The sequence below is a fragment of the Chanodichthys erythropterus genome, chromosome 1 (genome assembly GCF_024489055.1).
Source record: "Chanodichthys erythropterus isolate Z2021 chromosome 1, ASM2448905v1, whole genome shotgun sequence".
NCBI lineage: Eukaryota > Metazoa > Chordata > Actinopteri > Cypriniformes > Xenocyprididae > Chanodichthys > Chanodichthys erythropterus.
Genome location: NC_090221.1, coordinates 26,291,583 through 26,400,385, shown reverse-complemented (window position 1 = coordinate 26,400,385; position 108,803 = coordinate 26,291,583). Strand labels below are relative to the sequence as shown.

The following is a 108,803-nucleotide window of genomic DNA, read 5'->3' as shown; positions in this document are numbered from 1 at the left end:
GACCTTCAACCATTTGGAGACCATTGAAGTCCACTATAAGGAGAATAATCCTTATATTATTGAAAGTGGACTAATCCTTTAAGATTTTGTTTACATCTACCTTGTAAATATATTTTTTGCTATTTTTTAAAAAAGTTTTCACAGGTCAATCAACAATTACAATTTTAACAATATTTCAAATGTAATTTATGAGATTTGTTGGTCAGTTTGTACAATCTTTCTTTTTAAAAGAGATAAAGTTTATCATAGGCTACTGATTTCAATGTTAAGGATTCATTAGTTTGAAGTTTAATGAATTGCATAAAATAGGTGTTTGGTAGAGAGGCTATGAGAGGGAGGGACACAGAAATATTTCCTGATCAAAACAGATCAATAGATAATAGAATGGATTCAATAGATAAGATAAGATCTTAGTAAAAAATATATAAAATTTGAATACTTAAATGCTTTATAAATGTGTTTTTTGGTTGTGGGACAGTAGTTTGCAAAAATTCTGTAGAATGGCCCATATAACATGTAGTTCATCTGAATAGTTTAATACTTCAATATGTTAGTTGTCTTTTTAGAATAATAAGTTATGTCATGCCTCAAAACATCACTTCAGATACTTTTTGTTGTAAATTTTGTTCTATAACAATCATTTACTACATTTGTTTTGCATTCAGGCTGTTACTGGACATATAAACTCTTGTCATGCTAGTCAAGTAATTTTGGGTCATTCTACAGAAATGTCCACTTTTGAGGTCAAAAAACAGGTTTTTCTACCATTTAAAATACAATAATGTATACATAACTATCAAATATATTATGTAAATGACATAAAAAAACCCTAAATGCTGAATGTTATAAAATATATAATGAAAGAAGTGGTCCCCTGGAGTTGTGTCATTGGTGTTACCATTTAACAAAAATCATTTATAACTTTTCTTTATCCTCCTTTGGTCAGGTATGGCTAAATTGAGGGTATATGGCTAAATTGAGTACAACTGAGAAGCAGCGACTTTACAGACAGCGTATTTTACAGACATTTTTAAAATGTTGTTTATGATCTTTTACTGACTGCTTTCACTAAGTGTCAATGATAAGTCTTTGATTGTATACCAAATGTAAAAATTTAGTCCCATCTACTTAATTATAGTTGAAGAATAAGGATCTTTGGTCTTATGTATATGTCACTGGTGATTCATTGTATCACTGGTGTTACTGTTTTTTGTCTGTCACATTAAATAAAATGTGTCATATGTGACAATTTTACATCCATTGAATTCTGCTACACTAAAGAATTAAGATTTAAAGGATTGCATTATTACTTGTTTATAACTGTTCTCTAATATTTTCATTTTTATAGCAAATACGTGGTTGTGCAAATGAACTAACATCATTCAATCACACTTTTAACTAACCTAATTAAAAAAAACAAACAAAAAAAAAAAACACACACAATCTCCTTATTTTTTGCATTATCATTATTTTAGAATGAATAGAATTTCATAAAAACCTAAGGTAACAAGAAGTAAGGTAACACCAGTGACAAAAAAATTAAGCTGTCATATGTGTGTATTAATAAAGTCAAAGGGTAATCTAATAATGTGGTCTAAGTTTAAATGTTAGAAAAAGAAATACATTTTAAGACATCTTGCCATACCAAAAGCGGACATTTCTGTAGAATGACCCTTTTATTAGTATAGATTTATATAAATTTATGATATTAATATTTTTAATACCTTCACAGTGAACAGTTTGGAGCATGGAAATAAGAAATTTACATATGGTGACGATATGAACAACAAAGCTGTTCATATCACTTTGAGCGCACTTTGCAGGTAGACCTACATAGCCTATTTTAGCGTTATGGAGGACAATTAAACAAGACTGTAAGGTTTTGTTATAGCTTGTGACGATTTCGGGATGAACTGCACAGGTTTTATTGATCAGAAATGCAAGAGCCAATAGGGAGAAAGACAAAAAACTGACGTAGTGGAAAAAAAGTGAATAAAAGAGGAAGTGGAAAGAGCAGCGAGAGGTAACAGTGACATGTTAGTGAGAAGGGCTGAATCCCAAATGGCACACTTCTATGCACTTTCGGTCTTGTGGGCTTAAGGCTGATTTATACTTCTGCATTGTGTTTGTACCACACGTAGCCTATGACGCAGAGATGTTCACGAGTCTTTTATCTGGAGTCCGAGTCAAGTCTGAAGTCTTTATCACTGGAGTCTGAGTCTGGAGTCTTTTGTCACAAGTCCAAGTCAAGTCTCGAGTCATTACAAAAAACAAAACAAAAAAAAAATCTCATACTCAAATCCTATTTTTTATCCTAGTTGTAATATATAGAAAAAATAATATGATCTTTCTATTTTGTTTGTAATAAAGGTCCTATGATGTAAGGGATAATGTACATCTAGCTTGTTACTTTATAATCCATTACAATGTACAAACCAATCATCCTGGCAACACAAGTAGTCATTTTCAGTCGCCAAGTGGACACAAGAAGCGCCAATGAGTCTTGGTTTGTTATACAGCAGTTTGTTTGTTTGTTTGTTTGTTAAATTACAGCAACTTTGTTATTGACGAAAATATCACACCTCGGAATGTTTCAGAAAGTCAAAAGAAAACTGTACGCATGCTGATTGCAATACGTTAAAATATGAGCTTTAAGTGATAAATGGATTAACATCTCTTTCTCTCTCAAAGCACTAAGTTTAAAGGTGACCTAGAATTGAAAATTGAATTTACATCGCCGGTCGACATAGTTAAATAATTAGAGTTCTGTACATGGAAATGACATACAGTGAGTCTCAAACACCATTGTTTCCTCATTCTTATGTAAATTAGATTTTTGCAAAAGACCTCTGAAGAACAGGCAAATCTCAACATAAAGGCCGAAACACACCAAGCCAACACCGACAAACTAGTGGAGACGAAAGCAGACTGGGGTTGGCTCACGTCGGCAGTGTCTGTGTCCAAAGTTGGCCTGACACACCAAACAAACACTAGACAGCCAACAAAAAGGCGACGAGGACCAACTTCAGCCGACGGTGTGTTCCTGCCTTAACACCGACTGTGACGCAACAGTCGGCATCATTAATATGTACACCCCCAGCTTTTGCATATTCCAGCCCATGTTCAAGGCAGTATTAACGTCTGAAGCTGTGCACAGCCAAATCAACAGACTTTATGCAGGTAAGCAAGCAAGGACAATAGCTAAAAATGGCAGATGGAGCAATAATAACTGACATGATCCATGATATCATGATATTTTTAGTGATATTTGTAAATTGTCTTTCTAAATGTTTCATTAGCATGTTGTTAATGTACTGTTAAATGTGGTTAAAGTTACCTTTGTTTCTTACTGTATTCACGGAGACCAAAGCCATGTCGTTATTTTTATAATTAAACACTTGCAGTCTGTATAATTCATAAACACAACTTCATTCTTTATAAATCTCTCCAACAGTGTAGCCCCGTTCGCCACGGAACACTATCAAACTCATTCAGAATCAGATGTAAACATCCAAATAAATACTATTCTTACATGATCTGATATGCTGCATGACGAACACTTTGTAAAGATCCATTTTGAGGGTTATATTAGCCGTGTGAACTTTGTTTATGCAATGTATTATAGAGTTGCGAGCTTGGGGGCGGGGAGCATGAGCATTTAAAGAGGACACGCACAGAATCGGCGCATTTCTAATTATGCCCCAAAATAGGCAGTTAAAAAATTTAATAATAAAAAATCTATGGGGTATTTTGAGCTGAAACTTCACAGACACATTCAGGGGACACCTTCGACTTATATTACAATTATAGCACTTATAGCACCTTTAATGTACTAAGACAGTGATATTAACAGACCAAACTCACTAAACATTATAATAATAAAGTATACTATGTACAAAAAAAGTGTTTAATAATATGTTAAAGGGTTAGTTCACCCAAAAATGAAAATTATGTCATTAATGACTCACCCTCATGTCATTCCAAACCCATAAGACCTCCGTTCATCTTCAGAACACAGTTTAAGATATTTTAGATTCAGTTCGAGAGCTTTCTGTCCGTCCATTGAAAATGTATGTACGGTATACTGTCCATGTCCAGAAAGGTAATAAAAACATCATCAAAGTAGTCCATGTGACATCAGTGGGTTAGTTAGAATTTTTTGAAGCATGAAAATACATTTTGGTCCAAAAATAGCAAAAACTACGACTTTATTCAGCATTGTATTCTCTTCCGGAATCCTTTCCATTGAATTGATTCCATTGAATCCTTTTATCTGTCGGCGTTGGTAATGCACTTTTACGTCGCCGTTGTTGTTTTTGGCGATTAGGACATCCGCGACATGCACACTTACGCACCATTTTAATAAATATAGCAATACCAAAATACAAACGATGTAGAATAGCTTGAATACAGCGTGCATCTCCCTCAGACTGTAAACGAAGCTCGGACGCACTAGATAACACGTCAGCAGTGTCTTACATCAGCAGCGTCACTGCAGAGTCATGAACCACACTCCGGAGCAGAAGGGGGCGGTAATGCACCCATAAGCTGGATGCCAACCATCGTAAAACAGGAAAGAAGAAGGAGCGGAGCCATGAACGCGGATTGACAACAGACCCAAAAGAGAATACAATGCTGAATAAAGTCATAGTTTTTGTTATTTTTGGACCAAAATGTATTTTCGATGCTTCAAAATTTCGCGGATGTCCTAATCGCCAAAAACAACCACGGCGACATAAAAGTGCATTACCAACGCCGACAGATGAAAGGATTCGATTGAATCAATTCAATGGAATCAATTCAATGGATTCCGGAAGAGAAGACAATGCTGAAGAAAGTCATAGTTTTTGTTATTTTGGACCAAAATGTATTTTCGATGCTTCAACAAATTCTAACTAACCCTCTGATGTCACATGGACTACTTTGATTATGTTTTTATTACCTTTCTGGACATGGACAGTATACCGTACATACATTTTCAATGGGACAGGGACAGAAAACTCTTGGACTAAATCTAAAATATCTTAAACTGTGTTCCGAAGATGAACAGAGGTCTTACGGGTTTGGAACAACATGAGGGTGTCATTAATGACATAATTTTCATTTTTGGGTGAACTAACCCTTTAAGCCTTTTCCTCCCATAAGAAAACGCTTAACGTGCCTTACAGTGAAAAACCAAATTCACTAAACGTCATACTAATAAAGTATATTTACAAAAAATCAGATGAGCCCTGAATATGATCTCAACGCGTTTAATAACACATTAAGTCTTTTCCTCCCATAGAAAGAAAACGCTTAACATGGCTTAATGTACTAAGTGATTTTAAAAAACATTGAGGTCATATTCAGGGCTCATCTGATTTTTTGTAAATAGTATGATTTATTAGTATGATGAGTTTGTTTTTTAAAATCACTGTTAAACCACGTTAAGCGTTTTCTTATAACGGTTTTCTATGGGAGGAAAAGCCTTAATGTGTTATTAACCGCTTTTTTTCATATACTTTATTATGATGATGTTTAGTGAGTTTTGTCACTTAACTTTTGTTAATATAACTGTCTTAGTACATTAAGCCACGTTAAGCGTTTTCCACGTTAAGCATTTTAGAATGTCCCTACAAGAGGAGACGCGACGCGACAAAATGTTCTACTGTAACCGATGCCTCATTCTATTTTGGATCTTTGAAATATGCGTAGTATTTTAAGCGTTTGTCACGTTTTCCATGTAAAGGTAGGAAATATAAATGTAAAGTAAATTTGTGGTCTCGTTTCAAATGCATTGATCAGTATGCTTGCGTCGACTTCACTGTAGCCTACTGTATATGTGCGCTGCTTCAATCTTTACTGTGTTCTGACCAGTGTCCGAATCTCAATCAAATCCAAGCCCATTCATTTAAATGATTAATAATGGGAAATAACAAGTGCTTCCATTTCAGAGTCCCTGTTATCAGATGTGTTGAACAGTACAGTTAGGGTGATGTTATATGACTTAACCCGTGATATAAGATTTTGGCCATAATACCCATCCAAATCATTCATCCCAGTATCAACGTCAGTAGGCTACACTTCTTGTATTTCGGGCACACCACAAGGTGTCACTGTGGCCTCAAGGCTTCGCTCTCACCTACTCTGAGCTCGATTGCTATGTCGGAGGTATACCACGCCCTCCTCATTACCCTACGGACAAAGAAATGTAAAAATACATAAATATAAAAATAAAGAAATGTAGAAATGAATAAATGAGGAAATGAACAAATATGGAAATAAATAAATAAATGTGGAAATAAATAAAAATCGAAATGAATAAATATATAAATAAATAAAAGAAAAAATAAATAAATGCAGAAAAAAATATACATGAATAAGGAAATAAATGTATAAATAATGATCTTTTTTTGCTTTTCTATGTATATTTATTTATTTATATATTAATTAATTAATTAATTTATTTATTTACATTTCATTGTATATTTATTTATGTATTTATTTATTTTTTAATTTTGGCAGACTTTGGATTCCATATCCTACGTGGTAGGTTTAGAAGTAGGGGGATAGAATGTACAGTTGTACAGTATAAAAACCATTACGCCTATGGAATGTCCCCACAATTCACAAAAACAAACCTGTGTGTGTGTGTGTGTGTGTGTGTGTGTGTGTGTGTGTGTGTGTGTGTGTGTGTGTGTAGGTGTGTGTGTATGTAGGTGTGTGTGTGTGTGTGTGTGTGTGTGTGTGTGTGTGTGTGTGTGTGTGTGTGTGTGTGTGTGTGTGTGTGTGTGGTGTTGTTGCCTACACTATCATGATGTTGATCTGGAACTGTGTCACAGGAAACTAAGGAAAAGGCCAATTGTTCTACAAGATAAAAAGTGATGACATCACGCGAGGTGATTTCTGAACAACATTTTGAAATGAAGATAATATGGAACAAACATCAGAGTTGGTTGATAAAATTTTCTTTAATTTTGAGTCAAAAACTTCTGGATTTAGTCCAGCTTTGTTGTCCTCTGTCTGTTTGTATAAAAGGGAATTTAACTTTCTTTTTTTCCCAGCTCATTCACAAAAGAATGTAGTCTTGCATTTGGATTTAAAAACCAAATAATAATAATTAGAATTATAATAACAATAACAATAAAAAAATAAAAAATAAAGGAGGGTTGACAAATCCAGGATGTGCTTTGTGACAGAAATGGATAGCAGGAAAGCTGCCTGCTCATGCACAGGAAGCGGGCTTAATGTGAAGCGTTTGGAGAACGTGTTATAGCCTTTATCTTCTTTAAGTAGAAACAGTTGAAGAAAAGATGATGCCAATAAAAAGCTTTTAAATGTATGATATGTATGTTCGATGTGTATACAGTTTAGGCAGTAACAGTTTTAGCTAATGAAATGGCTATTGCAGCAGTATCATGTTGACAAACTGGAGTGTACTGACTCACAAGGGGAAAGAAAAACCCAATTGTCTTTCCCTCACAATGGTGCAGCACAGACAGAAGGGAAAGAGTGTACGGAGCAGATATTTACATGCTGTCAGCCAGGCTTCCTGTCTTTGTCAAACTTAAAGAATTTTTTTTCACTCAGATCCACTCTTTCCTGTGTAGAGCAGGAAAATACCATGTGATTACAGTAGTACCAAAACAGGACAAAAAGGAAGTGTTTAAAATAGGCCATCAAACTTTGACCCTACGTTTTTATGTATTGTGTCGAATTTACTAAGACCATTACAACGCTCACCACTGCATTAACGAACATATTCAAAACTACTGTGGCAATGAATTACGTTAAAAAATATTTCAAATTAACATTTCACTACAAATGTAAAAAGGACTGACACAGCCAAATAGTGTGTTCCATTTAGAGCGGTTTTTGTAGTTGCAGTGCAAGAGTGGCAAAAATAACTGGATCATGACTTCAAACTTAATGAGAGGAACTGGGCGTGTGTGTATGTGGCGTCTGTTCGGTCTCTGTGGGGCATCAGGCTGAGAAAAACCCTAGACCATTTCTGAAGAATGCTGTGGATTAGCAGTTGTCCAAATTATTATTTTGGAAAACCATTTTTGATGTTAAAGGATTCACACAGAATGTTTTTTGTTCCTTTATGAGACAAACACTCTGATTCAAACGGAGAACTCTAATTTGGTAAGTTTTTCCAAATACATTTTCTTATCAAAGAATATGAATTTCCTGATGTGTTGGTTCATAACAATGTTTACATTTTTGAATAAGTTGACTATGAAAATTCTTACAGGATTAGAATTTGGAATCTTCACGTTGTACGTTATTTCTTGTATATTGGTATACAGTTTAAACATTTGAAGTCAGTAGGATTTTTTATAAAGAAGATTTTTATGCTCGCTAAGGCTCAATACAGAAAAAAAAAACAGTAATACTGTGAAAACTTTTTTTATATTTAAATATATTTCTAATTTGATGCATACATATTTGTATTAAGAGTGAGTATATAAAGGGAGAGAAAGTAAAGATGATTTATGGTAGACAGGCTGCTACATTTAAGTTCATTGTGAACATGGATTTGGAACAAGTGGAAAAGTATTCTTGTTTGTCTTTAATGTTTATTTATTAGGCATTTGGGGTTTTTACACTACTGGGGACATATAGAATGTTATTTGTATGTAGAATGTTAAATTGGTCATTTGCATTTTGTTGAATTATTAATCTTGGTTTTCTCTACATTAGAAACAAATCTCCCATATTGTGTGATTTTTTGCTTTATAACAGATTATCTCAAGGATGACAAAAATGATTCTTCCAAAATTGGACACTTGACATTTTGTCTTAAAATGAGAGAGGATGGATAGCACAACCAGCCCCATGTCAGAATCTAGTCTTACCAACGGATTTGTCAATAGTGTATTCAATGTCTCAGTTGACGAAGACACCAAAACTGACATCTCATGGATTCCAGAGTCCAGTTCCTCAGACTCCATTATTCCCTGTCAGACCCTCAGAAGAGAAAAACAGGAACCTAACCGGCGCTCCAGGACCGCGGCCATTTGGAGGATCCTAAACCGCCGCAAGGCCACCTCTGACCTGGACAGGCGACCTCACTCAGTGATCCTCCCAGGTGAAGCGTCCTTTCTCAAACTGTCAATCACAAACAAAGTAAGGTCCTTCAAGAAATTAAAGTCCCCATCTGTTTTTAGAGGGAAAGCTGGTAAGATTTCTGATGCCAATTTCGACATTGACCTGAAAGATGAGGTAGATAATGTTTATATGTGCAAGGACTCTCCTTCTTCAGAGTTCAAGCATGTGTTTAAGAATAAAGTCAAGAGACATTCATTTGCAGGACACACTGCAGATTTCTACTGTTCATTTGACGACATAGACCCAGCTGCAACCCCAGAGAATGTCCACCAGGAGACCAAGGACACCGCTAGCAACCAAAATGGGTGTAAGTTGTCAGAAAGAGTCATGTATACAAAGAAATCTCATCCCAACTTCTCAAACTGCAACAATTCATCTCTGATGGAACAAGAAGCCTGCTTTGTGAAGCAAAGCCTCAAGATACCTCAAAGAAGACGATGGTCAAAGGGGGGTGATGTTTTGAATTACTTAAGAAGAATTTCCCTCAAAGGAAAAGGAAGTCAGACGTTGGCAGAGAGTAGTTTTGAGTCAATGAATACCCTGGACAAAACCATTGATTCCGACTATGGCTCTGTCAGCTTTGAGCTGGTCAAAGATTTGAACTCTGCACCTGAACAAACAGGCCTTGATGGCAAAAGCAGCCATTTTCGAGGCCTCCTCCGATTTTTCAACACTGTGGCCGAGACAGCAATGAAATGGAGAAACTCATCTCGCTCATTCTCCCCCCCTGAAGGACAGCAGTCGCCTCTTAATTTGAGAAAGACAGATGAGTCAGGAGAGCTCATCCACAATATGCCAATCAGGAATGAGCACAATGCCGATACCTCAGTTCATGGTAAATCTATGTTATCTACTGACATGTGCAAGGTGGTCTCAACTGTCAGTGACAAGGTGGATTGCTCTCCTCCTGTGGTGCTGAAGGCCTGGAGAACATGCCCAGATTCTCCAAGAGATAGCAATTCCCTGTGTAATAACTCTGATGAATCCCAGTCTCAGCTCAGCTCAACTCACATCTCTCTTGCCACCATTGAGAGCCACCCAAAATATGAAGAACCAGAAACACCAAAAGAAAACTCTTTGGTCCCACATCAATTATCTATCAAACCAGTTGATGAAAACCAAGATATTTGCACATATAGGAAAGAAATAAGAAACTGCCCGGAGGACATATTCAAGGTAATGTAAGCTGGCTTTAACTGTGACTTTTTTGAATAGCCGAAATGACATTCACAACCAATATTATTTTTGTAATGTAACATTTTCAGGTGAAAGGGATATTCAACATGAAAATATACTGCAGCATTTTGTCCATTGATAGCTGACTGGATTGTGAAAGGTGGTCTCTATGACAGGTAGATAGAAGGGAGGGATTGATAAAACAAGAAGGAATGATGTTGTCAGCTAAAAAGTTATAGAAATCATTACTTTTTATTGAGATATTATGAAAACAAACTTCCATGAATGTTTATTAAGGAAGTAAACAGAAGGTTTCTTTTTGATTTCATAAGAAGAATATTCCAATACTGCTCAATCATGTTGTCATGCCAGACATTCATTACCTTGTGTTCTAGCATGCTGACATTGCTATCAACGCACTACTAACTTGTCTGCACAACGAATTAATTTTGCTGTCAATGAAAAATGTATTTTCAAATGCTGTCATAACAATGGCATGGATCTGGCTATTGAAGCAGTTTCATTTAGAGCAGAAATGGGCAACTTTGGTCCCGGAGGGCCTCTGTCCTGCAGAATTTAGTTCCTTCCTTAATCAAACACCTGCCTGTATACCAAGAAATCCTGAAAACCAAAGCTGTATCTCATTTCGAAGGCTGTGTCCTCCAGCGGTTGCATTTGTCAGCCACTGCTTCATTTCAGTAGACTGACCACTACATTCCAAACAACAATTTATGCTTCACTAGGAATAATGGTCATTTTTATAATGGTTACTTCTCTGAAATATAATAAGATGTCTTTTATGACATATATGGCTAATAAATGCAACCTCCGGAGGACATGAGACACAATTTTTGATTAGACTTTTCAGTCCTGTCTGATTAATGATGGAGCTAAACTCTGCAAGACAGTTGCCCATCCTTGATATAGAGTATGTGCTTTAAATTGTAATCCTAATCTAAGTAAAAAAAAAAAAAAAAAACTCATGCAAAATCACCTACTTTGTCTTTGTACTCCAAAAGAGAGAGGTAAAAAATAAAAGTTGTTTGTTTGTTTGTAACTTTAGATTACTAACTGACTAATGTAAAATACCTTTAATTTCCATCTAGTCCTGTGTCAATACAGCAGTGCCAGCCTTGTAATGTGTCATCACAGGTCTAGTTTGTTCTAGTTGAGTGTTGCATTGCCTTTGATCACAATTTTGGGGGGGTCCTTTTTTTTTTTTTTTTTTTTCTTAAAATTGACCAACTTTTCAGACTAAATGTTTAAATTGCAAATTACAATTAGACAGATATTTTCCTGTTCAGATTGCAGTCACTTGCTAGCATTTGAACAGTGGTTGTCACAGTAACAAGCTTGAGTAGGTTCATCATGCATGCAACTTTATCAATGGATGTTTATTTTCTCATAACGGCAGTATAGTTCATGTACATTTTGATAGATTGTTTCTCAATCTGAAATGAGAAAATTATGGTGTTTTTTCACATGTGGTTGGACCTTAAATGAAATTTCAGCCGATTTGTCAAAAAAATCTACCAGTGCCATAATCAGTTCTTCAACTCGTTGCAACAGAATAATAGAAAATGTGTGTTTTAATATTACAAAGAGATAGTATGCTGTTATCAGTCAGAGGGGACTGTTTCAAAGACTAAGATGTCATTAGTTAAGGATGTATTCAGTTTAACAGACAAAATTATTCTATCCTTAACATTATGTTAAGGCAATGATTACAGCTTATGATTGTAATGGTTACAATTTATGGATAACATTTGGCTGTTGTGTATGTCCATCAAAAAATGGCATCATCTAAAGTATGTCTGGATCCAAACTGGAGCTCACACAATCTCCAGTTACCTTGGGATGGGCCGCCTGAGGTAAAAACAGGAAAGCAAAAGGAGATGGATTAATGTTGCGTATTAATTTGTGTAATTCATATATTTTCTTCAACAGCCCAAGCATACCTATAGGCATATGGAATTGTGTATCAAACAAATTCATAAAGAAAAATATGTAACAATAAGGTTCATTAGTAAAACATTAGATAATGTATTATCTAACATAAACTAACCATGAGCAATACATTTGTTACTGTATTTACTAATCTTTGTTAACGTTGGTTAATGAAAATACAGTTGTTCATTGTTTGCTAGCATGTATTAGTAAATGTTGAAATTAACAAAGATTAATAAATGCTGTATAAGTGCAGTTCATTATTAGTTCATGTTAACTAATGTAGTTAACTAATGAAACTTATTGTAAAGTGTTACGAATGTAAATAATAAATCAGTTCTGTAGTGCCAGTAGTGAGCACTCATGCAACGTAAGCAATGATGTACATCCGAGCCAAAGAGACGGAGGAAGTTAGCAAGGGAAGGGCATGAATAAGTGTAACGCAGCCCAGAAATACAAGGGTCAGACAAGGGAGGTTGGTGTGCCTCCAGGAACAAGGTTGGGAAATGCTGCCCAAATGAAAAGTAAAATTGTGACTGTATTTTTAAAATTATTATTACAAATTCTAATTATTAAATATTATATTCGTAGCATAGTGACTATTTACATTAACTCCATCCACCATTGTCTGTTCGAATAAGACAAAATTTCAAAAGAAATCAAGCCAGTAACTGGGACAGTGGTGTGGAGAGTAAGGACATTTGGTTTAGATTTTGACCCAACTGACCCGAGTTCGAATCAGCCTTTCTCCAATCTCACACTTCTTATATCAGCACTTAGAGGTGTTTGTTTTAAATGAAGAAAACATGTGAAAAGTGGAAATAAACTGCCCAATGTGAATTTAATAGGCATTTAAACTAGAAGCAGTGTCCTCACGTTAATCGGATGGGCTGCACCTTCAAAGAAACCTAAACTGATAAGCAGGTTCAGTATGTTTAAGAGTAGGAGTAGGTGTAGGGGTGGGACAAGTAAGGTCCCAATAAGACAGAATCCATTTATGATGAAAGGGAAAAGGTGGCATTAATCCTGCCACCACAGTTAAGAGGAGATATAGAGCAGCAACGGAACATTGAGTGGTGGGAACATGTCGCCCTCTGAATTTTTGGAGAGGATAGTTGGTTTGCAAACCTTAAATTGTTTGCTAAAGGAAACATATTACATACTGTGTAGCCTTTTACACACTAACCTTTCCTATGTAGACATGCATTTAATACCTGTATGTGCTGTTCTTCTTGTTGCAGCGTCTGATCTATTAACAACACTTTGCATGATGAATAATAAGAAAAACACATCAAATCCAGTCTTACTGTTCAAACTAAGATGCACTAGGAAAGCAATCTTATTTTAATCAGATTTCAAACCACCTCCAGAGGGCTAGTACAAAAGGATCTCATGTTTTCCTGTTCAGACTAAACTCAAAAAGACCAAAACACAACAGATTTGTGTTGAATAGGAAAAAACTTTAGCTATTGTTCTGCCTGTATGAACAATAGCTAAAAGTAATTTTATTATTGATTTACTGTTGACTGTATTCTCAGTTAGATGTTTTCACATACTGTTCTTCTCTTGATTAACCCCACTCCACTACTTGACATGAAACATTGTATTTGCCAATTGGTAACTGAGACACTTTGTATGCAGTAAAATGTAATATGTTGCTGTTTAAGGGTTACCTGACTTAATGCAGTGATTTTCAGACCCTCTCACGCCCTCCAGGCCAGTCACCTGCAGATCCTCCACTTAAAGCTCTGCTTCAGCGGTGTTGCTCACTGCCGCTGCCAACCACTCTCTCTGCACTAGAGCCCATTGCCCTGACACATGTGCTCACTCCTCCAGGTACAGTGCATGTCAAAACTCATATACAAACATAAGCAGAAATAGATTGTGTTCTACAAGTGAATTAATTTCAAAATGTTTGAGACTATATATTTATATATATGTATATATATATATATATATATATATATATATATATATATATATATATATATATATATATATAGTCTCAAACATTTTGAGATATATATATATATATATATATATATATATATATATATATATATATATATATATATATAGAGCAATATTAATAATATGAAAGCATAAAATTGCACAGGAATACCACCCTTTTCTTAGGTCAGTGTGATGACATTTTTCACAGCAGTTTCATGTGTGGCATGAATTTTAATATAATTTTATAAGGAGTGGTCCTTACACTCATTCTAGTAATCTGTTCTACAGTTAAGACAGTGGCTAAGTTAGGCATTCTCCGTGTGAGGAACAGCAGCACAGGATCCAACAGACGGAGGCTGTTTAGACCCGGATCTGGACCACTGCATGTCAACATGGTAAGTAAGGTGGGAATGTTCCACCCTCTTTGGCATCATCTAGTGTTTGCTTTGTTTTGTTTTTTGGGAATAATGTTTCTGTTTGAGGAAATAATGCAGGACAAATTAGTGGTAGTACATGAACACTTCAGTTATTACTGTTAAAGGGATGGTTCACCCAAAAATGAAATCACTGAATCATTTACTGAACCTCATGTCATTCCAAACCCATAAGACTTTTGTTCATATTCAAAACAAATATGACAATATTTTTAATCACACCTGAGAGATTGCTGTCCCTCCATTGAAATCCCATGCAACCAAAACTTAGGTGCTTCAAAAAGTTCATAAAGAAATTGTAAATGTAATCAGTATGAATCAAGCAGTTTAATCCATGTGTTCTGAAAGAAACACATTCAATTTATACAATGGACAGATTAAATATAAGCTTTCATAAACATACAATCCATTCTATAATTCTTTGTGAAACCCATAATAAGCTTCACCTAATTTCTCAAGTTTTACCTTGTCACTCTACAGTGACTACTAATGATCTGGACCACAATTTTAAAAGTGAAAACGTTTTTCACATTAAAATAATGGTCAAGATCACTAGTAGTCACTGCAGAGTAACACCTTGGTTTCTGTTGTAACTCTCATTTCCTGATGAAGGGAACTGAGACGTTATGTCAACTGACAATGGGGTGTCCCTTGGGAGCCCCATCACCTCTGAGTTTTAGAAAAATGGCCAATTGAATTGGCGAGTGGAATTTGCCTGCCGAGCCACTCCCCGTACATATGGGTATATAAGATGGCAGCACACATCTACTCATTCAGGTATCCAGGCCATTCAGCGGGGTGTTTCAAGGTTGTGGCAGGAGGGACATGACATCTATGTTTCCTCCATCAGGAAACGAGGGTTACATCAGTAACCAAGATGTTCCCTATTTATCAGTCACTACAATGTTTAGTCGACTGACAAATGGCCTCCATGTGGAAAAAGCCACAACCACTGAACTGTGTTACGTGTTTTGTAGACGCAGATTCTGGCAAGATGAGGCATGCCCCATGTAAGCCTAAAATAATAGTCCTCCATGCCGACGGGGTGGAAGGGGCAGGGCTTACCACTGAGATGGTTGTAGCGGGTGTTCCTTTTGTATGTTTACTTCATGGGAAGAGTGCTTCGGTTCTCTATTCCCATTGTTTTGTTTTGTTTTGTTTTGTTTTCAGCCATGACCAATATTGTTAACACTGAAGTGTACCTTGTCCAATAAAGAGGGACCTTATGGAGGCCACATCCTACCCGCAGGGAGGAGCATGTGGAAATACACATATGGACTGACCCGTGGGGCAGTGCTACATATGGAAAGATCTCTGCAGTAGGTCCTGCCTAGACAGGGATGAAACTACTACAGTTGCAGAGATGGGGCAGAACAGAATCTGCCCAGGGAAAGACACACGATTACAGACAGGAAAACTGTACCATGGAAAAATATGCATATGGGATTACCAAGGGGGAATCACAACATATGTGGCAGCTAGACCAGTACCAACTAGACATGCATCTCAAGTGCTGGACCAGGCATTGGACGCCTCTGCCAGGTCTGACTGCCGAAGGATGCTCGGAGAAAACTCAATCCAGGTTACGCCAAGTTGAGAAGCAAGCAATCAAGCAAATTTTATTTATATAGCACTTTTCTATACAAATTAATGCAATTCAAAGTGCTTTACAGACAAGAAGGAACCAAATAGATCTCACCTGGAGAGCAAAGAAGGCACTAGTATCAGGTGTCATCCAGTCCGCAGCTCTGCAGATGGCTGCCAAAGAGGAGGACACATCACTCTGAGTTGAGTGAGCCCTCACTCCAAGGGGGTATAGCACACCTTGGAAATGGTACGCCAAGGTGATGGCATCCTCTATCCACAGTGATGCAAGGGCTGGGTCTGCCTCCTGCGGGAGCAGCACTTGCAAGTTCACCACCTGGTCCCAGAAGGGAGTGTTGGGAACTTTGGGCATGAACTCAAGGCATGATTCATTGACTGAAAATGCCTGAAAGTCCTCCACCCTCTTGATGTAACAACAATGTGCCTGGACACTTGTTCTAAGGGCACTCCAGCCTGTAGAAAAGCAAAGTCACAGTGGACCAATCATCCAACCGTGAGTGCTCAGGACAAGGTGGACACTCGAGTCTGATGCCCACGACGGCCGTCAACTCTGCATCCAACTCGGCATGAGCGACCATGCCCAAAGGGGGAAGCTTATCCTCATCTTCCTCTCCAGAGGACAATAGCCGCTCTCCGATGCAGCTATTGACATCTGATACTCACTCGGAGTGCCAAATGAAATGCTGGGTCCTCTGTGACAAGGACCCATGCCATCACCCAGCAGCTCTATGGCACACAACACACTAGAGGAGTGGGAGATCCATGAAGACTGACCCGGGGAAAGCACTCCTACTGTAACCCTCAGGTCTCCCAGAGTGTTAACCATAGTTGCGGATCTGCTTTGTGCAGAGGCAGTGGGCTGGTTAACATCAGAGGGGACTCTAGCCTTTACGAGGAAGGAGAGACATGACCGCAGGGTTGACATGGTCATGTTCTCTGAGTAAGGACGTGAACCATCCACGAACACTGTCTCAGCATGCTTTCGGCCCAGGCACATGAGACAGCGATCATTGCCAGATGAAGAAAGGAAATGAATGGCAATCTAGATGATATGTTGATCGATGCGATAATAGTGGGTGTCAGAGAACAGCACTTCCAAAAGGGACTGTTAGACAAAGGGGAAGATTTAATGCTACCAAAAGCAATTGAAATCGCCCAGCAGTTAGTAAAGATGAACGCAAAATACCAAACTGCAAACAAGAAAAGCTATCAGAAAAATCTGATAAAATGTGTGCAGAAATAAATGCATGCAAACCGACCAAAAAAACGGTTCAATTTGTGGCAAAGACCCACAACACAAGTGGAATCAAGGAAAATGTCCAGCAAAAGGCTCTGTCTGCCCAAACCAAACCACTGGGTGGCAGTATGCCACAAAAGATCAGTAAACAGAAAGATCAGAAGCAATCAGAAACAGAAGATTAGGAGATGCTGAGAATAAATCTCACACAAACAGACAAGCACAGTGATGATACTGTAAGTGGACAGCAGACAATGAAATTCTGTCTCAGAAGGTGCCATTCAGAATTGATACTGGTGCAAAATATAACAAATTGACTTTAAGCAATTATCAAGCACTTCTGCACAATGCTGAGCTAAAAATGCTCTAATCGAGTCTTACTCTAATCACAAGCTGAAACCTATAGCTGTGGTTAACCTTCTGACTAAATACAAGGATGCTGAGATATCAGCAAAATTTGAGATTGTGGACATTTCTTAAGAAAATGTGCTCAGTAGTGCAACAGCGGAAGCATTAGGCTTAGTTATGCGGCTTGATGCATCAACTTCGACAAATGCCACATCAAACAATCTTCTGTGCCCTGCGTAGAACACCTGATAACATTGGATGGTCTGAAGGAAGACTCAGTGAAAATAGAGGCTGTAAAGTCCGTGCCAACACCAACAGATAAGGATGGTGTTCGTTGTTTCCTAGGTTTCGTTACCTAGATTGTCAAAATTCCTGTCAAACCTCAGTGAAGTCAATGCACCTGTAAGACAGCTCCTGAAAACTGATGTTGAATTTGCATGACAACCAACTCAACAGCAAGCCTTTGACAAACTCAAGGACCTATGCACGTAGTCCCCTGAGCTACAATTTTTTGATCCGTCCAAGCCTGTCGAGATCTTCTGCGATGTCAGCAGCAATGGCCTCGGTGCTGCCTTACTACAGGACAGTCATCCAGTTGCTTTCTCATCCAGGTCACTGACAGATACAGAAATGTGCTATGCACAAATTGAGAAAGAGATGCTCTCAATAGTTCATGCATGTGTCAAGTTCCACAATTACATATTTAGAATCCACGTCACAGTGTACAATGACCATAAGCCTTTGGAAGATATTTTCAGAAAGCCACTGCTCTCTACCCCCATGTGCATACAAAGAATGTGCCTCCGTCTGCAGTGGTATGAACTGCCTGTTAAGTACAGTTGAGAGAAGCACATGGAACTGCCTGACACACTGTCCAGAGTTCAGTTACCTAGAAACAAGCCAGAGAGAGAAGGTTTCAAGTGTGTCTCTATGCTCGATTTTGTTTCAGTCAGTGATCAAAAATATTCAGAACTCCAGGACCACATAAAGGAGCTCAGCTGTCTTCAACAAACAATCCAACAAGGCTGGCCAGACCACAGGCATGTTGTGCCTGATGCAGTACAGCCATTTTGGGACTCACAAAGCCAACTTACCGTTGCCGATGGAGTTGTCTTTAAAGGCCTGCGTATAGTTGTACCACCTTCCATGCGAGAACATGCTAAAGATTATACATCACTCTCACTTAGAATAGTGAAGAGTAAGCAGACAACTCATGAGGTCCTATACTGTCCAGGTATGAGTTTTGTGAGTTGGTATGAGTATGAGTTCGAGCAAATGGTGAAGAACTGTGGCAAGTGTGCAGACTTTCCGAACCGGTTGCCTAGACAACCGTGTAAACCAAAGGAAACACCTAATCTTCCATGCAAAGAAGTGGCTTCTGACCTGTTTGAGTTTGAAGGAAACCACTATGTTCTGCTAGTGGATTACTACTCAAAATTAATTGAAGTGGATAAGTTGAAAGACTTACATTGTCATGCATTGTCATAGAAAAGCTCAAGGCTCAGTTCAGCAGACATCGCATCCGCACCATCCTTTGAACAGACAATGGTCCACAATATGCAGCAGATGAGTTTATGGATTCATTTTATGGAATCATTCATAAAACATCATCCCCACACATGCCACACCCCAACAGTGAGGCAGAGCACAAAGTCCAGGCTGTTAAGAAAATTTGGTGCAAGGCACCAGACAAACACCTTGCACTGATTGACTACAGAATGACAAAATAGTGTCAGTAGGCTTTTTACCAGCTCAGCTGCTGATGGGTAGGCATCCCCACAATGACCTGCTTGCTGCCTGTCTGCTGCTTATGCCAGCAGCGTACGACCCCCTAAAGTTTAACGGCAACTAGACGAAAGCAAAAGCATTCAGAAGTTTTACTACGACCGCAAGAGGGCAAGTGGCCCTCGTGCTGCGCTGAAGCCTGGAGATGAAGTAAGGATGCCTCCTCTTCCTGGCAGTCACAAATGGTCTCCTGGAGTTGTTTTGAAATCACACTGTGCCCCAAGATCCTATGTTGTTGACTGTGGAAGTAGAGAGTACCATCACAACATTCAGCATATTCGCAAGAGCACAGCAGCTGCCAATGAGTCCCGTCACAGGTATAACAATGATCAATGGACAGAGATATCAGAGCCAATGAGTGTCGAGCATCCAAAGTCTGTGGAGCATCCTAGTTCATCCCAAGCATCACCTACAGAACTCGGGACTGCTAAGCAGACGTTGTCAACTGGGCAGTACACTACCAGATGAGGCAGAGTTGTGAAGCCTCCTGACAGGCTTTAATTCAGTCAGGGAAAGGCGTGGTAAAGACGCCTTGTGAAAGTAATGTGCTAGTAACTTATCCTTTCTAGTTAGAGATGTTGATGTTCAACAGTTCATTGTTGTGATAGATTGTGTCATTGACTTAGTTGCATAAAAGATGTGCTAACATTTCTTTATTATTTGGATATGCAAGTTGTATGCAAATTCCAGAGCTGAAGAAAAAACAGCAATGTTTAATATTTGTAGTATCTGTATATGTATAAAAAAGTGATTATGTTAGCATGTTTTTTTGTTTCATGCTTAGGAGGGGAGATGTAATGTATTGCCATTTTGACACTTTGTATATGCACTGCAGTACCTAGTAAAACATGGTTTGTTATGGAAGCTCTGTGTCAGTCGCATTACTTTACACTGTAGTTAGTTAATAGTTCTTAATGAGGCAAATTTCATTCAATAATTACTGATTACCTATTAAGGAATTATAGCAGTCCTAAATTCAATATCCCTTAAAGATTAGTTAATCTTGTTTCCATATTAGTTAATAGCTGTAAATGCAGTGTTACTGTAGCACTACTCAGTTGTCCTGCATTACTTCCTAGTTGCATTTTAAAGGGAAACTTTTGTGATTTTCAACTAGCTTGTTGCAATGTCAGTAGTAAAATGAACAATGTGTACCTGCACCAAGATCTCCCCATTTATTTGTCATCAAAAGTCTCCCCGCATGATGTGTTTTGTTTTTACTTTTGGCAGCTCCAGGGATTTTGTTAAAACTACAGATTAGACTTCTGCATTTTTGTATTCCTGTTTCCTACACATGGATTGAGCTCAGTTTATTATGTCCTATATTTTTGGCAAAAGGGAACGCCACAGCCCTTTTTCTTTGTTTTCTCTAGTCATGCAGCACACATTTTTGTTTTAAATATCCTTTCAGAAAGACAGTCCAATTAAATTAAAAGCAAATCTTGCCAGCAGTGAATTACCTCTTTAATTATGGACTATTATTCTAAAGTGCTACTGGTTCTCCTTGTGAAATCCTTCAACCCCACTCAAAGACACCTGTGAAAGCTAATCAAGGTCTTTATAGTTACAGGTAGGTCAGCTGCATAATGAAGCAGCCTGAAAACACTGCTCCTGTATAGAGGTTTTTGTGGTTGTCAGTGGTTTTGTTGTGATGATATCCACATTTTTCACCTAATTTCACCAAGTACAACATGTTCCTGGATCAACATCTTTTTTGATCCTGCAACAACATTCCAATCAACCAATCAAATTTGATGGACGGTTTACAATTTATGTCAAGTTTAGGCTTACAACCTTGCTTTCCCTCTGATTTTAGGGATAATTTATGGGTAGGGTTAGGTTTAGGGCTAGGAATATGGTTAGGATTAAATTTTTGCACAGGAATGTTGTTCCAGGATCAATAAAATATGTTGACACAGAAACATGTCTAACATGGCAAAATCGGGACATGCATATCTACTCTTCATGTATTTGAAAGTAAGTCTGAAAGCATCGGAATGGTAAATGAGATTATAAAGAGTAAATGAGTAAAGCTCTCTTCCTGAACAGTGGATTAATGTCTAGTGCTGGCTTACTCTCATTTTTAGTAGTTGATGTGTAAATGAGTTACACACTCAACTTCTAATTAAACTGCTGATGAAGCTACTTTGAGTTTTAGTCTAGTGAAGAGCTCAGATGGTAGAGCTCAGGTCAGCTTAAGCTCATGCTCACAAAAGATATAAATTAGGGAGTGAAATCTCAGACTCACAGATAATTTGGGGTTATGATTAAAACTGTTCCCTCGCTTGCGTTATGTAATGGTTTTATTTAAAGAATTGAGTCATCAAGTCAAGCAAAGCATGCTGGGAATCAGAGATTAACTGTGGTGTCGAGTGGCCTCTTTCCTCATCATTCTGGTAAAAGCCCAGTTTCCATTCCACATTCATATTCTATACTCCTTTTTTACACTTATCACACAATATTTGGTTCTTCACTTGCTTTCAAAAAAAATAAATAAATAAATAAATAATGGAATTAGTACTTTGTGCAGCACTCTTATTTTGATACATGAAAGCTTATTTATTAATTTTTTTTACAAATTAGACTCTAATTTGATTAATTAGTACCACATAGAATGTACACTAGATCCTAAATTTGTCACTATTTGACAACATCAATGTAAATAAATTTAGAGTTCTGTACCTTCTGTGTTGATCTGTTTTGTTCTTTAATTGTTTCACATCATGTCATTTTGTCTTGTGTCAGTGTTGTTTTAAAATTTAGAAGATTGTGCCAAGTCAAGGCAACGATGTTATTAAAATGTTTGATACAGAAAAACAGTTAATGGTGACTTAATTGCAATGGCAGGTGCATAACGCATCACCATTGGCTTTCAAAATGATGAAAATATGCATAATTCATGTTCAGTTGTAATTGCAGTGCAATTAGCACAGATTATGTTTACAAGACCACACACTAGCAGGCTTTTTATGACAAGGATTTGTGGCTCCGTTTGTGGACTTGGAATTACTCCTTGCCCTGCTGTTGTTGAAGAATGTATTCATGCTGTAATGGTGATGGGTTGTTAAAAAGGCAAAATATATTCCTAGTTTCAAGGCTGTGGGAGATGATGGGTCAATTCTTCTGTTTAAACAGGCAGTTTGTCATCCACTAGTGCTGCAATTGCATGAATTTTCCTGTTACATAACAGGGTTTTCTATAAGAACAGAAAGGGTTTATTTATATTCTCATATTGATTTTTTATAGCCTTTATGAAAAAGAAGTTAATTTTATGTAGTATACTTAAGTAAAGTATATGTTTTTAAGTATACTTTGTCCCGGTTTCACAGACAGGGCTTAGCCTAAGCCAGGATTAGACCTTAGTTCAATTAGGATATTTAAGTAACTTTTATAAACATACACTAGAAAAAGTCCCATTTTCAGTTAAAACAGCTCGAACATGCATTTTGGTCTAGGACTAGCTTAAGCCTTGTCTGTGAAACCAGGGGTTTATGTAGTAAGTATACTAATAACAGAAAACATATGTTTTTTTTTTATAAATCAATATTTTCAAACATTGTAAGTTTATAAGACTGTATGTCAAACTTTGTGGAAAAAAAGCATTTAATAGGCTTCAATCAATAGAATAAACACAATTACTTTTACAAGACAAGTATACTTAGGATACTTAATTATACTTTTAAGTATATCTTGTTTAAAGATTGAGTATATGCATAGTCCAAATATACTTAGACCTTTCTGTCAGTATAAGTCAAGTATACTTAAGTGCAATTTTTATATATTTATAAAAGTACATAACACATATTTCTGAGAAGTACATAAAAAGTAGACGGTATACTTAATTTTAGTTTAAAAGAAGTATACTATAGCACACTTGAATAAACTTATTTTTCTTAAGGGAGGGCTGATGCTCACTGAGCTCTATATGACCTTAAACAAAATTCATCAAGGCCAAATGATCTGAGATGTTATCCACATTTCTTTTATAGCTCCATTCTCTCGCTGTGTGTCAACAATTGATGTATTGTTTCTATTTTTATTTCTCCCAAGACATTGTATGAGAAACATCTGAGACAAGGATACTTAATGCAACATAACTGAGAACTCCTTTCCTCGGTAGTATCTTTTACTATATAGAGCAATGGTGTTGTTGCATATTTATTGGTAAGGTCCACCTCCTTTTCAAAAGTGGATTTGAAAAGAACTGAGAAGCTTGTGCTGTTACGCACGAGCTCTCAGACAGGAAGTATCATTGTTTTCCTATGTTCGTCAACATTTTATCCTGTCTATTGTTGTTTCCTCAGCCAGACTTCTCAAAATGTATGCCTGCATGACTTATGGCGTGTTCACCCCAAGTACAATAAAGATAACTATAATGACTATAATGGTGTTTTGTGTATTATAAGCACGCACTGTCGTCTGCCACTTTAAATGCTCATGGTCTTTAAAGTTGGGTGGGTTCGTCATTGTTGTTGATGGTGTGGTAAGAACTTCCATATTCTCATAGAATTAGAATGGATTTTAAAATTTAAGATTAACAAAAGTATAGTCATCATCCATGGTGTGAACAGGCCTTAACAGTACTGTTCCCTTAAGGCTACAGTGTTCAGTGTTTTGTCCAAAAGAACATGAGCTCACAAGTTACAGTACTTCTTCCAGAACATGCAACCACAATACCACAAATACTACAATATCCAATTTCATGGCTAACGTGTTCAGTGCAATATAGAGTTGGTTTCCTCCTTTTGCTGGAATACAGTGAGTTAAAGCACTATACAGAGTTATGTTAAGGAGGCATTAGAAGATAATGTTTTCATTTGTTAATTTTAATCATTGGAGAAAACTGGTTATTGTTTTGCTTTTTTTTTTTTTTTTTCGTCCTCGGTTTAAAATCTTCATCATGTCAGTGTTACAGGATGTGATGTTTTCTTGCACATACACTGATGACTCACTGGTGTCTTTTAATTACTTATGAGAGTGCATGTCCTTATCCTATGAAAAGATGCTTCTTTGAATTATTATTCACAACAGCATGTATTATTGCTTTCCAATGACAGATTCTAGAAATTGTGAGAGTGGTTGAGAGATGTTTCATTTTCCAGGGACATTTCATTTATTGGTGTCTTGTTGTTGACTGGAAATGTCCCAATACACATATACACACATATCCACAGCAAAAAAGCCCAACCAACATGCCTGCTAAATTGTGTAGTGATTATTTTCACCAACAGAGGGGGCTGCATACTACACTGATTACTTGATCACACATAGTGATGTAATTTGTGAAAGAATCTGTGCTTTTGTATGAATCTTTTAAGTGAACAAATCACTCTTGCTCACTTTCATACACTTGTTTATATTTCTCCTTCACTGAAGAAGTCCATTTTGAAGCCTGTGACCTCTGCTGTCTCCTCCCTGTAAAGACCAGCTATGGCACGAAGTACTATTATTTTAGTGCAGACTGTGAAGGAGCACTTCATTTGGTTTGACCTACTGAACCAATGACGTCCTGTTTCGCTGAATCATTCATCTCATTCTGCTGCTGATCGATATGCCAATAAAACAACTTTTAGTCAAGGCAGTTTTTTTTTTTGAGAGGGCAATCAGTCATCCATTCAATATGTAAGTCAGTTTAATTTAACAAGGCAGGAAAGCAGGTGAAATGCAAAAATAGTATAGTACTGCATAAAACATAATTCTATATATAGGGAAATATATCTTTTTTTTTTTTTTTTTAGTAATTTGTGCAAAAACATTTTTATTGCTTAACGTACATTTATAAACAAGTAAATTGTGAATCATCATTATACTGTAGTTGTTATCTTGGCGTTTTAATGTGAGTGATGACATTGCCACGTTTTGTCATTGTTTTGGTTTCATTCTCAAGAACTTTTAGTTTGCTACCAGAATTTCTGGTGTTTTCTTCCTGGTTTCGTTGCCTCCGATCCCACGTACAGCTCTACCACAGCCCATCAACCAGTCATCTCCACTTTGGTGCTTTGCTCCTTCGGCTCCACCTGGCACCATCATCTTTTCAGCTCCACCAGCTCCCTCGTCCTTCTGGCTTCATCTTGGTCAGTCGTCACTCTACATCCACCATGGACTTTTGGGTCTTTGGCTGTGCCTTGTACCTCTGCCCTTAGAATAAAAATATTGTGTCAAAGCAGCTTTACAGTGATAACTGGTATATAATTTTGGCTGCACAGCAGCTCTAAAAGAATAGTGTCAATGCAGGCAGATCAAAGCACTGTTGAATATAAAATGTCAAGTTAAATGTCAAGTGTCCCCAACTAAGCAAGCCAAAGGCGACAGCGGAAAGAAACCCAAACTCCAATAGGTGACATCAGGTGGCAAACGGTTGGCAAACAGGTGGCAAATAGGTGTTAAAATGGAGACAAAAACCTTGGAAGAAACCAGGCTTAGTCAGGGGGCCAGATCTCCTCTGGCGAACAGTGCTTTGTTACGATTCAGGTTGCTATCATAAGTCCGATAGGAGCGCAACATTCAAACATTCCCATCGGGTTCCTCCTTCCCTCCGGCTCCACCTCTGTTCTCACTCACACCAGCTTCACCTCACTTCTCCAGCTCCCCGCTTCTACCTCAGTCGCTCATCACTCGTCACTCCATCAGACTCAGCCAAGACCTTAGCTGAGCACTGAGGACTGTGCTCAGCAGTTCTCAGCAGTCATAAGCGGTCAAGAGCTTGCCCCAACGTGCTACCAGAGTCCCTCATGGGCTTCCTCTCAGCCTGCTCATCGCCAAGGACGTCGGCCCCATGTGAAAAAAGAAGCATTTTGATACAGTCTGCTCTACTGTGACCACTGCAGGAAGACGACGCCACCCGTCTCAGTCGCCGTTTAAGCGGTCAATGAAACATCACCCCTGAGAAGGGCGACCCAGAGACAGGCTGGGCAGCTCTGTTCCCAGGAAAAGGGCCAGGCGGTCCACTCTGCCCAACTGAGGAACCAGGTAAGTGTTGCACCACACACTTACCCCGCTTCGGGCTGCCACGGGCCCTTGTTAGTTTTTTTGGGGGGCCTGGCTAGCGCTTCCTAGCACATCTCACTGGCTCATTCGAACCATCAGACTCGGCTATGCGATTCAGTTCACCCGCCGTCCCCCCAAGATCAGGGGCATCCAGTTCATATCTCATGTCTTGTGGGCAGAGATCGCAGTCTTACTGGCGAAGGACATGATAGAGCCGGTCCCTCCAGCCAATATTAAGATGGTGTTCTACAGCCCTTACTTCACTGTACCCAAGAAAGGTGGTGGGTTACGGACAATCTCGTACCAGTTTGGACTCTCTTTGGACCGATCCCTTCACAAGCTACTGTTCAAATTGTTAACGCAGGGATGCATTCTCGAATGCGTCCGTCCCCAAGATTGGTTTGCAGTGATCGACCAGAAGGATGTGTACTTTCATGTCCCGATTCTCCCTTGACACAGGCCGTTCCTGCACTTTGCGTTCGAGGGCTGAGCATATCAGTACAAAGTCCTTCTCTTCGGGCTGTCCCTGTCTTTCCGCATCTTCATGAAAGTCATGAAGACGACCCTTGTTCCTATAAAAGAACACAGCGTTTGCATTCTCAACTACTGTATCTTGCCGACTGGCTGATAATAACACAGTCACAAGATCAGTTGTGCGAACACAGGGACTTGGTGCTCAGTCACCTCAGCCAGTTGGCTCTTCGGGTCAACTGGTAATAGAGCAAACTCTCCTCTGTGCAGAGGATCACTTTTCTCGGGATGGAGCTGGATTCGATCGAACAGACAGCATGCCTCACAGAGGAATGAGCTCGGTCAATGTTGAACTGCTTGAATTTGTTCAAAGGCAGGACAGCAGCCCCACTGAAATTATTTCAGAGGCTCCTGGGACATATGGTATGAGGCTTCAACTGCCTTGAGTTGCTAGCAGTATGTTTTGCACTGAGCCATTACAGAGCAAACACGTATTGGTCCATATGTGGTCTACACTCCGGTCAAATGTCTCAACTCGCCTGCCATCTCCTCCTCTGGAGTCAGAAGCATCTGAGGTTGCTTCGTGCCATTCACATCCCAGGTATGCTCAATGCAGCCAACGAGCTCTCATGAGCTGCACTTCCGGCTATGTGCCCAAGGTTTCCACCACTCCCTTCAGTGACAACATGGTGAACTTGAAAGTGCTGCCCCTGGAGGAGGCAGACCCAGCCCTAGCTTTGCTCTGTCCCGTCCGTGCTTTGCGACTGTACGTGGACCGAACACAAAGCTTCAGGACCTCAGAGCAGCTCTTTGTCTGTTACGTAGGCCAGCAGAAGGGAAAGGCTGTCTCCAAGCAGATGATGGCCCACTGGATAGTGGATGCCATCACCTTGGCATACCATGCACAAGGCGTGCACTGCTCATTCTACCAGAAGTTTTGCATTATCCTGGGTGCTGGCACGTTTAATAAATGTATGCTGTTAATAGATCCACTGCAAAAATAGATCCTCATCAACTTCATCATCAACGTGACAGTCATGCACTTTTTAATTTGTACTCGATTTTCTGTTGCAATGTCTTTATCTTAGCATGTGACAATACCACTCTCGAACCCAATTCACTAAACTAGTCATTTTTTATTTCCTTCATAATTAAATTATCCTATCCTATTAAATTATCCTTATCCTAAATTATCCCATCCTAAATCAGGCAACTGGACATGGATCAGCTACTGACTGGCTGCACGACAGTAGCCATGTCAAAACTAATTCAATGATAAAATCTTCAAACTTCAAGCTTTTCAAACTACTTCAAACCTTTGGCCAGGCTTTCTTGTCAACATTAAAGTCTTGACCAACTTTTTAATCTAGTTCACTTTACACTCTCACACACTGTAAAACCCAATAAATTCAGAATACTCAAAACATTTGAGGAAACTTATTACCTCAAAACATTTAAGTAAACTAAATCATTTTTTTAAAGTTGGTAGAACCTAAAATTTTTGTGGCAAGTGGGGCGGGGCTGAGAGCCATGTAAGCGGATCAAGGCCAGTGTGGTATACAGGTGTCTCTCACTAACAATCCCGTCACCAGCATCCCTTTTCCAACTCATCATAATGTTAATTGCATACAGTTAATTTACATAAACATCACATTCAGATCTTGGTTAAATGTTACATAGAAAATAACACATGCTAGTATAACTATCAGAGAGACTGTCATTACATACTTATATGTAGTCAAACAGCATATGTGGTCTTAAATGTTTTGCAGCTCATCCTCAACCTAACCACAGGCTCTACTCTTCACCACAGTGGTAACCCTACAAAACTAACATAACAGAACCCCCCTGAATCCCAACCCCTGAATCCCAACATTAAACATTAACTTATATCTCCATATGTTGATCTTGTGCAAAAACACCAACCCGATCTCACGGCAATTCGTACGTATTTTACAAGGTGGCTAATTCGTACGAATTCATAGGACCTCACTCGTACGAATTCACACGTTTTTTGCTAAATCGTACGTATTTTACGAGTTTACAAATTCGTATGAATTCATACGAATTACCTACCCCAAACCCCACCCCTAAACCTAACCGTCACAGGGGTATAGACAAATCATACGAAATTGTACGAGTGAAGTCGTATGAATTCGTACGAAATAGCCACCTCATAAAATAAGTACGAATTGGTCGTGAGATAGCGTTGAAAACACACAAAATAACACTTAATTTCAACAGTTATTTATATGGTCTGACGCAAAGCATGCTGGAAATTAGAAATCTGCTGCAGCTCAACTCAATCATATTAAGTTCAGCTTACTACAATGAAATTTTGAGTTCATGCAACTTTTTTCTATTAAGTACAATGAACTTTCATTATTATTTGAGTGAAACAAACTCATTTAATGTAATTCATTTCACTGTTCGGTTTTACAGTGAATTTGAGTTAATTTTACATGTTAATCTGAAATATTGTGCTGTCACCTGGCTCACCTGTTATCCACCAAGCACAAGGAGTGACTGCATTTTACAAATATTTTTCAGAAAGTCATTATCCATGCCTTTCTGAATATATGATGTTTTATAAACGTAGTTCAGGAGGAACAAGTCAAATAAGATACCCAATCATTACATCATCTTAATCATTACGTCATCTCAACCAGCTGTCAAAAATCTGTAATCAACGTATCTACCCAATCGGCATGAGTTCAGGCCTGTATATAATCACAGTCAAACTCACCCTTAAGGATCCTCAACAGTTTCCAGAATTTCGTCCCGCCCTAAGTTCCTAACATGTCTGTAGTCGCGTCCGATGTAGAATCTTTCATCCTCGAGGAATCTTTGCCACAATCTTCTGGCCTTAAGAACAATTTTTCTCCAATCCAACGATATTATTTCGGAACAAACGGGTCCCTGCATGCCAAAATCCGACTTCCGAATCATCTGCGTTATCCTTCTGTGTATTTCTATGCATTTCTGTAACTTCAACCCACAGCTTCACACGAGGCACAGACTGGTAGGACAAATTCTTAAAATCGTTCTTTTGCTGATGCATTTAAATAAATTTTACTGTTCCTATTCATCTGTATGTTCATCTATATTTAGAACTAGCAGAAATCTGTAAGTAACGTATCGAACCATAGACAAATAACCAGTGAATAAACTGTTATGTTGTATGTTCCTACGCAGTTTGATAAAGCATGGAATTTGATTTGAGTAATTTGAGTACCAGGTCTGGATAAGTATTGGGAAATAGAACTAAAAAGTAAACAAATAAATTTAATTAAATAAAAAAAAAAAAAAATCATTCAAGCAGCGTGTTCATGGTAAATTTAGTGCTTGTTGAACACCATTGAATAAATCCAAGTTGCACATTTTTATTATGCAAAGCTCTCTTTTTACAAGCTAGTCTCTTTTTGATCTTTAATAAATGAATTAATAATCATAAATGTGCACGTGACTCAAACCAGCAACAGTTAAAAGAACAAACGATCATCTAAATCAGTCTGTAGCCTACTTTGCTGTTTGATGATTGTTCAACATCAATCAATTACAGTGCAAACTGTAAACGACAGTATGGTATCAAACAATCGTGCCAGAGGTGAATATATGCAGGTTATAAAGCATTTTAGGCTTATTAATAAAAAATAATAATCAGTTTCTCAGTTTGCACAGTTTTGCTGAACTCAAACTGAATTTATGGGCTTTAACTTAAATAAAGTTAATTTCTAGGCCTCACCACATAAGGAAAATAGGATATTTTTTTATTTGTTTCCATCTTCATAGATGGTCCAAACTGTTCTAAACAGGAACTGCTATCTTTGCTCAGCTATCTTCATGATGCACATAATCCCGCAGGTCGCTTTTTCATCTCCTCTCTCTTGCTTCGATTCATGCACTAGAAGTCCGGCGTCAGGCCGCAGTGAGCCTGGGCTGGGCCCCAGATTCCCCACTCTCCTCCTCCCTCCGCCTAGCCACACACCGCAGTTTCCCAGGTGCCACACCACATACGACTCTCTTCGCCCTCTTGGCGAATGCCTTCCCTCCTAGCGTGAGGATGCCTCCGCTAGCAGAGTAAGCTCCGCTGTTTCAGCCATTTCATCCCACCGTCTCTTACCCTATCCATTGTCTGTGGCCTGTAGATGTTAGCATGAGGATGCCTCCGCTAATAGCGCAGGCCCGGTCATTAGTCTCAAATTCTTTTTGTCTTTGGTCTACAGCTCAACCACGGACCTTAGCGTGAGGCTGCCTCCGCTAGCGGCCATATTTTACTCCCCAGTTTCCCTCTTTTCTACACTTCTTGTTCCTCCCCAGGCTCCAGGGACTGACCCAAGCGTGAGGTTGCCTCCGCTAGCGGCGCAGGCCCAGATGCCATATTTTACTCCCCAGTTTCCCTCTTTTCTACACTTCTTGTTCCTCCCCAGGCTCCAGGGACTGACCCAAGCGTGAAGTTGCCTCCGCTAGCGGCGCAGGCCCAGAGGCCTTCTTGGACTCCCAGCTTCCCTCTTTTCTACACTTCTTGTTCCTCCCTAGGTTCCAGGGGCCAGCCCGAGCATGAGGCTGCCTCTGCAAGCGGCCTCGGTCCCATTCCTCCAGCCTGCCTTTCCTGATTTTCTCTTCTCAGCATTACTTTATTTATATCATGTAAACAGCATTAAGAACCTCCAAGCTCCCAGCAGACCACTTTTCCAGTAATTTGTTCCCCATAGGAGCAACAACCACAGCTGCTCAATAAGGCCTTTCCCAGCATCAGATTCAAACACTTGGTCACTGGTCATAAGAAGCTTTTAAGAACTACATCAAACTGTTTCCACATTAAAGAAGCCTAACAAACGCTAATCAGCTAGGTTTTCAGCTCCAGCTCATATTCTCACACATACCCACAAGCCATATCAAACTCAACTTATACCATCATTCCAATAAAATGGGAATGATCTCATTGCCAGTGCAGCGATGTCGCTTGGGCTTCCGCAGGAGCTCAATTCTTCTGGCCCTTCTCTCCACTGCCGCAGCAGTGATGTCACCTCGGCTCCCACAGGGGCTCAGTTTCTCTGGCTTTTTCTCTCCACTGCCGCAGCAGTGATGTCACTTCGGCTCCCACAGATCAGTTCTTCTGGCTAATTTCTCCACTGCCGCAGCAGTGATGTTGCCTCAGCTCCCACAGATCAGTTCTTCTGGCTAATTTCTCCACTGCTGCAGCAGTGATGTCACCACCGTTCCCGCAGGAGCCCAGCTCTGCCCAAACTCGCCCTCATCCAATGTTGCAAGAAATCTCCCGGTCTTCAAACTAACTCTCTAAACAGATGATTCAAACCACCCAGTCAAATCAGTCAAACTTCAATCTGACACCATGAGTATTGAGCTCCCATAAGAACCTCAGAAACAGTATACATTTTCTATTCTCGTTCAACTATGGCTGGGCTTATCCGTCCGATCGCTGCGAGTATTAAACTCCCGTCGGACTGTGTGAAAGCCCTCCCAGTCGAAAATAGCTAAACGTTTTTGCGTTCATGCCATCAGGGGCTTACCCGTCCATTTGCAGCGAGTATTGAACTCCCGTCGGACGTCACTAGAGCGCTTACCAATCTAAAATAATTAAACGTTTACCTCACTGCCAGCAGGGGCTTACCCGTCCGATTGCAGTGAGAATTGAACTCCCGTCGGACGCCATGAGAGCCTCCCAATCCAAAATAACTAAACATTCACCCCATGCCAACTGTGGCTTACCCGTCCGATCGCAGTGAATATTGAACTCCCGTCGGACACCATACGAACCTCCAATCTAAAATTACTAAATGTCCACCCCACCATCAGCGGGGGGGCTTACCCGTCCAATCGCAGCGAGTATTGAACTCCTGTTGGACGCCGCTAGAACCCTCCCAATCTAAAATAACTAAACATTCACCCCATGCCAACCGTGGCTTACCCGTCCGATCGCAGTGAGTATTGAACTCCCGTCGGACACCATACGAGCCTCCAATCTAAAATTACTAAACGTCCACCCCACCATCAGCGGAGGGGCTTACCCGTCCAGTCGCAGCGAGTATTGAACTCCCGTTGGACACTGCTAGAACCCTCCCAATCTAAAATAACTAAACATTCACCCCATGCCAACAGGGGCTTACCCGTCCAATTGCAGTGAGTATTGAACTCCCGTCGGATGCTGCAAGAGCCCCCCAATTACTAAACGTCCTCCCCACAGTCAGCTGGGGCTTACCCGTCCGATCGCAGTGAGTATTGATCTCCCATCGGACACCTAAAGGGGCCCCCTCGGCTGAAGCTACCCTTCTAGTCGCCGCAAGTAACGAACTCCCGTCGGATGCCATTCCTTCCCAATGTTCTGGCTGGTGGGGTTTTACCCATCCGATCGCTGCGAGTATTGAACTCCCGTCGGATGCTGCAGACGCCCCCAGCCAAAACATCTAAACCTTATCTTAGTTTGCTGGTCGATGAGGTTTATATTCAGTGGTTCGCTGTGAGTATTGAACTCCCATCAGATAGAACCCTCCCGATCCGGCAGACAGCTTTCTCCTTGCAAACATCAGCCTTATTTCTATATTTTTGGGGGGTTACAGTTCCCGGCTGCTGTCCGTAGCCAACATTTTGCATTTTTGGGGGGGTACTCTGTGTTCAGGCCGATTACCGAGCTCGGAGCCCTCTCCCCGGACAGCACGCCAAATACGTTTACCAATTAATTTACCTGACTTATTTGTAAGTGTGAACTCGTGAAATGATGTTTTATAACTGTAGTTCAGGAGGAACAAGTCAAATAAGATACCCAATCATTACATCATCTTAATCATTACGTCATCTCAACCAGCTGTCAAAAATCTGTAATCAACGTATCTACCCAATCGGCATGAGTTCAGGCCTGTATATAATCACAGTCAAACTCACCCAAGGATCCTCGACAGTTTCCAGAATCCCTCCACCACCCCGTATCCTCACACTCTCTGGATTACTTCATATAATCTAAAAGGAGGGGGGGGGGGGGGGTACTCTGTGTTCAGGCCGATTACCGAGCTCGGAGCCCTCTCCCCGGACAGCGCGCCAAATACATTTACCAGTTAATTTACCTGACTTATTTGTAAGTGTGAACTCGTGAATTATTTGTGTTGGCTTCAGGCGCATCCCAAGTCTCTGTTTGTTGGCACTTTACTAAGATTATGTAACTAAAAGAATATTAAGAGGTATTGCTAGACATTATTGTAAAGTAAAATATGTAGAACATTTGTTAGCATTACTTAACAGCTGTAATACGTTCATCAAACTTAATAACATGTAACACGTTCAATCAAACCCACCTGAAAATCTTTGGCCATTTATAATGGGAAAATTGTCAAGCCAACTCTAGTATCATGGCCGTGTGTTTTGCAAACAGACAAACACCTAAAATGTACATAAAGAAATCCTTAATTTGCTATCTTTGCTTCCATGTTGGATGTCTTTCATCTTAATAAGCAGTTCAGTGAGAAAGTAAAAATCCCATTCTTTTCTTCCATAGAGAAATCCAAGTTGATCATTACGCTTTCTCCAATGGTAAAGCTGTGGAGGTTGGTATCTCTCCCTAATAGTATCTGACCAGATTCAGAGTCTTTGCTTAAAGGGCCATGGAATGAGAGGTCAGTGTGCTAAAAAAAAAAAAAAAAAAAAACATACTGTAAATTTCAGAACTCAAAAGTTCCTTGTTAGTCCAGCTTTTATTGAAACCAAGCTGCCAAAATGACTCGTTTTCTACTTTCAGGTTTTTGTTTCATAATAGAGATGAATACATCAGCACAAGACTGCACAGACACAGACCAGTGCCTACTTCTACATCATCATCTCTTTGACCCGCCCACTGGTGCGTGTTAGTGAAGGGAGAGATACTTCAACACAATCACTTCTCATAGAAATAGACTAATGCCTGCTTTTTTCAAGTTTTTTAAATGCATTTCTTAGTTGTGGAAGAACACAATATTTGTACATAAATACACTTGTACATACTTGTTTCACAACTGGATTTTTCTACCTTTCATTGGCACACTGTAAGTAAATACTTGCACATGTGTGCTTCATTTATCTTATCTGCTCTATACTATATACTATACTATATATACTATGAAGCAGTATTGAATATTTTTCTTCTTGAAATTAATTCACTTCATTTTATTTATATAAAGTGATGTTTCCATTGCCATCTTGTTAGTTTCCATAGATACCTTTGTTTGTTACCTTGTCAACTAATCAACTGCACCCGTCTATCATTGGTCAGTGTATTTAAACCCTCAGTCATCCTCTGTTCATTGTCTTGTGTAGATGTTGGGTGCTGGTAACATCAAAGCCAGTTCACACTCTGCTCACATGCTCCCCAAGCTTGCAGTGCGAAATAGTCGTATGTAAATAAAGTACAAGACACTATCCCCCTTCCCCGAAATATAACACAATGAATGATTTTGAGTTCAACATCACATTGGTTTGAAGTAAAATCTATTTCTTTGAATTGCGAGTCTCATTGAGAAGATGTTTTATGTGTCATTGTGGAGTAATGTGTTTAACTGCAAACTTGAATGTGTGTAGCTCCTTAATCATACATGATTCTGACCAACTTTGGCTTTGTATGCATGAAATTTCTTTTGTGTCTGTTTGAATTTCAGATGTGACCTTTGTTGTGTAAATGTCAGGATGGTGGAATCAAGCCGTATGGGAATCTCTGTGTCAGCGTTATGTAACTGACTGTTTTGCATCAGAAGAGAACATCTGTTTCAATACATTATACTTCTGATATTTTATAAGAATAATCTAAAGACATAAATAATTGTTTGTCTTCTGATATACTGCATGAAAAAAAATACATTCAGTTGGATGACATTTTGTGTAAAGAAGATCATCTATTAGTAGCTTACAACTCATGATAAACAGCAACTGATACAGTATTCATTTTTTTATTTATTTTGAGGACTATGAGTATGAATATCAGGTATATGTAAAAAAAACAAAAAAACAAAAAAAAAAACATTATTAAAGTGGAGAGGCTAGAAATTATTTGTTGTGAATCATTTGTGGGATTAAGTTTAATGGATTTAGAGTATTACATTTACATTTCTAAAAATATTATAAAAAGTAATAAAACTAATATTTTTCGGAGCATTTCACTACTAGCATGATGTCAAAGCATCATATTATTTAATTGATCATTAGGGCTAATTAATGTTATTTTTCTTTTTTAAATTTAAACTTTACCATGCAAAGGACATTTGTTTATATATAAGTTGGTTTGGACTTTATTTTCATAGCTCTTTATACAATAGAAATTGTTTCCAAGCTGGTTCACAATAATAAACAGGAAAGTAACAGAATTGTGACTCAAACTTGATCAAATAAGAGATTCAAATTTTGCTGTAAAGCAGCTATAGCAAGGTAATAATGTCATTATTTAGCTCATTTCATTTCAAGTTTTGTTCTCATCTGATTCTTAAATCAGTAATATTGCTTGATATTGAGTGTCAACAATAAGCAAGCAAAAGGCAGCAGTGACAAGGAACCCAAACTCCATCAGGTGACAGAAATGGAGAAAAATAAGTGATGGAGACTGACTTATAAGTGGCCTTAAGCACAAACATGCTTCTTTTTAAAACTGTGTTTAGGTCCCATCTGGTCCTGGCATGACGTATTCATAGCTGGACATAGGGATCTGTGCTGAGGTCATCGGTGAGGATCTGTCCCAAGAGATTGTCTACTCACTAGTCACTTTCACAGCCTTGTTATGTTTAAAACCACACTCTTGCATACTATTGTACCTCAAAAATTAAGGGATTTTTTTTTTTTTTTAATTAAGACTAAAAGAGCTGTCAGAAGCTTAATGGTGGTGGTGAAGTCATGTGACCATGGTGTTCGTTTAGCTTTTTCTTCTGGCTTTTTTATTTAGGCTTCAGATTATTATGATGATCAAAACATGTGACTGGTACACAGGCCGGTGTGGTGCAAAAAATGACTGCCTTACAGATTATTAATCCCCTCATTTACCAATATGGTTATGTTTAGGTCTAGTTGTGGGGTTAAGGCCCTGACACACATATTGGGGGTATTTGAGGTGACTGAAGGGGGTACACGAACAAAATGGTTTGTCTTGCCTTTCATTTAATTGTACCCTATATTAAAATAACATTAAAACCGAGCATGTATTTCTAACTGGCAAAATGCTGTTAATGCATGACATCCAATCAAATGACCTCATCTTTTGAGTACTGCTGCCTTAGAAAATCACGCTACATTACTATCGTTCTCGACAGTGCACCTTTGTAAAAGTGGTGATTTAGCACTTACTCACATGAAGAACAAATATAGACATAGAGTGGATTGAGATCGGTTTAAGTCTCAAACTTTCTTCGATACAAAAACATACACCTGCGTGAGTTCTTGTATTTCAATTTGATAATGAGCGAGAATGCAACTGTTCCCAAATATCCAGATGATTGCAAAGGTGACATTGGCTATGTTTACATGTGCACCAATAATGAAATTATTTCTTGTAATCAGAGTATGGTCTTAATCACAGTAAGATGTTTAGATGACACGAGCAGAAATATTCAGTCCAGTTTCATGCAATTTTCATTACTCTGATTCAGCAGCGTAGCCAGAAAAGTGACTCTGGGTGTGCATCAGAAAAACTGGGTGTGCCATATTTAATGTCCGATTAATGTGCAACCGGACAAAGTAAATTGTTGTAGGGGGGTCTGGGAGCATCCTCCCCCATTTTCGGGATTTTAACGACGCATTCTGGTGCACTCTGACAAGAAAATAATTGGAAAAAACAACATTTGCTTTAAGTAAAAACAAAACAAACTAAAAAATTATTGACGGCTGGGCATTGACACCAATTTCACCAGTGGATTTGATTTTGATTCTGAATCTTGTGGTTTGATTTTGATTTGATTTCCTTGATTCATTATTGACTAATTTGGGGCCCGTCAGGTACAGCAAATTTCCTCAAAGAAAAAAATCTCTCTCAACACTAAACTATACAGGGAACCACAGCTGGTAGCCTACATCACTATTATATTAAAGATTAATTTATTTGTAAGCTACTTACATATAAATTGCACAGTTTTTTATAATAACGTTATAATAAAAACAAAATTATGACAATTATATTTCTGCTCATTTTTATATAGACCTAAACATTTAAATGGTGGCTGTCATAAAACAGATTTATACATTCAATATTGAAGCACATGTTAAGCACAAATACATTTTTGTTGCTGACTGATGCGTTTTTGGACATTGAAGGGCTTTTCTGAGGTAAATGTGACGGGAGCTGAATTAACTTTGCTTTATATTATATGATGTCTGGCATTTTTAGTGTTTTATATAATATACAGTAAGAACTGACAAATACAATAAAACAAAGATACAAATGAAATAAAGTGATTTCATTTGTTCATGTGTTCAGGTAAGCAGTATAGGCCTAGCCTATAAAAGAAATTGAAGTAAAGTAACCAAATGTAAAATAACACTGCATGATTTTCACTGTATAAATTAATAGATTAATGCTTATTAAATCTAATTATATTCAGATGAAGAGCTGTGAGTGATTTTCTCTTTGCATTTTCTTGTTTGATTAACATTGATGGCACAATCATCAGAAGGTGACTGCTGTCACTTTAGGACAATAGATATAACACACATCGGATTTTCTCCCAGCTGTTCATGTACACTTACGATATAAACTGCGTTTAAGCAGCTAAATCCGGTTATTTTAACATATTGTTGTGTGCATTTGATCGTTTGAACGTGCACCTGAAGCCCAACGTGTAATATGTTTGTCTATTTACGATCCGTTTTGGAGCGCGCGCACAGCGTCTCTTGCGCGGATTACTGTGCTTTCAACGTTTTAAAACGTTGATAATTATCAAACATTTACTGCAATTTAGCAACAGTAAAGACTGGATTTTACAACAATCATCGATTGTGCTGATTCTGACGTTAAGTTTGAGTTTTGGGAGGAATGAACGCGCACAGCTGTGAATAGAAGGTGTGCTAGACGAAACGCGGCTAGTTTTTAATAGTTTTACCTCAGATATCTTCTTTCTGATCCTTGGAAGCCAAAATCGAAAGCCACACAAGCCACAGAGAGCCAAGAATGATCGCGACAGCTCGAGAGACGTCTATGGTCTCACTCCAGTCTATGGGAAAGTAGACCATTTTCGATACTTGTGAGGTTTGTTGCGCTTGCAATTTCACCTGGACCTATTTTGGGTGGCACCGGCACACCCGTGGCTACGCCACTGCTCTGATTATTTGCTTATAGCTAAGTACGGCTATACCACACTCAGATAGGCATTACTGTACAGTGCATGTTACTGGCCATTGTTTTAATCTACTCACATCAAATTAAAAATACATTTTTATAGATGTACTGGATAGCCTATTATTATATGAACATCGCAATGCCGAGTTTGCCTACAATGCCGTAGCGTTCTTCGCAGAGACTGCGCAGTGACTTGTGTTGACAGAGTTAGGTACTTTGGAGAAGAGAAAACAAAATAATATCACAGAGTTCATTCATGAAGTTGTATGAACAACACTCAGCATCCGTGTACATCTTAGCACATGCGCACTTTGGCCAGAGCAGTAATAATGCGATTAAGGTGCTTACATGCCAGTTTATTGCGATTAAAATTGGCATTCACCACCTAGTTTAATGTGATAATGGTTACTATGATTATGAACTTGCATTCATTTGATCAAAGTATTGTGTTTACATGAGGTAAATTTTAATCACAATATTGCCAAAATCCCATTATAAATCGCATTATGAGGGTGCATGTAAATGCACTCATTGATTATTATACAACAGGTCAACAAACAAAATGTGCATTTTAAACACAGTATTGTCGTTATCCCTATTTTGCAATGAAATAATAGTTCCAATGAAAGCAACAGCAGAATTGATTCGTGAACAATTCTGCACAGAACAGCAGAAAAATTCTGAACAACAGAATAATTATGCAGCTTTGAACAAATCGTAAGAATCAATCATTCAATGATTCATTCAAACATACAGTTAGGGTGCTTCTCAATTCTTATTTGTGCATCCTCGTTTCCTTTCCTTTTCTTTTCCTCAGCTCCACCCCCCATATGATGCGAGGGAAGGATGCAAAGAAATGTTATTTGTATATTGGAATGTTCTTGATCATTCAAGCATCACTTGAGGGATCTGCTCTTATGTTGTTGCCCTTTTGAAATATGTGAGATATATGATTTATTTTAACTGCAAAGGTAAAGCATAAATTAAAATTACTGTGACAGATATTAAGGGGGAGAATATTGTATACGTGTGTCAGGTTTCTCATCGAGAAATACTTCCACAAAGGATACACCTGTGTGTCCTCAGGAAGCTTCCTTGCTCTTCGTTCCTCGCCTCCTCACAGTGCAATTAGAGAATTGAGATGTCCTTCAAGATGGCTGAGTTTGATTGGTTTCTGGGTCACAAGCTGCAGGATGGAGGAGCGTGGAAGCATCAGTTTGAGTATTGAGAATCACCCTTAGTTGCTTCGTTACTGAATGAATGACTCGATGACTGTCTCATTAAAACAGTGACTTGCTGCCACCTACTGGTGGTTTTAGTTTAATATTTAAAAGTATTTCTTTGTTTTTACCATCATTGCATATTTCTCTAATAAACTTTTTTTTAACATTATTTATTTTATAAAGTTATTCATAAAGGTAAAAAATGCACTGGAAAATAAATTTAGGGGGGCCAATATTTTTTGGAAAATGTATGTCTACAGTCTAAGTGGAAGGTACGCAGAAGAATGGTAACTCTAAATGGTACGCCACAAAAATTTGGTAACCACTGGTATAGCGATATGTAGCACATCTCACACCAAAGTCACTTTCAAACCAACCAGCTTTTGTCACGTGGATTTGCCATTCTTGCAGATGACAAAACTTGAACCTTGTGTGCACATGGAAATCGAGTGGAATTGACTATGGATTTAATAAATAAATACCAGAAGGTGTCTCAATGTTACAAGATAGGCTATTATGTTAAGTTAATAAATTATCAGAAGATTTCTCTTTTTTATGAGATACTAAAGTATGAAAGTAGTGAAAAGAAAAGACTTAGGATGGTAGTCTTAGGAAAACTTAGGATACCTTCTGATAGGCCTATGAGGTATCCATCCATCCTAATAATACATGGGATCTTGTTCTTACACGTGGACGATTTTCAACTGCTTATTTCTTTTTTGTCTTCATTAATAAGTTAGTAATATTCTTAACTGTGTGCACATTGACTAACGGTGTGTGTTAGGCCTTATGTAATAGAGTCTGAATGTTTGTTAATGTTAATGACAGTGTTTCCATAGTGAGGTTGTATCATCACGCAGGCAGTATCTGGTTGGTTGAAGGCAGATGCGCGTCATTTGTGCTGTAGAATAAGCATTGTGAATAGTGACTCCTCGCGCTGATTTCCGCTGCTGTTTTGACGACAAAAGATGCCGATAAAGATGATGGTGAGGATGAGGCATATTTATGCGTGTACTGGCATGTAAGGCACAGAGAGAAACACAGAGGTGTATCTTAAAACCTAGCGAGCTGCCTAGCAACACAGCATTGAAGGACATTACAGGTGCGCGCAGCTGCTCAGCCCAAATGTACTGTCTAGGTAGGCAGCTCACTAGGGTTTGAGACGTACCCGGAGTGTCGTGTTTTTAACCTCTTACATACATATCTATTTAGGTGGATACATTTATAATTGTAGGCTACTGAACGCAGGTTTGACATCAGCATCGCAAATCTCGCAGCACTGCAGCATGACCTTGGACGTGCAAACGGTGGCGGTGTTCACTGTTATCGCCATTCTGCTGCTGGTTAACGTGATTCTCATATTCTTCATGGGTTCCAGCTAAAGGATCTTCAGCATGACTGACACACAGTCGTAAAGACACAAAGATCTGTGATTGTTTCTTGTGCTGGAAACATCTGAGCCAGTTTCAAGACTCCCCACCTGTGATTCTACTCTATACACCGGTGGATATGGTAAAATATATTTTACGTTACAATTTGAAGTGTGTGCGTGTGTGTTCTTCGCCCTAATTATTCAGTCCTATGGCATTATATAAGATGATGTGTATAATTATTCCACGACATTGTCAATGCATCATGACGTTCTATGAAAATAGAAGATATGTGTGTGTACTGTGTGAATGATTTATGAACATGAGTCTGGTAACGTTTGTTCAAAATGCTCTTGAATTAATATTCATGACCAATGCTCTGAAACCATAAAAGATCAAATGTCGTTTAATTATATTTGTACTAAATTCGTAATAATTGCAATCAGTTATTTCTTTAGATATTTATGAAACATTTTTTAATGATAAAATACTGTGCAGTCTTGTTTCAGGGGAGTTTAGACAATATGCATTTAGCTTATTTGGCCCAGAGTCCTCCCAAAATATAATGGGGCAAAATTACATTTAAAGGGTTATAATATAGGCTATGGCCAGATGCCATTCTATATTTAGAGAAAGGTACATTCTGAGAATCTGCTATCATGTTTGATCAGAGCTGTGATCACATGCCAGCACATGTGGTGACATATTTTGGCAAGTTGTGAAGTGTCAGTTTTTTACAGCATTACTGTGAAAAGCTTGACAGCAGCTAGGAACTGTTTTCTAGCCTGTGCTTTGGTTTATTTAGAGGCTAGATGGTTGATGGTTTACTGTCTTATGCTTCAAAAGGCACATCATATGTTTCAAATGTTGCAGATGTGTTTGTATGTGTAAAACTGTCTAGCAACTTTGATTGGCCCTCACTCTCAGGACACAAGTCTGTTACATAATATTATATTTCACTGTATAGTGACTGGCTCTTCAGTGAGGATGTTAGTATTTAGACAAATGGAATTCACATAGCAAATTTCTACCCATTAAAACAAATGTCCATGTTCCTCATACAGACATGGTAAGTTCCTTATTTTAATTCTAATTTGATTTTAATTAAATGCTTTTCCTATGTAAGTTCACTTTTGTCAGCTTTAGTATTATTTACAAGGAATATTTCTGCCTAAAATATAAGAAAGTCCCCACAAATCTGACAGTAAAAATAGCACATTGATGTGAAATGACAGAGGACGTGTTTCTTCATTCTTATTTTGAGTTCTGATCTTTGTGTTTTTATATGCGCTTGGTGCAACGTCAAATAGCATTCGTCTCAGCATAATGTATGCAGAAACATGAAGGGAACAGAGGTTGATTATGTAACAATAATTCTATTATATTCACTGGAATCCTGGGGCTCCGTAATGAGAGGCGACTTTGAATGTCTTAATATTATGATAATATATTGACATAGTTGTTCAGTATTTATAATGATATACATTCACAGAACAGTCTAAAATTGGTTACTAAATGTTTGAGAGGATATTTATTGGCATTAATCATCTGGATAATTATGTTTAATGTAATATGTAGCCTTCTCAAGTTTGAAGCAAATGGATCACACAAATTGCAGAGTGTGTGTCTGATCTTCTTGTAGTTATGTACTTGTGGAATGTACATCGGGTCTGGCATTTGATGTTTGCAGTCTTGGCCCAGAGAAGGGTTCGGGCATTTGTGACTGGAGTCTAAATGTGCTGTACCTGTGGCTGCTGTACGCAGCAGGGGAGTTCAGAGACAACCATTGACAAATGCACTGACAGCACTCATTTATGCATGCTCAGAGTGACACTGTCAGAGGATACATATACTGTACAAACAGCCAATCAAAAATCCTCCTGCTGTGTGCTTTACTGCTTATATTACAAGTTTGCTCAATTAAAGAAAGAAAGCTGAGCAATCAGTGTTAAATATATCAGATTTCATCTGTAGAGATCTTAAATATACTGTATCAGATTTCACCTGTAGTGGTCTATACAGATTGAGAAGGATGGATGGCTAGTTAGTTAATGTGCCAGTCTGAAAAGCAGCTTTTAAGAACTTTGATTTAATCACTACACTATACAAATTAAAAAAAGACTAGGAAATGGTTTGATGAGGTGGTGAGAATAGTAAGTCGATATGCGATACGATATTGCTTTAAGTGTGTAAAATCAATTTAAATTATATTTTAAAATTGAAAATTATATAACCAATATATATGTTTCACATTTTTTCTGGGAAAAGAAATAATCACTACAGCTTCTGAAAGTGACCAGAAGTTTTTTAGCATTATTTAAAAAGTAATATCACAAATCTGACATTGTAATTTTAACGTCAATGTAAACAAATAAACAAAAAAGCCAATATTTAAATACCAAAAATTCTTTGCCTGATAATATATAGTTATATCAACTTAAATCTTAACATCAAAAACATCCAGGTAAACAGAAACACCTGAAACTAATGATGGAAGATTAGTTATTTTTTGTTATTTTACTTTATCTTTGTTTTTTTTAAAAAAAATAAGAACTACAAACAATAGGACAAATACAATGACAAATTAAAAATATAGCTGCAAGCAGCAATTACGGGGCCAAGCACAAAAACGGCACAAGAAGCCAGCCAACGTGGCCGTGAGCATCAGACCAACAGCAGCAGTGAGCAATTAGAAAAAAAAGCTATTAGCATTTTTGTCAAGTTTGTTATAACTTTTGAGCACGAGGTGGCGCTGGTCCGAAACTTCTCAGGCTGCTTCAGGGCATTGTCCTGATGACCCATACCAAATTAATGAATTTTGGTCAAACCCATCAGAAGTTATAAGCAAAAATAGCCATTTTTCATATCTCCACTCCAGTAGGTGGCGCTGCGCCGAAACACTGTATGATGCCTCAGGTCATGCTTGTGATGACACGTACCAAGTTTGGTCTGAATATGTCAAAGCATTGTAGAGATACAGCTTCAAGAGTAATTTTTGCATCATCTCTCAAATTCTTTGCTCCGGTATACGAAAACGGTTTGACTTATCAACTTGAAATCCATAACTTTTTGTCGGCATGGTCTGAAGATGATACGGTTCAATTTTGGTGAAAATCGGAGCAAAGGTCTAGGAGGAGTTTGAAAAAGTAGGTTTTTAAAGAAAAACAATATGGCGGACAGGAAGTTTAGCTGACTATAGCAAATGTGATATCTATGTTCTCAGCATGACCCAAGGAATCTATTGAGACCAGTTTCATTACAATCGGTAGATATTATCAAAAGTTATTAGCATTTTTGTCAATTTTGTTATAACTTTTGACCACAAGGTGGTGCTGGTCCGAAACTTCTCAGGCTCCTTCAGGGCATTGTCCTGATGAACCATACCAAATTTATGAATTTTGGTCAAACCCATCAGAAGTTATAAGCAAAAACAGCCATTTTTCATATCTCCACTCCAGTAGGTGGCGCTGTGCTGAAACATTGTATGATGCCTCAGGTCATGCTTGTGATGACACATACCAAGTTTGGTCTGAATATGATAAAGCATTGCAGAGATACAGCTTCAAGAGTCATTTTTGCATCATGCCTCAAATTCGTTGCTCTGGTATACGAAAACGGTTTGACTTATCGACTTGAAATCCATAACTTTTTGTCAGCATGGTCTGAAGATGATACGGTTCGATTTTGGTGAAAATCGGAGCAACGGTCTAGGAGGAGTTCGAAAAAGTAGGTTTTTAAAGAAAAACAATATGGCGGACAGGAAGTTCAGCTGACTATGGAAAGTTTGATATCTATGTTCTCAGCATGACCCAAGGAATCTACTGAAAACAGTTTCATTACAATCGGTTAATATAGTCAAAAGTTATTAGCATTTTTGTAAATTTTGTTATAACTTTTGACCACAAGGTGGCGCTGGTCCTAAACTTGGTATGCTCCTTCAGGGCATTGCGCTGATGACCCATACCGAGTTTCATAACGATACGCTAATGCGTTCGTAAAATACAGCATTTTAGCACCAAATTTAAAATGGCCGACGGCCAAAATGTCCAATATGGGAACTCTTACAGACTCGGCATGATTCCCCGAATCCAACGAGACCAAATTCATGATTTTTGGCCAAACCCATCAGAAGTTATAAGTAAAAATAGCCATTTTTCATATCTCCGCACCACTAGGTGGCGCTGCGCCGAAACGCTGCATGTTGCCTCAGGTCATGCTTGTGATGACAGTTACCAAGTTTGGTCTGAATACGATAAAGCGTTGCGGAGATACAGCCTTATGTCTATTTTCGCAAGCACTACGTACAATTCGTTTGCGTGTTTTTCGAAAACGGTTTGAGAAATCAACTTGAATTCCATAACATTTTGTCGGCATGGTCTGAAGATGATCTGGTTCAATTTTCGTGAAAATTGGAGTAACGGCCTAGGAGGAGTTCGAAAAAGTACGTTTTTCAGAAAATTCAAAATGGCGGAAAAATTTTCATGACGGAAAATGACGTCATATGGTGCAATCGATTCGTCTTGACCCAAGGAATCAGAGGAAAAAAGAATTTTGTTTCTAGCCCTTATGGTTCAAAAGTTATTAACATAAACATAAGTGCAACTTTGGACAGCTGATGGCGCTAGAGGGATTGAGTTAGAGACTCCAAATTTGCTGTGGACAAAGGTCAGACTGTCCTCTAACTGTGTGCCAAATTTCACAACTTTCCCGCAAGCGGTTCTATGGGCTGCCATAGACTTCAAGAGCGGAAGAAGAAGCGGAAGAATAATAATAAGCGTACGGAACGCCAACAATAACAATAGGTGCCTAAGCACCTTCGGTGCTTGGCCCCTAATAACATGCAAGTAACAAACAATACATAAAAAAATGATCAAATGTAAATCTAAAACACTGCATAGTCTTCACATGAATTAAATACACATTGATTCATAACAAAGCTACAAAAGTTATCCAGTTCAGTCAAGAGCAGTGAGTGACTTTCTCTTTATCTTTTGTTGTTTGACAGACAGCAGCAGGTTTACTGTATTAGGCTGCTGTCTCTTTAAGACCTATTGCACGTCCAAGGATCCTACTGAAATGCATCCGATTTCTTTCCCAACTCATAACGTTTACTTAAGACATACCGACTGTGTTTACATGAATACTCACCAAGACAGACATTTTGACATAACAGTGTGTGTATTTGATGATTCGAATGCAATAAGGCAGGAAAGAGAACTGAAGGGATTGCACTCTGTAGCAAGGAGTTGTTTCCCGCAACTTATTGTGGTTAATATGTCTTTTTAACATCAAGCAAGCCACGTACAGTAAGTAAAGGTCGTAAGCTTAAGTAAACTTAAATGCTGGACCAGAATTGAGAACAACTGGGTGATTGACCTTTTTGGAAATACTTTCATTTGTCATAGACATGTACCGATATTCAGTAATATGATACATCACAATAATGAATTTGCATGATATTGTTATCGTGGGCACTTCAGAATAATGTTTATAATTCTTTATTATGAATTTATAAAACATTTTAAGAATACTTTCCCCATCAAACCCTATAAAATGCACAACACCGCTGTATGCTGCGTCAAAGGGACACACGCACTCAGATGTAAACATGGCCAATGTGCATGAGAAGCACATGGCGGAACGGGGAAGGAGATGCGCTGAATGAAAGTGCACGTTCACTCTCTGACAGCAGATGGTGCTAATGGAACAGCAGAAATGCAGTGAACAAAGCAGCTGCGCTAGTGAACAGTTTTTAATATGCTTCAAACACCAAATACGTATTAAAGACTTAATATGCTATATATTTTTTAAACTTAAACATTTTTATATTTTAATCTGGACTGCAACATGGCCTATAATGATTGAAAATTTTCTGATTATTTGTTATTGTTCAGTGACACTAAGTGACATAAGTTTTCATTAATTAACATGTTAATTCATTATTACCAAACTGACAATGAAAAATACTTATAAAGCATTTATTAAGTTAATAACATTACTAAATCAAAGGTTGTTATTATTATTTAATGGACCTGAGCTAAAACTAACAATGATCAGTTGTATTTTTTAACTAATGTCAACAAAAATAATAGGCTACCTTCTGTAACAAATGTAGCTATTGTTAATTCTTAATCTTAGTTAATGTATTAACTTTAACATTATTGTGAAGTATTACCTGTTGTTTTTTATAATTCTTTTCCACTTTCATCTCTTTGAAACATTTTACTTTATATTGTTTGTATTGCGTTATTATATTTAAATGTTCAGAGTTGTTTTTGTTAGTTTTGCAACTTATTTAAATACCGTGATAATACCGTATACCATGATAAAAGCTTCAGCAATTATCGCAACATTTGATTCTGTCACATGCCTAGTCATAGATTAATGTGCAGACACAATTGTGATGCATTCAAAACATTGGGCTGTGTTTGTTAGAGCATACTGAACAGCCCAACATAGCAACACTGGCCCCCCGGTGGCATGAATTTGAGACAGGACTACCTGTTTTCTGATGAATGGCATACAGGGGAGTGTGTTTCGAAACAATCATGTGTGTGCATCATTGTCATCAGCATCATTGTATTTTTCTACAGTTGATCAGCGGAGGTTCAGTGGTCAGCGCAGAGGCAGTATGGGATCACGTAACCATGGCCGAGAGGGAGTTGGCGTTTAAGGCGGGAGATGTCATCAAAGTCCTGGATGCCTCCAATAAAGACTGGTGGTGGGGTCAAATCGATGACGAGGAGGGCTGGTTCCCCGCCAGCTTTGTGAGGGTAGGTTTCAGCCACATCTTGGATTAACTCTCTCATCTCATCTTATAAGGTCATTGATCTTATTATTTAATTGTGATGCAGCTCAAGGTCTCAAGTGAAGAAATGAGGTCTTGGGACACTGATCCCGATTAGATGCGTCTGTCTGGACTTTGAAAAGAATGCAGTCAGTGTTGAATCAGTGTTGCCAAGCCACTTCCATCTGACTGTTCCATTTCTATTCTTCCACAACAAGAGTAAATTAAAACAAAGTGTATTTTTTTATTCTTTCCAAAGGTTGATCCCCACCCTCCTCAACCTTACACAAAACCAGTTTTCTATATCAACCCTATAGCAACTCCAAGGTTCCATAACACAACAGCAAAGGTGCGTTCCCAGCTCCTCAAATCTCATCAACTGCTGCTGATTTTGTCAACACAGCCGTCTCTCATAAAGCATTTTAACTAGCCATCCAACTGAAATCACGCTCCTAGTGTGCTTCATAGCTTTTCAAGTAGATTTAGAACATAAGCATCCTTTCTCCATTACATGTGCTGCTTTGGATGCGTTTTATAGTATCCTCCAAATCACAGGCCTCATGTTAAAATAAATGTTAGTTATAGTAAGCTGCTTTGCATTCAGAAGCATCTTCTCTTTTTGGCCAAGAAGCATCCCATTTTATGTTTGCATCTTTTTTTAGCGCAATACGTTTGTACGATTTAAAATACTCAAATAATTCCAATGGATTTTCATAGGCATTGGTACATATAAAGTTATAGACACTCAAGCAAATGTTCCTGATGGGAATGGGTTTCTTAGCCATTAGTAGGCCATGCAAGGGTGACTTGTGAAATGGAGAGTTACTAAGACAACTATTATGCCCTCACATGACCCTGTCGTCTTTCTTAAGCAGTGCTGGAGTTAGGACAAGACCCTCTGAAACCCAGACCAAAACAAGACCCCTCAAGTCCCAGACACACACACACCAACATTTCTTTGGCATTCATTTAAAACAATTAAGTTTTAATCTTATTTTCTGTTTACAAAAATCTTTTTTCATTGTCAAATGTTTTATTTTAAATGTTTATTTTTTTGTTAATTTACACAAAGAACATGTTTTCTTAATTAACATAAAATAAAAGCAGTAAAATATAAAATAAAATAAAAACATCCAGTGTTTGCTATAGTGTGTTACAAGTGATGCACGATCATCAGATTACTCCTTTGAACTAATAAAGTACCACACTACGTTTTGAATTTACTCCATAATACCAGTTTTATATACCATTTATAATACCATTTGTTTTTTTTTTCTATTTATTGAGTGTATTTTAAAAACAAAATTGAAAACCTCACCATACTTTCCATAACATTCTAGGCCTTCTCAGAGCATGTGAAACTACAAAATATACTGGTGTTGACCCATCATGGAAACAATCCAGAGGACATAATATAATAATCAAAAGTGTGATTCATTGTTTCCCAGGATTGTGATTCCTATGTAAAAAGCGATTTATGCCACCATTAGATTTCTGAGCCCCATTAAAACATAAAAAGTCTATGTTAACTGCATATATGCCATTTCAGAAACAGTTTTTGTGACACCTTGCAACACAATACGGTCTTGTCTGAAACCATAATCTGAGACCCAGACCAAAGGCACATATTTGGTCTTATTACCAAGGCCATGACAGCAAGACTCCAAGTCATCATACATTTGGATTAAGAAGTGCCCAGTCGAAATGGTTAAAGAGCAACCATTTTCAGTGGAACTCTGCAGAGAAATTAATTTGTAGTTTTGTAACCATTGTACTATGGAACCTTTAATTGCCCAAGCTTCTCAGTCCAAACAACTGTCTGTCAGTCAGCAAATCCTATCTTTATCCCAGTGAGAATTAGGGGTCAAACCTGTTCTCCTTTGCAAAACTCACAGTTTGGAGATACTGTATAATGTATAACTATGCCTTTGTTTCTTTCCTGCCAGCTATGGGTTAACCAGGAAAATGCAGCCACAGAATCAACTGAGGGTGCCAGTGAGGTGCAGAATGGACACACTGACCCGAGCAATGGCTGTCTGTGCATTGGCCAACCACTTCAGAACCGAGATCAGATGAGGGCCAACGTTATCAATGAGATCATGAGCACTGAGCGTCACTATATCAAACACCTGAAGGACATATGTGAGGTACTGCTGCCATTATCAGATGACTATGACCATTGGCCTCTTGGTCATGGAGAGATTAAAGAGATAGTTCACCCAAAAATGAAAGTTGCCCTCATTTATTCACCTTCATTATGTTTTTTTTTATGTCTTCATTTTATTTTATTAATCTTCGAAACATAAATTAAGATGTTTTAATGAAACCTGAGACATTTCAGTCCCTTCACTGAAGTTTATTCCACCAAAATATTGATGCTTCAAAACATTCTTTGTAACATTGTAAAAACATTCCATAGGAGTCAAACATAATCGCTTTATAAACAGTGATTTTCTTTTGCTGTGTCTTTATGAACTTACTTTATGGAGGTTACAGGTTTAGTGGAATTGACTTTCAGTGGAGGGACAGAATTTTCTTTGTTAATCAAAGATTGGAATAAGAATTATTCATGTAGATGATTCTGTCTTTTGACACGTTTGCAGTCATGCAGTGCACATTGTCCAAAGAATGAGTTTCCTAACACTTTTGCTGTTGTTCTGTGGTGTACATCACTTGATTTACTCATCTGGGGCTTACAGAATGCTAAACTGAAGGTGTTTCTCTCTAGGGCTACTTGAGGCAGTGCAGAAAGAGGATTGACATGTTCAATGATGACCAACTGAAAGTGATTTTTGGAAACATTGAGGATATCTACAGATTTCAAATGGGATTTGTGCGAGACTTGGAGAAACAGTACAACATTGAGGAACCCCATCTTAGTGAAATTGGACCGTGTTTTCTGGAACATGTAAGTAAATTGCCTTGAGACTTATTATTAACATCATCTACCTCTTATTTCAAATTATAGCCATTTTTATTTTTTTAAGTACCTACAAGCTCCTTCATAATAAATCTAGAAAATTTCAAGCATGTGTATAATGGTTGGGTATTGACATGTATCAGGGAACCATTCTCAGGGAATCGGGTTATATAAATAACCCTAAGATGTTCCCTTTCGAGGGAACATCGATGCCACGTCATGGTGTTGATGCCGTGGGAATGACAATACCCACGTTGCCATACTGATAGGATGCCTGCAAATAGGCTGTGGAAAGTTGCACAAGCACTGAAGTACAGGAAGCACTCACCCCGAAAGGACCTGAGACCCTGGGGCTTAGTTCTCATCCACACTATAAAACCTGATGAATGTGCGCGGAGAGGACCAGCCTGCCGCAGCACAAACATACCTCAAAGATGCACCTCTTGCTAGTGCCTAGAGGCAGCAACACTTCGGATAGAATGGGCCCTGACTCCTAGAGGCGAAGCCACCCCGCATGCCTCTTAGGCCAGATTGACCACACTTGAAACCCAATGAGATATCATCTGTTTTGAGGCAGCGGAACCTTGCGCCCTCCAAAGCAGACAAGAAGTTGATCAGATTTACACAAATAGCCTGAGCGGTGGATGTAAATATTAAGAGCCCTGATTGGACATAACTTGTTCAGCCTCTCTTGCTCCTGAATTTCAAATGGTGGAGGAGAGAAGTCCTGAAGAACAACAGAATGAAATGCGAAAAAAGCACCTTAGGGACGTAATCTGGCTTAGAGGGTCTCCTACCCTTTCGAGAGAGGCAATAGCAATACGAAAATCCTCAGAGTCAGAGGCTTCACAAAGGGAGCAGCAGACAACCCTTCAAGTACCACAGAAAGATCCCAAGATGGAACTTCCGGTCTGCAGTTCAGCCTCAACCATCTGACATTGTGCATAAAACAGGACACCAATGCTTACCCACTGACATTCCCTTAATCTGATTGTGGCAAGCCTAAATAGTGGCCACATAAACCTTAAATATAAAAATATTTTTAATATTTCTTAATTAGCCTATGTATTGTTATTTTCTTCTTGTAATAAAAAAAAAATAGAAATGTGAATTTTATAGGCTACAAATAATACATTTTTGGGTATTAAGAGTGATAGCATATTTTCCTAATAGGCTACATAAATGTCGGCTTTGCATGTTTTAGTTTTATCATCAGTGAAAATAGGCTAGTGGATAATGCTACACATGGCGCAACTGTGCTTTAAGAGACCCGAGTTCGAGACCTGGCTTGAGATAGCCTTCTCAAGCCAACATAGTTCCTTTAAAATGTACATTTATTGATCTGAAAATGGTCTTTGTTATTAATTTTCTGTCATTTTTATTAGTATTAGGCTGTGTTTATTTTTAATTGATACTTAATGATAACAACATTGTAAATATTTGCTCTTAACCAATGTTGGGTGACAGTCTTTGTTTAACAGTTCTTGATGCTTAAGAAACAGCAGATTGGTCAAGTGTTTGGTTTTGTGAATCACTCATGAAACTAAGATGACTGACAATGATAACCAATGGATAAATGATAAAGCAACAAAAGAAAGACAACAAATTTCAAAACAGATCCGTACGCCATCAAACAAATCAGTGTTGGCTGAATGTTTATTACAGCTTTAAAAAGATGTGAAACATTTTTGTTGACTAAATGACTAAAACATTTGAAATAATAATAATATACTAACTAGGCTAAATAGTATTGCTTTATTTTCAAGGTACAATCTCGGGACAGTAGCCTATTTATTTATTACATGTTTTTATTCCCTGTGAGATTTTATGTAAAATGAGGATTACAGAATCTTATTTTTGCAATGTCTTACATTTGTATTGCCAAATAAGTTGCTGTGTTTAATTAAAAGAGTGCAAAATGAAAATAGTAGGCAACAAGCAACAAGTTAAGAACAGTTTTTCTTTTCGTCTCTCTCGCCAACACGCTGGATCTCTTTCAGCAACTTTCTTTGTTTCCCTCGCTGACGCTCAATTTACACCTTTAGCTAGTATTGTCCTGCACCCCCACCATGAAGCTACTAAACTGTCCTATCCCCACCCCCAGATCTGAGCAGTATTAGGCTGACTATAAACAAGAGAAGTCGCAAAAGAACAATTCAGACTTCAATATTCTATTAGCCTAGTATTTTAAAGTGTATGGATATGAAGGAATTAGCCTAAATCATTTACATGTCATTTTATTTTTGTCAAAAAAGTTTATTATTGTTAAATATTTCATTATTCAATGATTGAAGAATACAAACAGAATCAGATTAATTTCTTGATCAGATTTACTCCATTTTTCTATGCCAGCTATTCCTAAGTAAAACGAAATGGTACAGACCCACTCATGTTCTTTATCACCCTAGGCTGCAGACACTTCACACACTCACCATGAACATTTTCAACCCGATAATTAACCTAAATTTTACAGGGATTTACTGGGCTCCTTCCAATGGGTTTTTTTTTTTTTTTTTTTTTTACAGAAATGGTGTTCGTTATAAAAATGTAAATTCAGTCTGCTGGATAATATTTGTTGCTTGGCATAAAATGGAAATTCATGATAATTTTATAGCCTATAAATGTAAGAACAGAAACTGAAGTTCTCTTTTCCAGCAGTAACATGCAGCGCGTCTACACACACGAGAGAGGAGCGTTAGTAAAACTGCAATAATAAAAATAATCAGCTCATTGCACGTAATTTGTTGCAGAAATTTCTGGCACTGACTGTGAGATATGATGGTCTTGTGGTGTATTTTTTTATGTTTATAAATTGCCATGTTCAATTCTTGATCAAAGATTGCTCTACATTTTGTGGAAAACAGCTAATAACAGTTTGTTTAATAGGGAAAACCCAATATAACACAATATAAAATAATTATTTATAATAAAACTTAACTGAAATACAAACACCGATCTCTCTATTTAAACCTGCAATAATTAATAAGTCTAACTGTCCCAGGACTTTATGTAGGCCCGTGCTGAAAATGTTTAGGCCAATTTATGGAGACCCGCGCTGACATGCAGGGGGAAAAAAAATAAACTTGCATGTTTTATTCATCATTTGAAACATGAGGACATTTTATTGGGATATTTCATCTCTGCATTTTAATTCCACTTTAGTTAAATTGTGGCTACCTTTTAGTCTATTTTTTTGTTTTTTGTTTCTTCGTTTTTGAAATCATTAGAACAAATTAATAGCCTAGCGATGTTCTTACATATTTAGTAGGCTACAAAGAAACATTTCAATAAAAAAGTGATCAACAGGTTCTTATTTAATTTACAAAGGAATGATTTAATAAAAAGTGATCAACAATTTCTTAATTAATTTACAAATAAATGGTTTAATAAACAAATATGATCAACAATTTTATAATTCAGACACTTTATTTTTCTGCATGTTATGTGCAGTGCTCTCTGTTGTACGGGAATAAATGTTTCATTGTGCATGCCTGACCTGTTAAAATACATCAGTGAATTATTAAATGTAGTTTCAAGCTTTTTGCCTGCCACCACTATAATATTTCACTGTAACAGTAGTCAAGTAGCTGGAACATTAAGCACTTACATGAAAAATAATTAGCCAAGATTAAATGTTATATTATTATTATTATTATTATTATTATTACTAGTAATTTATTTTGTTATTTTAATATTCATTTAAAAGTACAAATGTCACAGCTGCCTTATGCAATGTTGCAAACCGTCCCTTTGCACCACCTGGTGGTGATTTTGCGACAAGTGTCACGTGTCACTGGGTTGCATTTAACGCTGTTTCCTTGCTACCTACCTTTGACTACCTACCTACTTTGATCGCTACTATGGTATGTTCCATCAACATTTGGAATATATTTTGGTATATGAAAGTTGAAACAAAATGTTCACTTTTTAAAAAATATATCTTAACAAACGCCACTGTTTACAACATTTACCATATATTTAAAATAGATTTTGGCCAATTTTTTTTTTGTATGGGTCTCTAGACAGTTGATGTGCCAAGATGAGGGGCCGCCCCAAAGACCCTGAGCTAGAGAGGGACCCAAGGTGAGGGACCTCCAGATAGAAAGGGCACAAAGTGCTCGGCGAGAGATCCTTGCCATATACATAGGTTTTAATAAGGGATGAAACCCTTTGCTTTTGAGCCAGGCAGCAAGATCAGGCCATCCAGCAGAAACGTTTTTTTTTTTTTCTGATCCCAGAAAGTTTGAGCCACAGATGCGTCTCTGTAACCACCAAAGTGGCCATTGAATTGCCAATGGCATTGTGTCAACATTGCATCAACACCATGACGCTGCGTCAATGTTTCCTCGAAAGGAAATCTTAAAACAGTTTAATTTGATTCAGTTCTGACCTTAACGACTGTTTGCTGTACAGCAAGATGGTTTCTGGATCTATTCAGAGTATTGCAACAACCATCTTGATGCCTGCATGGAGCTCTCCAAGCTGATGAAGGATGGGCGCTATCAGCACTTTTTTGAAGCCTGTCGCCTCCTCCAGCAGATGATCGACATCGCCATTGATGGCTTCCTCCTCACCCCTGTGCAGAAGATCTGCAAGTACCCACTACAACTTGCAGAGTTACTCAAGTACACAGCACAGGAACATAGGTAAGACACAACTCATGCAAAAACCACTGCCTAGAGACCCAAGGCTAAATTAAATAAAGGCTATATTAAAAAAAAGAAAATAAATACAATTGGACACAATGTGCACAATGGGACCTGCCCACCCCCCATTTTTACCAATTTTCAATAGTGATCAGAGTACGCCTAGAACGCCACACTAAAGGGCTTTAAACTGAGGCCCGAAACCGGCCCTTACTCGAGATCGTTTGATCCGACCCGAACCCAACCGGTACTGTTATAGTTTATCCCAAAGCCGACCTGTAGAGATGTATTCTAGCTATTAAAAGCCAAGACCGCTCTGTAAGACTTAAACAGCATGTAACCACTGAGCTATTTATTTGGTTGAAATGACAAGATCATATCGTACGACGTTTAAACACACAGAAACATTAAGTAGTAGAAGAGACTATTTGACATGCTATCGTGGTTCATTTCATTCATGTGGTTTGCACTCAGTCATGTATCATATCTTACAATGCTTTAAACATTTAAATAATACAAAAAATTTGTAAGACAGTGTTGTCTATTCATGAACATCACTAGTGGCGGAACTAGAGTTTCATACATGGGGTGGCTAGGGGGTGACCAAGGATACTTCAGGGGGTCCAGAGGCCATGAAAGAAAATTAAGGCCAGTTTCATTAACAGTTTGCACCAGCGCAAACCTTCTTTTGGCATTAAAAAACTACTGTCAGGATTAAGTAAAGGCACACAGTGAGAAATTAGTGATGAAAAGGCATGGATACAGTTATTTTTGCCAGTGACCTTATTTCATATGCATTTGTAAGATTTTCATTTTCAGACACAAAATTTATGGGAGGATAGTATTTAAAATGAATCATGCAGTAAGGTTTGCAGTAGTCAATTTATTATTTAACGCTGAAAAAATGCCTTAACCCATTTAGTGCTTGACATGGCTCCAATAGTAGCTGCTAGAGAATGTGGTAGAGAGGAGAGAACTTTCTCCACTCGAGTTAATTTATTTGGAATACCAGAGGAAGATGCTACCTGAAAATATTGATTATCAAGCCACCTATGCTAAATTTCTCTGTTCTTGGTAATTTGCGTTGGTCATTATGGAAATGAGCTGGTCATTATGGAAATTTGCACATTGTCAGAAGATCGCCTCCTGAACTTTCCACTCCCATCTGCGCTTTTATGGGATTGCACTCTCATGCTAATTTGCCCTGTTTAGTAAAATCTGGCCTTTAGTGTCTAACCCTAACCTCGTATTAAAAAAGCATGAATGAATCATATGATTGCTGATTAGGTAGAAATGATAACCATGAGTTCTTCAATGTGGCAGATAGTGTGGTCCAAAAGGTTTATTTCACATTACCCTGCATTAGCTAAACATTCCTATACTGTAACTGACGACTACACTGTGTATAACTAGCATAGATATAAACATAATATGTTAGAATAAATTTGGAACTCTTATTTTTCTTATCTGATTAACTGTCTGTTATTGGAGCAAAAGTTCTAACTTAAACTTACACAGTGACTTTCTTAAAAGCTGTTCAGGAAAGCTAAACCCCATGGTAAACCTTATACCAGGGGGTGTCCAACCCTGTACCTGGAGGGCTACCGTCCTGCAGATTTCAGTTCCAACCCTGCTCCAACACACCTGTCTTTAATTATCAAGCAGCCCTGAACAACATGATTAGCTGGTTCAGGTGTATTTGATTCAGGTTGGTGCTTAAATCTGCATGGAGGTAGCCCTCCAGGACCAGGGTTGGACACACCTGCCTTATACTTACTTCAAATATAGGCTATGCAAGAAGCAACATGCCGCTCACCAGATTCTCAAGTTCAAGTTCCAAAACAGTGAATCCAATCACCATACAGGCAAAAACTTCACTATAAGAATGAAGAAATGTGGATGATCTAAATTATTATATCTCCCTATATGAAACAGACTTTATTAAATCCCGAGAAAGACTAAAGCTCAGCCCTTTTCTGGAAAGGGGGCCAGGAGCAGCAGCTCATTTGCATTTAAAGGGACACGCACAAAAGTGGTGTTTTTGCTCACACCCAAAAAGAAGCAAATTTGACAAGGTATAATAAATGATCTGTGGGGTATTTTGAGCTGAAACTTCAGACACATTCTGGGGACACCAGAGACTTTCATCTTGTGAAAAGGGGCATAATACGTAGGTCCTCTTTAAAAAGACCATAGAGGTGTTGCTCCTGTAAATTAAGTACTTCAATCATCTAGCTGGCAATAGCACACATACACCATGTGCAGAATTATAAGGTAAATAGATTTTCTGATCATTTTTTTTTTTTTTTCATACACATTTTACCAATTCCAAACCACATCAATCTAAATAATTACTATTAATTTTGTATTTAATCATTTATAAGTAATATATATGTTTATGAAGGCTGGGAATGAAAAACGCCTCAAATTCAGGTGTGCATAATTATTAGGCATGTTTTCTTTTACAGACAAAATGAGCCAAGAAAAGAGATTTAACTCAGACAAAAATTATGAAATTCTCATGAGACAGATGCAATACTAGCCTGGATACCAGCCGAACTTAGCCCCATGAGGTTGGGGAGTTCGGTCTGGACTCAATCCGTAGAGGAGTAATTATGCCCGAACAGAAACTGTTCGGACCAATCAAATTTGTCAGGGCGATGATTGACAGATTATCACCAGAAACGTAATCAGCCACATCATCAAAGAGCGCTTGGGTTGAATTAGTTTACAACAATGATAGCTGTTGTTGAAGAACTGAGATGTGTAGATTCCGCCGTCGCGTCCGTTATAGAAGATATCGACAGCGCATTAATTGGCAAGTACTCCGTGTATACTTATTCTTTTTACAACACCGGCAAAGATTGTTTACGCTCATCTTCTACTAGTTCCAGCATGTGTGCAGTTGAGTTCTGTTGACAACTATGCATCGCTCAACATACATCACTTACTCTGTAGCTCTGATTGGTTGTAGGTCTATCCAATTGTGGTCTTTCCTGGATCGGTTGAAATACGCCCCCATAATCAAAGCCCAATGGAGCAGTATCAGACTCATATTCGAACTAGAATTGAGTATGACCACGTCAGGCTAATGCAATACTAATGCAGTACTAGAAATTGCAAAGTTAAAGCATGACCAATGGACAGAAACCCCTTGAAGGACCAGCACCACATCCTCTTGTGCCATTGTTTGAAGAATTTACTTTCCAGAATCTGGCAGTAAGCTTTAGAAGATCATTTTTATTCCATATCTGCAAGACTGACTTTTCAAGATAGGAGATGGACTAAAAATGACCTCCCACACCTTACTGCCAGATTCTCAAAGATAAATTGTTCAAACAGTGGCATGTGGTGCTGGTCCTTCATGACTGGCTGTCAATCTGTCGGTCTATAAATTCTTTTGCAGTTAACGTGTCTTTTCTTCTCCACCTGTTTTTGTTTGACCCTGCTGACCCAATTTGTGTTTTGCTGTCCATTGGTAATGCCTTAACTTTGCAATTTCTATTATTGCACATTAGTATTGGGAGCTTAAAAAGTCCATGAGCCGGAACTCGAACTCGGGTCACCCGAACTGGCCACAAGGCTATTAGCACCAACAATAGGACATAATATTCAACTTGACCGCAATGTTTTATTCTCCATCAATACATTTTGGCGCAAATGAGCCTTTATGTTATGATCCTGATTAATATATATATATATATATAAATCAAAATATTTAGTGCATTTTTGAAGAAAAGGCTCACCACCAAATGCTCTGTTGCTTATTGCCTCAATAGTGTACAGTCTTTGGACGGATTGCTGAGGTGGATTGCCGGCAACAGCTACATTAGGATTGTTTGTGATTTGGTTTTAGTGACTTAGAAATCCTCTTGACTACTCCTAACTTTTCACAGATTTAGGAGCTAGTTTTAGTGATAAAATGCTTTGTGAAATACTCTTAGAGTCCAAAATTTATGACTGACGCACCCATTACTTCTAAAAGTTTCTCCTAATTGTAGCAAATTAGCTCAAAATAAATATGAATAATTAATCATAACTAGTTATAATTAATTATTAATATTTTAATCAGTAAATAAAATTAACTTAATGTAATAAAATTAATATTACAATCAATTAACCTGTTGTTCAATGAACACACAGTGTTAATTGTTTATTAACTAAGAAATGTTCATTTCCAGGTTATGGAAATAACAATCTTATTCTACTAAAAGCCTGTAGTCAGGACCGACATGAATAGGGACTCCAGTACATGAGCGCAAAACACAGACAACCTTACGTGTGACATGAACAAGACTTTATTAACTAGACTAAACACTTAAACTTCTCTAACATTCACACACATACATGCATACAGTTTACCAAGAGAGAGAGAGAAAGCAGAGTACAGGAAGCAAGAAGTTACAGCATTGTTGGACATTCAGCAGATCAACAGCCTTGAGCAAACCATCAGTTTAGTTTTAACAGGCCCTTCTTTAAAAGGGGTAAGGATACTCAATGTATCCAATAATGAGACTAAGTTTGATACTTGCATGTCTCTCCAAGTTGAATTAAAACTGTCCTGATGCAATTTGTGGAGGCTTCTGTTGAATCTTTGCTGATATTGTCTTGACGAAAGAGAACCGGCTGGATTCAGAGGATCTTTGGTGAATGGAAGGTCTAGGCCGAGGCCTGGCACAAGCTTGGGGTTCCTTAGAAGCTTCTAGCTTCTTAAAGCATCATCTTGACGTCAGCATTCATCAGTAAAAGAGAAGAAGAGGAGGAAGAGCAGGAAGAGAGGGGGTTCCTTGTGATTAGTGAATATAAGGGGTGAAGATGTCACACCCTCTTGAGGTGTCTGAGCCAATAAGGAGTTCCCCTTTCAGAGGGAAGTTTTACGAGTCTTTGTTCTGTAGCAAGATATTAGCATAAGACACTGGATTGGATGAATGAGAGAATAACCTTCTAGATTCTTATAATACTAATGTGTCACAGAGTTAGTAACATGTAACATAAATTACCAAATAGGAAATGAAAGTTGGAGTGGGTAGATACCAAGCATGCTGCCAATGTGATCTCAGTTAACTATACATTTGCAACTATGGAACATTAATACCAAAATAGTTCAAAAGAGAGAATTAATACATAGAATAAAGCCTATAAGAGGAAAGTCATGAGATGGGAAACTTGGATACATGTTTATACATTTCCCAAGTGGTGATATAGAGAATACATAGGATTAAGAGAGTTTATTTGTCCTTCTCAGGAAGAATGAGTAACTAGTCTCTCCAGAATTCTTCTGGATCATAAAAGTACCATATAACTGTAACAGGACACCTAGGTTGGCCTGTGTGCTAGCAACATTGGGATGCTGGTTACAGTTTTAGGGGGATGAGTTCAGAGAACTTTGATAGTGAGAGCGAGTTTATGGGTAATTCATTAAATGCAATGAATAGTTGTGTGGCTGATTGGTCCAGACGTTACATAATTCAGCAAGTTAGGAGCTACTTTAAGCCTTAAGATGTTTTGTGAAAATGGCCCCAGATGTAACTCATTCAGTTTAAGTTCTGTCTAATATAATCAATTTATCTTAACTAAGGTTTTGTGAGTAACAAAGGCATAGTACGCAAATAGAATAGAGTCCTATATTTTTACAATTAAAGTAAATTATTGTACATTAAAGTCATTTAGAAAGTGTTAGGACATTTGTTAGGTTTTACAGTGTACAGCAGTGTACTGTTTGTGTGTTATTATTTTATCCAGATTGTGTATGTGTTTAATTGACTCATAACCAAACCATGTTGTATTCGTTATATAGTTATAAATATGTATTCAATATCAATAGTCTGTGGTTCTTTATGCCCCCAACAGTGATTACCGCTATGTGGCAGCAGCACTTGCAGTCATGAGGAACGTCACCCAGCAAATTAATGAGCGCAAAAGAAGACTGGAGAACATTGACAAGATCGCCCAATGGCAAGCCTCAGTGTTGGACTGGGAGGTGTGTTTAGTGGTGTGGAATTCAACTTTAAAATAAAGCTTCTTTAGGGTATCCACTGCCAATCCTAGTTTATCTGCCTTGAATGTTAAGTTTTCTTTTGTTTTTCCTTAGGGTGATGACATTCTGGACAGAAGTTCAGAGCTGATCTACACGGGTGAGATGTCATGGATCTATCAGCCTTATGGAAGGAGTCAGCAGCGAGTCTTCTTCCTTTTTGATCATCAGCTAGTCTTGTGCAAAAAGGTACATGGGATTTACAAAGGGTTTAACAATGTGAGAAATAAATAAATGTGTAAAGACTGATTAAAAAAAATGCTCATAGACAAAATTAAATTTAATTTATTTCTTAATTTATATTGCCAGATTTGAATCTCAAAATCTGATTATAAATTAGAACTGCATCCAAAATTCGCATACCGTGGCCATAATGAATTGCATGATCACGAGGAATAGAACAAAACAATCTTTTAATAATAATAAATCCATTACGGAAAACATGGGAGTCAAAATAGCACAATCACACTAAACATTGATGACACAGAAAAATGAACTGACGAAACTAAGGGCTTAAATACACAGAGAGTAATGAGGTAACTAAATGAACAACAGCTGAACATAATTAGTAACTAAGGGAACAAACTAGCACACACTAGAAAACTAGTGCTGTGTTCAAAATCGTCCCTTATACCCTCATTCACTATTCCCCACATTACCCCACTAATATAGTCCACCTGAAGGAGTGAATGAAAAGTGAGTGAATTCGGACACAGAGTGCACCAGAAGGGCTTTTACATGCTTGCTGTTTAATAATCATTTGCAAACTGGCAGCTCCAGTAGTAAGTAACGCATTTCAAAAGGAACTGAAACTCAGCGAATACTTGCCGCACAGACATGAGAGATATGTCTTTAGAAAGCTTGAAGTGTTTAATTTTAAATGAAGTCATATCGAAAACAAATAATCTCTGTTTATATAACCAAGGAGAGGTATAGTTTCTCACCCTCTGCTCATTATCTTTACTGTGTGAATAAAAATAAACTAAAACAGAGCATAAATTAGAAATGCATCCAACATCTAAAGTTTTTCAGAGCTGTAATTTTGTATACATGATTTATCCTCATTGAAATAACTATGAAATAACACAAAGTAGCAGTTGCAGATCTTTTACAAGTGAATTAATTTGGACATAATTAGAGATGCCAACTCTCAAGCATTTGAGACACACTTTACATGATCTGTATCACGCTTTAATGTCACCATGTTAAATATGCCAAATAATAAGATACATATGTTACAACAAATCTGCTCATTGCATCTTTTCCATTGTTTTTTGCTGTAAGACATAATTTATGACAATCAATAGTCTTTGTTTTGCCCATATTTATGCTTTCCAACATGCTTTCCATCAATGTAAATGCATGTCATGATGCTCAGGCACTACTGTAGATGTAAATCATATATCCTTTATTTATTCCATTTAAACATAGTCTTGTTGCAAAGATGGATTCTGTGTGGGTTTGATTCTGTTGTGGTCATTGAAAGCCACCTTCAGTGAGCACTGCATCTCTTCTCAGGACCTGATACGACGGGACATACTTTACTACAAAGGACGTATTGACATGGATAGATATACAGTGAGAGATGCTATTGATGGACGGGACGATGACTTTAACGTCAGTGTGAAAAATGCTTTCAAGCTGCACAACAGAGACAGCGAAGAGATTCACATCTTTCTGGCCAAGAAACCAGAAGAGAAGATTCGCTGGCTAAGGGCTTTCCATGAGGAGCGCAAGATGGTCCAAGAGGATGAAAAAATTGGTAAATTGGCATAAATTCTCATGTATTTTACATTTACATTTAGTCATTTAGCAGATGCTTTTCTCCAAAGCGACTTACAAATGAGAATAATAGAAGCAATCAAATCAACGAGAGTACAACAGTATGTAAGTGCCGTGTCAAGTCACAGTTTCATCAGTAAAGTGCTCGTATTTATTTTATGCATCACTGCTGCTTCAAAAGGATTTCCATATGTTATTAATGGCACAAAAATACACTTGCTTTTCCTGTGATCCTCACTCATATCTTCTGCTGCTGTTCTTGTTGGTTTTGTTTAGGTTTTGAAATTTCTGAATATCAGAAACGACAAGCTGCCATGACAGTGCGTAAAGTGACCAAACAGAAAGGTGAGACAACCAAGCGATACCAGGTGAATTCAACATTTTTCTATTTTTAACACCTGTCTTATCATTGTTGCTTTACTCTAGTAAGCTAGTGTAGACAAGAATACACATAATTTTTTTCTTCTTTTTCTCTTGGCACTCATTGTCAGCATTTGGACAGTATCTAAGAAAAGTAGTGACGCAACTATCAGAGCTACAGCATTCCATATTGTCACAGTAGCTCTACTCAGCACTTTCAGTAATAGTAATGAGTCTTTTTTTCTAAAATACATAGCGCATTCAAGTTGCATTGTTTGTGTACAAGGCTTACTAAGGCTGAACTAAGGTTATGATCAAATGCACTCTCAGTGAATGTATTATCACTCATATGTAGCCCTGCAAGTCCAATTAATTTTACAAAATTTGGATGGGCCATGCCATTGAAAAGATTCAAGAAAAAAAAAATGTTTAGTTATTTTTGGGCTTTTTTGCTCTTACTAGATAGGACAGAATTGAAGAATCAAGAAGCAATGGAAGAGGAGAGAGAGAAACAGGACTGGGAAAGGATCTTGAGTTGGGACTCAAACTAACAGAAAACTAACATAGAATGCTGAGCAGTAAAAGAATGAGAAATGTTCAGTTTCACAATCTATAGCTTTGTTTATTTACCATTAGGCACTGGACGGACCAATTATTATTAACCCTTAACTAATCTACTCCCATTGCATCAAACCAGTGTTAAGGCTACATAAGTTGGTAAGGGCCAGGGTGGCACTGGCCCACTCAAATTGATGGCTGGTCCACCCAGTCAAATGAGACACAAAATTATTTTTTGTGGAAAAGATGAAAAATTCTGCATGCATGACAATAATAGCTCAAATACATGAACTTAGATCCTGGTGGATGAGTGCTGATCTTATAGTTGCATGCTTCTATTCTTCAATCCAAGCACAATTCTGCTGTAATACAGTCTCCAATTGGTCTTTACTCATCGTCCCTACCCTCTGTACCCACCAACCACCTGAGATCCAATTTCTATTGGTTGAACTTCCCAATGTTTTCAAATGACTTTGGAAAGCATTGCATCATCATTATCGCAATGCAATCTGATCCCAGATATCCTTTAGCTTAAGCAAAGCAGTATGTAATGCCACTCTATGAGGATTATCTCAAGACATACGTGTCATGTTATGTTGTGTTTGGATTTGAATTGAAAACATCTGGGGCCTATACCATGAATCCGGTTTAGGTCACTAGCCAGGTATGTTTCAGATTAGTTAGTGCCAACCCTGGGTTTTAGGTTTTGTGAAAGTTTTAGCTGTGTTCATTGCCATAGTAACTTTGCTCCACAGCTAACCTGCTCTGGTGCAGGTTATGCTCTGGGTAAGAGATCTCAAACTGAAACTGGATCTGCTTTTGTCAAAGACTAAATCTGGATCAGATTCAGAACAATGATCAAAACATAGATGGAGTAGATTGAGTCCATCAACACCCCCAAAGCTTGCACAGTCCTATCATCTTGGGTCGACATTTACATTAGGCAGTTTTGATTTATATGCTGTTTAATGTTGATAATTGAATTATTTTATCTGCTTACATATGCTATCACTTGTTTCTGCATCTTCTTCACCTGTGTTTTGATCAGGAATTAGTACAAAAAATGCGTAATAGTGTCCCCTACCCAACAGTGGAAACATGGAAAGCCTTAAATTTTCGTCTTTGGCATGAAGCGTTTACTCATAAAAGATGAGATAACTCATCAATAGCGGAGGAAGAGTTAAATGTCACTACATAGTAAAAGATTTTTAAAGACAAAATCGTCTGGCTTTTAGCAATGATTATTTATTTTAATTATTTTATATGATTTTTTTATTATTATATAATTATTATACCCTTAATACATTACATTCTAGCGATTTTAATTTAACAGTTAATATTAAGCATTTAGTTCAAATGAACATAAATATATACAGATAACATGTAATATAAATAAGGTTAAGAATTAATAGTTAAAGGGATAGTTCACCCAAAAATTTTGTCATCACTTACTCACCCTCAAGTTAAGTCAATGGCTATGGTTAACTGTCTGGTTACCAGCATTCTTCAAAATATCTTCTTTTGTGTTCACCAGAAGAAAGAAACTCATACAGGTCTGGAACAACTTGATGGTGAATAAGTAATTTTCAGTTCCCATTCAGTCGGTCACGTTCGACGTACGTCGGACAGACCGACGAATAGGAATCTCGCTAGAGAGGCCAATCTACTTCGAGTGTAACTAAAACGAGCCAATGCACATTGGCATGCAATCATATGCATCTGCTGCTCGCCTCGCAGCGCGGGTATATAATGAGCAGCAGGTGCGTTGCATCTTCAGCTTTTCGCTTCGGAGCCGAACGGTGTTTGTTCCTGTTCTCTGCAAGCGAGTGTCTGCTAGAAGACGAGTCAAGCTTTTTGGTTGAACTTCTCTTTTTTTCCGAGTGCGGGCGAACAGCACAGCAGCGGGGTCGAAGTCCTCTCTTTTTCTGTTTTTGTTTCGTTTGCCGTTTTTGAGCAAATAGCTGTTTGACAGCGTCAGAAGGCTGTTCTCACGGCCGGTACGGTGCGCTTTTGAGCGCTGAAAAGCCGTTTTTACGGCTGGTAAGAGTGAGCGCCTTCAAAGAGAGAGAGAGCACACAACAGGCTGCACACAATCCCTGTCTGTGTTGCGGTGGCCGTTCCCCTGCGTGCTTCAGCACTTCTAAAAGAGTAAAGCTTACACAAGTAGATTCGCGTCTTTTTAAAGACGACATCCTACTTGTGTTTCTGGATGCGGTCGTTCCTGTCCTCACTGACGGCCACGATCACCGTTTCACATGTCTGGGCGCGTGCTGAAATGATGTTCGTGGGTGTTCATGTTTTCATATGAGAACATGATCACGTCGACATGCCGGTCGTGACTCTTCTTTCTCCGGGAAGCTTGAGTCCCCTCTGTTGTTGGCCAGCTGCCGCTTGTGTGTAAAAGCACAGCCGCCGGTCTGCCCGACACTCTGGGAGGCCGTGGAGATCAACGAGAGCAAACCTCTCGCTCCTCTGCGTGTCGTGTGCCGTCGAGCTGCCAGGCTGCAGCGCGGGTTGTCACGGCAACCCAGCGCTCGCTCGGCGCTCTAGATGCGCGGTTCCTTTGCGTAATCTCCATTGTAGCGCCCTCTCTGGTGCACCAGAAGAGGTCTACTTTGCTGATATGGCTTGGGTGACATGAGGTTGAGGGGTTCCTTCGGGGAACCAACCCCCTAAGGCCCCTCCCTCTCTAGCGCATTGCAAGCTGTGCAGTTTCTGGATTGAATTGCTGGTCCTTTTCATAGGGGAACCTAGCATTTCATTCAGAGCTCCAGCTGAGGGACAGACGTCGATTGCAGCATCGGAGAGAGTGCTGTTATGCTCTGGAAATGAGGGTGACGCTGCCCACTGTAATGGTGTGTGCTTATGCTGACTCAGATTCGGAGTTAACAGCCATGCTTTCCTGGGTCTTCCAGATGTGCATGGAAAACTTGGCAGTATGGGGGTATATTGGTGCCATAAATATGGAATGCCAAAGGTGCCAGAATCTGCATAAGTTTTTCCTCTCTCACTACCCTCTTGGATGGGGTAGCTGTACACAGACCACACCCACCCTGCATGTGAGGCCGAGGCACTCTTTTTGCATGAGGGTAGTTCTGTGCTGGGGTTGAGCTGCGCTTGTTGACTAACCGTGATCAAAGTCACAGCGCAGGCCCTCAGCCAGACGATGTCCACCTCAGTGGTCCAGAAGTGCCCCCTGGCTTACCTTTGTGAGGTGTGAGAGGTTGTCAAGCTAAATGCTTTCTCAATGCTCTCATTTTACGAGGTGGCCTTTTCGGTGACACTGTCGAGGACTGAACCCAGCGGTTCTCCTCAGTTAGTAGCGGATCAGGGAGCTTCCCATGACAAACCATTGAGTTCCTCTTGGGCCGCCCCTCAGTCTGCTCGTCGCCAAGGGTGTCGTCCCCTGCAAGAAACTCCGGCCCAGCAGGCTCTGCTGTATCCATTGCGGGGAGATGACGCCTCCCGTCTCTGCAGCTGTTTAACTGGTTGGTGAGAATCACCCCTGAGACGGGCGACCCAGAGATGGGTGGGGCTGCTCTTCCACCCCTGGAGGAGGGCCAGGTGGTAAATCCTTTTATTGGGTTTGTTTCTGTTCCGCCACTGACCCAAGAGGCAGCGGTACCCAAATTTAAAAGAGCAGTTCCTCCATTTCCAGGTCTGAAGAGGGTTTGGAGAGCAATGGGAGGAGAAAAACCTCACCACTCTCATCCCCCTCTTCTGTCGCCAGCGGACAGTAGCGAGCAGCGGGCAGCCAAAGCCTCGACTGCTCCCTCTGTCCATCCGTGGAGCCAGGTAAGTGTTGCCTAGCACACTGTGATGCCGCTTCGGGCCGCCTCACAAAGAGAGCCCCCTGAGCCGCGACCCTGTGTTCCACCTCGCTGCCCTGCTGCGGGTACACCGGTGGTCCCTTTGGCCCTGCTTGTACGGTCTCTGCGAGCCGGGTTAGCGCTCCCCAGTCCGTCTCGCTGGCTCCTTGGGACCATCAGGGTCGGCTTTGCGATTCAGTTTGCCCGGCTTCCCCCCCAAGTTCAGGGACATCCTCTTCACTACAGTGAAAGATGCCGATGCCCCTGTCCTGCGTGCGGAGATCGCAGTCCTACTGGCGAAGGACGCGATAGAGCCGGTCCCTCCAGCCGATTTAAGGTCGGGGTTCTACAGCCCCTACTTCATTGTACCCAAGAAAAGCGGCGGGTTACGACCGATCTTGGACCTGCGAGTTTTGAATCGGAGCCTCCACAAGCTACCATTGAAAATGCTCACGCAGAAACGCATTTTCGAGTGCATCCGTCCCCGAGATTGGTTTGCAGCGATTGACCTGAAGGACGCGTACTTCCATGTTTCAATTCTTCCGCGACACAGGCCATTCCTGAGATTCGCGTTCGAAGGTCGAGCTTATCAGTACAGAGTCCTACCCTTCGGGCTGGCCCTGTCTCCCCGCGTCTTCACGAAAGTCGTGGAGGGAGCCCTTGTTCCCATGAGAGAACAGGGTGTTCGCATTCTCAACTATCTAGACGACTGGCTCATCCTAGCACAGTCTCGGGATCAGTTGTGCGAACACAGGGATTTGGTGCTCAGTCACCTCAGCCAGTTGGGGCTTCGGGTCAACTGGGAAAAGTGCAAACTCGCCCCAGTGCAGAGGATCTCTTTTCTCGGTATGGAGTTGGATTCGGTCGAACAGATAGCACGCCTCACAGAGGAACGTGCTCGGTCGGTGTTGAACTGCCTGAATACGTTCAATGGCAGGACAGCGGTCCCACTGAAGTTCTTTCAGAGGCTCCTGGGGCATATGGCGGCTGTAACACCACTCGGTCTGCTTCATATGAGACCGCTTCAGCACTGGCTTCACGGCCGAGTCCCGAGATGGGCGTGGCAGCGCGGCACGTTCCGGGTGCCAATCACTCAGGAGTGCCGCCGAACCTTCAGTCCGTGGTCGGACCCTTTGTTTCTTCGGGCAGGAGTGCCCCTAGAACAAGTGTCCCGGCATGCTGTGGTTTTCACAGATGCTTCTGCCACCGGCTGGGGTGCCACGTACAACGGGCATGCAGTCTCAGGGGTTTGGACGGGACCCCATCTGCATTGGCACATCAATTGCCTCGAGTTGCTGGCAGTACGCCTTGCTCTGAGCCGCCTCAAAGGCCTGCTTCAGGGCAAGCATGTACTGGTCCGTACGGACAACACTGCGACCGTTGCGTACATCAACCGTTAAGGTGGTCTACGCTCCCGTCGCATGTCGCAACTCGCCCGCCATCTCCTCCTGTGGAGTCGGAAGCATCTGAGGTCGCTTCGCGCCATTCATGTCCCCGGTGTGCTCAACCGTGTGGCTGACGAGCTATCACGAGCTGCGCTGCCAAGAGAGTGGCGACTCCACCCCCAGGTGGTTCAGCTGATCTGGAGAGAGTTCGGAGAGGCTCAGGTAGACCTGTTTGCCTCACCAGAAACCTCTCACTGGCAGCTGTTTTACTCTCTGACCGAGGGGACGCTCGGGACAGATGCACTGGCTCACAGCTGGCCCCGGGGCCTGCGCAAATATGCGTTTCCCCCAGTGAGCCTACTTGCACAGACCCTGTGCAAAGTCAGGGAGGACGAGGAGCAGGTCTTGTTAGTTGCGCCTTACTGGCCCAACCGGACCTGGTTCCCAGAACTCTCACTCCTCGCGACAGCCCCTCCCTGGCCCATCCCTCTGAGGAAGGACCTCCTCTCTCAGAGACGGGGCACTCTTTGGCACCCGCGTCCAGACCTCTGGAAACTCCATGTCTGGTCCCTGGACGGGACGCGGAGGTTCTAGGTGACTTACCCCCTGAGGTACTTAACACCATCACTTCGGCACGTGCACTGTCTACGAGACGTGCTTACGCCTTGAAGTGGAACCTGTTCGTCGAGTGGTGTTCTTCTCGCCGAGAAGACCCCCGAAGATGCTCGATCGGAGTCGTGCTTTCCTTCTTGCAGCAAGGGTTGGAGCGTAGGCTGTCCCCCTCCACCCTCAAAGTCCATACTGCTGCCATATCCGCTTACCACGACCACATAGATGGCAAATCTGTTGGTCAGCACGACCTGGTCATCAGGTTCCTTAGGGGGGCGAGACGGTTAAATCCTCCTCGTCCCCCCTCCATACCCTCTTGGGACCTTACTCTGGTGCTCAGAGCACTCCAGATTGCTCCCTTTGAGCCTTTGCTGTCAGCAGACTTAAAGATTCTGTCTATGAAGACTTTGCTGCTGGTGGCATTGGCCTCCATCAAGAGGGTAGGGGACCTGCAGTCATTTTCGGTCGACGAATCGTGCCTAGAGTTCAGGCCGGGTGACAGCCACGTGGTACTGAGACCCCGGCCTGGCTATGTGCCCAAGGTTCTTACCACTCCCTTCAGGGACCAGGTAGTGAGCCTGCAAGCGCTGCCCTCGGAGGAGGCAGACCCAGCCCTGGCTTTGCTCTGTCCAGTTCGCGCCTTGCGACTGTACATAGACAGAACTCGAAGCTTCAGGACCTCAGACCAGCTCTTTGTCTGTTACGGAGGCCAGCAGAATGGAAAGGCTGTCTCCAAGCAGAGGATGGCCCACTGGATAGTGGATGCCATCGCCCTGGCTTACCAAGCTCAGGGCATGCCCTGCCCGCTCAGGTTGCATGCTCACTCCATGAGAGGTGTGGCATCCTCCTGGGCGCTGGCTCGTGGCGCCTCGCTAACAGACATTTGTAGAGCTGCGGGCTGGGCGACACCTAACACGTTCGTTAGATAATATAGCCTTCGTGTCGAGCCGGTCTCCTCCCGTGTTCTCGCCTCAGGTCAGAGGCACGGAGAGGCCCCGGCTTAGTGTCGGCTTGCTGCGCTACATGCGCGTTCTATTCTCCAGAGAGTCCCTATGGGCAGACCCTGTTGAGTCCTCCGGTTACCCTTCGGCAGCCGACGTGGCGGAGCGTCTGGCGCCAGGCCTATACTCCGCTGTATCCTTGAGAACCGGATTTAGGCTGGGTTCCATATGTGTGACCCTACGGGGATCCCATATGGCTTTTTCCACGGCTGCTCCTAAACGAAGCCCGTGTCTTTCCCTCTGGGAGAACCCATCTCTCACCGAGTGGAGTCACCCCAGTTCTTCCATATGTTGTACAACCTACAAGGTAAGTCCATATGTACTTATCCATATAACTCCTTCAGGGAAGGATATGGCTTCCGCAGCGTTCCTTATCGCATGTAAGGCTACGCTTTCCCAGCGTTATCCAATTGTCGAATTTTGGGAACAACAGTGATCGACCCTCTCTGTGTGAGCCTGGTCCCACCGTCCTTAGGCAAGGGGGTTCAGGTGGCTCACGACAGAGCGCTGGAAGAGGGCAGCTCCTGTGGCACTTTGGTAGGGATTCCTATTCGTCGGTCTGTCCGACGTACGTCGAACGTGACCGACTGAATGGGAACGTCTCGGTTACATAGGTAACCCTCGTTCCCTGAAGGAGGGAACGGAGACGTACGTCCCGTCGCCACAGGCATTGTCCTGCTGATGCTGCCGCCAGCTGGGTTCGGCTCCTCAGCGAAAACCTGAAGATGCAACGCACCTGCTGCTCATTATATACCCGCGCTGCGAGGCGAGCAGCTGATGCATATGATTGCATGCCAATGTTTATTGGCTCGTTTTAGTTACACTCGAAGTAGATTGGCCTCTCTAGCGAGATTCCTATTCGTCGGTCTGTCCGACGTACGTCTCCGTTCCCTCCTTCAGGGAACGAGGGTTACCTATGTAACCGAGACGTTTTTGGGTGAACTATCCCTTTAAAAATGACTGCATGTGAGCTTACTTCACAACTTCAAAACTTTCACTTGCACTGATATAGCAAGATATTTTCTTCTTGCTATGTAACTGCATTTATCTTTGGCAGAAGAGTGAACTGAATCGCGCTGACTCTCTCCTTTGAAGTTTCTCTATTTTTGACCTTTTTCTCTTTCAGCCAAAAAATTGATAATGCCATTTTTAGCTGTCAAGATATCTTCCCTATTTTTATCTCATGTATTGTAAGATGATGTATTTTAGTTTGAGAGTAGGCACTGAGGTCCACCCTATTTCACCCAGTTCTACACACCTAAAAAATTCTGGCCTCACCACTGCATTAAAGGTTTCTGTGTTAAATGTTCGCATACATGTGAGCACATGAGTGCAATTGGAGTTTTGTTAAGCACTCTATGCACTCTCTTTTGTTCTGTACTCATGTAAATGCCCTCATCATAACCAGCAAAGTGCTGACACAATGTAAATAACATTTATTGAGCAATGTAGATCGTATTGATTATAACAGAGCTTTGGTGAGAGAGCAGAACTCATTCACTGATAAACTTTGCTGAACTGAATTGATTGACAGCTTTGGCAAAAGTAAAGGGCACAATCTGTCTTAATCACAATTTAATTTAATCACAACAATCGGATATTTCTTGTTCTTTAATGGCTCAGTTCAATTTAATCACAATTCAAATACCAGTTGTTTTTCATACAACAAAAATGAACAAATTTATTTTATAATACTGTCCAAATAACTCATATATGTCCAAATATAAAGGAAATTTGATTCCACCTCTCATAACCACTTTAACTACTGCTGTTCATCATGTATCATTCAATTGTATAGATTAGGGTTATATATTTAAAAAGATGTTACTTCATAACTTGTCTGCTAGCTATAGTTTCAACAGAGAACAAGTAGCATCTTTACTATTTAGGAATCTCCTTCAAGGGGACATGAAGGAGAAATCACAGAATAGTTCTGACATAAAATTAAACATTATAGCATTTATAGCAATAATTAGAATAAAGAATAGTTATTCATTTTTATTCTAACAAATTTCTCACCATTTAACTGATAATTAAGGTGTTGTTTGCCAGATGTCCAAATATATATGTTCAAGCAACAATGAAAAGATAAAAAATTGGATTCATATTGATTTATAATTTATGTTCTGTAAAAATATGTAAACAATGTTTTATATATGTAAACATATTTATATTCAAATGATTGCAGTATTTTATAGGGGCCAAGCACTGAAGGTGTATAGGCACCTACTATATAGTATTGTTTTTTTTGTTTTTTTTCTTCTTCTTCTTCTTCTTCTTCTTCTTCTTCTTCTTCTTCTTCTTCTTCTTCTTCTTCTTCTTCTTCTTCTCAGGTAGTGGAAGCCTATAGCAGTCAATTGAACCATGGGGTTCTTATAATAACTGTAATGAAAGTAGTGAAATCTGGCACATTTATTATTATTTATAATTATTGGCGGTCTTAAAGGTCCCTAGACTAAGTTTAAGGTTTGTCACTTAAACTCTATTACACCAACAGCTCAAAATGGGACAGTTATTTTGCTTATAACTTTTGACACTTGTGGTCTAGAACCATAATGTGATTTTTGCTAATAACAAGTCATAAGTGTACCATGGTTATGCTATTTAAATGTTTTTTTTTTTTTTTTTTTTTACCCCCTCCAAGTGTGTTCATTTTTAGACCATGCTGATGGACTTTTGTTAAAAGCTTTTCCTAAGCCAAACCATTCTCACATATGCACATATGCATATCTTTAAGGAAGTCAATCATCATTCTACACTCACTCTGCCTGTGGCACTGAAAAAGTCCCTTCCAGCAGATATTCAAATCTTGAACAAAGGCTATCTAAATTGTGAGAGCAGATTCATTTTTAGTTGAAACAAAACAACTTATTGGACTTAGTGAATCTTTAAACCTTTCTTACTTTTTATATGTGTTATTCCTGTTCACATATTTTTGCCCTGGTGTATTTATCTGTTTCAGTCATGTCACTTTTTCCACTAATCTGCCATATTTATGAACATAAGTGAGGCAAAGTAATGGCAGTCAATACAAAAACAGATGAACAGAGATACCCTTTGATCATTTTGATCCATACCCAGAACAAATTTTTATAAATCTTGATCATGATCCAGTGAATCTACCTATTGTTTGTAATCAAAGCATTCTTTGAACATATACATTGGTTGGATCAAATGTACAGAGACTGAGGACACAGTCAATCAAAATGCAGATTACCACCACATGTAAAATCTTGAATAATTATTTATCATAGAAAGATGTATGATTCCACATTTATTATTTGACCATTGATACAGTGAAATGTTCCAGTGACAGTAATGCTTGAAGCGATCTGGTATGCACTTCTGCCTTATGCTGTTCACAGAATGATTATTATGTTCCAGCAGCTCTCATAAACTGCCAGTACTCTCTTCTTGAGAGAGATCCACACTGAACCTACAGATCTCACAGACTGGATCATGCTGGATCATGTTCTCCCCAAATTTTTGATAGTTTTAAGTGATGTGCACCTGTCAATAACAAAGCTGAGATTAGACTAATGTTGCGTTCCAGGCGACTCATGACCCATGTTTTTCCAACCTTCTACCCGTGAAAGTGCACTGGAATGGCAGTCAAACCCATGACTTCCCACCCGTGAACTCGTACTAGATCGATGTACTCCCAGTTCCGCGCTCTGACGTCACATAGCCCGCGAAACAATGGCAGCCCCTACGGATGCGATGTTTATGCAAGTGGTACACGGTGAGAAATAGACTTTAGGACAATATAACGTTGCAATCCAATTAATAATAATATAATAATGATAAATAATATCATTTCTAACAAATATCAAATAATAACATTTCCAAATATACCAATAATGTAAAATAAAAGGTATAACTGTCAGGTTGGGTGGGTGGTGGTGAAAGGAGCGAGGACTCAATATGCAGGGAAGAGGGCTTTTATTAATAATAAAATGAAACAAAACAACAAAAACTACCCCGAGGGGAAAACAGACTAGACAAAAAACTTGGACTTGGACTTGACTTAACTGACTTGACTTGGAGGAAAAACATGAGGGAATAAATGACGACGAACCAGCACAGGACTGCAAACACAAGGAGAACAAATAGGAGAGCAAATGAGGCAGATAATGAGGGAGGACAGGTGGGGCAAATCAACCAATAATCAGGTAACAAGGTGGGCAGGGTCAAGACAATAGACATGAGAACACATGGCACAAAGAAACACATGACAAGCCATGTGCTCACACCAAACAAAGCAAAGACACAAGCACATGGCCAATGAAGACAAAAATCACAAGCCATGTGCTTACACAAGAAGAGACATGAACACGTGACTATGAAAACTCATAAGCCACGTGTTCACACAAAACAAGACACCATGAGAGCACGCGGCCCGTGAAACACAGACTGCGTGCTACACAAGACAACAACACAACATGAAAGCACACGGCAGGTGGAAATAACCGCGTGCTACACAAAACATGAGACAAGAGCGCACGGCAAGTGAAAGTACACACAAACCGTGCGCTCACAATAAAGACAGGACTGGGAGCGCGAGTGTCCGAATCCCGACACGAAACCGAAACCAAACTAGACACGAGTGCCGGGATCTGAACGCCACGCTCCCAACATGAAAAAAGGCACGCAGACAAGAGAGTGCACAGCCCTGAGAACACTCGAGACTGTACGCTCACACAAAAACACGACAAGAACGGGAGTGTCAGAGCTCTGTCACAAAACCAAGAAATAAACTAGACCGAAGTGACAGAACCCTGACAATAACAGCTTCTTTTGCCTTATGCGCCATTTATCCTCCTCCGTTTCCCTCAAATAAGCAAGGAACACCTTTGGCGATATAAATGATTGTAAATGAGCATAAGCCCCGTATGGTCCGCCATGCTGGTTTGTTTACATCTAGCTACCACAATTCCTTGCGCTCAGGCAGTTTGGCGTGACTTGCCTGGAACGCTACAAAGTCGTGAGTCGTGGTTTGAAGTCGTGACTTACGGGCTCAAAAACCTGCCTGGAATGCAGCATTATTTAGGAGGGATGATGGACCAAATACAATTTACTCAGTCTTTGTTAAATTTCAGAAATATGTACTGCGATATGGAGCTCAGTTGCTTGGAGTGCTTTTTCCACTTTTACAACAAATTACTTTGCATGTTGAATGTTAGTCACGGACACACCAGGCTCTCCCATCACACCCACACAGCGCTCACTCTTTCCTGAGTTCTAATCACCGTGACCTGTTCCTCATCACTGCAGCACTCAGCATCAGTACAAAAGTGCACACCTCTCAGTCACTCATTGTCTGGCCTCAAACATTGAAACAAACTCTTTACCTGCTCTACTTATCTTGGTGGTTCAGGTCGTAAGTCTTGTTGATTACCCTTGTGTACCCTGTCCTCCTTCATCTCTCCAATGATCTCCTTCATCTTCTTGTCTGAGACCTGTGGATAAAGATTACCAGTATACTTACTATGTTTCTCAAGAGGTGTGTGATTCATCCAGTTCCTCCATCATCATCACCACCATTCACAACCTATAACAAAAACAACTGTTTGGATAACTTATATCTGTCTTTGAGTCTGGTTTATCCTGACAGAAGTCCAGACCAACAACTTAACGGCAATGAAGAAAACAACCACAGACCCTTTTCAAGAGCTTGTGGATAGCCTTCCATGGTCCTCACTTCACAGGACCAGCTTATAATCAGCTCAAACCAGCTGCCATGCTTCAAAACATACCTAACCAGCATATACTGTTTTTTTGAACAGGGACTTGCCACCTACCGGCAAGGTCTCGACCCAGCACTGCGACTGCATCTCTTGGCCTACAATGACACAGTGTGACTTGAGCATTTCATTCAGTTGTCACAGCAAGTCGCTCAACACATTAGAAATTGTATAGAAGACCAATCTGCCATGCTGTCCTTCCATAACATCTGCCAGTCAGTACAATCCGGCACTCCAGACCCAGAAATTATGTTTATATTGTGGTGACAGTGGACACATTATTGCTTCATGTCCGGTCTGACCTCTACGCCCCTGAGTAACATTACTTGTCCGACAGCTATTTCATCACCACTTTTCCACCAAATCAAGCGTAGCTTTAGTTCTGGCGGCTCATGTCAGTCAAGCTGGCATCAGCTGACTCTCAGGTGACTCAAGTCTAAACATAGAAATAAGACGCCTATCACAGCATCCATATATAAGGTCCTTCAGCATTATCAGCAGCTATCGTGTTTCTCAGGAGCTAATTACCCTCCTTCATTTCTAGCTCCTCCTCCTCGGCAGGTTTTGGCCTTCTGATTCCCCTTTAAATCAGACTAATTTCTCGAATGTATCTGTTTCAATCACAGCTCTCATCGACTCAGCTGGCAACTTTATCACTGGGGAACTCTGCCGCAAACTCAAACTTGAGAAGAGTATAAGTCAAGCCACCTACCAGGTCCAGTCAATAACTGGTAAACCGCTCAGCTGAAAAGTCATCCGTCATTGTGGTCCTGTCAAACTGCAAGTTGGTTGCCTCCACATAGAAAACTCCTAGTTCTGGAGAAATCCACCTGCAGCATTCTGCTAGGACACCCATGGCTCAAGAAGCCTGATCCCATCCACTCCTGGAAGAATGGAGACATCTTGAAGTGGGGTGACCATTGCTTCCCTGACTGTTTTCGCAGCCATCCTATTTCACGCCTCCAGTGGCCCAAGACCATTTCCATTAATTCCATTTCTGTCAAAAGCCCCATGGACAAACAGTCAGTCGACATTCCAGCCTGCTTCTCTCACGGCAAAGATGTCTTTTGCTCACAAAGAGCCTCTCAACTACCACCCCACAGACTATGGGACTGTGCCATCAACCTTTTCTGGGTGAACCAGTGCCCTGTGGGAAAGTATACCCACATTCTCCCTCTGAAAAAAGGGGAATTACAGGGAAGAGGCTTTACAACAACTCAGAAAAACACAGAAAAATCATGTGTATTTGTGACTTATATTGCGAGCTCAGAAGCAATATATTTTAACGCATACATCTGAGGGAGATTTTAACACATATGTAACTAATACATGCATTTTCTGGAAGTTTTGACTCTGTTTTATTATTGCTGTATATACCCAACTGGCCCTCTATCTCTACACATCATATATGCACTGTTTGCTGAGAGATGCTATTACTCCCTCTGCACCCATGCATTTTCTGTACCCTTGTTTGACTTGCACCTGGCACTGAGGTACAGTTGGTATGCCTCATACCAACTGACTTTTGTTGTGTTGGGGTCGTAAAGAGATGGTTCTTCCTCTAAATTGTGGTACTGCTGCTTCTGCTCTGAGACAAAAAATAAATAGAGGTTCACACTCTTTAACCGAGATCCACTTTTCCAATATCTGCCATGAGGTTTTTGCCCTGGCATGTAAATTTTTTCTGGAGCAAAAACAGAAGAGAGCACCTGCAGTTTATGAGGGCTACATAAGAATTATACACTACACTATCAGATCAATTTCATACGTCAAGACACATAACAGAGGCAGATTTTTTTGTTGTTTGTCTCATTCACTCACAAAAAAGTTTTGTTCTCTGTTGATTTGCTTTATTTCCAGATGTTTGATTTAGGTACGGGTTCTCTCTAATGTCATACCTCCCTACTCCTTTCTTGTATTTTCTTTTATTTGCAGCCATCAAATCTAGCCTAATAGGCATGGTGAGGTTGACTGCTACTCGTGAAAATGCATTTGTGACCCGTCACGGAAACCAGGGACACAAGTCGGCAGCACAACATTCACGCAAAATGAGAAAGAAGCTTTTTTTTTTTTGAAATTGGTGATTTTCGTTTTTTTTTTTTTTGCAGAATCTGTTAGTTGAGATCACAAAGAAGCCTCTCCGTGTTTGAGATAGCAGTATTGGTATATTTAAAAGAGTACATTTTAAGTTTGAAATCGGCTTGTTTTTCTGAGATTCTATCTCGCAGTAGGGGCGTGTCATTGTCTGTGTGTATTTCCTTACTGGAATTGGATACGCCGGCTTTTGTTTTGTTATTGCCCCCGCCCTCCAAGGGAAGCGTGGCTACTTAGTATGCAGCGCCGGCTCTGCTGGATTCTTTAGCTGCAGAAAAAAAGTGGCGAATTATTGGACATTTAGAGGCAAACAGATGGTTACATCCACGAAGAAGACCCAGACAAAGAGAAAGTGTGCCCGAATGACTTATTTCATTGGAGGCAACGAGATCTGCAAGAATACTTTTCTGTTTCTTATGGGATGAGTTTCCATAAACATCAAAGTTTGTCGTTTTGTATTCATTCTAAGAACACGTACATGTTTTCTCATGTGTCTATTGTTATTAGCTAGCTCAGGACTGTCGTTTTAATTTAATTACTATAACATGCTTTTAGATGGTAATATTAGCATCTGCTATTAATTTGAATAACGCTTCAACTGCTTGAAGTGACTGGTGTGAATGACTTAGCCCACGTGAACCTGCCTGTTAGCATTCTTGAATTGAATGTGATGCTAATAATTTTAGCCCGTGGTGGAGAAAGTGCTACTTAATATTCTTAACAAGGATTTACTAACGTAATAGTAAATGTATCAGATTAAATTCCTACTTAAGTAAAAGTATAAAGTATCTGTAGCCATAACCATAAAATGTGCATTATTAAGTCAAAAGTAAAAGTATGAAGAGTTTAATGTACAGGATTTTTTAAATCCTTTGACTCAAACCAGGTCTAACCACTAACTGAGGTCTAAACCAAGAAAGATAAATTAAAAGATAAATTACTTAATTCCTTTATTATTAATAGTATGCGGTCTGATTTTTCCTGTTGCGTCTGTTGTTGCTATGCAACCATGTAGCTTTACAGGGGGTATGGCTTATCTAAATTAGATGTAAATGAGCCCTATTGTCACTCCCAGCAGGTGAGAACAGGTTTGAACTGCGCAAGTTTTAGAGGCATTTTCTCTCTTTAGAGCTTTTTTGAGTACCTACCTTCAAATGGCTACAACTTCTCCAAATATTATCAGATTTCCATGTGTTACACATCGTTGGAAAGCTTGGAGACTACACTTTCAGAATCTGTGAATAACTCAAATGCCCCAGAATCGACTTGTGTCCCTACTTTTTGTGATTTGTCACATTTGCCTTCTACTTGTGAAAGTATACGGTTATAGCGCCACTTAGCGCTTAAAAGCAGCAAATGCATGTTGCAATGGGAACCGCTGTGTCAAAAAATTCTGTACGAGTATCATCTGTAGTCCGTAAGTCCTTTTTTTTTTGTGCACATATTCACTTATGTCTTGTGCACTTTTGTAGACATTTTTTCTGCATATTGACATTTTGTAACAGTATCACGTTTTGGTCAAGGTTATAAGCAATGTTATGTTCTTCTTTAGTTCTTCTATTCATGCCTGTTAAACCAGTTTTCCCTAATATTATCACAGGGAATGCTACATGCTATTAAATTTTGTTGTAATGGACCTTCTGCATTTTTCATGATACTATGTAACATAGTGAATGTAAATTAGTTTTATAGTGAATAACTTTTATATTTTATAGCTTAGTATTTTCTTGTCATATTTACACTCTGTTGTGAATCCTCAATGCTTCACTGACAAACGGTGAAGTATGTTCTTGAATTTGCAGATTCATTGATAGATATCATCTTGAGAAAGAGGGCCATTTTATATGGACATGGTATGAAAATGATAAAGGTATTTTTATGAGCGTTTAAAGTAGAATTAGTTTTTATACAAAATGCCATGGCAATGACTTTGAAATGCAACTATTGCGATTACAACTAAAGCAATTACTGACCTCTAAAAAAAATTTAACCTAAGAATATTGTTAAACAATAAGTAAAATAGGACTAAAGCTATTAAAAAATAAAATAGATATTAAAGGGTTAGTTCACCCTAAAACGTCTGTCATTAATTACTCACATGTCGTTCCACTCACGTAAGACTTTCGTTTATCTTCGGAATACAAATCAAGATATTTTTGATACAATTCAATGACTCAGTGAGGCCATATAAGACATATTTAAAACAGTTCATGTGACTACAGTGGTTCAACCTAAATTTTATGAAGCGACAAGAATAGTTTTTGTGTGCCAAAAAAACTAAAATAATGACTTCAACAATATCCAGTGATGGGCAATTTCAAAACACTGCTTCATGAAGCTTTGAATCTTTACGAATCTTTTGTTTCAAATCAGTGGTTCAGAGCATGTATCAAACTGCCAAAGTCACATGAACCATTGAAATTTCAAAATGTTTTGAAACACTTGTGACATAACGAAGCCTCTTTTACTGAAATCATGTGACTTTGGCAGTTTGATACATGCTCCGAACCACTGACTTGAAAAAAATATTCGTAAAGCTTTGAAGCTTCATAAAGTGTTTTAAAATCTCCCATTACTATACAGTTACAGTTCATGTGACTACAGTGGTTCAACCTTAATGTTATCTTCATAACATTAAGGTTGAACCACTGTAGTCACATGAACTGTTTTAAATATGTCTTTAGTACCATTCTGGACATTTGAAAGTGTTAATTATCTTGCTGTCAATGGAGGCTTTGGATTTTATGAAAAATATCTTAATTTGTGTTCTGAAGATGAAGGTTATTAATGACAGAATTTTCATTTTTGGGTGAACTAACCCTTTAAAAGGAATAGCTCACCCAAAAATTAGATTTCATTATTTACTTACCCTGGTTTAGCCGTTCTTTTTTTTTTTCTGAAGATAAAAGGAGAAATTAAAAAATATGTCATGCTTTTATTTGTCCATATAATAGCAGTGAATAGTGACCTTCTTCAAGAATGCAAAAGTATCAGAAAGTAATTCCATGTGACTTGTGCCGTATACTCCAAGATACACATTTATTAACAGATTACACCCACTTTTGGCTTAAAGTGTCCCTATTATGCTATTTTAAAGGTTCTTAATTTTGTTTTGTAGGTGTCCTACAACACATAGCCCATCAAAGGTCAAAAAAACGCTTTCATTTTCTCATAACATACATTGCACATCACCACAGTTTTCAATGATTCTCAAACAACTTGTCCGATGCTACAATCTCTCTGAACCAGTACAACACTGGTTCAGAGAGATTGTAGCATCGGACAAGGTCAAAAAAACGCTTTCATTTTCTCATAATATACATTGCACATCACTACAGTTTTCAATGATTCTCAAATGTCCGATGCTACAATCTCTCTGAACCAGTGTTGTCAAGTGTGCCATGGGAAATTACCAAATGCCAAAAAATACACTACTGGTCAAAAGTTTTTGAACTGTAAGATTTTTTTTTATGTTTTTAAAAGAAGGCTAAAATAGAAAGCTTTTGGAACATTATCACTACTGTTCAAAAGTTTGGGGTCAGGTTTTTTTTTTTTTTAATAAATACTTTTATTCAGCAAGGATGCATTAAATTGATCAAATTGTTGCAAAAGCTTTATTTTTCAGATAAATGCTGTTCATTTGAACTTCTATTCATCAAATGATCCTGAAAAAAAATTGTACACAACTGTTTTCAACTGATAATAATAATAAATGTTTCTTGAGCAGTAAATTGGCACATTAGAATGATTTCTGAAGGATCACGTGACACTGAAGACTGGAGTAATGATGCTGAAAATTCAGCTTTGCCAACATAGAAATAAACTGCATTTTAAAATACATTCAAATAGAAAACAGTTATTTTAAATTGTAAAAATATTTCACAATATTACTGTTTTTGATGTATTTTGGATCAAATAAATGAAGCCTTGGTGAGCAGAAGAGACTTCTTTTAAAAACATTAAAAATCATACCGTTCAATAACTTTTGACTGGTAGTGTACATAAATAAAATAAAATAAATCCTATAAAGTTAATGTCACTGTCAGGCGGAAACCTCATATCTCTATATTTTGTCTTTTTTTTTTTTAATCAATGCTATTGGTCACCCTTTACGCCTGTAGGTGGGTTTTAAAAATATTTAACCAATGAAAAGTATTTAAAAGAGCGTGTGACAAAAAACTCTTAACTCCATTGGATCCTCAAACTGTCAGTCAAACCATATAACTGTCTCTATCTCCAAACAGTGTCGCACACAGTTTGGAGATAGATCTCTGCTTGTTTGCAATGCAAAGATAAATAAAGAACTGATGTTTGAAAACAAGTGCAATGTTTTCTTTGCTCAATAAACACTATGTCTATAAATGATAATGTTTAATATATTTAAAGAGTGGAAAGAGTCTTAGTCTGATATTTCCTGTCTATCTGTAGCCAATATGCTACTGTTTTAAATATCCCACTTCGATTAAACACCACATCTCTCTGTCACGAGCTGGTCAAAAACCTTGCAACTCTGTCTAAGGTTGATTTTCATAAATTGTTAATATTATAATGACATATGTGTTACAGAGCCCCATGTTTGTCTTCCCCTGTGACCTAGTTTCCCTGTTCTGTTGATTAGTTCATTTGATTCACCTGTGTCTTGTTTATCATCCCATCACCTTGTTTAGCTCCCTTTGTTAGTCATCTGTATTTATACCCTGTGTTCCCATTCACTCCTGGTCCGTTCTCGTTGTATGTTAGACGCTAGTTTGGTGTACGCTGCCTTTGTTTATATTAAAGTCTTATATGTTTGTGGAAATCTGTTATCTGCCTCATCTCTACACCACCAGCCGTAACAGAAGAACGGACCAATACAGTTTTTGCGGCGATTTTCTTTTTGTTTGTTTTTTCCCCTTTCTCCGTCACCATGGACCCTGCCGTTGCCCTTTTGTGCCTGGAGCAGAGGGACCGCTCCCTGGAATCACACACCCTGGATTTTTTGGAGTTGGCGTGCCTCACACACTATCCAGACCGCTCGCTCTGCGTGTTCTACATCTCCAGCCTTAGTGAGCGGTCCCGGGCACGCCTCCCAGGGAGCGGTCCTCAGAAGGACTTCGCCGCACTCGTGGAGTGGGTGCTGGTAAACAACAACTCTCCGTTTACCATCTGCCCCGCGGAGGATGACTTCGCCGCCAGCCCCACTCCACTGCCAGAAGCCAGTCAGTCACCATCGACGAACGTCACAACGGAGATGTTTCACGAGCCCACCGCAGACCGAGGAGGCCAGCAGAAAGGGATTGCGGTGATGGATGAGCCAGGACCGAGGAAAGGATCGGACTGTACCATCGCCCCGGAGCCAACCTCACAGCAAGGTTCTGACCAGGTGCGTGAGCCGGTAACATCATCTGACGTCGTGGGAGTGCTTGTGGAGCTCGAGGGCTGGGAGAAAAGCTCCACCCACAACACCACCACGACGAAAACTATGACTGATACTGGCAAATATGCTGAGGAACTGAAAGACATTTTTACAGCTAATTTAATTGATTGTTTCGGAGAGGTGACTTCCCATTCCCCTGATTCTCCTGTTTTTAATGATTCTCCTGAGCCTCCAGAGGACCAATCTCCAGTGTTCTCCAGATCTCCGTCTCCTGAGTTCCCTGTCTGCCCACCCAGCCTCCCTCTCCCGCCTCCTCCGTCACCCAGTCTCACAGCCAGTTCCTCAGCCCCACCATCATTTCTGCCCTTCAGCCACTTGACATCTCCCACATGCCAGGTGGGGATGTCAAGCATCTTCAGGCCCTCCACTCCATCCATTCAAGAAGATCCCCTGCCTCCAGTTCCAGCCTCCACGCCCCCTGCTCCTCCTCGGCCTGTCGACACTTCGGCGTCACCCTGGCTCCTCCCTCCCTCGGCTCCACCGGATACCATCGGCCATACGGCTTCTCCGGGCTCCCTCGTCTTTCCGGCTCCGCCTTGGTCAGTCGTCCACCTGCCTGCATCTACGGCTCCGTCTGGCTCCTCCTTCCCTCCAGCTCCGCCTACATCCTCGGTCCCACCGGCTCAGCCTCTGCCCTCTGGAGGTCCGTCTCCTCCTCGGACGCTCGTCGCCATGGCTCCTCCTCGGTCTCCAGGACCATCGGCTGCGCGTGGACTCGTCGGCTCTACAGTTACACCCAGGTCTCCAGCTGCATCTCCGTTGGTCGTCCCCAGGGTGTCGTCTGCCCCCAAGCCGACTCCTCCATGGTTCCCACCTGCGACTCTACCCTGGGGCCTCGTCCTGGCTGGCTTCTGGGGTAACATCTGGCTCCTGCTGCTCCTGGCTACCCCCTGGCTCCTCCCACCCTCCACTCCCCCTTGGACTGTCATTGTTATGTTCTATGGACTCTTTTCTTTTGTTTTGTTGGTACTCCGCCCTCCTCCAGAACCCCCACCCTCCTTCCTCTGGACTCTTACGGCGCGAGGACGCGCCTATTCGGGAGGGGGCGAACTGTTACAGAGCCCCATGTTTGTCTTCACCTGTGACCTAGTTTCCCTGTTCTGTTGATTAGTTCATTTGATTCACCTGTGTCTTGTTTATCATCCCATCACCTTGTTTAGCTCCCTTTGTTAGTCATCTGTATTTATACCCTGTGTTCCCATTCACTCCTGGTCCGTTCTCGTTGTATGTTAGACGCTAGTTTGGTGTACGCTGCCTTTGTTTATATTAAAGTCTTATGTTTGTGGAAATCTGTTATCTGCCTCATCTCTACACCACCAGCCGTAACAATATGTTTGACATATATAAAACCACAACATTAAAGGTGCTAAATAGGATGTTTTGTTTTATACATTTTTGCAGTATTACTTGAAACTGTCTTTACTAACTGATAAAATTCTATTTATTAGGTGCACTGAAAGGAATAATATTAATATACATCATCTCTGCACGAGGTAGGGCCTTAAAAACATCATTGCGTAAACGATTGGCCCTCTGGCTTGTCAATCACTGCCGTGACGTTCCTTGTGAGAGACGTGCGCGGATTGGGCCTCTGGCTTGACAATCACTGCCATGACGTTCCTTGTGAGAGACGTGCGCGGATTGGCCCTCTGGCTTGTCAATCACTGCCATGACGTTCCTTGTGAGAGACGAGCGCGGCTGCGCGCTCCAGTAACTTTCCACATTCCACAGGCGCTGCATGCAATGTTTTTGTCAGGAGACAGGAATAACAACTGCAGATTATGAGTTACCTGCGGTGAGTCCGACATAATGAATCCACTAACACGACACAGCGAATGCCGGTGGTAAACACTCGTGTTCCAATACTCATGCACGAGTTTTGGGAGGCGTTCCCTGAGCTGTGAAGGAGGGGGGTTGTTCTTATGCATGCGCTCATTTCAAAAACTCAGTAACAGTCTTTGGTTTCTCAGTCGACGAAAAGATCCTATTTAGTTCCTTTAACTTTGATGACACAGTGTTCAAAGTTAAAAATACGAGGTTTCCGAGACAATATGTAAATTTGTTTTTTTCATCATCACCAACAACATATAGCTACCTATATATGATCTTATTGTGTTCTTACCTGACTTAAGCTCAACAATAAACGTGAGTATTACTTTTAATATAATATCAATTTTTAATATGCCATTTGAAGCAATGCATGTTATGCAATTTTGTTGTTTTAGTACATAGTTGTGTGCCGTGGGAGTTTTTACTTGTCAAAACTGTGCTGTGGCAAGAAAAAGGTTGGGAAACACTGCTCTAAACCCCTCCTTTCCGCGAGCCTGCTCTGCTTTGATTGGCCAGGTGGCACATTCTGTTGTGATTGGTCTGCCGCTTACAGTGCCTGCTGGAAGCAAAACTCCCATTACTATAACATAACTTAAGTTCTGGTCCGGAGGCTTCAATCATCCAATCCAATCAAAGATTGTACACACTGTAAAGACAGTGACGATGGTGTCGATTTTAACATATCAATCCGACGTGAGTCCGATGAAATATCAGAAGTTATTCAACCCGAACCTCCATCGCAAGGACAACTTGAGCAGAAAGTTTATGTGGTACACTACTTAGTTTGACGTTCATCATGAGATTTTGCAACTGTAATTCATCAGCATTAACAAGAGTATGTCCATCAACAAACTGACGTGTGTTTATATCTAATTTATTGCAGTGCACATGTGGGAACTGTATCATTTAACTGTATCAATAATAGTGCTAATGTTAGTTGAGCACTAACGTGAATGACTGATGTAACATTAAAGTTTGTCAAATAAATCTTGCTCCATCCTTTACCATTAATCAGAGTTGTAAGAATGACAGAAAATCTGCATTGATGGACACAATTTCAGGTAATAGTGAGCCACAGATAATGATAATAATGTGAGTTAGCTGATTTGCCGGAGATCTACACAATATAATGCTGCCTTCACATGCTATTGGAATTATCGTAAATACGATTTTCCTAGATAAATGTTGCACATGAACAGTAGATCTCCACATGGTGGAGGGGAGATCTACTGTTGTGACAGGTATGATTCATTAGACAACAGCTAGATCGTCTTGTCTTGTCATTAATGTAGTGCATATTACATATCTGAATAATCATTTGAAGCATATTATATTTTGTTTTATACACAGCGATCTAGATCGCCATGAATATTTATATGGCGACTTTCGACTTTGACAACTTTGCAGATCATTTACATTCACATACAGCTACATTACACATTGCATGAAAGGTAATATTCAAAAAGCATAATAGGGGCACTTAAGTAAATTCTGGCAGTATTTTTTATTTATTTATTTTTTTTAAGACACGAAGTGAAGAAAGGCATGGATACAGTTATATTTGCCTCATGCAAGTTTCCCTTTCAGATGCAAAATTTATGGGAGGAGAGTATTTAAATAAATCATGCAATGTGATTTACTAAGGTTTATGATAGTCAATTTACTGATATTTGTGCCATTATTAAGCAATTTTTGAGAAACACTGTTGATATTTGAAATCAACCCAAACAAACTAACGAATATAGTAAAGAGTGGATATCTCTTTGTCATAGCTGAAATGAAGCAAAATAATTCTTCATGGAAAATAAAGCAAATTAAGATGATGAGGTTTCTGCTAAGGAGCCGAGATGGCTTCTCGACCACATCAGTGGCAGTTCAGAGGGACACAATTTCTTTGTTCCCTTCATCATGGAACTGGGGTTACAATAGTAACCAGGACGTTCCCTGTCTGCCAGTCTCTTCAATGTTGTGTCGAAATACAGACACTAGGGATCCCTATACTAAAGTCAATAATTAACTGAACTGCATTATGAGCCTTAGTGGTGTAGATGCCGGCAAGCTTTGCATGCCAAGTAACAAGTGCACTCCATGTGACCTTGTTTCTCTCTTCGCCCTAGGGGACTTACCATTACAATAAGAACAGGTCCCTTTAGCTGCAGAAAGCATTTTCTGCTAGGGGATAGACTACCAACCAGGGGTAGTCCAGGGGAAGACACCTTCAGGGAAACTGAACCATGGAGAAATACGCATATGAGACCGCAGTAGGGAGTCAACACATATGGAGCACTTAACCCAAATATGAGGGCTCACCTGAAAAGGGGCATACCACAAGTAATAGACCCTTTTCACAGTGACGTCAGTTAACTTCCGCCTATCCGCAAAGCAGTGTATCAGTTGTTCCGTCTTACCTTCGCGCCGGCGACTTCTCGGGAAAATGCTTTAATAACTTTAAATGCAAACTGTTTATGTCAAGAATTTACACATTCGGGTTCTTCTGGTAATGATATTTATTATTTCCTTTCTGTAACTGCCTTGGTTAGGGTTTCCACGAGCAGAAACTTTAGCAATGTTGTGTCCGTGAATTGTTGTCAGAGTTTTATCACAACCATTGTGTGTCCACACAAATCTGTTAGCCTATTTGGAATAACAAGAACATTGTCTTTAAAAACAAATCTTTGTTTTTAGAAATTGGTAGGCTATAATTATGGATATTGTTCTTGTGAGATTTATATATGAGTAATGGACACCTGGAAGTAACACATCCACATATAATACTCAGAAGAATTAATAGTGTGAAGATTTGAGATAATTTTACATCATACCAGTTTAAACTGAACTGCTGCAATATATTAAGAGTGTATAATCTGTAAGGAGTGTATTGAAAATACAAAACGGAAGTAGCCTATGTGTTCATTTAATGTTATTCCCTGGAGAAATAATTTGATTTCGTTCATTTAATGCTGCTATAACAATGAGTATACTATTGTAAATCCTCTGTATATTTTTGTATGCGACGATCTTGTTCTGCAATAAAGAGATGAATGATGACAATGGTTTTTTTTACTATGGTAAAAATGCCATGTACATGAGTCAGTTTTTACATTACAGTCTTCATGTAGAAATAGTATTATATTAAACACAATTTGCATTATTATGTGTCATATTTATCGAAATAAAAGTATAAAAATAGACTTTGATATTTAAAAAGAATAAGCTTATGTTGATCTTCATTGTACATAGGCCTGTAGGCACTGAAATAAGTAGTACATTAAGCTTTGAATGATTAGTTTTTTACTGCATGTAAATGTTGGAAACATGCGTTTATTTCACAAATGTATATAAACAGCTTCATCTGCAATAAAGACAGCAAAGTTTTGCAAGATATGGGCAGCAAATTGCATGGCCTCAGTAACTGTTACGTATTCAACTCCTCCGACTTCAAGCAGCAAATCGCGCCGATCGGTAAGTTTGTTTGAGATCTGCGGCTGCCAAATACGTCACCTTGAATGTACATGAAATTAGGCGACTACAGTTATCCTTTAACCACATTTGTGGCATATGTACAAATATTGAGTGCACTTCATTCGAGTCGCGCTAGTATTCCACTATGCTGACGGAAGTGAGGATACACTGCTTCGAGTCCTAACGGAAGCTGTGTGACGTCATGTGAAAAGGATCTATTGGTCTGGTCATGAGTGCCTCTGCTGAACTCACCACTGAATATGTGCTTGCGTTACAACCTGCTATTTGTCTGTTGGTACACAAAACAAAACTGGTTACATACGTAGACTGTAGAATCTTGCAAAGGTGTTGGGTGTAGCCTAGTCTGCAGCTCTGCAGATGTCTGCTAATGAGGTACCATTTGCCAAAGCCAAAGAGGCTGTGATGCCCTTAGTGGTGTGAGCCCTCGCTCCCAAGACACATTGTAAGCCTTGAGCCTGGTAAGCCAGGAGAATGGCATCCACAATCCAGTGGGCCATTTGTTTGGAGACAGCCTTCCCGTTCTGCTGACCCCTTCTGTTGTTTATATTGTCTGAAACTGTGTGCAATCCAGATATATGCACAAAGTGTGCACTGGGCCCGACAGAGACAGGGCTGGGTCTCCCTCATCAGGAAGGGATTGTTTATATGTTCACCACTTGATCCCTGAAAGGGGTAGTGGAAACCTTAGCAAGTCCCTTTAAGACAAGTCATTTCACTGAAACACCTCTCGGGTATGCTAGTACAGCTCCTATCTCTTTGAATGGGGAAACATCAAATTCTTCAAAGCTGTTCACCAAGCTTTCGATTAAATTTCAAATTTGAAATCACTAATGAAATCTGACAGCAACTGTCTCATAAATTTTGTTTCTAAATGCTCAAATCATGACAGACAACTGCATTTTTCAGGCTGGATCAAGCTAATGTGCATGCGCAGTCCTAAGTGCACGCCTCTAAAGGAAGCACACGTTTGACTGTTTCTATAGGAAAAGTGCTTCCATGCCGAGAAGAGCCTTGGTCAGGGAATACCACAGAGGACAGTCGAAGGATTCTTGGGAGGTGTACATGTCTCCTTACAGATCGACTCCAAATCAGGTGGACTGTGGAGTCTCCACTTTCCTTTGAGCGTAACTTGTTGTGAGAATGAGTTTGCTGTGAAATTGAGGTTGCCCAGGATGTGAGTGGCTTGCAGGGACTTAAGTTGCTGCTGACTCCATAGGAGGAGATGGCAGACAAGTTGTGACATGTAATGAGAGCAGAAACTACTCTGGTGGTTTATATATGCTGCTGTAGCAAATTAGCTCAAAATAAATATGAATAATTAATCATAACTAGTTATAATTAATTATTAATATTTTAATCAGTCAATAAAATTAACTTAATGTAATAAAATTAATATTACAATCAATTAACCTGTTGTTCAATGAACACACAGTGTTAATTGTTTATTAACTAAGAAATGTTCATTTCCAGGTTATGGGAAATAACAATCTTATTCTACTAAAAGCCTGTAGTCAGGACCGACATGAATAGGGACTCCCGTACATGAGCGCAAAACACGGACAACCTTACGTGTGACATGAACAAGACTTTATTAACTAGACTAAACACTTAAACTACTCTAACATTCACACACATACATGCAAACAGTTTACCAAGAGAGAGAGAGAAAGCAGAGTACAGGAAGCAAGAAGTTACAGCATTGTTGGACATTCAGCAGATCAACAGCCTTGAGCAAACCATCAGTTTAGTTTTAACAGGCCCTTCTTTAAAAGGGGTAAGGATACTCAATGTATCCGATAATGAGACTAAGTTTGATACTTGCATGTCTCTCCAAGTTGAATTAAAACTGTCCTGATGCAATTTGTGGAGGCTCCTGTTGAATCTTTGCTGATATTTTCTTGACGAAAGAGAACCGGCTGGATTCAGAGGATCTTTGGTGAATGGAAGGTCTAGGCCGAGGCCTGGCACAAGCAGGGTTCCAGAAGCTTCTAGCTTCTTAAAGCATCATCTTGACGTCAGCATTCATCAGTAAAAGAGAAGAAGAGGAGGAAGAGCAGGAAGAGAGGGGGTTCCTTGTGATCAGTGAATACAAGGGGTGAAGATGTCACACCCTCTTGAGGTGTCTGAGCCAATAAGGAGTTCCCCTTTCAGAGGGGAAGTTTTACGAGTCTTTGTTCTGTAGCAAGATATTAGCATAAGACACTGGATTGGATGAATGAGAGAATAACCTTCTAGATTCTTATAATACTAATGTGTCACAGAGTTAGTAACATGTGACATAAATTACCAAATAGGAAATGAAAGTTGGAGTCCGTAGATACCAAGCATGCTGCCAATGTGATCTCAGTTAACTATACATTTGCAACTATGGAACATTAATACCAAAATAGTTCAAAGAGAGAATTAATACATAGAATAAAGCCTATAAAAGGAAAGTCATGAGATGGGAAACTTGGATACATGTTTATACATTTCCCAAGTGGTTATATAGAGAATACATAGGATTAAGAGAGTTTATTTGTCCTTCTCAGGAAGAATGAGTCACTAGTCTCTCCAGAATTCTTCTGGATCATAAAAAAGTACCATATAACTGTAACAGGACACCTAGGTTGGCCTGTGTGCTAGCAACATTGGGATGCTGGTTACAGTTTTAGGGGGATGAGTTCAGAGAACTTTGATAGGGAGAGTGAGTTTATGGGTAATTCATTAAATACAATGAATAATTGTGTGGCTGATTGGTCCAGACGTTACATCCCCCTTTCGGTCGTTGTTGTTCTTTCTATGGACACCAGCGAGCGACGTTGAAGGTGTAGAAAGATCAGACACACCACTGGCACACAAGGCTGGAAGGCTGTGATGGGCTCTGGTTGTATGTGTCTCCTGGAGTGGTGGTCGTTCCATTGCGGTTGATGTAGACAGTAGACAAGCTCAGGTCTCTGAGCTGGTGTTGTGTGAGTGGTCAGAAGCTTGTACTGCTGAGTACTCCTCAGGTAGAGGCTGTTCAAGGAGCTATCTTACTAGCGTTAGAAGCTCCTGCAGGTCCGATGCAGGCGTGTCCAGTCGTCCTTGGGCTGCCTGCTGTTGGAGATCCTGCTGTGTCTGCAGGGAGAGGATGCTCCCATCCCTGGCTTCTCCCTGTGGTAGGTCTGGTACCTGGGTCTGTCTGAATTAATCCTTCTCCTTCTGCAGCTGCAGAGGATTTCAGGAAATTGGCTGATAAGGTGTCAAGCAGAAGGCTTAGGCCTCCCCCTCTGTACCTCTGTGCTTGGCTGGGGAGGTTCTTCTGCTGACTCCATGTGGTGAAGTGAGACGTTTCTCCTGCAGTGGTTCTGTTTGCTGCAGGTAAGAGAGTCTCAGTTCTCTTTTCTTCTGTGTCTCTATTCTGTCAGGTCCTTGTGTCTGTCCCGAGCCTCCATCTCTAGCTGGTCTATGTGGCTTTTAGCATGCATCAGCTCCTTGTGAGTCTCTGTGATCTGGAGTTTGAGGTTGTCCACCTCCTGTTTCAAAACAGCAAGGATGTGGGCCAAGAAAAAGTTGACTTCAGTCAGATCATTGTGATCACACCTCTGGTTTGAGTCATCTGCCTTTACTTCTCTTCCATCTTTGTCCAGTTGCTTTTGGCTCTGGTGCTGTAATTGATCAGCAGCACTGGTTAGGAGGGTGTTCCTCACGACACATAGCCAGTCCTTTTGGTCTGCCATCTGGGCAGTTAGGCTGAGCATCTGCAACATTTAGGCACGCTTGTGGTGAGAGTAAGGGCAAGAGACTACTGCAAGATCAAACAGAATTTAGGGCTAAAGGCACAGTGAGCAGCCAGGTGTATAAAATACAGCTAGCTTTAATAAATGGCTTAAGATGGTTCTTGTGGTCAGATTATTTCTTAGTATTTCTTACTGATGGCTCACAACAGGCTTGACCTCCGAACAAATGGAAAAGAGAAAGAGAGAGGAAGAGGAGAGCTTTCCTATTAGATTGTGCTTATTAGTGGTGCTCAAAATTATGCCATAGCAATCATTCGGATTCCTTTGTAACTGGCTCATAAAATTGAAGCAACTGTTGTAAATAAACAAAATCAAGAAGGAGAGTATGTCTAGTTGCTTGTGGTTATATTGGGAAATTAAACCACACAAGACTAAACAGGAAAATGTAAATAAATCACATAGATGAAAGAAATAAACAAATAGCTGACTGCTATTATAATTAAAATCAATAAAATATTTAAAGAAGTGATTAAAACAGCAGAATGACCTGGTATTGGGAATAGTCAATAGCACTAGTGATTAACAATTAGATTAGCTTTGGAAATCACTCTATAGTTGGTCACAGCTGCAGCGTGTTCAGGACCACACCATGTGTGTGTCCCTCCCAGAAGTTTAGTCAACGTGTTATTGAAATATCTCAATAAATCCTAGAATTCTTCTTTAGTTAAACAGTTTACATGTAATTAAATTTAGATTTAATCACCCTAGTAACTGCAGATTTAGCTGAACAGTGTTCAGGGAGAAATGCACCTAAGTGCAGGTGAAATTAGCTGAGAAGAATTAAAGGTAAGGAAAGAAAGAAATCAGAAAACCAGGAATGTGGTTAAGGAAATTGGTTTAGATCAGTTCACACTGCATACACACAAGCTATAGTTAAAGGCTTCACGTAAATGATGCTAACCACTAACTGTAGAAGCTATTAGTTAGCTTAGCCTGAGGTGCAGGGCTGCTAGGTGAGGTTAGCTTAGCCACCTAGCCTGGTTTGTTTACAATATGGCATCACAGGGTGATGAGTTAGCACTTCCTGTGACAAGTCGTTGTCATGGGAACCAATGCACATTTGGGCAATTCAAACAGTTTATTGAGACTGTCTGCTCATTTCAAACAAGTTACGTATAGAGTTAAAATGTGACGCTTATACTTTCAGATTTTCAAAAACTTGATATTACATTCAGTAAAATGCAAATATGTTTTGGCATTTGCAAATTTTACTCATGTAAACTCTTCTCTCTACTTTAAACAACGTCTTGTACTTGTTTAAAGGGTAATTACACAGTTTGCTGTAAGTCAAAGCTTGTTTAAGCATATATAGTTAAGTCCGTCTTGTGCATGAATACTGATATTCCTTTCAGCGAGTGAAACACAGTTTTGGTCAAAAGGTAGCTATGCTTGTAGGTGCAGGCAAAGTTTAGATGAATGACATCAATCTTAACTATAACAGGGGAGCATTACCCAAATCTACATTTATATAACACTGTACTGAGATTCATTCATCAGAAACAGGTTAAGCAATACTGCAATTGGTATTTCTCCAACCAAAGCAGAATAATCAATTCTGGTACAGTTTACATGCCGCTGAGCTGAGATTCCTTCGTCAACACAGGCTTACGCTCTAATACTGAGATTAGGATTTCTTCGCTAAAATCAGATTAACTTTACACTGATACCATTTGAACATATGCTAAAATGTGTCAAGAGTAGACTCTTTCAGTTACAGTAGAGATGTCAATTCAAGCCATCACTTTATCAGCATCTAACAAGCCAGCAATTAGTGACCAAAATGCGCATCGTCTGACATATTCTGACTGGAATTATCAAATGCACACTTTTAAATTGACAGTGGTTTAAGCTCATAATCTTTGTTTATTCATGCCCATTTCATTCTCCACCATTACTGTAGGGAAAACACCCTAGGAAGTAAAATTAGCTCAAATGAAATATTTATAGGGAATTATAAAGAGTTGTTTAGATTACGACCGAGCAACTGATTCGTCCAGCGTTCATTTGCTCGAGCCGTAATAAGCTCTTGTAACGGATATAAATATCCAACAATCGTGAAAACACTGATTAGAGCACGGTAACTTGATCACAGTTTAAGACATTAAATCATAAAGCACATAATACAAGACACTTTCCTTTTAAAATCTACAAGAGATTTTATTTATTCTAACACAAACTAATCTAACACAAAGGCACGCACATACACACACATTCATACGCGTTGCAGTAAGAAGGAAATGAGAGAGAAAGAGTTTTGAAAGAGAGAGAGAGAGAGAGTGATCTGATTAACCGAATTCCTATCAATGCATTTCAAGGACCAGAATGAACCATGAATCATTCATTTATGCACCAGTTCAGTTTTGGTCTGGAGGTACTTGCTTGCGTTGACTTAAAGGTGAATTTCCCTCGTCGTGCAGAGAGGGGTTTCCCAAGTCGATGATTGGTCCAGATCAGGTCCGTGTGGAACAATGAAGGAAGTCTCTTTGTCGCTGGAGTTGAAGCGGCAAAAGTCGTTGGTTGAACTTTGCGGCGAAACGTAGGACCACCGAGACTTTCAGCGGTAAAGGAAAATTAAGTAAAGAAAAGAAAAGTGAGTGAAGGTTGGATGGCTTGAATGGGCGGCTGGTCTGTTCTTCTTGTTACTCCATTGTTCTTGGTACTCTGGTCATGGTTTCTCTTACCAGAACTAACCAACTCCAGTTCGTTTACTAACCAACTTCTCTCCATTCACTATCTTGCAATATGATCATTTAAACTTAGTTGTTTGTCACACCTCTGAGGAGTCTTGGCCAATCAGACATTGTCCTGTTTCAAGAGGGCCTTCCTCTGCCCCCAATAAAACATAAGTGTCACATCCCGGTCTGTCTCTGCTTTAGCAGAGTGCCATTTTAACATAATTGCTGTTAAATGGGATACAATACATTTTAAACAGATTTCATTCAAGTCAGAATATAGGAAAGGGAGAAAGAATCAAATTAAGTCCAAATAAGGCATACTTCCAGTCATTCAGTCAAGAGTTAACGCATTTACACGAATTGTGAGTGTTCTAAAGCCTAACTGTTTACAGGTAGTACTTGTGGACACATAATGCAAAATGTATGTAGTTAAAAGATGTTTGATAAGTCCGTTAAAATTGTTGGAACAATTTTGAAGAAGATTTATTTGTTCAACAGTCTCTTTGGCTCTCCTGTGAAGTAAGGAAACAAAAGGGTCTGGATTGTCTCTCTGTCTTCTTGGGTGACCCTTTGGTATGTCGCTTCTGCTATCAGGAAGCATGTGTCGTAAAAGTAATCAGCCTGGCTTTATCTGCAGACGGTCCGGAGCCGGAACCTCAATTCTGAATTAGAATTATGTTTTGAAAGAATCATCATTCATTTGTCTGGTTCGTCCACAGTTGCTACACTGCAGTGTTGCAGTGTAACACTGTTGCAGTGTTGTATGTCTGGACCAACACATGCTTGCCCCTGGATCAAAGGTCGAAACCTCCACAAGGCTAACAACACAGCCAACAACTCAATGCAGTTGATGTGCCAGTGCAGTCAAGGGTCCGTCCAGGAACCCAACGCTAAATGCCCGTTGCAGTGTTGTTGTTGTCCCTCATCACAGCTTGTCGCGCTTACCTGATCCCGTGTGCAGGTCCGATGCAGGAGAACGTGATTCGACAAGATATCTGCATCCACCAAGGCTCTGTTGCGAATGGAGTGAGGCTTGACCCTAATTGCACAGTTCAGAAGCCTCTCCTCCTTCCCTGGGTTGCCTGTCTCAGGTCTACTTTGAAGCCTTCTAAGCGTTCTTAGTAGCCTGTTGATGGGCGGGTGCTGCCACCTTCCTGCGTGAGGACTGTTGTGCTGGTCTGGCTGCAAATCCAGGCGGTGGCGGGGCCAGAGCAGCTGGAGCTGGGATGCTTGCAGCCTTGGGGGTTTAGAGGTGGAAGCTGACCCACACTGAGGCAAGATGTTTTATCACCTCCATCTGTTTCTTGACTGCCGAGAACTGCCGTGCAAAGTCCTCAACAGTGTCACCGAATAGGCCACCTTGGGAAAGTGCAAGCGCATAACCTGCACTGTTCTTAGCCCGTAGGGCATGGTCATTTACAGAATGCAATGAGTTCCTGCATCATCTCTGTCAGTATTTTGATGCAACGTCGAAGAGACCGCCAGATAGGGAACATGCAGTTAATGGATCACACTATCAGAGAATGACATTAATTCTGTTAAAGTTATAATGCAATAATCTATAACAATAGGCATATTTAAAGATCGATCCAAGACTCTTTATTGCCAAGGGGCAAAGAGCAGTCTGATCTGGCCTGTAGCTGCTGTGTGTTGAGCTACAGTATGTTGTTCCATGTGCCAACTGGTGGATATTGTGTGAAGCATATTGTGTGAAGCACAACACATGTATTTAAATTCTAAGTAGCATTCCTGCAAGATGCTGTGGTCACATGTAAAAATTGAAGGCCCCATATCTCTCTTCAGCAAGCAGATGCACAAACTGGTGCAAATGAAATTTGAACATTCATCACTCATATTCACCAGTCATATTCATTAAGCAAGTGGTGAGCATTATATATTCTCCTACCAATGCTGGCTCTTTCTCCCATTGTAATCTTTAATTTTGAAAATGTAATGCTGATGATAAATAAAATGCAGAATATAACATCTATTGCTTTCAGCCTTTGTGAAGTGACCTTTATGAATTTGTGTGTATAGCACGGCATTTGAAGATCCATTTTGCATAAACTGATTTAAGTGTAAATGAAATCAGACAGCAATCAGATCTCTCAAAACACATGAAACCACCACATGTCAAAACTTGTGTAAACACTTGCACTACATAGCAATGACGTGTATATCCAAGTGGATGAGACAGAGGGAAGTTAAGGGGACAGGGAGGCCTTTCACTGCTATTATATGGACAAGTATGAACAGAAGATTTGTGTTCCAGAAAAGAAATGTGATACAGCTTTAGAACAGGGTGAGTAAATAATGATTGAATTTTTATTTTGGGGTGAACTATCCCTTTAAGATGCTCTGAGTACTCAACATAAATTAACTAAAGCAAAAAGATTGTGTTTCAAAATGCCATGGAAACCTTTTTTTTTTTTTTTTTTACTAGAAAACCAACTGCCTATTTATGTTTATATATATTTATATTTATTGTTTCTGCTTATACTGTACAGTTGGAAAAATGTAATTGCTTAGAATGAAATATGACTGTAGTTCGTACTTATTGATTTTGTCATGACTAAGGTAAATTCTGCCAAAATACCATAGTTACTACATAGTACTAATATTTGGACACACGATGACCTAGAGACCAGTTGGTTACAAAAAAGTGACTCAGAAAAGTGAAACAGAATAACAGAAGTAAGTTCTGAGAAAAAGCTTCAGCATCATTTGTTTGCAGATTCCACTTGGTATGACATTTTGTATCCAGTGCAGTTCAGATATAATTATATCCACTTTGTCATCAAAACAGAAGTGAAATTTTCTTAAAACAGTGGCTGTATTAACTATGGTATTTATTTAGAAACTGTGGTACATTTTAAGGGCTGTACTGTATGCTGTGAAGCATGATTCATCATAGCTGTGCATTGATTATTTTGCTTTGAGCATTGACACTCTCTTCCCATTGGCTACATTTTTGTCATTTCTCAAACATCTTCTGTCTCTGTCTTTTGACTTTGTGTTGAGCAGGTTTGAGCCAGAGCAGGCGTGTCTCCCTGTCGGACCCCTCGTCTCATGGACCCTTCCTGCTCTCTGATGACACTCAACAGTCAGATGTAGTCGAATTCCATGTTTCCAAATCAGGACAATCTCCATTCTGGCAAAACTTTAATAAATTCACATCGTTAAAAAATGGGAAAAAATAGTTAACTCTGTGTCTGAATGCTCCCAGCAATGAAGTTCAATTTCAAGTGTATTTATTGACAGTAAAAAGACCATGAACCTTCATCTGAAGATAACTGACTGACTGACAATCATGACCCTGTTATAATGAAACCTGTCAAGCGCCCAAACTAAGATGTATGCTGTATCATTCATCATTACTGTATCTTCACCAACTTCGCATTGTGGTATTTTGAACACAAAATTCAGTAGAAATGATCAGCATACGGTGCTCTGTGTCCTGCTGTGTCAGTGACGGCCATCAAATTGATATTTGTTTTAAAGCTTGTTGATCAAAGACATTTGCACCAGTTTAACATTGGCATGAGGATACTCACGTGTACTATACAGTACCATTCATAAGCAGGATGTAAGATTGTAAGAATAACACAGAATTAACAACCAAATCACCTAAACAGGGTATTGCTTTCTAATTTACAACAGTGATTTTGTCAATCTGAGGAACGCAGTTTGACAATAAGATTATTCTTAGTATTAGTTAACAAGCATTATTCCAGATTTGTGAAAGAGTCACAATCTTGTATCATGCTCTCCTCAATGAATCTCATATGTTGTATGATACTGTCTGAACTCATTTCATATGATATAGATGTTTTTGTATGTCTATGAAAGGTAAAGTAGATTTTTGAATTTGCCTCCAAAGGGGGTTATTTTTGATTGTATTATATATTTACTCTGTAGTAAGCACACTGAAACCATTCATATGTATTGTATTTGAGTTTTTTTTTTTTTTTTTTAATTATTATTATTTGTTGTTGTTAATTTGTAATAGCTACTCCGAATACTATTTATTATCGTAGTTAATGGCAAATATTAAGCAAGTTGTTTTTATGCATACAGTAATGTGCAGAAGTCTTGGGCCATATATATATATATAAAATTACCATTCAAAAATAAAGGTCATTTATTTACTTTATGGATATGTTATGTTTCCTTTGTCTAATGCCATGTCATAAAAATAGCCAAATGGCCTAAGAGTTGTGTACAGTGCTGTGCATAGAGTGCACTACACATTATGTATGCTTATGAGAGGAAACTTGATGACTGTTGATAGACTTCGATTGAAATCCTTTGGCTCTCTGGCAAATTTACAGTAAATGAATGTAAATAATGGGACAACAAAATTCAGCAAAATAACTGAACAGTTGTCTTGTAGTGCCACAGAACAGGAGTGTATTAGCATAACCTTCAATACTGAGGAGACATGGTAGACTATGAATGTCTATGAATATTCGCAAATGATTTAGCAGTCAAGAAAAGTGTGACTGGCTTCTCCCTTTCTGATGACATTCAATGCAATGAAATCCACAACCTTTAGAGTTCAGTTTTCTTGCTTTGAATTAAAGCTTTTTTAAAAGTGATCTGATCAGGCAATGGCCCATTTAATGTTTGTTGAGAATGTGTCAAAAAACCTTTTGTGTGATTGATTGCAATGCCTTTACTTCACATTTCTGTCTATTACTGTAAATGAAGACAACTGACAACATGAAATGAAATATTTGTTTAGCATCTTTTCTGGATTTTCATCAGGTTTAAAGTCTAATATTCTAGAAGAAACCCTACTGAAATTGAAAAATAGCTTGTAACCACATTCATTTATTGGTGACTGGTGAATTAACAGGTTACATTTGGCACAATGCAAAGCAGCCAATATAAGCAGAAAATGTGAAAATTGGTTTGTATGATATGTGCTCATATCTATAGATACACCTAAGCAGTTATGTGATTAAATAATAACTATATAACCTATTGGTGTTCAGTAATAATGCACTTCCTTATTTACTTTCTTATGAATGTTTTGTATGAATTTACATATTGTCAGCTGTAGTGATGTGCTATGTTTTAAAGTAAAGAATGAGAAATAAGTACATTCTGTTCTGTTTTAATTTTAAAGGCTTAACAAATGTAAACAACTACTGTCATGTTCAGTTCTAGTTTTAGTTTCATTATCAAGGACTTTTAGTTTGCTTCTGTTTGTTTTGTATGCTTCTGTCAGTTTATCCTTTGTTCTATGTTCCTGTTTGTCATTAGTTACAATGGTTATTCATTATACTTATGGTTATTCATTATTATTAGATCACACCTGTTTGCATTTGAGTTCATTATCTTGTGTATATAAGCCCTTCAGTTAATTTAGTTATTTGTTTGGTGATGGTTGTGTTTTAGTACACACTTTTGCATTGTATACTCTAGTTGGATTACTGCTTTTGTTTTGTTTTATTAAAGAAAACTATATTGTTTGAACTACATCTTCTTTGTAATCCTTTGGGGGCATGACACCAGACCTATGAGAATGAATTTGGACATTGCAGCAATTAATGTAGTTTCAGAAGGAACTTTTCATGGACCAAAGGGGACTATAGTTTTTATTTTTTTCAAAACAGCTGAGATCTGGAAGACTTATCAGGGCACATGCTATCATCTCCTATTATGGAAGGTTTCAGGTACGGGCTGAACGATGAGGTCGGCTTCCTGTTGCCAAAGGGGGATACCAGCTGGACCTTAGAAGAGTACTTCGCTCTGTGGGTGGATGGGTCCTCAGTTACAGTAGGTGAAACTGTAAAGATGCAATCTCCATTGTCCAGTCCCACCTTGAACCCATCACTACAGCAAATCCCAAGTCCACCCAGCCACGTCCCACACCGAGCACAGAAAGGATGCCACAACCCACTACATATCGAGAGCCTGAGCCTGCCGCTCCTTCCTCCTCTACCCAAGACAGCCAGTCTTTTGGCCCCACCTCCGCTGGCTCTCTCTAGTCCCTCGCATTCTCCACTGTTTACTCTACCCTGCAAGTCATATTCGTCTTGGGTCTTATGGTCACCGGCTCTGACTTTTAAAGTGGAGTTCCTGGCTTAGCTCGGGTCGCCGATCCCTTAACTCCACCTCAGCCCATCAGCTCCCGTTACAACTTCTCATAAAAATAATAGCTCAAAGAGAAGAGAGGTTATGTAACAAACAAGAATGAGTAAATGGCGTAATTATTCAAATCTATTTATTCACTCACAACGACATATAACGATAATAACAAACATTAACCAAGTAAAGAATGTAACAGAATGGACAACAACTAACAAAGGAAAAAAAAAATTAAAATATAAAGACACTTGTTTGTGTTAAAATATGTAGGCCTACCAGTCGGAGACAGAAGATCACAGTTCAGGTTGTTTATTGGACACAAGCAGAGGTAACAGAGATAACAGGTGAGTTGGCAGTGGTTGTAAAAGTGAATGGTGATTGAATGAATGGTAATACTGTCCTTTGTGGTTTGCAGGTTGGATGCTGGAGGATAATGGTAGCAGATAGAAGGCAAGGATGGCGGACGACACTCACACACAGATGTGGAACACAGGAGGGAGCGCGGAGACACAGGAGACAGGTAAGTAGCAATGTGAGTCCTTGAGGTAAGCATAGAGGTAAGTTCCTTGATGCGAACGAGACCGGACAATGTAATAGAGTGTGTGAGTGTCTTTTATGTGAGTGCTGATTGACATGGTGATGATGTGCAGGTGTTTGTGATCAGTACTCAGGGGAAGGTGTGCGCTGTGATTGGTGGGTGCTGGAGCCTGGCGGGTCTGTGACAGTTTGCTGGCAAGCCCACAAAATCTGTTCTTGCATCTCTTTCTCCTCCTCGTTGGCGTCTTTTTATCTGCCAGCCCAGTGAATCAGCCACTCTCAAACAATGAACAGATGCGTCCACCTGAGAGAAAGAGAGAGAGAGAGAGAGAGAGAGAGCGTACAAACGCAAAAGGACAGAGCGACGCCAAGAAAAACAAGGGAGGGGCAAAACAAAAAGACAAGACACAGGGCAGTTTTTGAGTCGAGTACACATGTGAAATAAAACCAACAATTACATAAATTATCCTTGCGAAAGAGACCATGTATTTCCACGTACGTTACAGGAAGACCAATGGATTGTGGTCAGTAAAAAGCACCACAGGCACAGATGCAGACCCTAGATCAAAATGTAAAGCAAGTAACATCGCAAGTGTCTCCTCTTCTATGGTCGAATAGTTCAGCTGAGGCCGACTAAACTTATAGGGTTAGTTCACCCAAAAATGAAAATTCTGTCATTAATTACTCATCCTCATGTCGTTCCACACCCTAAGACCTTCATTCATCTTCAGAACACAAATTAAGATATTTTTGATCAAATCTGATGGCTCAGAGAGTATGGAAGTAAATTAATGCCAAATGTTTTTGAAATAAAAAGCTTGTTGAATTGCTCTAACTGAAAAAAAAATATGCATTACATTAGCTGTACTTGCATTTAGATGCACTGTATTTTTAAGGCTTGCATTTTTATGGGATGAAATTCAACACAGTCGTATATTTAAGCTGTGAATATTTCAATTAAAAATATTTCACACACATTTTCATTATTAAAAATTAAATAATTCATATTCACATTTCAAATTTCACTTCCAAGATATTTATTCTGTTTAAAAATACAACCTATAAAATTCGACTAGCAATTTTCAGTCCATTTTATTTCACTTTACAAATTCGCTTCCACAAATTCAGTGGCTCAAATTCGGCAGAAAATTCAACATTTCACATCCGGGAACTGCAGGAAGAGCAGTAGAGTGCCGATGCATCATCTCTATCTGGGTCAATATATAATTGAGGGAGTTTTCATGTCCATGAGATTTATCTCGCAAACATGATTATTAAAATAAAATTTTAAAAGTCTTCAGTGTTCTTCATGATCTTGTCTTTACAAATTTCATAGTTAATTATTATGGAAATAATCATATATTTATAAAAATTTACTAGATATCCCTAAAATGTCAACTAAATAACCGTCCGAAATGAATTACAACCACAATCTCATTACCTAAAAAAACATTTAAAAAACTTATTTAAAAACAGTTTTAATTATATTATTTACATTAAGTTGAAGTAATTGTGAACAATGTGTCTTTTTGGGCAATATGTCACATTTTCGATTGAAATTGACAAATTGAATATATGTCCGAGAAGTCGCTGTCATCTAAGTTACCCATAGCAAATACACCCCTCAAGGAAGAGTGTGTTTTCCAAATCACATGACCTGCTCCACATGATGTCATTTCCTCCTGAAAAGAAAACTAGCAAGACTCAAAGGTATGTTCTCCCTCCACATTTTCAGTTATTTCACCTAAAGTAGTGCTTAGGGCAAATGTGTACTTATCATATGTCAACAATGTTACTACAATGAATTCATAAATAACTTTGAATTTCAATTCAACTCAGTTGTACATATACTATTTAGAAGAACCTCTCTGTAAAATGCCATGTGGTGTCTGGTGCTAGGCAACCATTTTGATTTTATCCCTAAAAACAGCAAAAATGTCAACTAAGTTACCAGTCACCTATGTTACTCTGCAAAGGTAACTTAGTTGACCAAGAGTAACATAGTTGACATTCATGACATGTTCTTATAGTTTTCAGGAGTTCATTTAATATTCTAATTGTACAGTAACTATAAAATACTTTGCAATAAATATTATAAAAGTAAACTTGTTTTCAGGCAAATGCCACGATTATCTGCTGCAGAAAAGATGTGCTCAGGTTGATTCCTGCCCCACAGCACGTGACAGCATGTCATGTTGAAATAAAAAGAGATGTGTGGGAAGATATTGCCAAATCATATCTTACAGTTTTTCTCCATTGGTTTGGCTCATTTCTTGAAACAGAAATTACATTCTCAAAACTACATGGACAAACCTCTAAACCACTTGGCAATTGTTCACAACAGAATTGAATTTCTCATTCATTTTGCAAATTGCAAATGTCTAAGTACATGTCTCAATGTCTCACTACATCTTTGGGAATGATTAAGTACAGGTAGCCTACATTTAGCACAATTTCCAAGTGAATAGATCTTGTTGATCTAAACTGATTGTCGATTCTCAGTCTAATGGTTGTTTGCTCCAAAACGTGTCAGCGTCATTTCATTGTATAAGTCATCACATGCACAATAGTTTGTTCAATTGTCAAAATTAGTCAAGAACATAATACCATGAATACCATATATGAATCCTTGGAACATTTGATAAATTATTACAGCAATTGACAGTCAGGTGAAACTAGATCTTGACTAACATGTAACATGTAAGTCAGTTACTGGTTGTCCATCATTATAACTTTTTTACAATTAAGCAGTTGTTCCCAAACTTGTTTGGCTTCAGTACCCACTTTACCTCATTTGTGTATCCAGGTAATCCAGGTATGAAAGTATTTGACTTATCTGACTTCAACATTTTGCCTAAAAACTGCAGCTTACTGTATGATGCAATTATCATTATAATCCTTATTTTGAAGAATATAACATACAATAAGAAAAAGGGTCAAAGAGCTGCAATTAGTGCCTCCCATGTAAATGTAATACTGTGGGTTTTACTGTAATATTTCAGTAAGTCTAGTCATTGATGATTTTCCCCCTCCCCTTTCTGTCAAATACCCCCTGTAGTACCTCTGCATAGAGGTACATGTACCCCAGGTTTGGAACCACTGGAGTAGTGGCCAGTAGTATAATGAAGTTGTGGAGAACATAGAACATTCCTATGTAATTGTCTGTAATGTAGTGTATGACTCTTCTGTATGACTGATTTGATTTTTCTTTTTTTCCGCTATTGTAGAGAATAATGGCATTGGAAGGAAACGAGCGACCAGTGAAGAACTGTTAGTTGTGAAACTCCAGCTTTATTTACAGCACTATAGGCTGCATATAATTTTCATTATTTTTTGTTTGTGTGTTTATATTACAGTATATTATGCTGTATACATTTTCCTTTTACTCTGATGTATGGAAGTTACTTTATGTGTGTGAATGATAATGGTTACAATTTCCTTGGCAGTATGAGTGCAATATATGATGTCAAACCTTGGAGGCTACTCTTACCCTAAAATCCTGTCTTTTTTCAGTTTTACACACAATTGTATTCTGTTAGCTAGACAAAAACTGTACAGTAACCATTGTCAGTGAAGGACTGGACTAAGACTGAAAGGTGGACATGAGGGATATTTGCCATAGTGACAAAACATCTAAACATTTTGACTTGCAGTGCTTACACAATGCCAAAGGAACTAAGCATTTTGGGGGCACTGACTGTTTAAATGAGAAGGAAATTTAGTTTTGACACAAACAGTTTAAACTGATGTGCGTCTGTATTTCTCCTTTATGTCATGAAATATTCAACAGGTCTTGATTAAATGCAATAAAAGATTAGCTAACATATAATAATTGATATAGTTTAGGATTGTGTTTGTTAAATACATCATCCTACTTTGTCATGTCCAGTCAACTATGTTACTTTTGTCAACTATGATACTGGGCTGTCAATTAAGTTACCATTATGTTTTTTTAAAAATATATGTATTTCAATGGTTCCCTAATCTCCAAGTAAATATTTAGAAACTGAGTAGCTGTCAAATATATACCTCAGCATAATTTAATCAAGAAAATTATCATGAATCAAGCAGTTTGGAAACAAAATATACAGACTGGTTACTTCAGTACTTGAAATTTGGGGTTTCAATTGAACAAAATGTGTATTTTCTTAATTAATTGGGTATTTTAATTGAAAAGGTAGGTAAATAGACACATATTCTTCCAAGAGTAATGATTTTTTTAAATGTCTGCCATTTACATAAAGTTAAAACTTATAGGTTTTGTCCGTAACATAGTTGACCAAATAATGAGTAAACTTCTTGTTTTTAAAACTAAATATCTGAAATCAATTATGCCTGAGCTTGGCAATTACTAAAAACAAAATATTTCAGGGATGATTTATCAGGGAAGATAATAATATTTTGTAAATAAATATATTTTTTCCCAGAATTATTCAAACTCAAAATCTCCCACAATTATATATTGACCCATCTGCTGTTAGTCTTCTTCACCAGCAGGTGCCGCTAGCGGCTGTTTAGGAAGACCAAAGCAACGCTAGTAAGTCATTCATTCATAAAAACGGATTTACAGAATTAGAGCAAGCGGTAAGTGAATGTGTGATGATTATCAGGGCCAGTATAAATGCAGAAAAGCTGATAAAGACACAAAAGCTGCATTTATGTTTAATTCAGTGTATTTACCCTTACTTTCCCTGTGTAGCTACAGCTTTCTCTACAGTGAACAAGATAACGTTATTGCCCGATGCTGGTGTATAGATCAAACGTTAAATCTGAGATAGACATATATTTCTCTCTGTTGTTTAGTTTCCTTAACTTTGTATCGCAGCGCTGTGTTGTAATACTAGGGCTTCCCTCATCCGTCATAGCTGCCATCAGGACATATAAACTCTTAACACAGCTTAATGGACTCGTACAGTGATATAAAAGACCAAACTCGCACCTCATTTGTGATGTAGGTTAGACTATATAGGCTCCAAGAAAGCAGATACTGGCATAAAGTTGATTTGACGCTGAACGTTTGATTATGATATTCGCAAATTTAGGGACCGTCTCTAAAGTTACGACATTCTGTATTCACGTTTCTACCTTCTACCAAACTCTTGTAGACACACATGCACATATACATATTCAAACACACCCCACTCAAAGTACATGCATATATACTATTTCTTTTTTTTTCTTTTTTTACACGTTCATCACACAAATTTTTTTTTACTTTGTTCATTTTTTATTTTACCTGATCATAGATTATCCTGCTTATAAAAATTTTAAATTAAATAAAGAAATAAAAATAACTAAGTCGAACTAATTGTTTGATGAATTGTAAAAAAGAAAAAGTATATGTGCATGTAC

At 39.2% G+C, this 108,803-nt stretch overlaps 1 protein-coding gene across 1 annotated transcript; it reads left to right on the top strand.

Moving 5' to 3' along the window:
- Positions 1 to 7,640: 7,640 nt before the first annotated feature.
- arhgef9b (Cdc42 guanine nucleotide exchange factor (GEF) 9b) lies at positions 7,641 to 102,247 on the top strand. Its single transcript, XM_067390944.1, is given in 15 exon segments — positions 7,641 to 8,127; positions 8,728 to 10,269; positions 13,914 to 14,052; positions 14,458 to 14,564; positions 48,518 to 48,697; positions 48,971 to 49,060; positions 50,658 to 50,858; positions 51,440 to 51,619; positions 56,045 to 56,277; positions 62,128 to 62,257; positions 62,369 to 62,500; positions 63,830 to 64,073; positions 64,370 to 64,438; positions 99,843 to 99,997; positions 100,000 to 102,247. Coding segments are annotated over 14 exon segments (3,381 nt in total). The 5' UTR covers positions 7,641 to 8,127; positions 8,728 to 8,799; the 3' UTR covers positions 100,051 to 102,247.
- Positions 102,248 to 108,803: the final 6,556 nt, after the last annotated feature.